The following is a 144,179-nucleotide window of genomic DNA, read 5'->3' as shown; positions in this document are numbered from 1 at the left end:
TAAATGCACCATGTAATGTCTGTTGAAGAAATGATTCAAGTCCAGTTCAGAAGTTGCTGTGGTGTTGTGAGTTTATTATAACATGCCGGCAAACTGGTGACCTCACAGACACAGAGCAGATCTGTGGCGGTGGGTTGACCCTGAACAAATGAAAAAAGAAGCATTTTATGCAGGGAGACAGAGCAGTGGTTAGACCAGGGGTGTCAAACACCCGGCCCCAGAGCAACAATGAGTTTGACACCCCTGGGTTAGATGTAAATACTAGAAGACAGAGGTAAGGGGGGACTATGACAAAGGGCAGGAAGGGGGGCATTCACATTCAGGCTACATCCACACTAATACCATTACTAAAAACGACCTCCGTCCACACAGCGTTTCAGCATCGTTTTCGAAATGGTCTCCGTCCAGACTAAAACGCCTGAAAACGAATATCATCTAACTATTCACGTACACTGGGCATGCGGGTGGGTGCCGGTATAAACAGGAAGTAGATTTGTTGCGTAGTTAAAAAAAATATGACAGAGTAATAAAGTAGTCTTTAATAATGAAAGGTCGTGTTTGATACTTAAGATCTTCCTCTAAAATCTTCCTCATAAACACACATTTCGTGGAAAGTTTTAGAAGTTTTCTTTTTCAGACTTAGTTATAGCGCTGCAGGTCTTTCTTTATCTCTTTCTCTCACATATCAAATTTACTTTAAATCAACACTTACACGTAAAGGTTTACTAGATGTAGTCAACACACGTCTCTAACTCGTTCCCTCAGTTTCGTAGCTCTGCTGGTGTCTGAAGTCTCTGTCCTACTGGAGAGCAATCAATCTTTTGTTCCTTTACATTTTATCTGCGGACTTGACAATGGTTGTGCAGAACAAAATAAGCATTAATAAGGACAGGAAAGAACTCTGTTTTGTGTCCATCACCCTCCCTAAAGCCGCTAACCGTGACTTCAGACGTCCGCTCCGTAGGTCTGATCACACCACTGGTCACGCCGCTCACTAATCGCTCCAATAACAGCTGCTTCCTCTGTAATAATGCAGACTTTTACTGGACAACAGCTGCTAGTAAAGACAACAAGGTCAGCAACACCTGTAATCAGTTCTCCATGTTGAATTAACCTGGTAGTCGGTATCAATGTTGTTGTTTGTGATCTTCCGGGAAAGGGTCACGTGATAGGGGTGTGACGAATCAGAGAAGGACACGTCATGACTGCTATGAACCAATCAAGTAGCAAACTCAGGTGTGGGCGTGATCGTTTCCAAACGTATCCATTTTCGACCGTCCACACGAAGAGGCAACCCCGGAGTTTTCAAACTTATCCGTCCTCGCGAGTGTTTTCAAACTCCTCCGTTTTCGGTGCTCGAAAACTTCGGAGCAGTGTGGACGCTCAGTGTAAACGTAGCAAAACATATGAGTTTTCAAATGGAAACGGAGTAGTGTGGACGTGGCCTCAGACCTTAAGGAAGGACATACAGTTGGGGGCCGGAAGTAGCACCTAGGCGTCATTTGGTTAGGAAGTCTGGCCCCAATGTGTATTCTTCATCATGTCGTAAAGTCTTTCTGAGATGGCAGAGGATAAAGGGAGGGAGGAAAATGTTAAAAGAAAAATAGGATTTAGATATTTCTTTAAAGAGCCACATATAAGCTGCCAGTATACTCCACCAGAAATACTTGTTGAATAGTCAAAAAGCTTCAGACCCCACATATCAATAGCCTTTCTTAGCATCCAAAAGTCTCCAATATTACCCAAACATGACTGTGCCCTTGCTGTTGTTTATGGAGTATCAAAGTTGTCTCAGTCAGGTTTGTCATACAATCTGACATAAGACAGCAAGATTGTTTTTGTGAAACCATTGTACTTTGCAGCGTGAATGAAAGAGGACTTCTAAAATAACAAAGACTCAAAACCATTAAGAACCTTGTGTTCCACATCCCAAAATAATAAACATCTAAAGTCAAATGTTCTACTATTCCTAGAACCTTACTAGCAGTGAGGCTAGAAATTAAACATTTATTCTCAGCATGGCACCAGAGGGGTCTTTAAAATCTAAAGGGTTTATTCCCTTTGGCGCACAAATGTACTTACAATTGTATTGCTATACATGTACAACTGCCAAAAGGTTTTGTCCAGAAGGTGCAATCCTGTCTCCTCACAGTTAAGTTAATATATGACTAATTTGCACTACCAATAAGTAGAAGTACATTTTGTAGGGAACACCGCCCAGATTTTGTTCTTAATAACATAACATGGAACTGTTTTATTTAATGCATATTCAAGCTGTTTGTAATCTAGGTATTTGTTTTCTGATATCTGATCCTGACCGCTTTAGCACGATTAACGTAAATATGGTTCTGTTAAGGTAACCCAAAGCCAAATAAAGATTTTTATTTGCCACTTGGGGCAGTACAACCAGCTGTAAACACAACATTCACTTGTTATTACTTTAAATGCGGATTTGATTACAATTAGTCATCTGACAAATTGGAAATAAATAATAAAAGAGTCTGCAGCTACAGTATGTTAGTGGCTCTGTGCAACCACGCTACAACGGTGGCTCAGTAATAGAGCGGATCGATCCGCTAGTCCATGTTAATGTGTCCTGGGCAAGACACTTAACACTCCCGTAGTTCGGCCTACTGTGTGTGAATGTTGTATGAATGTTAGATAGTCCTGATGGGCAGGTGGCTCCTTGCATGGTAGCTCCTGTATGAATGGGTATGAATGGGTGAATGATGACATGTAGTGTAAACGCGCTTTGAGTGGCCTGCAGACTAAAAAAGCACTATGCAAGAATAGTCCATTTACCATTTACCATGCTCACAATTATTTATATTATGTAACAAAACCAGTTACTGATGTCAAATGTGGCATGTGGAAAAGGTTCATCCAGCTTTAAACTACCTCTGTGTTGACCGGTATCAGCTGGTATGGCCTTAAACTGAAATTAACTGTGAGGGTGTAGATGAAGTTCAGCAGAGGGACCGTGACAGACAGAAGAAGAGAGATAAAAAAAGGTCAAGGGAGATAAGAAACTAAATGATAATCACTAAGCCACAATAAACAAATACTTATCTATAATCAACTGTTCGGTCTACACAGCCTTGAAACTCCTGATAAGCTGCAGTAACACAGTAATAGTGAATTAACTGCATGCTGCAAAAAGGTTGATAAAATATATTTTCTTATTTTAAGTTTGTAATCGTATTAGTTTAGCTATTTAAGGTGGACACCTGAAGTGGACACCTGAAGACCTGAGTGCCAGGATCAGCTGACAAGCTTTTGATAATGCCATTAGATGATTTCTGCTGTTTTCATACAAATGCCAAATTCCACATTTGCTACAACAGGCCACTGTAGACACATGGTATTCTGCTGGGAAGACAATTTTAATTATTTTTGGTCACTGTTGTGTCAGCCACCTCTTGAAGAAGCCTATCGTGCTAAAACGTAGATTCATAAGATTTGAAATGAGGCTGCATCAGAGGCTGCATGGGAGTATGCTGCCTACCCATTTTCCCTTTGGTGTAAACCACCTTCACCTTAAGAAATACAGAGGACCAGACACCGTATTCATGCATTCATTCTAGGCAGTTCTAGATAAAGTCTGCTCCATGTCTGTGGACGGTGCGAGATTTGGGCTTGTGCAATTTTTAGTGCTACATTATTACAGCTGTAAAAGTCAGCTAAAACTGGGTCGATACAGCAGTTTTTTTTAATCAATGTTGTATGCAATCAATGTTAACTCAAAAGTCAAAAGGGTTTATTCAAACAAAACAACTGCATCCTCAATGTTGATGATGAATGGAGTGTAAAAAGAAAAAAGACAAATGTGGAACCACAGGTGGCTGTAAGATAATATGGATGGATATATAAAACAATATGGTCTGTCTGTTCTAACTCACACGGGCTCCGCCCTCTACTGGAATCTATGGATAAATCCTCCAATCACAAGCATACATTAGGCCGCAGAAAAATGTGCATACACATGGTGTGTAATGCAGCACACACTGCTGTCTGCCATCCCTTTTCTCTTCAGCAAATGGCGATTTTCCCACTGCTTCTACAATTTCGTCAGTGCCAGTCATGTCCCAACCTCATTGCCGAGACGGATGTTCACGACACGTGCTTCGAGTGCCTCTGAGCAGGCCATGCAGAGAGCGGTGTTCAACAGCTACCAGCCTGCCGAGAACTGCCCAAGATTCCACGCCAGCAGCTGTGGGATCACTTCTGATGCTGTCTAGGTCCCAGTCCCAGATGCCAATGCTCCATGTTTTTTACAGCCTGGCCTGCTCAAGTGGCTTTTATCTTGCAGGGTTGCACGGAGACATCTTACCCTGTTTTAACCCCCTCAACAAGGAATTTGCAGCCCACCTACTTCTACAGTCAGCTGGCTGGTCAGAGAGCAGGAAGCAGTTACCACCACCACTGCGTGACAAGGACGGCTGGAATATATTGACAAAACATTTCAAATGGGGGCGCAGGGCATCGTACACCTGCTTTGCTAGTGTCTTCTTAGCCTTAGATTATGTCATGTGATGTCTCTAGCCACTGTGAATCTTGCCATGGGTGGCTGGGACTCATTGTGCTGAGGAGGAAGGACCAAAAGTATCTCCCTTGGGACCCCATTGCCATAGAAAGGGCTCTTTAGATCATCGGTCACTCAGGACTGAACTTTCATCGCTATGCAGATACCCAATTATATCTATCAATCAAGCCAAACAAAACCAGTTAGCTAAACTCCAAGCATGCCTTAAGGACTACAAATCTGGATTACCTGCGATATCCTGATGTTAACCTGTTACCACTCCAGTAAAATTAGCCTAAAACGCCTCTCCAAGGCATACCCAAAGTAAATTGAATGCTATTCTTGAACCATTTGGAGTACATGCATGGTTTTGGTCTCTTTTGAAAGGTAACACTGAAGTTTTTTCCCCAACAGTCTGAATCACTGTAAGTGCTACTTGAGTAATAGAAGTTGAAACACACTGAAGTAGAAGGTTTTTATTTCCACCTGAATATTTCTTTGCAAACAGATGCCTGCAGATGACTATAGCTGGGACTTATTAGCTGGAAAACACAATGGGACCACAGCATGAAGCCTTACCTAGTCCAAGTTCAAATTTGATAACAATATCACAGAAAATGAATATTTTGCACATGTTTTTCTAAGGGTATGTCTAGGCGTTTTCCAAAAAAGGCCTTTTGGAGACCCATGGTAACTATAGTAACATACCTAGGCTGTGTAGAAATGTGTATTCATAATTCAAACTAAAGCTTATTTATGTCAAAATACAGTAATTTATAAGCCATTGCCATTATTCACTTTCCTAAAGTCTCCAAAACTCTCAAAAACCACACTTTGCATTTACGCAAGGTAACAGACTCGCGGTCATCCAGTGACTTCCGTGTTGTGGCTCTAAATGTAACCCCTGAAGCTGTATATCGTAATTTTCAAAATTTCATTGGCTATACGAAACGTTCAGTCATCAGAACGATTGGTTGCAATTGGCTCAGTCTTTACACGAAAGAAGAGGGGCAGGCACTTTCTTTCAACGCAGACTCTCGTTGGCTATTGTAGGCTGTGGACAGGACATGGAAGCTCCTATTGGGTCAAGTGAGGGTGTCAATCGAAAGGTCAGAGTGCAGCCGCCATTTTGAGACACAGAGCGGCAATGTTTACTTGCAAACTGAAGTTACTTTTGAAAATACATAGTTAGGCATATCTGCCGGCTGATTTGAAATGATGCAACATCAGTCCGTGGGTATTTATTGATGTAATAATGTGTTTTGGACTAAATATTTTATTGGATCGTCTGGACCTTTGACAATGTAACAAGACCGTTTTTGTTGGAATATTATCGATGGGTGGAATACTATGAGGCTTCATTGGTGAGTTGCCTCAATTTTATAATTGTTTGTTGGTGGTCTGACAGAGGCGTTGATTGTACCTGCTGTTATAATTGTATCTTGAAATGGTTTGCATAAATCGAATCACAAGAATCTTAGCTTTCCAAAGACATGTCGCATCAGTACCTACCTATAAATAGCAGTTGAGTACATGACACAGATGTACACTCCAAAAGCCTGTGGGCGGGCCGTCGGAGTGTTAACAGGTACTCAAACACAACTAAAGTTATTGTAATAATATGTCCTTTAACTCCCATATAAAACAAACTTTGACTGTATTTTTTCACCTACATAACATTGCAAAAATCAGGCATATCCTGTCTCAAAACGATGCAGAAAAATCAGTCATTGGTGTGTTACTTCTAGAAGAAATTATAAAAACTGAATATAATTTGAATTCCTGATACAAACATTAATCGTCAGGCACCATCATATCTTGATGAGCTCATAGTACCCCATCATCCCACTAGAACCCTGCGCTCCCAGAATTCTGGGTTACTTGTGGTTCCTATAGTCTCCAAAAGTAGAATGGGAGCCAGAGCTTTCAGCTATCAAGCTCCTCTCCGCGACTGGAGGTCGCTGCTGCTCAGAGGCGGCGGCGGCGGCGGCGGAGGTGGCGGCGGCGGCGGCGGCCGGGACTGGAGGTCGCTGCTGCTCGGAGGCGGCGGCTGGGAGCGGCTGTGGAGCTGAGGCGGCAACGGCCAGGACCGGGGACTGCTGCGGCGCTGAGGCGGTGGCAGCCGGGTCCGGGGACTGCTGCGGCGGCGGCAGCCGGGTCCGGGAGAGGCGGAGGTGCGGCGGCGACTGGGAGCGGCTGCGGCTCGAAGGTGACAGCTGGAGTCGGCTGGATCGCCGACCGAACACGGCGAGCTGGAGTCAGCTGTGGCCCAGCGGAAACCGGGGATCGCTGCGGCCCAGCGGGAATGGGGGTCTGACCCTTCCTCTGCCTCTTCTTAGGGGTAACAGGGCGGCTTAGTTCCAGCTCGAGGCTAGCCTGCTGGAAGCTCAGCAGCCCTGGAGGCCCTCCTCTGGCCCAGCACATCTCCCGAAGTGGGTCCAACTGCTGCAGCCCAGAGGGAACGAGAGATTGCTGACCCTTCCTCTGCCTCCTTCGAGGGTTGACAGGGCAGTCCATCAGGTCACGGTTAGCCCTTTGAAAACTCGGAGGCCCTCCCAAGACCAGGCGGGTTCCCGCAAACTGTTCATGCCACTCAAGGGAAAAGCGCTCGAAATGTTGGTCCCCTGATTCCCACAAGTCACGGTTTGCCTTCTGGACCCTCCGAGGCCCTCCAAAGGCAGGGCGGGTTCCCACAAACGGTGCAACCCACCCAGGGAGAAAACCATCCCAACGGTGGCCTGCTGAGTCCATTTTTGGTCAGTTCGTTCTGTCACGGGAGTGCAAGGACTAGGACTCAATTGCAAGACCACAGGAGACAGAGTCTGGAAAACAGTCTTTATTTACCAAAGAAGATAAAAGGACAGAAAAGGCTGTGTGGAGCCCGTGGTCCAACACAGCGTGCAGGCCGGATCGACGGCGTGGTACCCGTGGTCCGACACCGGAGGGCAGGCAAATCGACGGTGTGAGTCCCGTGGCTCGACACCAGAGAGCAGACAGAGTGACGGTGTGAAGTCCCGTGGCTCGACACCGGAGGACACGAGGGATTCCCGGATCGGCGAACAGCGGAGGACAGGCAGAGCGTCCGCGTGAAGTCCCGTTGGAACACAACATAGGGCACGGGGGATTCCCGGACCGGAGGACACCGGAGGCAGACGCTCGAGACAGCAGGTGATACGGGGTTGAAGCGGGTGAAAGACGGTACGAACTGACAACCCCAGACTGCAGGACCAGGGTTATTATAGTGGCAGGGGAAGGATTAGTGTGATTAGAGTCTGGTGTCAGCCTGCGAGAGGTAATTGGCTGAGTGGCTGCAGCTGTGCACCAGTCAGGGGTGTGGCCATGGGAGTGACTGGAGGCAGAGGAAAATCCCAGAGCACATGGCAAATAACAACAAACAGGGAAATGACAGCCACATGAGGAGAGGAGATTGGGGGGGAAACAGAGGTTAACACACACCAGGTCCGACAGGGATCCTGACAGCTCCTCTCTCCTCCTCTCCATCTGTACGCATTTATTTCCGTCTAATGAATGTTACGAAATTGGCTTCTTCCCTTGAGTCTTTGTGTTTTCTCACATCGCAGTTTTCAATAAATCTTGGTTAAACCTGGACAGTGGTAGTGGTGTGCACTTCCATGGTTATTTTAACCCAAACCACAATCTTTTCCAAAACCTAACCAAGTAATTATGTTGCATAAACCAAACTAAGTTGATTCCTATGTCGTTTATTATGAAAAATCTGTGGAGATGAATGTAGCAAGCGGGAAATTGACACGTGTTGCTGGCGTTCATAGGAAAACGCACAAAAATGAGGAATAACCTTTTTGTTGGATTACGAACCGTTGTATGAAGATACGTTGATCAGTTACATTATATTCCTAACTACTTAAAGAGGACCAATTATGCTTCTTTTCAGGTGCATACTTGTAATTCGGGTTACTACTAAAACGTATATGCTATAATGTTCAAAAAACGTTTATTTTTCCCATCCTGGCTGTGCTGCAGCGCCTCTTCTCACCCTCTGTCTGAAACGCTCTTTTTGAGCTCCTGCCCCACCTCCCAAAAAGCCCAGTCTGCTCTGATTTGTCAGCTAACCCACACTTCTGTGATTGATCAATCAATTAGCGTGTCTGTCGGATATCCCATTACTGGATTTCAGCTCCAGAGGCTTCCTGAACAGCTGAAAACACTGCTGTAGCTCATGCTGGAGCTACAGTAACGACAGCGTCGTAGGCCTACCAGTTTTAGTCCAAGTTAGCGATTGAAAGTCAGGAAGAACAAGTCGAACCACCTTCGCAACGCAAGATTGGAGAATGACAGTTAACAGTCTTATATTTCAGAAGTTACATTATAAGTGTGTAATTTCTCGACATTTGGTGACAACTGTGTCCGTTGACTGAAATGTGTTTCTTTAATTTCTCATTTAGGTGTAATTTTAGAAACAGCTAAGTTGAAAACGTCTGCTGCAAAGAAATACAACAGGTATCTAACAGTTAGTATATCAAATACACCTAACACTGCAAACACCTAACATTAGGCTCTGGGCCTTAGAGTGGTGTAAAGCAAAAGTCCTTCTTTATTATCTAAGTAGTTAAGAATTAGAGTCACGTTGATTGTGTAGGAAATACTTCCAAAGTTTTCCTGATTAGAATTTATCTACTAAGACATGTTTCCTGTTAAAAACACACTACTTTATATTTCTACTTACTTAGTATACATTTCTATTTAGTATATTGTGTAAAGTGCTTGTACTTTTGCTTTGAACTCAGTAGAAGTTCAGTGTGTTAGCATACGTATTCGAATGTATCTTGCTGTTGTTGCAAAAGAAGAATTCACCCTTGCTTGCGTGCAAAGACAAATGTAACTGTTGTGTATGAATGTTCCTACGCCCAAGGCTGTTTGTTGCGGTTGTTGTTCCAAGCAGTTTGATACCAAATGCCTGAAACATTAGCCATTGGCACCCATCCTTGCGATCTTTCTGTATAAAGAAAGCGCGTCCCCTGGACACGGCCTCTTCCTCGCTCGGACTGCTTGCACTCTTTGTGATGATTGGACCTTCTCTGCGCAGAGAATAAATACTTCAAAGACAACTTCTGCTTTTCGATATTCTTTATTTCAGCATTAAAAGACACACACAAAGCAGGTATAATATTTTCCACCACAATAGTCATTATTAATATAATGTATTGTAGATCTGGTCCATGTACACTCAGGTAGAGACAGTATACATCATCCATCCATCCATCCATCCATTTTCCTCCGCTTATCCGGGGTCGGCTCGCGGTGGCAGCAGGCCAAGCAGGCTGACCCAGACTTCCCTCTCGCCCGCAACATTTTACAGCTCATACTGTATACATCGGGGTACTTAATTAAAATTCAGTGAGGTCCATTTAGAGAGAATTCCTTCATACAAAGGTCTAGAGCATCAGAATAATGTCTAACTTGCACTATGATTTAGTCACATATATATTAAAGTAGCCAACAGTTGTATTAACATCTGTATGTAGTCAACAACTGACTGTCAAATCAAATAAAGAAAGTTAAATTGAATAATATCCCAACAATATTTTTTGTTTTATAACTGGATGAATTATAAATAATAATAATAATCTAATAATAAATATATGTTCTTCTCTTGTTTTAAGTAAAATAAGGGCTGGATTATAGAATAAATTACATAACAGAAAGCTTTTGAAAAAAATGTGCACCTTAAAATAATAACTTAAGTAATAAGTAATTACTTAATTTTAGAAAAATGAATTTAATTGAATTGTCCTGTACCTTTATATTCAGGTGTGAAGTGATGTCAACCAAAACAAAACATATTATATTCTTCTCATCTTTTAATAAGAGACATTTTTTGAGCAGGGACTTTCTCTGTGGTTATTAAACCACTTGTTTCAGCTCTATTCCTCGCTGTTACGATCATTATTGGTCAGTGAATTCATGTGTCAGGATTCTGATCGTATTGGGCTCTTAGATGGTTTATTTTCTGTGCCTTCATTTTGGATGTGAGTGGGTACGTTTGCTCAAAAGAGTTGTGCTTTGTTTCGTAGAGCTTCACAATGCCGCTTTTAATAATCCTCACGGTCTCTGAACATATGACACATCCTGATTTTGAACTGTTCGTGGGAAGAATTCACCTATAAGAGTCTGTTCATTAATGATTACAGACTCTGGTCTCTCTGATCACATGAGAATGTGAAATAACTTTGACTCATGTATTATTCTCCGACTACTAGGTCTCTCGCCCCGTCCTCCCGTGTGTGTTAATCTCACTTGAATTGGCAAGCTTATCGGAATACACATATATGATTGGCTGAGTAGCATCACGTGATCTGATTTACAACGCATGTAATTGGTCGGTGTGTTTCCTGGACTGCTGGACGAGAGCTGGAAAAGCTCTGCCGCTTAAAATAGAAGCGCTCCGTCAAAATGGTCCGCAGGTCCGGATACAACGGCGTCTGGGTCCGGAGGTCATGCGGTCCGTTGTATCCGGACCCGGACCGCCGTCCACCTATTAGTGACCCCGGTTATACACTATATTGTGAATTTATTCACACCTGATACACTTGCATGTGATTTCTTTAAGGGTTTATTTCCACATACAATTAGGTATTACCATGTGTTTTGTGCAACTTTCAGTGTTGTAATTTGTAAGATATCAGTTGCAACATTTCTTTGACATTGCAAACTTTCTGCAAATTTTCGGATCTGCCCTGAAAACTGGATTGTTTCTTTACTCAAGTTGGTTGTTGATAGGTTACATTTACAGTTTTACCCCGTCACTCTGTTCATGAAATGCAATCTGCCTTTGAAGTCCTGGCTCTATTGACCTTGAACTTTGGTGTTAGACACAAAATGATCATCCTTATCTACAGTTGTCTAGTCCATGAAGGGATAAGAAACTGTGTGTGTGCGTGCGTGCGTGCGTGTGTGTGTGTGCGTGTGTGTGTGTGTGTTAGTAAGTAAAAGCGAAGGGATCCTCATTCAGCAAACACTGTCAGTGTGCGTGGGTATATGTGTAAACAATAGACAGAGGAAGAAACAGAAGAGAAAGTATAGTTATATTTGTCAGGTAAGGATGAGAGAATGGCTTTTTTTCATAAAACCACTGTTTTTTCCTAACTTGACCCTTTCTTGACACCATTTATTTAGGAAATTTCAATTCACAATTTGGTAACTTGTATAACAAACACAGATACTTTATTTCTGGATTCAGTAACTTTGCTACAGTAATTTGATTTGCTCTCTCATTTCATGAAAAAAATATTTGAGCACATTGTAATTCTGAATACATTTTTAATTGAAAATTGAAACGTTGAAAAGAACTTCCGTAGAGAGGTAAAGTCTATGATCTAAGGTGTTCTGCAGTTACAATTATTAAACTCTTGAATGTAAAATAACATTAACTGCTAAAAGGCATCAGTGAGGTGATGTTGAGGTTTTCCAGTTGATTTGCCTGAAAACTTTTAGCCGTACACCGTTAGCAACATATGCTGAGGATAGCACAGCAGGCTGGTTGACGTGTGAAGGTTAGGGTTAAGAGATGAATAAGTATTTCGGAACCCCCTGTAAGTTCTCCCCTCTTCACTTCTTCTTATGAGAACCTATAAGCCTAATTTCATGTGCTTTGGAGTCTGTGAAGTCGTGTTATAAGATAGAGGTTGGGGTTAGGATTGGTTGGGTAAGGAGACTGTCTCCAGGGCACTGCCACAAGTCACTTCATTTAAAAAAGTACACAAACCGAATTAACAATAAAACCCACTGTAAAAAACACCAGTTGACAGGTGTGTAGGAGAATACCTTGAGTAGACAATATAAAACAAGAAGGTCCCGCTCACTGTCTTCTTCACTTGCACTCAGAGATATTTAGTGACAACGTTTCGGTACATAGACCTTCATCAGCTTACTTTACAAAACAATGAGAGAGCATGTCTTAAATATGTTGGTTTACCCACGTAGTACAATCACACTACACAATGACATCCCTCAGTCAATCAAGAATCATTAACATCACATCGAGGCACCAAAGGCCGACAACATCAGCATGAAAACATATACATCGTTATATGAAGAAGAATGTCTTCAAAATGGTTCAAAATGCACATCGACATAATCAAGAAAAGCTGCCATACCAAGATAAATGTTTATAATATGTAGTTCAGAATTGGTTGGAGTTTGAAAAATATGTCTTCTCGAGTCAGTTCCGAGACCGAAAGGAGAAAGGAGAAGAAATGATATTAGAGAAAAACATGTGAATAGGTTCTCAAGAAGCTCATAAAGAGGACATCCGTTATGAAAAGATTGCATCGTAAAATATATAATCCATTTGGGATGAGTACAAAACAAACAGTACATCAGAAAAATCACAGAGAATATCTGAGCACATTCCATTGAGAAGTAGCTCATCATTCAAACCCTTGGGAGAAAGGTTTTCAGAGTGAAGATCCAAAAAGCTTCACGTTGCTTTAACAGCAAGTCAAGATCGCCACCTCTCGTGGTAGACTGAATTTTTCAATGTCACAAATAGAGATATGAAATGATGTCTATGTTTTCATGTGTGATGATGTGATGTTAATGATTCTTGATTGACTGAGGGATGTCATTGTGTAGGGTGACCCTACGTGGGTCGACCAACCTAAAGTAACCTGATGAAGGTCTATGTACCGAAGGGTTGTCACCAAATATCTCTGAATGCAAGTGAAGACGACAGTGTGGGGGAGTTTTTTGTTCATTAAAACCCACTATAAAACATCAAGAACATAAAAGATAAAAAATATATAAAAGGAACATGCATCAATACGTTAGTGCTATGTGAAAGACATCAAAATGTATAACAGAAGGTTAGGTAATCCCAATATCAAAACGAACAAGACATGTAAATCAAAGACAAACAAGCAAAACACAACAAATTAATTATATATATCTACAAATGTTCAAGTCAGGATGGAGGGAATACCTCCTCTAGCTGGACCGTTTTTGTTACGGAAGGTAAGGAAAGTGTCGTTGCAGGGCATTGGCACAGGTCAGCTGTCATTCTAAAATGTCTAACCTCATTAAAAAAGGAAGGGTGGAGCATTACAGGTAAGCATAGACCCATAGCAGCGTAGTACAAGGACAGTCTTTTGGAATTGTCCACTGTGTGTAATACCAAATATACACGCACACACACACACACACACACACACACACACACACACACACACACACACACACATAACCCATCAACCACACCCCGCCACCTTGTACTCAAAAACACAAGGTGACAGATTTAACATTCATCAGTTGGTCAGATTGGGTCAACAGTGTACTCCATGTCTTGTTTCCAGTCTTGACCACTAGAGGGTAGTCTAGTCCTTCCTAAATCCAGAAGCCTCAACTAGTGTGAACCACATATTCTCCATCATCATCATATAATGTGATACAATATGTGACCACTTTTTTTCATTGTGGGACATGGGCTTTGTGAATATGTTTTTGTGTACAAGGTGGTGGTTAATGGGTTATTTGTGTGTGTGTGTGTGTGTGTGTGTGTGTGTGTGTGTGTGTGTGTGTGTGTGTGTGTGTGTGTGTGTGTGTGTGTGTGTGATTACACACAGTGGACAATTACAAGAAATGGTTGTACTTATTGTGAAAAGCTTGACCTTTATTTATTACTATAACTTTTGACTCATCATGACATCATATTCTCACCATGGCATCATACTGCGCCCTACCGGACTAACAGTATTCACATTCCTGCTGTGTTGTTATCGCTCTGCCCCGGCCAGGACTGTTAGCTTTCCTTCATCTGTGGGTCTTATCATGGCTCTCCATTCTCTGTCTTTTGCTCTGTGCTAACATCTGTGTCCACTATAGCCCTGTGTTTGGAGGACTTGCTCCTTATAAGTTACGGGTTCATCTCTTGCTCAGTATGAATTTTTGATCACATACTGAGTATTTACTCTTACGGGCTACTGACAGTCATCTATCCATCCATTAGCTATACCCACCAGAGGAAGCTGGTCCATAGAGGTGAGGACGTGGAACTGTGGGAACAGCCAGTAATCGAGAGCCAGAGGTTTGCAATGGTTGTACTGGATCAGGAGATCTGATAAATATCTTGGCTTTAAACTGCTCAGTGATTTATGAACAATCAATAGAATTTTGAAGTTGATTCTGTGAGAAACTGGCCAATGAAAAGCCAATGTAGTGATCAGAGTTATATAAAGTTATAAGCTTTAGAGTTAGTCTTTTGGGTCCTTGTTACAACCCTGGCCATTGCAGTAGTCCAGCCTGCTGAGATAAAATCATGTACCAGTTCCTCTAGATCATCTTTGGACATCAAGTCTCTGATACTTTACTTACGATATTTTCAAGGTGGGAGAATGTTGTTATTGATTTAATTTAACTATTGAAATTTACATTTAAATTGAGCTTGATTGAGGACAGACTGTTAAGAACAGACTTTAAGTATTGATTGCATCAGTTTTGTACTTAGTAACTGCTGTAATGGTAAATTTTGACTTAGTATATATTTCTACTTAATTATATATGTATATATGGTATTCATGCATAAGTACTTCTGCTCTGAACTCTTCACCGTGTCTGTTGTGCAAAAGAAGAATTCTCCTTGCCGGCGCGCAAAGATAACTACCTGTGTTGTAAGAGAATGTTCCAGAGTCGAGGCCGTCTGGCTGCTGGTTTTGGTTGCTGGCCGTTTGTTTTTCATTGTTGTTTCAGTCTGAGACCAAAATGTCTGTAACATTGGCCCCACCGTTGCTCCTTGTGTATAAAGAAAGCGCGTTCACTTTACACGGGGTTCTTCCTCACTCAGACTGTACGCATTCTGTTGTGATGATTGAACCTTCTCTGCGCAAAGAATAAATACTCAAAAGGCAACCTCTGGTTTTTTGATATTCTTTATTTCAGCATTAAAAGACTCACGCAAAGCAGGTATGGAATTTTTCCCACCACACTGCACAAAAATTTTGAATATCTAGATACTAATTTGCCTAACGAGCTGTATTCATCTACATCAGGGGTCTTCAACGTTTTTCAGGCCAAGGACCCCCAAATATAGAATTATATGTGTTTTATATTAAACTGGGTCTAGTGTCATGTATAAACAAACCTCTTTATTGTGCATTCAATACTAAGCTATTCAAATAATACACAGGTTGATATATTCATGTTTTTATTTTAAACATGTGAAGGTACAGTGAGTAGGGGGGCCGTGCCACTGACATTTAGAAACATACCTTCAGCTGATACCAATACCAATATCAACATTGTCTGTCAATTGCATGATAATCATGATTACAAGCTATTCAAAGTAACGTTTTTATTTTAAACATGAATGTGGAAACGAAAATGAGTGATGACCTATTAGTGCCAGTGCCACGCATAAACATACCTGTTATCTTGCATACAATACTGAACTATTACAATAATGGACAGATTCATGTTTTGAAAAAAGAAAACATGAAGTACCCCCGCGGACCCCCGAGGGTTGCTGAAGACCTCTGATCTACATCATATTCAAAAGAGTGTCAAAGTTACTAGGGTGGGTAGAGAGGAAACTGTTGGGTTAAGGTTACGGTTAGGGAATTGTGTACTAATAAAAGCACTGAAAATGATCTGGAAACGCCAGACAGGCTTCTGTGGGGGATGTCCGGAAGAGGAGTCAGTTGAGCGCTTAGTTTTGAGTTGTAGGGACTATGGGATGCGGCGATAATTAGGACATCTCTGAGGGAGTTAGGGGGCCAGGAATCCAAGGATTATAGAGCATGGGTGAGATGGGATGAGGTACTGTTAGCTTTCTTAAGGAAAACAGGTGTTTTGATAGGATATGATGGATCAGCAGTGATAGGGTGCAAGGGTGCTTGTCAGGGACTCAGATTTATGACAAGAGTTTAAACCATGAAGGATAAAATATAGGTTAATTGTGTGTTTTTGTTTTTAAAGGATGAACCACACTCCAGAGCAGAAGGTAGCAGTAATGCACCAATAAGCTGGATGCCAGCTGCCTTAAAAGCAGAAGAAGGAGAAGACAGCTGATATCATAGGTCTTTCTCATTTCCCGAGCATGAGAGGAGTGAATGGCAGGATGTATGAGAAATAAACAGGTCTAAGCATATATCTTTATTATATTACAGGTAGGCAGTCTGCATGTACATTACATTACAGTCATTTAGCAGATGCTTTTATCCAAAGCAACTTACAATTCAGATATCCATACACCGTAGGCACAGCTACGGGAGCAATTTGGGGGTTAAGTGTCTTGCTCAAGGACACTTCGACATGCGACTAGTGGAGCCGGAGCTGGGGATTGAACCGCCGACCTGCTGATTAAAGGACGGCCCTGCTCTCCACTTAGCCACAGTCGCCCCGACAAGTAGTATAATTCGCAAAGACACTGAACTGCAAATTGAGTGAGTGTGCGGTTGAATGTTTACCGCTCCTGATGAGCAAGTGGCCCCTTGCATGGTAGCCTCTGCCACCAGTGTGTGTGAATGTGTGTGTGAGAATAGGTGAATGATGACTTGTGTTGTAAAGTGCTTTGAATGGTTGGACTAGAAAAGCCATATACTGTAAATGCAGTCCATATACCATATTCCACTGAACAAAAAGTGGCCATTTAACCTGAGTGTAGGCAGGTTTTACTTGTCCAGCAAGATAAATGTTGATAGAAAGTGGTGAAGGCAGTCAATTAAAAAAGCTCATTTTGATTTAAATTTATTTTCATTTTTTTTTAAATAGTCAAATGTTATGTTCTACAGTAACTATAACAACTGTGAATACTATTCAGTGAAATTAATAATATCTTATTTTCTTATACTGTCTATATAAATAGACAATTGTAGGAGCGTGGAAACAAAACGAGGAGGCGAGTATTCCCTTTGGCTGTACCTTGTGGGTCTTGTGGCCTTTTCTTTCCATCCATTCACACATCACACACATTCACTTCCTGCAACCCTTTAACCCCCCTTGTCACCAGGGTTACGCCCCTTCTCTTAAAGGGGCCCTGTGAATTCGGTCCCTTCAGTCCCCTACACAATGATGATTGCTGGGTATTATGTATGTGGATGTCCAATGTCAAGTCACTATTTTATTATGTGATGAGACAATACAATGTAAGGTGGCTAGTTTAGACGCTCATCATCTGTCAACATTGACAAGCTCAGCCGAGGAAGCCGTAAGAAAAGACAGTAGGTAGCAAAGCTGCCTAAATTAGATTCAACAGTCACCGTGTGTATGCTTCATAACTAGTAACTAGAGTGGACTAGGGCCCGTCATAATAGTTTGAACCGGTGGCACTTCAGATGATGAAGGGGTGCAGCAGTGGACGAACACAAGGCCGGAACAAAAGGTAGAACTGGCAGAGCAGCAAACGAGAGATCTGGCATCCAGGACACGTCTTTCAATCTTTCTCGGGGCGTATTAGGCCAAGGCGTGGAAGAGGCATAGTCCGAAGTTCTTGCTTTCAGGTCGGCTTTATGGCGACTATGGCGATCTCAGAATGTTGGGATGTGCCGGGCTCACAGTGGGCCTCCGGTCTTCAGGGTAAAGTTGTAGAGATCACAGTTAAGCGTCAAAGTCCCGAGTAAAAGAGCCACTTCTTCTGACTTCTACTTATCTGCTATTATCTAATCTGCTATTATCTTCTGAGAAAGGGGCGCTGTTCCGTTGTGCACACAACATATCACTCTTATCTTAATACCTATATCGATTCTTTCATGCAACAGAACGGTACTATATATATATATATGTTCCTATATGCATAGTAAATACATGGATACAATCAATCTCAACATGTCAACACAATCAGTCTTCAAGATTAGAGGCAAGAGGGGAAAGGGGAGGGGTCACTCCTCCCTCTTGGAGTGGTCCCCCTCCTGTGACCTTCGTTGAGAGAAACATACATATATTTTATAAAAACTATGTGTATGCATGTACATTAACACACACACACCCATACAATTAGGCACATACACATACACTGCCAGGAATATGCAAACATACCCACATACACATATACAACATATGCAAAATGATGGTAATGTATTATGTATTTTAATGTATGATGTTGTATTGTGTATTTTATTTCTTAACCAAGGATAAGGTCTGCACATTAGCAAAGGCTACAAGTCCTTTATACATAGCATCGGTTGCACTTTATTTAAATGTAACAATGCCTTTATGTAATGTCCTTGTAAAATAAAACAATAAAACAAATAAATAAATGACATTAAAAATATATATATATCACAGGAAACTTAAAGAATTGTAAACAGAGTTGATTATCATGAACTTAATGTTCATGATAATTAATGATTTGGTATACCTCAACTTGCACCATTAATGTGAAAAATATTTTAGTAAACCACAAGGAATTTGTTATATTACACATATTTCTAAACGTATTATTTACACAGACTTACGTTGCACCACAATAGCTGCATTGAGCAAAGCCTAAGACAGTAGTGCCCACCTCGATGTGTGCGATGTGCGTTGAACACAGCGGCAAGCGCAACACCATCTGTGTCCTGTGTTAGAGGCCAGTTAACTTTAAACAATACTAGATCATGTCCCACATTCGCCCATTCTACAAATCTGGATACAAAATAAACGGTAATATGAATAATTGTATCATCATCAGCAACCTTTATTCTTCATTTTAAAAATAATCTCTGCAGCAACTCCAACGACATCTTACAATAGTACATTGAATATCTCATATGATCATTTTTTATTAGACAATACATTTCTAAAACAAAACTAGCTATGACGGTCACATATAAGCCATGACCAGATTAATATATTTCATAATAAATGGAACAACATTTGCATTGCATATTAGAGTTAAAAATAAAATGTGCTCATGCAGATAGGAGAAAAATGTTTTAACACAGCTACACACACAAACCAAACAATTTTCCTTTTGTCATTCCCTCTTGAACGACTTTCATGACTAACCTTTTTGGCTGCCAAAAAAATATCATATGGTTACATTGTAGCCTTGGCTCTGGAGAATTTCTGTGAACAGACTTTCTCTCCTGTGACCTTTCAGCCTCTGGGCATCTCTGAAGGAATCAAGGATCATTCTCGTTCCGTTTGTATACACAAACATTGCCACCACCCCTCATAGGGTTATGGCAGACTTCCCAGATTCCATCTAGGTCTGCAAAAATGACATGACATTCAGGGCTGCAGTTGAGTAGGGATCCACTTGGTGAGCCCCCAACGGTATGGGTAGGCAGCCCTCGTGGATGGGGCTCTCACTACAGGCTCTGGAAAGCCTAACGCTAACAGGCTGTCCCCCCGCAGGTCCCTCCAAAGCAGTAGCTCCCATGGCATTCTGTTTAGAGGTGGAATTGCTGAAAACCACGCCATGCGAAGCCCCTTCTACCGGAACGCTTTTGAGAAGGCAATCTTTCAACAGTGGTGGGCTGTCAGGGCCTTCAAGGCCTTCTCTGCTGGCCTAAAGAGAATCACAAAGTTATAGCTATTTTATAATTTAATAACTTTTGTTAAATACACTACATGTATTATAATTTATAAAAATATTGTTCCCATTATCTTATTTTCTCATTGCACAGCTACTGTGTTCCTCAGTTGCTCTGCTTCCAGTGCAGCTTGTTTTAAGTAGAGCTTTTATCCAATCAGATTTCACCTCTGTGTCTCTAGGTAGAAGAGAGGCCCCAGGCCTGCAGACTCACAAGTGAATCCATGTGCAGTTTAAGTGAATGGGGACAATATTGTTGATTGTCATTGTCTTCAACCAATCAGATCTTTAGTTTGACATGTTGGGCGTATTCTTTGACGTGCCAGAGCTGCTAGCTGGCCTACAAGTACGTCAGCATTACGCGCAGCTCAGTTTCCAGGTGCAGCTCTGCAGTGAGGTGCAGCGTGTGCTGTGATTGGTCAGTGGGCGAGCACGTGACTATTGTGAAACAAAACTTAAAATAGCCATCAGAGGCTTAGTCGGAGTAGTAAGAGTTCAAATTGAAAGAAATGGAAGAAATTATGACATTTTTAGCATTTTGCTTGGTGTAGATTTTTTATTTTTCTACCTAGCTTTGTATTTTTAACACTCAATGACTGAAGGAGGAGAAACAGATTTGTGAGTTGGGATTTAACCGTGGGATTAAACTCTTTGTCAACAAAGAAAGGAGGATGGAGTTTGTCTTTAAGTGAACAGCATTTGGTAAGTCAATTGCGTTTGATTTTTTACATCTAATATCTGAATGGCCCTCGAGTGTGTAGCAGAATGCGTGTTCCGCTGCAATGTTGCTGGATTGATTTGTTGCTCTATTGTCATATGAATATATGTGACTGGTTCTTGTGAGTTTGTTGTTGTCATTGTGTTAATTATATCGATTTGGACTGTATGCATTGTCCGTTAATTACGAAGCATACCGTCATGCGCGGAGTTATTGTTTGTTAAGCTACTTTAGCCTAGCCTCCTAGAAGTGCGGGGCCTCAGCTGTTTTTTGTTGTGTTTTTTTTCGTTCCGGGTTGAGAGGTCACAGCCCGGTGTCTCCTACGTGGGCGAAGTCCATCGAAAACATTATATTTCCCACATTTTTGGTGCCATCATGAGGTTATGAGGTGGTGTTTCAGCACTGAAGGCCCAGGTATAAAATGTACGGTCCGCCACTGTGTTTCAATAATGTGCCTACTATCTGGAAGCAAACAAGGTGACTGCCAAATGCCAAGGGGGCAGCAGGTGGCCATTGCGACCTGAGGATGGAGTCTCCCATCTCCTGAGTTTGAACCTCTTGACATGATATCTGTTGTCGTGTTCAACGGCTCTGGCACATGCAAAGCCCTAAGTGAGCAGAAGAGGGCGAGCCCACAGCCACAGTATGCCGGTTTGCAGAGGTTGGGGAGCCTAGGCCTCCCTACCTGTCAATGTAGGCTGCCATGGCTTTGCTGTCAGCTCTGACAGTGACGTACTGAGCTCTCCGTTTTGGCAGCAACTGTCAAACTCACAGACACATCCCTGGCAGACTGGCCACCTCCGGTCCACCATCCAGAGCTGCCTAATAACCATTATTGTTCATAACCTCTTCAGTGTCTTGCCCAAGGACACTTCGACATGGAGCCAAGGTATGAAACCAGCAATCTTTCGATTGGTAAACGACCCATTTATCTCACAATCCATTGTGGACTAAGAGTTCTCCCTAAACAGTATAGTTGGTTGATGTTCTAAACACTACACTGATCATGGCCATCTTCTAATATGTATGTCCCTGCTGGCTTGCCATAGCTGACATAGCACTTTGAGATTTGTGGGGGGGTAGATGTAAGTGTGCAGATATCTCCTTTATCAGCTTGTCATTTTTTATACTTTTAGTTCAAATATAGCTAAGTGGAGCGGTGGTCATCATCATGCATGGTGCCAGGGTAAAGAAATATAAGCTTCTGTACTTTGAGTTGACTCTACAAAACTCTAGATTATGTGAATCCCTGCAGTTACTTTGTCAGACAAATAATTTAAATATTTGTCAAGTTTGATAAAATATTTGAGGCCTAGACAACCAAGGCATGGTGGTAGTCAGGTTTATGACTTCATTATCATTTGAATCAACTTGTGCAAATTGTGACGTCAGTGAATGGCAGCAGGCCTGGTGGTGAACAGACTGAAGGGACTGAGGAGAGAGTAAGAGAGAAAGGAATTTGCTTTATAATTCTTTCAATTCATTGATTCTCTGTATATATAATCTGGAGGATGACATGGGAAATAATACGAATGTCTGCACAATAGTGTTGTCATAGTCAGTTACCTGTTTCGGCTTATTTTGCTTTTAGTGCTGTATAGTTTTGATGCACTGCATTTCAAAAATGCAATTTAAATGGTACATAAACATGGACACTCACCTCTTGATCTGCGTGGCGAGGGAGGACGAGCTTCGTATAAGCTTCTTAGAAGAGGAGGAAGAGGAGGGGAAGGAGATGGAGTCTTTAGGGGACTTCGGGGGTGGGAGAATGGAGCCGTGAGAGGCCTTGGACAGGTTTAACCTGAATAACAAACACAAAGGACAAACAATTGATTAGAACATACGTCATTTTGATATTTTCTAAATCATCGAATATACCTAACAATCATGACTACATAATGTAAAAATGTTATCAGAAAATATATAGAAACAGGAATTACAGAATGTATGCAAAATTAGTAAATATTGTGAATTTGATGACACACAAATATAGCAAATCACATCAATTGACTTATGAAAACACAAGTATAACATTATGCTACTTACATAGAAAACATGACTGAACTGTATGTGTCACAATAAAACATTTGGGGTAATGAAACTTCTGCACAAGTTGAAGTAATGTTTAGCTGTGCTGAAATTAAGTGAGGTCATCAATCAGAATGAACAAATAAGAATGATAATAGTTTGATGCAAACCAAAATTGGACATTAAACCAATGTCAACCAAGTCTGTACACACCCACATCCCTCAGATGAAAATAAGTGAAAACACCTATGTAGAAGGACTACAAAGCATTGAATTTGATTCTATTTATTGTCTGTAGATTTTCTGCAATAGCCATTGAATGTATATACACTGAGTTTTCACTGCCATTCAAGTTGTTTTCTCTCTCACACACACACATACACACACACACACACACACACACACACACACACACACACAAGGATCCCCTAATTTGATTTTATAAATAATAGCTATATTTACTATTATCTCCCTTTGCACCAATCAGAACTGTCAGAACTGATGGCACATCCTACTGCGGCTGTTCTACATTTGAAGTGCTAAAAGGAAAACACAGTGTGGCTTTTATTGTGAAGAAGCCACAGGAAACAGTTAGTAGCAGACTTTGTTAACCAGGTTTTGCATTTAGGTCTGACACTGTCCCATAATAAAGGATACGTTGACACAGTATTTGGCCAAATCAAAGTGAAATTATTTTTAATAATTGAATATTATCTGCATCCATTTTCTATTCGGTGTTCTATAAACTGCAATAGCAGCAGTGTAAAAATATAATCCAAAGTGGTGATGTTGTGGTTTGGTTTGCAGGAATTATATCGCATTTCATATGCAAGTATATGTCATACTGGTGATAATAAAGTGAACTATTAATGACTACTATTATTATTCACTTACTTTCTAAGAAGAGAAGATTAGTACCACTTTTATGTCTGTGGCTACATCCACACCAATATCTCCGTACACTCAAGCCTTTCAGCACCATTTTAGAAATAATCTCGGTCCATAATAATCCTAAAAATGCATATCAAATGACCTTTCACCTACACTGGGCATGTGCGTGCCGTTGTAAACAGGGAGCATATTGTCTGAGAGTATTATTGTACTTCCTATAATAAAAGGTCTTGTTTGATATTTAAGATGTTCTTCTTTATTTCTCACACACACTCAAACAGACTAGGTGAATAATAATATTAACTAGAAAATTTCGCAAGAAATTTTGACAGTGTGACGTCTACTGCCCGAAGACGTCGCAATATACACACACGCTGATGTTACCGGTAGTGTCGTTCAGGTTCAATTGAGATAGTGCTACTCTCTTTTCTGCATTTTAGATTCATACTCTTGGATTGACAGTCCACAAATGGCTCCCGTCATTTCTGTACTGGACATATACATCTTTGTTTGAGAAGCCTTTGGCAATGATGGGAGCGTTAGCTCAACAACTACAGCTTCTACTACTACTACAACAAATATATAAATATTTGAATGGTTTCTGTGGCTTAAAAAATGTCAGCAGTAGCGATATTTGTTGTAGTAGTAGAAGTTGTAGTTGTAGTAGAAGTATTATAAGTAGTAGAAGTATTAGTAGCATTAGAATAAGTGTGTGTGGGGGGTCCTCTAAAAGTATCCAAGACCTGGGCCCTATTCCTCGTACGTGGTTGAACTAAGTCGATCAAATGTCCTATTATCCAGCTTAAATTAACTCGATGATTGACATCAGGCTATCTCGGTTCCTCAAAGGCTGATCCGCTCAAACAGTCTCGTTAATTTGAACCAGATGTCAGACAACAGGATCGTTGCGCGTGCTCGTCCTACTTCAAAAGGGGGAAGCGTCGATCACCGAAACCATGATTTTCTAACAGTACAACGGCAAATAAACTCAAAGAAAGAGCCTCTTTTTACTCCGCTGACGAGCAGGAGATGATCATGAACACATACGAAGAATTCAAGACCATAATCATGGCGAAATCTAACGCTGCGAGGGCTAGACGAGAAGCATGGCAACATATCGCAGACGTCATTAAATGTGCAAGTGTTGGGAAAATGTATAGGTTAATTTTAAGTGCCTCATCACCCCAACCAATCAGATGATATGTCTTTAAATGTGCTGCTGGCAGTAGGCTTAATGGAACGCATCATCCAATGAGATCTATAGCGAAAATAATGATATCAACTCTTTCAGAATAAGTAGATAAAAACAAGCCCAAAGATAATCTAACTGATACCAATGAATAGATACTTATGAGGATATATGTAAGTGTATGCACGTATGTATCATGTACTATATATATATATGTGTGTATATACATGTATGTGTAGATTACCATATAGAATAGGAGTTTGAATATGCGTTTGTGAATCTGTGTATGGGCGGATCAGTGTGTATGTATTATTCATAATAAGCAGTAAAAATAAATTGTGTGTAATTCTCTATTCGTATCATGAGTCCACCTTAATCATGTTCTACAATAATGATATCTATGGTGTACTAATAATACTGTCATATCATTATGAGTGCTTTCAACCATCATGTAGTTCAACCAGCCATCAAGAGGACACGGGAGCAAGTAAACACTAAGCACACAAACATTATTCAGAATGGTGATCAATACAACATGTGTCATGGTGATGTAATGAACACATCCATAAGTTTCTTAATCGCCAAATAAACTTTATGAACAGCACGGCATGCAGCGGCTTTCCTGATGTTCTCCGCGTCACCGACACTGTACAAACATGAACCACTCGCTACACAGCGCGAGGCTGTGATACAGTCTGAGACAGTAGATGGCGTGTGGTGTTCAATGTACGGCTCGAGAAAGTCTTTAAATAAATGATTCCTTGTCGGCAGAATCGATAGCGCTCGTACAGGAAGTCATCATGATGTGATAACGGATCTTGGCGATCTCGAAGAACTCTCTCCCTATAAAACGCTAATCTGACTAATATCGCTTCCTCATCGATGGATCTCTGAGGAAGGGAGCTGACACTTTTCCCTGGGGGAGTGGCAGCTTATCCAGCGGATCTAGCTCAAGCCTGCTCTGGAGCAGGTTCAGGCTTATGGATGTGTTGCTATGGTGATTTTTCCAAACTTGCTTCGAGGAACCGAAAAGCCTCACTTATGTAATCTCATCCTGAAAATTATCCGGCTAACTCAGTTAGCCACGTACGAGGAATAGGGCCCTGAATGACTGAATGAGAGACACAGAGAGAGAGAGGGAGAGAAGTGTATGTGCGCGTGTGTCTGTGAGTCTGTGTGTTTATCAACATTGCTGATTACCTTAATCACAAACACCTGTGTGCCAGCAGCCTGTTCATGGAGAACAGACAGGCAGACAGACAGTTAGATGGACTGAGTGAGTGGGAGAGACACAGACAGACAGACAGACAGACAGAAAGGAGGTCTAACAATCCCTCCAAGTCATGTGTGTAGAGAGACAGACAGACACTCTGATCTCTCTGGCAAACCTTCTCATTTGGAGATTGTCCTATGTTTTAACATTTACAGCTAAAGTTACTATTGTCCTGCTCTGCCAAGTCCTTCCTCGTCTCGCCCACTTGTGTCATGGTGTGTGTACATCTCACTGGAATCAGGAAACATGTCAGAATACCCATATTTGATTGGCTGAGCTGCATCACGCATATCTCCAAGTCGTGTGTGCGTGTGTGTCTCAGTGCCTCTGTGTGTTTATAAACATCACTAATGAGCTCATAGAAACACCTGTGTGCTTGGGTGCATGTGTGTCACTGGTTGGTGATTGGAGCACCTGTGTGAGAGATTAGAGTGAACAGTGATTTTCAACAAAACTACCTGTCGAACATATGCCCTTTATACCAAAACCTAATCACAGACTAATCAATAAAATATGGATTCCATATACAATATACAAAAGTGGTACCGTCTGCTTTCTTTGAGAAATGAGTGGTCAGATTTAACATGGGAGTCTAATGGAGCAAAACGTTGGTTTTCCTCTCAATTAAGTGATTTTTTGCCAAATGTGTAAATCTGTGGGATTCCACAATCACTTTTTAACGAGAAGAACAGGATTAGCTACTGTAAAAACTAAAAAATATATATGAAGAGTGAAAATTGTGGAGTCGAAGGCAAAAGACAAATATTTTTTTCACAAGAATCTGAAGCTGCTCTTCACTCTAGCGGTGACATCACGCACTCTAAGCTGCGCAATACACACCCATTATAAAGGCAGAAAAGGACTGAAAAAATCATAAAAGTTAAAATGGTACATTTCAAAAAGTTTAAAAGACATCAAAAAGCTGAATTATGCGGCAATAGATCAGGATTTTCTCAACAGTTTAAAGTTAAAATGGTGTCTGTAGCTGAAAGTATAAGGAAGCAGAAGGATTTGAAAATATTCTCCATAGACATCCCATTCAAAACAAAGTTGCAAAAAGCTTCATAATTCAAAAAGTTTAAAGATTAGAAATATGAAGAGATATAGCACACTTGAGCTGAAAGAGCTGAACATTTTGATATTTGAACGGTTTCTGTCGCTTAAAAAATGTGGCTTAACAGCATTCCAACAATAAAGAAACAGGATAACAATGCTTAACAGCATTGCAACAATTACATACCTTACCCAAACTATAACTCTAATGTTGGCCAAAAAACTAATTACAACCAAGTTCTACCTTGAGGAGGAGGAGGTTGATCTCGGCGGTCGTTTTCCCTTCAGGGCTCTCAGTTTGTCTCCCTGAGTGAGACTCTACACACACACAGTATACACAAGGAATGAGTGGGAGAGAATATTATCAGCATAAAAAGAAAACACTTTTCAAATTGAAAAAGTAAATGTGAAGTCATCACATTGATCACATTGTAAATATAAACCATATTGTTTATAATTTTGATTACAACAATCCTCATTTTCAAGGGAGTAACGACAAAGATGCCAGAACATTCCGATACTCACCTCATCCAAGCTGTATGATTTGTAAAGGGTGGTGTTGACTGATAGGTCATCCATGCTGGAGAGTAGGTGGGACATGCCTCCCTCAGGGCTGTGAAGCTGCTGCTGTTGACGATGTTGCTGTAGCTGCTGTCGTCGACTCAGTCTTTGCTGAATGAGCTTCTGTTTGGAGTGATAAACGTCACCCTGGACCCACAAACTGTGTTGTTTCCTACACACACAAGGAACAGACAGCACGGTTCATTGACCAGTCAAAACCAGTCAAAAGTCTTTTCGGTAATGGAGCTGTGCTGAACCGCAAGCTATCAACCCTCCTGCAGTTGTCAAATGATAATTCTTAATACCCACTCATCATTTTTCTTTCTGTGATAAGTTAACCGAGGTACCAAGTGACAATACCACAGATAAATAAGAAAGAAACTCAAGGAAAGCTAACTGTTTTACTGTTGTTGAGCTGTAGGTTGTTCCCTGAGCACCACTCTGTGCACTTTGCAGAGCTCCTTTTTCTACAGTGTGTTTCTCCTTTTTGGTGCTGGTGTGTGGAGAGAGGCCCAGATCCCACATCATGTCCCATGCCTTTCGTCTTAACCTACCTTCAAACGATGGTAAATAGAGATTTGGCGCCATCTACAGTTAAAGTGCATGCTGCAGCCATTTGTCCTGCCAAGAAGGCTCTGGGCAGAGATCGCCTCATCAGAATGAGGCAAAAGAATAGTCTCACCGACTCTGCCCACTGTGCGCTTTGTCTCGGTAGGTTGTACGCACGGTTAACATAAGGCAGACACAGAAGCTATTCATTAATTTCAGAGTGTGCTCGTAAGGCATGGCTTTGTCTAATTGGCTGTGTCACACCGTCACACAAGCCTACAGTGCAATCAGAATGGAGCCTCCACAGGGCGTCTAGACGCACCCAACAAGAGCTTTATCCTCAGCCATGGACCTCCTCAGAGGGATGACGGTGGCAGACATCTGTGCAGTGACATCCTGGGTTTCTCCATGCCCTTTCATCCCTTTCTATCCATAAGATGTATCTTAAGGTGCGTTCACACCAAACGCGATGAACGCGGCGCGAATCGCGTTCATCGCGTCCATCGCGTCCATCGCGCCGCCGGCATCGCCGGGGACTATTTGTGTTCATTCGCGTGCATCGCGTCCATCGCGTCCATCGCGCTGGACGCGCCGAAAAGGGGGCGTGGCTTATCGGCCTGAAAGCTGTTCAACTGTCCGCCATCAACCGTAGAAAAATAACCTCTATTTCTGCTCAGTACGTGTTGTGGAAGTCCCAGATATCACGGGGAACTAAACGGCGTCATGTCTGGTTCATCATAACATTGTCCGGAGGAGCTCCGTGGATTTCATCGAGCTCACTGTGTCTAGGAGCCACACGTCGGCTGTTTACTACAGCTGTATGCAGCTCCATCAACACTCACGATAACGTCATATAGACGTAAATACGGCAGCGTCTATTCATTGTTTGTACCATATGGTTTACACATACACATGTCTACACATAGTTTGGTCCGGTCTCTACTGATATGAGGTATCGTAGAGCTCTGGGTGAACATGGCGGCTACAGCATTTATTTTCTGATTTAGCAACAGCAGGACTTCACTGATGACGGGGAGAGCAACTCAACGCTGATTGGCTATCGCGCTGGAGCGTCACGCGATTTTTTCGCAGAAGTTCAAATATTTCAACTTCTGCGTTTGGGGCGTTTGGAGCGTTTCGGCGTTTCGGCGTTTTTACGCCCAAAAGTTAAGTCAAGTCATTAGGATTCATCCTCTCCGGACCATCAATTCAGCTTCTTTCAATGCATTGCACTCTGAACCAACAAGTCCCAGAATTTTCAAAGATTATCCTCAAAGTCATCTCATTTATATCGTGGAACCACAATTGAGACTGAAACTCACTCCTCTAAGAAGTTTTGCTGGGGGCCGATGATGGAACCAGGCCGGCAAATTCTGATCCATGCAATGGCCTCAGCTGCAGTGAACCGGAAGTGCTTCATCAGGTAGCAGCCAATCAGAGTGCCTGTACGGCCAAGGCCAGCTGTGATTGGATGAAATATTTCCAAATTCAGGAGATACAAATTTGAAACAAATGAAGAAACGATTTAACACCGTGACTTGCAACACACTTCTATACATATATAATATTATTTTCTGCCTATCTGCTAGATATCTTTCGCTGTGAAAATGTAATCCTACCTTTACAGTGCAAAGCCACAGCTCCTTCAGTACTTTCACATATGTGCAGGAAGCGCCTGATGATGAGGTCAGACGGTGAGGTCCCATCGAGGAAGAAGAGGTCATGGTGCTCAAATCCTGCATCCTCAAACCGCCTACTGTCATACAACTTCCTGTTAAAACGGACCACAGCTGTGACGTCATTTTGGCGAAAGTAATCAAAATACGCTTCTGGTGCGTGGAGAGGGTAACCTGTGAAAAAAAACATTACTATTTCTTAGAACTGAGTAATAGCACTTTTAATTTATACCATGAGACATTTACAAATACTCTATACCTGACTAATATAACAACCAATAATGTAATAATGGTGAAAATGTGGACTGTGTGACTTCTGATCAGAATAGACCCATGACATTCTCATGCTGACCTTAAAATAATTATTTCAGTTAAAAAAAATGTAAGTCTGACTCACCATTCTCTATCTTACTGTGAGGGTGAGGACTGCTGAATGCCAGAACTTTTCCTGGAATGATCCAGTTCATATCCCCGTTTTCTACTCGCTAAAAACACAGACAGAAAAGGAGGAGATGCAGTGTGTGACTGAGGTGCTCCAACTATGTGTAACATAACAGGTAATGTAACACATGTTTGATTTGCTTGTGCACTGGTAATTGTCCTTTCACTCTTTCATTATCTGTGCTAGAAGAACAGTGCTCTCTTGCTTTCTGTGTTCAGGATAGGAAATCCAGCAGATGACCCTTCATATCCTACCTTGTGGCTCGCAGTGTAAAGACAACATATTATCATTATTTATATACAGTATATATTTTTAGGAACGTAAGTAAGTATATTTACCCAGGTAGGTACTTCAGTACAAATTCAAGGTACTTGAACCTTACTTGAGTATTTCCATTTAATGCTACTTTATGCTACATTTCAGAGGGAAATATTACTAGCACTTTTAACTCGATTACGTTTCCTTTAATATTTATATATAAAACACATGATCAGTTAACAAAACACTAGCAGTTATAGATGAAACTGCCTAACAGTATGTGAAGTGGTTGCACCTTGGCCATCGACAACATCATAGTACCACTTACATATTACTTTAAAAGATCAATAATAATGATGCCATCCTGCATAATGAATACTTTTACTTTTGATACTTTACTTTTACTAATACATCTGTACCTTACTCAAATAGAATTTTGAAAACAGAATTATTACTCGGAATAGAGTATTCTATATTGCAGGGGTATTTAACTAAAAAAAAAGGTCCAGATTGAGAAAATCTCCTCGGGCAAAGGTCCGGAACATTACAATAATATCTAACTTGCGCTATTTAGTGCCATATATATATATATATATATATATATATATATTCAAGAAGCCTAGTAGTAGTAACGTCTCTGTGTAGTAAACCACTGTCAAATCAAATAAAGAAAGTACACATCAATTATATTTTAACAATTATTATTCTCAGTTTTCAAATTGAACTGGATGGATTATAAATAATACATAGAAATACATAAATAAATGTTCTTCTCATTTCAAGTAAAATAAGGGCTTCATTAATTAAAGAATAACGGACATAACAGAAAGATTTTGAAAAATGTGCATCTTAAAATAAATTAATTCATTTTAGAAAAATCAACTTCACTGAATTGCCCTACAGCTTTAAATTCAGTTCATTCAGGTGTGAAGTGATGTCAATAAAAAGCCACGATATTGTATTTTTCTCATCTTGTAACAAGATAAATTTGTGTGCAGGGACTTTCTCTGTGGTTATTAAACCACTTGTTTCAGCTCGATTCTTTCTGATAACATCATTGAACAGTGAATTCATGTGTCAGGATTCTGATCATATTGGGCCCTTAGGTTTATTTTCTGTGAATTCATTCCAGATGTGAGTGGGTACGTTTGCTCAAAAGAGTTGTGCTTTGTCTCATAGTGTCGCTTCATATTACCGCTTTTAATAATCGCCACGGTCTCTGAACATATGAGAAACACTGGTTTTAAACTGTCCGTGGGAAGAATTAACCTATAAGAGTTTGTTCATTATTAGTTAAAGACTCTTGTCTATGTGACCACTTTTATCTTTTTGGAGAACGTCATGTGAAATGACTTCTCCGACTCGCGCATTTCGCCTGCTCTTCATTCTCTTTCCTCGTCTCTCCCCCGTGTGTCACAGTGTGTGTACATCTCACTCGAGTCAGGAAACTTGTCAGAATACTCATATTTGATTGGCTGAGTTGAATCACGTGATGTGATTTACAACGCATTGGTCGGTGTGTTTCCTGAACAAGTGCCGTAAATGCTGAAAAATCTGCATCGGTAAAATAGAAGCGCTCCGTCAAAATTGAATAATTCTCAATTATCTATCGGTTTTAGGTCCTGGGTCCGGATACAACGGTGTCTGGGTCCAGATCCAGATCCGCCTATTAGGGACCCCTGCTATATAATATGGTACTGCTATTTTTAGTTAAGCCAATTATTTGAATACTTCTCCCAGCAATAATAATAAAGGTGGCACAATAGTTACAAAATAATTACAAGAAAAAGACAGAAAACATTAATATAACATGGTAATAGAAAGGAATAGAATGGAATGGAATCTAAATTAACAAGCGTGATAAGCGTAAGACCAGCGATTTCACACATAAAGGTCAGTCTACTCGTCATGAGGAGTACTAATCTTCTTGAGAAAACCGTTGTATAATGTTCCGTGTGGCTCAAGAGGAAGGTATATCCCTAATGAGGCCTTAGTGATGTCACCAGTTATCTCCACTTGGGCTTGGAGAACAAATTCATGACAAAAAGCCTGCCTTACTAACTGGGGGTGTGGCGTATGCGAGACGAGGGCGTTTATCAAACAGGTAAAGTATACTGGTTGCATTATGGGAAATGTAGCTATCTCTATACAGTATTAGGGATTCAAAATCTGGATATTATGGCCTCTGTTGCTTGAATTCTGACATCTGCACAGATCTGTTTCCAACTTTATGAAAGAACAGAACTAAATGGCTAGAATATAACTTTAATTTGGGCTGGGGTGGAAGTATTGTGCATAGTGTTCTAATGATGCATGTGCGTATGTTCATGTAAGAATGAGTGTGTGTGGCAATATGTCTGTCAGCGCCAAAGGCGGTCGGTTGTGTCGGTCTTGCTCAATCCGAGCAAAGCTAAGTACTTTTCTCCGACTTCTACTTAGATCACTGAGCAGGTGCACCCACACTGTCTCAACACATTCAATGCTCCTTGTCTTGTATTGTTACATGGAATGAAATTGCCCATAATTGTGTCTTTCAACTGTTATGCATGGGTCTGTGTGAGTTGATGATAGTTACTAGTGTCTGTGTGCCCTCACCTCATAATGTTCATATTCCTCCACATCAAAAGTTTCAAAGTCAAAGAAACCATGCTGTAATGCCTGGAGGAGAGAGAGAGAGAGTTAAACTTCAGTGAGAACGATAATCCCTAGTAGTCAGGACAAATGTTGTATTATCCTATACTGTATATCAGAATAGCTTATCGGTCAAATATGATATAACAACAGGGGGTTAGAATTGTTTCCTCGGGTGACTGGATAAACTTAAGCTGACACATCGTTGACTAATCACTGATAACGAGTCTGCGTGTCTGTGCCTACTCAATTTACTAACTTAAGTCACTGCGGTTTATGTTGTTGTGGTTGTTTACCTTCCGTATTCCTTGTAAGCAATCGAGGAGAGTAAGGTTGAAGAAGCACTCTCCCACTGCTGCGTCCCTGCAGGACACACATGCACATGTGAACACAGCAAGGTCAGTTTACTAGTGGTGGCTGCTTTTTTATACACTGATATTGACTCTGTTCATCATGTTGTTGTGTTGGTCAAAATTAGCCTGTCAGAACACAACACAACTAGGTGGATGGCCAACAAGAAAGAATAGATATTTATATTTATACTATTTATACTTTTTGCAATTGTATTTTAGTGCAATGCAGATAAATGTAATTATAGCAGTTTACTATAACATTTCTAGTCAAAAGCAAAGTTGCAATCATAGACTGTGAATAAGAAGTGGAAGTAGTCGCCATGATGTCACCCAGTGGTTTGTGGACTGACGTTTTTAACCTCAAGTTTGGCATTAGGCCGTCGCCATGTTGGTTTGTTCCTGTCGCCATCTTGGCTTTTTGCAACCAGAAACTACACGAGAGGTTGGAGCTAAGTACAACCAAACGCCGAATAAAACATTACAAGGCAATCTAAATATTATTTAATTAATACATTTTCATTAACTGAAAACACACTTTGAAAGGGTTGAATCACATCCTGCTTTATGGTCTGTTTGACTCTAAATGGACCATCATTTACTAAATGAACATCATGCTGCATTGAAGAAGACTTGAAACTAGAGATTGAGACCATAAACTCATGTTTACAATGTTTACTGAGGTAATAAATCAAGAGAGAAGTAGTCATTTTCTCATAGACTTCTATACAACCAGAGGAGTCGCCCCCTGGTGGACACTAGAGAGAATGCAAATTTAAGGCATTGCAAAATATGACCAAAATATCAAATCATTTTCATATCAGTGGTTTAGAGCTGCAGAATCTTTGCAAAAAAAACATACACATACATGATATTTTGCACAACACAAATATGTGTGTGTGTGTGTTTACATGTAATGTGAGTTGTGTGTCTGGTGTTTATACAGTATTTAACTGTAAAGTGTATGAGACTCTATTGGGGATGTGAACTGGAAATAAATAGAAGTTGAGTATGAAGTTTGCATTTTGGAAATGCCCATTTGCTTCCTTATTGAGAGAGAGATGAAAAAAATGTATACTCCTCTCATATCTGTTAAAGGTCTGTGTCAATTGGCAGAAATGGAACATAGTGTTCGTGAATCTGTTTCCATTAGTGTATGATAACCTGAAACTAAGAACTGTTGTGTTTTTGTTATCTTAGAATAAGCCCTTCATAACTCCATGTTGTCCATGTTAAACTACCAGGTTTCTACAGTTTTTACCATTACATGCAACAAAATCCTACATACTGGTCCTTTAAATATGAAGTGACCCTCAGCCGCTGGACAGCATAAAGACTGGCTCTAATAAAATTGACTTACGTAAACTGAAGTGGGAGTGTCTCTGTACCCTGCCTATAGACTTGGGAAGTGCACTCACAAAGCCATTCCATCAGGCGTTTCTTGGACAGGGCATTACAAGCCCCACCCTGAAGCACATAAGCAGCTGTTCAGTGTGTCTGATGGGGGCTGTGCATTCAGCATAACATGCCAATGCAGAAATTATGCAAAGCAGATGTAACTTTGCCTCCCTTAGCCCCGCTACAGTCAGCACGAAGCAAGCAGCTTGAGTGCACCAACAGTGCTGTTAGTTTAAACACTCTCTTAGCTGAGGGCAGTGGTAAAGGTTATATGGTAAATGGACTTGTACTTGTACTTGTATAGCATCTTTCTAGTCTTCCTACCACTCACATTGCTTTAACACTACATGGAATTCACCCATTCACACCCATTCATACACTGATGGCAGGCTACGAAGGTGCCACCATCCATCAGGGCTAGTTAACCATTCACACACCGATGGCACTACTACAGGAGCAATTTGGGGTTAAGTGTCTTGCCCAACGACCCATGAGTCACCAGTGCCAGCAGCAAAGCCGCCTTGTATGATAACGCCTTCAGAGATGAGGGCTCCAGTAGATCCAAGAGCCACTTTACCAAGGACTAAAGTACTTTCAATTGTGGAGAGAAGGAGCGGATTACTGGGCTTTGAGAGGGTGGTCAAAGACCGGTCTGTTGCCAAAACCCAGTGGCATGAGACAGCCCTCTATCAACCAAACACTGTAAAAAGGAGAGAATAGACCCAACAGCACAAGACAGGGGATCTAGCCTCCTTTCTTGGCACCAGTGTTGGAACCTTGACCACTTTACCTTGTAACAATAGCGATCCCACTCTTGCCGCCTGGATGGCCTGCACTGCACAACCTGCACAGACAGTCGAGCTCTCCTCAGCCTGTCCCTCTCAGGAGCCAAGCCTATAGAGGATGGCCCAGAGGGGACGATGTGCTAATCACACCCAACTCCTGAGACAGAGCTACCGGAGACTTGGGGATGGTCCACGGATAGGCTGCCATCATCTGTTCCATGTCTGTATAACACAGAGTGACCAGGGAGGAGAGGGAGGAGAGCCAAGATGGAAGCTAAGCTAACCCAGCTAAGACCTGATGCTACTAAACTACCCAGCCGACTGCTGGGTGTCTGATAGACCCGGTTCCATCGTTCATCCCGGATCAAGTTTTACTTGACGGGCGGACTGCAGGACAGAGAGCAGGACTCTGGTGGGACCAGAGGAGGTGGACATCATGATGCTTGGTGCTCAAACATGTTTTCCTCATCTTTAATTTTTTATGTTAAGATGTCGGCCATATTATCTGCCCAGAGAATTGTTTTATTGCTGCTGTTTACATTCCTCCTAATGCAAACTCAAAAAATGCACTACAGGAATGCATCACTGTTTTAGTTTAGTTTGTCATGTTTGTCTTGTGTTGAAAAAGGGCTACAACTGCATTTCGTGGTGTAGCCCTGTGTTGGATAATGACAATAAATGATCCTTGAATCCTTGAATCCTTGAATCCTTGACCTGGGGCTACCAGAATGACAATTGTGTGTTTGTGTGTGTTTAGTCCTACCTGAATGGCAGGTAGCATGTGTTGTTTCCTGAGATCAGAGTTCTGTAGACTTCTTCTGGGTTTCTTTTCAAATAAATCACCTATAGGGAAGAGGTTATACTACATTATTAATAATGGACTAAAGGACAGACAGATAAAGTAAAAGGATGAATAGAAGGATAAATGAACAAATATAGAATACTTACAGCATAGGCACCGATGAGAAGAGCAGCATTTGCTCTCTTCTTCTGGTCATAACTGGTATAGTGGACCAGTTTCTTTCTAGACATCGTGAAGGACTGAAGGGACAAAAAATATCATTATCTGATGAAAAATCAGTAACAACAAAACCACACAAGTTTTTTATTGCCCAAAGTCCATGTAATGTAGACAATGAATTTACATCACAGAGCTTTATGTCAACTTAAGAAAGTGGGTAATTTGGCTGTGGCTATTACAGGTATGTGATGAGTTCTCTCTTGCATGTAAAGTCTGTTACCTTGAGCTTCATTATGACTTTGCAGCAGTATCTGTACAGCATGGCCAGGTTGAGCGGCCCAAAGTCTGCATAGAAACTGCAACACATAAAGAAACAGATGAATGTGTTGTGTCATCCAACACGCCCTGAAATCAGACATAATCAAATAAAATGTTTTTATAATTTCATGTATTTCATGTGTGTCTAAACAAAATTTCACCGAATAAAACTATTCTACTCTAAAGCTATTACTGCCGAGCTGAGGGGCTTGAATCACTGGTCAGTACCCGGCCACCAACTCTATACTATCTACATTTCAGTCAGAAAAACATAGTACTTTGACTGCTGCCATGAAAGTCATGAACGATACAACCGAACCCCGAGATAACATGCAGTGCTGTCTTTCTCAGTTCATAGACCTCTCTGAGGCTTTTGCTACATCTGAGACAATTAGGGAAATATATCGATACAAATGAAGCTAGCGTAAATTCATGCAGGACACGGAAGTTATACGCCCCAGCTGTAACCAGCTGACAGCCAGCCGATTGAATCATAGCTTCCGATCGGCCACGCACCAATCACAGCCCACTCTCACTTCACGGAGGTTTATTTAAATATGGCTTCCTTCTCACTGATTCATTCTACATCTACGCTGCTACAGACCACACTGCTGGCAAAGCTTCGCCTCCTCCACCCCAGCCTCCACCTCTTTGTTAGTTCATCTTCTGGCAAATGTTTGAAATGTATTTAAAAAATGTACCTCTGTCCTGTAAACCCAGGGGGGTTATTGCTCGTGCTCCCGGTCTTAGCTCAGTAGCTGCTGGCTAATCCGGGGAGCATTCAAAGAGCGGAGCAATTATCGCCAAGTTTAACTGTATTCCATTTGTTGCAATAAATGGTTAAAATCTATAACGAGAGTGTTCCTGACTGAATACTGAATCTGTGATATGAGACCAGGGGTGGGTGATATATAATCGTAGAATTATATTATATTACTGTATTTTTGAGGGGGTTTGCGGTGCTGGTGTTATATCATATTACAAAATGATATGTTCAATATTAATTGTATTAAGAAATTAGAAAGGGATACTTCCTACTTAAAAGGGAACTTTTACTTCATGGCAAATTGAACATATCTTGAGGAAGAAAAAAATACAAAAGAAACCCAACAAAACGGACGTGTTTATCGGCTCCAAAAAGAATTTAAATAGGCCCTATGTACAGGTTTGTATGTGTTTTGTGTTTTGGGAGGAGGAGTCTGCCCCACAATTTGAATGTAATGTGATGCAGAGTTAGTGGTAACAGCCATGCTGTTGTTTTCAGTTGTTAGTGGACTGTATTGCTGAGCAACCTGGATGTCAGCAATAAAGAATATATTATTGGAAATATTTTAGTTTTTCCACATATTAACTGTTATTATTTCAACCCTTTTTCACCTCTTTTCACTACTCTCGGCTCATGTTTTTGAATAGTTCATGCATAGTGCTCGAGTGCCAATGTGTGAGCACCGAGCCGATTTGCCACTGACCTGGGGCCTTCGCCAGGGAGCTCCAAAAACTGTGGAAAATCACCGACATATAAAGTTTTAAATTTGAAATGAGAAAATTACATTCTCCGTTTGCATTTTTGTTGTTCCCAAAGTCAGAATGAATTGAGAAAGAAAGCTTTTAGATTCATGCAACTACATGGAACTATCTAGAGACTGATCTTCAGCCAAAACGAGTTTTAAACAATGGTGAAATCTAGTCCAAGATGTCTGTGTGCAAATGTTTTATCTGATCATTGTTGGAATGCTGTTAAGCATTCCAAATATTGTTATCCTGTTTCTCTTTTTTGTTGGAATGCTGTTAAGCTTTGTTGTTCTTCAAATCTTTATTCTGCCGTTTTATATTTCTTCCGTACGTATTTTGGCACTTATCTCCTTCCACACTTTTTAAGCTACAGAAACCATTCAAATATCAAAATGTTCAGCTCTTTCAGCTCATGTCTGCTATGACTCTTCATATTTCTAATCTTTAAACTTTTTGAATTATTAAGCTTTAAGCAATTTTCTTTTGAATGGGATTTCTATGGAGAATATTTTCAAATCCTCTTAAACTTTTTCAACTTTCAAATCCTTCTACTTCCTCATACTTTCAGCTACAGACCATTTCAACTTTAAAATGTTGAGAAACCCCTGAGCTACTATTGTATGTTATAAGCTTTTTGATATATTTTATACTTTTTGAACTGTCCCATTTTAACTTTTATTGATTTTTTCAGTCCTTTTCTGCCTTTATAATGGGTGTGTATTGCGCAGCTTAGAGTGCGTGATGTCACCACTAGAGTGAAGAGCAGCTTCAGAATCTTGTGAAAAAAATATTTGTCTTTGGCCTTTGACTCACGCGCACATACACTTCTTTCCCTTGATCTCTCTGTGTGTCACTCATACAGTCATTCAGGTCTTGGATACTTTTAGAGGACCCCCCCACACACACACTTATTCTAATGCTACTAATACTTCTACTACTTATAATACTTCTACTACAACTTCTACTACTACTACTACAACAAATATCACTACTGCTGACATTTCTTTAAGCTAAAGAAACCGTTCAAATATTAAAATGTTCAGCTCTTTCAGGAGAGGGGTGATATGACTTTTCATCTTGGCCAAGTCTCCCTTGTAAAAGATATTTGATCTCAATGGGACGAACCTAGTTAAGAAAAATAATTCAATAAATGTATGTGTGTGTGTGTGTGTGTGTGTGTGTGTGTGTGTGTGTGTGTGTGTGTGTGTGTGTGTGTGTGTGTGTGTGTGTGTGTGTGTGTGCTTATGGGTGTGTTGTGACAGAGAGAGAGAGAATTGAAAATGGATAACCGTAAGTGAATACATATTAAATGATACTTTTTTATCGAATAAATGTGTATTCGTTTTTTTTTTTTAAAAGCAAGACAAACTTTACACAAAACATAGTTACACACACAAGTGCGATTACAAAATGGTGGCTGCTAAAAAGTACGAGTGGCAGGAAGAATTGAGAGTCCACCAGCCACTATGGATGTTGGAAGAAAAAGATAATTTCCAACACGGTCTATCAGGCATCTATAACTAATATTTTGAGTCATTGTACACCCTTTACTGTTTTGGAGCACTGCTGTGTCACCATATCTAGATAAGGGCATCTGCCATTTGCCATTATCGTGTTTCTGTCCCACTGCCTTGCATTTCGTGGCGTTTTTTTTTTTTTTTTTTTTTTTATTTGCACAATTCAAACAATGAAATTCAAAACAAACAAACATAACAGAGATAAATGAATATCACAGTGCAGGAGGAGGCAGAAAGCCAACTGGGCTTATTTGAAGCCTCCACCTATATAATATTGAAATTTTACAAAATTACAAACATAAAGTATGAATAAGACATTACATTACAACGAAAGAAAGGAAGAAAGAATGAAAGATAAGATAAAAAATAATGTAATTGTGTCAAGTGTGTGCGAGCATGTGTGTGGATGTGAGAGTGAGCATTGTCCTGTGTTTGTTCAGTGATGTTGGATTATACACCTGCAGTAACTCATAAGCAATGGCAATACAAGTCCCTATGAGTAAAACAACTGCAAATGTAATGTAGCAGCCAAAACAAGAAAGACATGAACAATAATACATAAAAGACTGTTACAAGACCGCAGTTAGATGTTCTTTTAGGCACCTTTTGAAACATTTTACAGAGAGACATTTTTTAGTTAAGTGGGAAAAGTCATTCCATAATTTGGTTCCCCTGAACCTTATTGAAAATTGACCTCTGCTAGTCAGTAATTTAGGAGGATGAAGATGTGAAGATTGGCGAGTTGAGTATGAGTGAACCTGTGAATTAAATTTGTAGTAAGTCTTGAAATGATCAGGAATATTCCCTTCACCTGAAAGTATCTTATAAATGAAAACACAAGTTTGGGAAGTGTTGATGTTATAAATATTGAGAATCTGCAATTTCCGAAATAGAGGAACAGAAGATGAGTGTGACTGTGATCGGGTTGCGATCCTAACAAAACGTTTCTGGAGGACCAACATATTTTGCAGAGAAGTAGGGAAAGTACTTGCCCAAACTATATTACAATATGAAAGATAAGGATAAATGATACTGTAATAAAGAATAAGTAGACAGTCTGCAGAGACAAGATGTCTAACCCTACTTATTATTCCAATAGATTTGTTTATTTTTCTACTAACACAGTCAATCTGTTTACTCCAACTTAAACTCTCATCAATAATAACTCCTAGGAATTTTGTAGATGACACTTGAGGCATCTCAACAGATTCAATTTTAATTTTAGATAAATCCTTAGAGTAAGATTTTTTGCCACTGAAAATAATGAAATTAGATTTTTTGATATTCAAAGATAGTTTATTTAATTTGAACCATGTAGCATAGGCAGTTAAACCAGCATTAACATCCATAATCAGTGAATTGAAATTTGAATGAGAAAGAAGTAGGGTTGTGTCATCTGCAAACATTATCGGAAAAAGGCTTTTTGACACATTAGACAAATCATTAATATAAATAAGGAATAATAATGGTCCAAGAATGGAGCCCTGTGGAACCCCACATATTAGACTGGCTTTGTTTGAATAACAACCTTTAACACAAACAAAGGTTGTTATTCAAACAAAGCCAGTCTAATATGTGGGGTTCCACAGGGCTCCATTCTTGTTGAGATTTCTGTGGCGGCCTGATCTCTGGTATTGTTAATTTGATCCAGCGACTCATCACAGAGACTTACCTCTCATATATGACCTCCTCGTCAGTGCTGAAGTAGTGTGTGTTGGCTGTATTCTTTGGTTTGACATGTAGAGTGGCAAAGTACAGCCGGTCTGTGGTGAACAACAAACACACACAGACAGACAGGAGGACAAGCAGACAGATAACACCGAATTATGATCGGTGCTGTATGTTTAGGTGGAACACAGACAGTTTTGGTTTTATGTCAGAAACGGAGCAAGCCATGCTGTTCAATAAGCCCTGGATCACATAGAGAAATATTGATTCCTTTAGTTTGCAAGGTACTCATGGATGTACAGACAACTACCACTGGGTTACTTTTAAATGTGATGAAGTTTTAAAGTCATAAGGAACGTCTTTTTGAACTTTCCAAGCCGACTTATGGATGTTTATGTGTCAGGGATAATGGTATCTTTAGAAAATGTAACTCACACTTACTCAACAAATGTGCACACTAAGTCAACAAATATGCACACTTACTCAACAAATGTGCACACTAACTCAACAAATATACTTACTCAACAAATGTGCACACTGACTCAACAAATGTGCACACTTACTCAACAAATGTGCACACTAACTCAACAAATGCGCACATTTACTCAACAAATGTGCACACTTACTCAACAAATGTGCACACTAACTCAACAAATGTGCACACTAACTCAACAAATGTGCACACTAACTCAACAAATGTGCACACTTACTCAACACATGTGCACACTAACTCAACAAATGTGCACACTTACTCAACAAATATACTTACTCAACAAATGTGCACACTAACTCAACAAATATACTTACTCAACAAATATGCACACTTACTCAACAAATATGCACACTAACTCAACAAATGTGCACACTAACTCAACAAATATGCACACTTATGCAAATTGTGTCAGTTAGGCTTTAAAAGGGTTCTAAAGAAGGCTCCCTCAGATGTATCCATGAGCTGTGTGTCACGGTCACTGCACTGGTTAGCAGGCCAAACTACAATAAGTAATTTCCCATTGCTTTAGCTCTGTTTTAGAGAATCAATGTATTTGAACGTATTTGAATACTATATCAACGGGAATCTGTGCTTCTAGTGCAGTTATTATAATCTACTGTAAGTGGTATTTTTCTTTTAAGTTATCAACGTGATATAGACCCTCGTGTGACTCTTTAGTTACTCGACAGTTTATACATGTTTTTAATAAATATGGTATCTATAAATATCATGTTTTCCAATGGAAGTCTCAAAGTTCATGTTGAATTTATTAGCTGATTAAAGTTAACATCATCTTAACCTCACAGGATGGATGTTGGTATAATAGTGTCCACAACAAACTTTACAGTTGATTATATTAGATTATTACTCATTAAATTATGTAACTTACCTTTAATGAATTCTGAAGCATTGTACTGTTCGTTATCTTCTGCCATTTGACATTTAACATGTGATTCCGGTAAAAAGATCTCCGTTCCAAAATAATTTGCTGCTAATGTTCTATTCTATATGAATTAGAGTCTCTTGAGATGTTTCCGGAAAATCACGAGTTGTGTATAAAATACCAGGTCTGTCCTTCAGCTTTGATCAGCCTGTCAGTACTTGGAGTTAAAAACGCCCGATTCTAAATAAAGTGATATTTACACTTCGACAGACTGTTAAAAGTACAGAATGATCCACACGCGTAAAAACTATCCGAAGTCAACAAAACCCAACATTCACCTCGTCTCCCTCAGATGACTATTTACTGTTTGAACTGAATTGTTCCACTCAAAATCATTGATAAGCGTCTTCATATAAAACGTTTCCCGGAATATTCCAGCAAACAGTCGGAGAGTTGAGGACACGCACCAAACCGCCCAGAGTCAGATTGAGCGCTAATCTCTCTACTGCTCTGCACGTCAGTGGTTTCACACAGACACGGACACGCGCACGCGCATGCGCGAGCACACAGATCGGTTGGCTAAAGCCATGGTGGACTCATTAATGGATGAAACAGTGCCCGTTGTATATTGCTGTAATCCCTGATTTACTGTTATGTAAATGTCCTTACATTTTTTTATTTCTATATTTTAATTATTTTTCCCTGCCTACCAGTGCGCCGGTATAACCATTATTTTATGGTATTTAGTCCCTCTCGTATATTTTCTTTAGATTTACTATAGTAAGACTTACAGTGTCCTACAGTGTATCACAGGACTCATTTAGAAACACTGCAGATTGACTTGTCTGGCCTGAGGAATGTAGTTTGCTCCTGTCATTCAAGGGTGTGGAACCAAGCCTGGGTGCCAAATTTCTAAGCTCCCCGATCACCCGGCTGAGCTGGGAGATTCACATGGGGACATCTAAATCTGAAGTTATATCACACTTTGTTTGCGATGGTGGTAATACGGTAGGTGTTTCTGAAACTAGGGCCCTCTTTGTCGAAATGTAAAAACCAAAAACATTTACACCCTGCCTATAAAGTGCCATACAAAAGCTTTTTTTGCTTCGCACGTGTTGTGGACTTTGGCTCATTGTGTCAAAACTGTACACAGAAAGCACTTGGGGATGAACATCTCACTTCTATGTCAAAAAGAAACTCTTTCAAAGCAACAACAAGAGACTGATGTATTTACCTATTTCCTTTTATCATACTGACTTCTGTGACGGCCCACCAACCAGACAGACCTGCCCGACCAAACGCCACCAAACTGCCCCAGGGAGGAGAGGGAGGAGAGCCGAGATGGAAGCCACTACCCAGCATACTCCTGGCTGTCTGATGTTCCCAGGAAAATAAGATGGATGAAATAAGACTTCTGGCAAACCCAGGAGTGGGAGGTCAGTGACTGTTGAGCCCACATCCTCACAGAGACCTGGATCCATCGTTCATCAGGATCAAGCTGCACTTGACGGGTGGACAGCAGGACCGAGAGCAGGACTCTGGACCAGAGGAGGTGGACTTTGTGTTTACATCATGATGCCTGGTGCTCAAACACAGTCAAAGTTGATGGACAATGTTTCCCTGTTGTCTAATTTTTAATGTTCAGATTTTCAGAGAATTGTTTTATTGCTGCTGTTTACATTCCTTCTGATGCAAATTCAGAAAATGTTCTACAGGAATGTTCTTCTGTTTTGGTTTTGTTTGTCACGTTTTTCTTGTGTTACAAATGGGCTACAACTGCATTTTGTTATGCATCCCTGTGTTGCATAATGACAGTATATGATCCTTGCATCCTTGAAAGGTCTAGTGCTAAAACTGACTGATTGGACACATTGAACAGTCTTAAGTCAGTGGAAACAGACAGCTGGATGGGTGAGATTTTAGCTCTGTTTGTTGGTCAGATTGACATTTTTGCAGTTTTGAGTGACATACCTAAACTATTGGACGGATTGCCATGAAAGGAAGCTATAGTCATTCATGTTTCCGTCAGGATGAATTGTAATCTCATTGGTAATTTCTGACTTTTCAACAAGTGCCATCATCATGTAAAGTATGTAATTCCTCAATACTTTGGTTTAAGATCAAATACATGCAAAGCTAATGACTGAATAAATGGTTGCCATCAGAATCAGGTGTTCATGTTTAATGCTACTGAGCAAATGTTAGCATGTAAATGTTAGTGTGCATTAATAGGCTACATAGAGAGGATGGCATAGCTGTCAATTCTTAGATTAGTTTAATTACTAACACCTCATTTGGTCAGTGAGTGTAACCTTGATGTGGCAGAACAAAATGCCACAAGACGTTTCGATAGCTTCTACAAACAGAAAGTGGCCTTCATACAGCTTTTCTCCACTTCACTCATTTCAATTGAACTCTCATCTCAATGTCAACTTTTTCAAGAACTTGTAAGATACCTCTGGTTTCAAGTTGAGATACACAGCACATTTAGCTCAACACAACACAAGTTATGCAAAATTCAAGTTGCCAGTGTCATAGTGTCATATATTATTGCCATTTCAATTGACACTGACACTGGTTGATTTCAAACTGACTTTCTGTAACCCCCTATTTCCTTTAACTTGGCCATGTTATACTAACCTCTAACTGTGACACCCTCAGACATATACGTCTTTGTCTGTGGGATGTGGGAAGTCTATTCCTGGTCTTAGCTTCATCTGCTCTATTTAGCCAATTAGACGTGAGATTATCAGACTGAAGGGAGTGAGCAGAGTCATCACCGAGGACACCGGTACCATGAACACAAACTGAAATACAGGATAAAAGAGAACCGGATGATCCTAATAATGGTTTATAATCAACTTACAGAGAATGAAACAACGTATGGACAATGTCATGATTCACGTTTCGAAATGTATTTTTTCATGAGGGTGATTTATAGCATTCATAATCATTTTCAAATGCAGAGGTGAAATGTAACACTACTGATTGCCACACTGTTCAAATGATCCTAATTAGAAGAGATGTGAGGATGTGGGGGTGGATATAAGTTTGGTCATCCCTAGAATGAGAGATTGCCCTCTAATGTCCATACACATCATAACATCTGCTCAAGCTGCTGCTGTAAATGCTGTTTAAGAAGTTTACGAAGTGCTTTGACAGACAAAGGACGAAAAGCAAGGCAACAATAACAACAACAGAAAGCTCAACAGTGAGGCCCAATAAAGCACGACAACTAAACACTACAATAGATGAAACGGGAAAAAACTGCCGATACGATTAAAATAAACTACAAAATGAATAAAATAAAATAATTGAGATAAATAATTGAGTAGAATCAACAAATAAAAACAAAGCAGTAAAGCGACGACATCACATAAAAACCAGTCTGTAAAAATAGGTTTTAAGAAGTGATTTAAAAGAGATAGGATAAGATATTATGTCCAGCACTATCCACATGTAAGTTTACTAAGCATTATATTAATGTTATCTTAAATATTCTCCATTCATTTGTCATGTTAAAATATCTGCTGTGACTGATATATCACTATAATCTTTATTATTTGATTATTAATCCTGATGAGTCATGATGTAAGTAGCATTTCACTGCTGAAGCTGCTCGAGGTGGAGATAGATTTAATGACTTTATATACAGGTAGCCAGTTTAGTCCAGAGGTATCCAACCTACGGGATGGGCCCCTCAAAAGGGTTCGAGGATAAATCTGAGGAGTCTTGAGATGATTAGTGTGAGAGGAGAGATTAAATAAATGTACCTTGTTGTGCCTCATTTAAATAAATCCTTTGGTGGAACTACTTACAACTCATAGATGCATGAAACATGAAAAGGGCAGAGTGGATTCTGTTGAGGTCATAAGCGGAAAATGTTTGGAACACTTAATCTTTAATAATGTATTTTATTTAGTGCTGGGCAACGATTACAATTTTTAATCGCGATTAATCGCATGATTTTTTTGTGATTAATCGCATTGTTATGCGCAAAGTTCAATAATTAATTCAAAAGTAGTGTATTGCGCACTTTTATTTTAAAGTGCTGCTCTATGAACAAAAGTGCAATAACACTTGGTTTGCAAACACGTTAAACAAATAAGGTTCTTTTTAACAGCAGTATTCTCTTTACACAGCAGCAGTTATAACACAGTTATAATGATTCTGATAATAGATATTCAGCCGGTGTGCACAACTTTATCTTCATGTGTGTAAGAGATGCAAATTGAAATATACATCTTGAAAACTGCAAACCTATCTACGTCATGTTTTTATGTTTGTTAAATTCTCAGTAGCGATAACTAAATGATATGATTATTATACATATTCCAAACAAAAACACTTTAAAAACTCTAAAAAACATTATTCAAATGAATCATTTATTTTTTGCTATTTTGGCTGTTTTGGTCAGACACATGCAACCCTGATTACCGTAATATGTGTGGTATTTGTTATAAGCGGCAGCAGCAGCAGGAAGAGAAGGAAGTGACGCCACACAAACAGCTCGCTGCCTGGTTCTTAAAAATAAAAATAAACTGCGTTAACGTGCAATAATATAATTGTCGGCGTTAATGAATGAATGCGTTAACGCGATAATGACGCGTTAACTTGCCCAGCACTAGTTTTTATGCTACCTGAAGGTATGGATGGGTCTTGAAGCTCAGGCGTTACCGGTTCGTTTACCAGTACTTTTTCATGTTTTAGTGTAATGTATTCGTCCTCTGCTCTCTGTATTGGGGCTGAGCTCCTCCAACCAAAACCTAATACCGAGGACCAGACTTCGGTATTTTCTGACAAAAAAAAACTTGACTTTGGAGCAGCAAAGATATTGTTGAACACCAAGATTACGGACTCGCTCCTCTGATTGCCGGCATTGCTTGAGTGTGTGTGTGTGTGTGTGTGTGTGTGTGTGTGTGTGTGTGTGTGTGTGTGTGTGTGTGTGTGTGTGTGTGTGTGTGTGTGTGTGTGTGTGTGTGTGTATGTGTGTGTGCATGTGTGTGTGTGGGTGGTGAAGTGGTGAAGCGGATGATCTTGTCATTACTACAAAATGTGAACTCATCTCTTATCTTATCTTTGATAACAGGTGAATCCATTCATCCCCAGACAGACATGAGCAATAAGCTCCTGTGCGGTCGAGCTACGTTAAACAGCTTTTTGTAAAGCACTTTTCACGTTGGGAGAGCAAACTGGATTTTGGGGTAAAGTGTACTTGGATCCGGGTCCTGGTCACATATGTGAAAGCACCCAAAAGACTCAGGATGTACTCAATAATGCCTGAGTTAGAACTTCTGTGAATTTTTATTTTTTTAAAGTTGAGCCAGAGTGTTCAGAGTGGGAATGCGAGAGAAAATGCATGCAGTCAAAACTGATGTGCCAGCCTCAATGTGATTAATGTGTTCACGGACGTAACACATCAGAGAGTGATGGTACATGGAAGTGCCTTTGAACTTTCCAATCTGTTCATCTCTCTCCTGCCAAATCACCGCTTGCTATTGATTCCATTTCAGAAGCATGACGTAAAACAAGTTACTGCTTGACCAGAAATGTAACACCATCTATCTGATACTGTCTGTTGAAATGACAAGAAGCACATCATCTTTTAAATGATGGCTTTGTCATTGTGACACAGTCCTCAGTCAAACTACGTTTTCAGTTCAGTTGTGGACTGATTCCCAGTCCTGCAGCCGTTCCCTCATCTCATGAAGCATCACAGCTCTCAGAGATTGTTGTCCCCCTCAGAGGTCTGAATAGATCAGTTCCCAAAGCTATCTCTGCGTAAATGTCCTCTAACAGGAAATCAGTTTCATTCAGAAGATCTGGCAAAACTCCTAAAAGAGTGGAAAGACAGCAGCAGAATTACTGTGGAGAAACAGAAGTGTGAGAAATATGGAAGCAATTAGGGCATCATCAAATACTGTTACTGTGAGAGTGCTGCATGTCACACTGCCATGCCACAGTCTGTCAAATGAGAGCACATATCAAAAGGAAAACTGGGACGGAGTTTTGGCTGTTAATAGTGAGCGAGTCGACGTTCCATGACCAATTTGTTGCAGAACAGCAAATGTGGAAATCGGTTTGTACTGCACTTTAAAACATCCGGTACTGTAGAGGTTTGGTGGAATAAACTCTGTTTTATCATTAACTTCATGTAAATATATATGTTTTGTTAATTTCAATTAAGTAAACATGAATTCCTCTGAATTTAAGCCTTTTCAAAGGAAATGGTGAGTCAAATGAATGTACTGCTGAGCATTCACAGAACTCATCAAACTCCCTAAATAATCTAGAAACCCTTCTTTCTTGTAGTTTAAAGAAAACATTTATGATGGAAACGAGTGTTTTTACAGTTTTTTAGCAATTGCTAAAACACAATTTCTTAACCTGGGGCCCTCTTTGTTGAAACTGTACACTCAAAAATATAAACATATGCATAAAACATAAAATATCTTAATTTAAATCTATATAAACTCTTCTGTGGTATTTTTGTATTACAATTTTACACACAAAACCCAAATAAATATTTCTTTCCACATGCCGACGATAACACACTGTTAGCCACACTTTAGAGTCAAATATAAACCAAAAGGACAAATGCAATATGTTTATTCTCATTATTCAGCATACTCGAAACAGTTTCAGACACGATGAATTGAATTAAAGATGACATGAACATAGTTACTGTATTATCCTGGAAACAAAATACAGTATACTACAATTAGAGTCCTCTCTTTCTCTAACAATGGCCTCCATTGTTCTCCACAGAGTAACCCTGAAGCTCTGATTTCTAAGTGATTTCATTGGTTAAAGGTGTTGACACAGGTGATTCATATTTGAGTGTAGAGTGTTTAGAAAACAACACACACAGGCTTTTCCTTTTGAATGATGTGCCTAGATTACCGTGTGGAGTTATTTAACAGCAGTGTGTTTTCAAATGTCAAACTTAGTGTAAAGCAGACAATGTGCTGATGGTTTAGCATACCTGGTCAATAGGGAAGCTACATGAGTGCTTTCAATGATTTTGCCACAAGTACCAGTTTTTGTGTCTTGGTAATTGCAAAAGACTTTAATAGATGTTAAGATAAGTCACAATAAGTACAGTTCTTGAGTAAATAGGCTGCGTACTCTACAGCATATACTGTATATAAATAAATAAATATATATATATATATATGGACAAAAACAGTATAATTCAGACACTAAATGTATTATTTACATTTGCCCTCCGCAGTCTACTCAGTGGTGAGATTGAAGAGGTTTAAACTGTGAGTTATCATCAGTATGTTCAGATGATATGCAATCCAATTCAAATAGTGCTAAGCCTATACTTATCTACTATTTCTATTGTGGCATTTTAAGAATAACTTTGCTTGAGCAACACACCAGTTAATATTCCAGCTTGTTTAAGCTATTATTGTGCTCTTGACACTGAAAGGGAACTTGTTTAAATCTGCAAACATTGGTTGTATTTTCTGCCCTTTCAATTGTCAGTCTTGTTGAACCTTGCAGTGTTTGGTTCTCCGTGTACAAAACTGTTCACAAAATAACATCTTATCATCCCTATAATTAGCCATCAAGCCCACCTTGTGCAATTTGTGTAGTTGCAGAATATCAACTGCCCCTCAGGTTGTTACAAAGAAAAGTTCAGATAAATATATTGTACTGCCATGTTATAGGCTATTTATAGAAATGATTGTATTAATTACCTCTTTTAGTAGTAAAGAAACAAACTTTTGTATAATCATGATCATTTTGTTGACAAACTCTCTTGTGTCAAATTTGATCATTTCTTATTATGTTTAGTGGTATATAAAATCCATTTTCTCACTAACACGTGATGATCATGCTGTATTTCGCTCTGTGCATTTAAACAGCTGAACAATGGAAAAACAGAGCAAAGTGACAGATCCAAATGGCAGCATCCTCTCCACAGGAGGCCTATCCCGGTCTCAAGGGCAAAGAGGGGGAGGGGTGGTGGTGGGGGATGAGAGAGAGAGAGAGAGAGAGAGAGAGGGGGAGAGGGAGAGAGAGAGGGAGAGGGAGAGAGGGGGAGAGGGAGAGAGAGAGAGGGAGAGTGAGAGAGAGAGAGAGGGGGAGTGAGAGAGAGAGAGAGAGAGGGGGAGAGGGAGAGAGAGAGAGGGAGAGTGAGAGAGAGAGAGAGAGAGAGAGAGAGAGAGAGGGGGAGAGGGAGAGAGAGAGAGAGGGAGAGTGAGAGAGAGAGAGAGAGAGCATCTGTCTGCATGGTGACGTCAACCCGCGCCAGCCGCTTGAAGCCGGTGCGTAATCCACCGCCCGCCCGTCCGCACTGTCCGGGAGGATGAATCCAAACACTTTGATTTAATTTAACAAATCCGTCTCGAACATAAAAACCAATTAACCCAGATCATTTTCACCATGCAGGGAGTGGGAAGTAGACGCTGAAAAAAGACGGCGCCTCATCGACAAGTTTTTTTAAATCAGAAATATTTTTTGTTTTCTGCATGAAAGGATTTGGAGAGAAGAGGAGAGAAGAGGAGGAGAGGGAGGATGTAAAGGCTTCGGGATGGATCCTGGACGAGATAATGCGACAAGGAGGCTCGCAGCTCCGTGTTTCTCTGCAGATGTCGACGCTCTTCACATTTAGGCAATTCATTCTTTATTTGAAACGATATCTAATGATATTTGTGCGAAATTAGACTGATGTAAAATGCATAATTCCTACGAAAATGTATGTATTTTCATTCGCTTTAAATGCATATGTAGGGGTCTTATTGTTTAACAGTATGCTTGTTCAGGCTGTGGTGGTGCACATAGGCTAATGCTGCATGGTACGGCCTACATACTGTAATACTGCTCCATATAATGTCGGGAGGGTGGCATTAAAACAAATCACTCTTATATGACATTTGTAAAGGAGCATTTTGTGTGCCAGCGCTTGTCAATATTGAGACCTATTCGTTTATGATATGTATATTTGATCATCACCACAATATTCCAGCAGGGACATTGTGTCTGTAGTACAGTGGTGTGTTTACAGTACTGCGGTGCCTGTAGGATGCTTTTTTCTTCTTCTTTTTTTGATCTACCACTATATCATTTCCATTGTTCATTTGTATCAAAATAACATTTTAATATAGTCATTGTTAATAAATAATTCATTTTTCATGATGAAAGTGTGTCACCATTTGGCATAGGAAGGGGTTCCTAACATTTTTATTTTTAAAACAACAACAACCTTTTTGCACAATGTATAGTGCCTTAAAGTCGTCTTTCTCACCACGATGACGTGATTCAGATGCTCAGTTTACATTCAAATCTGGTCTTAGCCTCATTTAGATCCCTGCAGCCTGGGCTGACTCTGTAATGGCTGCCTGCTGGATGTGTCCTTGACGTGTCATGAAAAAGAGGGATAGAATATTATCTGTCTGTGCATGACTTTTATTTCTGAATACAGTCTATTAAGGCAGGCAGCTGATGGCTGTGATGAAGTTTAGAGCAAAAAAAAGATGATCAGGAGGTTTATGTGTGACCTTTAAATATTGTCCGTCAGGAAGTGTATTTTGAAATAATTCAAACAAAAAGTATAGACAATGTTTCAGTTGTACATGTTGATAGTTGTTGGGGATTGCTTCTATGATACTGCGGAAGCTGTGAAAGTACAACAGAATTACAGAAATACATTGCTGCTGCATGCTTGTAAGAGAAGAAAATTCACAAGTGATGCTTTAAAGCTATTTGTAATTTGGATATTTAGTTAAAAGTGTGTTACTTAGAATAATAATCATTTTGAAGGAATACAAAACGTATGTAGGTTTAACCTCAGCACACTCTCCCTCAAGGTTACTTACTGTCCCTGTCTCTCTCCTCATCTGCGACTCTGAGCTTCCTCTCTCCGTGTTCACAGTGGACCTTGATTTAAAATCAGTCAATTAAGGCACGCGGTGAATGCCAAGAGAGAAGCCTCGCTGCTCCAGAAGGGCTGGACTTTGTTAGGGAATGCTATATGTGAGTGTGTGCTGCAGAGCTCATGAACAGTATGTTCTCTGGAATGTATATCTCAGCTAACCATATGCCATAGTGCTCGGATAATGTCCAAAATGATTTGTGGTGCAGCTTAATGTTCAGAATAGCAGTTTATTTTCCATTTGTAATGCCTTTTGCAGAGAGGAATTTCATCAGCAGGGACATTGGTTTTGCTTCCTCATTGATTGTGGTCTCACAGACCTCACTGCTGTATGTGTACAACTATAATTGCAAAATCAATCTTTTTCCCCCTTTTGTTCTGACCTTATTAAAGCCCAACATGTATTAAAGCACTGAAGTATTATCTCTTCCCTTTGCCTCAAAGCAGATGTGCACAGTTGATGACAAAACACAGATATGAAAGCTATTACAGCAAAATAATTACAGCGAATCAGAAGAATACTGGGGTGGAGGACGTATTCAACGGATTTACTTAAGTAAAAGTAGAAATACAACAAAGTAAAAAGTAAAAGTCCTGCATTCAAAAAAATGACCTATACGTTGAAGTACAGAAGTATTTGCAACAAAATACTCAAAGTATTAAAACACATGCAGAAGAGCCACCATCATATATTATTACATTGTAGGATCACTATTATTGCTGTATTAATATATAAGCCGTTCATTAATGTTGTAGTTGGTGGAGCAGATTTGAACTATCATATACTGCTCGATAGTTTATATTAATGCATCATATATAATAAACTGATCATGTGTTTTGTATGTAAAAGCTTATCTTTAAGTATAGAAACTAGTGACTTGAGCTAAAAATAGAAGTACTAAAGTAAAGTACAGGTACCTCAAAAAGGTGAAAGGCATGGCTTTTACTAGGCAGCAAAACTCAAACATAAGAGGCTATTATGTTGCATTATGGGAAATGCTTGACCATTACTAGGGACTAAAAGGCAGGAATGTGGAGGTGCAGTGCTAAATAGCTAGGAGTACACCTTTAAGGAGAACAGCATTTCCGGTCCCCAAATACAAAATGCAAAAAAAAATAGATTTTTAAAAATTCTTACAGAGAACATGACCTTCTGCTTCCTCGTGGGAGCAACACCTTTGGTCAGGAGTTCAAATCTTATGTAATGACAGAGATGTTTTTCTGTAAATGTTGAATTCTTAGAGACATATATTTCCTTTGTATTTGTACTAAGGTTCTATAGCTATCTTGTAGTTTACATGTTTTATTACGAGCACTGCAGAATTGTTCGATTTAGTGACAAAGGTCACAACAATACATTTATATTAGATTCAGCAAATGACATGACTGGTGTTTCTGGTGAGGCTCTAGACTCAGAGGTTGGGTTGAACTGGTCACAGCAGGAGACACAAGCTTATAAACAGTTCAATAAACTATAATGAATGCAGGCCTGACATATTATGTCAATACATCTCTAAAACTGTTTGAAAAAAGTAGAACATTCATGAAGATGAATTTATTGCAGGGATGTTGTATTAGTTTAAGTGCCTAATGAACTGGCAACTGAGTATTGAAGGACTGCAAATTCTACTGTGATGTTATCACGACCAGGCTTTGGAGAACACAATGACATGCTCATCAAGTTTCAATTCTTTCACTCTACTGTAAAGTACTGAAGACCGTATCTTCCTGCCTGCACATCCTGTAGTGGTGGCTGGTATAGAGCTCTCCTGAGCCTGGGTCACAAGCTACTCAACGCTTTAAAGCATGTGTCTACTGTCCTGCACTGATGTTGTGCTTATTGCCAGGCTATTCTACTTATAGAAACAATGGAGACCCTTATAGTTGGATGCCAGTTTTGGTGAGCAAAACCTTTCACAATAAGAGGGATGAAAGCATTCCTATATTGAAATGATCTACAGATGATTCTATACTCTGTGGGTGTCAGTAGAGCATTCAGGTTCTGTTAATCTGAAGTCTTGTTCTCAAGAATCAGAATAAATCAATAAACGACATTGTTCTCCATGTGGGTCAGTTCTTCATAAGAATGACTTGTTTTTCTCGGCCATGGTAATTCTAATCAATTCAATGTTCAGATGTGCCCTGCAGTCAATGTACACACATTTATAATATTTTCACTTTTTGCTGAAACTGAAGCTTCAACTACAAGGATATCCTATTTGGTGCTGACAATCTGACTTTGACAAACATGTCAGTAAAACAAACTGTTTCTGTCATTATGTCCAGCTGTCTGTTTATTTAATCTTTATCAAACCTTAAGCTGGAAGCCTAAAGCAGCTATTAATATCTTTTTTTTTTTTACAATAGCAATGTATCAAATGACAATATATAAACAATTGGACAATGTGGGGTTGCCTCATGAGCCTACAGAAAATTGCTTTAAAGTTGAATTCTCTCTATTGGCCATCAGGGGGCGACTCCTCTGCTTGCAAACAGAAGTCAGTACAGCGTGTCTATTTTGAAAATGATGGTCCCATTTAACAGAAAATTGACCATGAAACAGGGTATGCTTTAGCGTGGCTGCCTTGTGATTGACTGGTTGGTACCACGCAGCAACCTATCAACAAGATCAGGTTAGAGGAGTAGCAATGCAAACTCTTTTTTTTCACGTGTATATTTATTGGGTTGTCACCATATAATCCCAAAGTACAACATTTCACCCAGTTTTACATTGTTATAAACATACAAAAATACAGTATACAAGCCGACCCTCCCACCTGCCCAACATGAGAGCCATGCTTACATAGACGAAACAAAACAGCAAAATAACAGACAAAGCATACCTGGGAAAACTCAAAGATGTTCTGGTGTTGCACATAAGGCTAGAAAACCAGTTGCATACCCCAACCTATAAAACTACTCTGCAAAATGACTTAAAGTATTGTACCAATCTTCCAAAGAAGGATTAGCATAAGAGAAAATAGGATCCCAAGTTTGGTTAAAATGTTCAGAACAACCCTTAATACAGTGCTTAATCTCCTCTAAGTATAGGAAGTACATTGAGTCTTTCAGCCAAGAACTAGGAGATGGAGGCCTTTGATCCTTCCAATGAAGTAAAATACACCCGTGGGCTACAACAGAGACAAAAGCAATGATATTGCTCTTCTTTTGAGTGGAACAGATACATTTTTCAGGAAGACCAAAAATAGAGATCAAGGGGCTGGGAAACACAGGCCGTGTGAGGGCTTTTTGAAAGTGTATAATAGAAAGAGGACCAGAATGAGCCCAATCTTGGACAAGAGAAAAACATGTCTGATTGGTCAAGCTTAACTTTGGATGAGTGTGTCCTGTGTAGGACCTTAAACTGAATCAGTGTCAGACTACAACAAGATGCAGTGAGATGACCCTGTTGAGGGCCATCTGTCACCACTCATCTGAAAAGGCAGTACCAAGTTCTTTTTCCTATAGTATTCCTAAACCTGCGAAGAATGATGAAAATGTTGATTAACTTCAGCACGACTGAAATGAATCCATGGACTACAGTCAAAGATAGTATCGTATCAATGAGAGAATCAGGTGGTTGATGGAGAAAAGTGGGGAGGTAGCAGCAGGGAAATAAATGAGATTGTGGAAGATCAAATTCAGTCCTACTATTGTCAAAAGATGCAAAACCTTGTCAACCAAAAGTTCATGTAATTTTAAAGTGACGTCTAAACTGCCTCCAAATCTTGACTGTAGATAGGATAATTGGGTTACTGGGGTATTTAGAAGGGTATGAATTTGGGGGGCCGCAGATTAAAGCAAGCATCCATTTCCAGTCTGGGGGAATTGGAGCAAATGAGATTTTTTTGGATATTGACCATCTAATAGTATGTCAAGAAATGAGGTAGTGCCAAATGTTTGTAAAATGTCTTATTGTAATGAATCGTATCGATTCAGGTCGTAGGGTTCGAGACATAGCGCAAATGGACATCTGCGTAAAGCAGGACTCTATAAAACTATAGTTGCTACGTTACTTACCTAGTGTTAACTGCCTAATGTAATTGCGACCATACAGGTGACTTTTTTTTGCCAAACCTTTCCAATCAGTTGTGTTATTTCCAGGTCTCTAGATATTGCCAGAGGGCTCTGCAAAACTACCAGACATAGCAAAAGGACTGCCGGAGTTGCTGGGGAGACTGGGGGCCCGGAGGACGGAACTCTAGAGGCTGGGGGTCAGACGGGGAACAGGGCTCCGGCGGTCGGCAGGACCCGCTTCAGACGCGGCGGCTCCGGCGGTCGGCCGGACTGCCGGACAGGCTGGGGCTCGGGCTGGACGGGCTGAGGCTCGTGGGAGCCGGACTGGGAAGACTGGCGTTCAGCAGCGGGCTCCGGAACTGAAGTCTGAGGCTGACGGTCAGATCCTTCTGTCACTGACTGACAGGTAGAGTGGAGTAACACAAAGACACACAGAACACAGAGGCAAAGCCTAATCGTGACAGGCTCGGGTACTGACAGACAGTAACATGATGTACAAAGAGAACCGGATACAGCATCGGAGGATGAGCACTGTTCAATCCCGTGCTCGGCCAGGTCTCTGGCGGCTCAAGCTCAATTTGGGGAACTCTGGCAGTTCCCTCTGGAGCAGGCAACATGGGGAAGGGGCAGGGTCAACAGTAACGGATTAACCCAATAAACAGGCCCCCCTCCTTAGGGTCTGGGCCCACACCATTGCCCCCTCGTATGGGGGCGACCCAAAGCAGAACCACAACAAATAAAATAACAACAACAAAACACAAATTGCCTTTAAAAGAAGACAAATTTATAAATAACATTTCATGTCAATAACTACAAACTGTAATAATAACCGCGTTGACCCTGCCGGACTGATCTTGCTAACAGGTTCTGGAGCTCCCTGATGGTTCCATCGGGCTTCGCTGCCAGTGGACGGGGGGGACGGGGCACTCCTCCTGTTGTGTTAGTGTTATTAGTAGTAAATAATAATGATAATAAGAGTTCATAATTATTGATGGATTATTACTAATAATAGTTTATGCTATTTGTCCTTTTATTTATTTACTTTCCTATCTCTTACATAGCTCAGACAAACACAAACACACCAACACACGCACACACGCACACAAACATACTGTTCTCTCATCCACTGACTAAATGTAATTGACCTGTATTCACTGTTCCTGTCGTTCTCTTGTTGCTCTATTATTGTCTTTTGTCTTGCAATCAAACCATAAAAATTAAAAACTCCAATGGGAGAAGTGAACATGAGAGAACACATTGTAAGAGACATTTTGTATTCTTAACAGTTTGTTTTTTTTGTTTGTTTTTCGTACCTGAAGCTAGTATTTCTTCTTAAGTTTAACTTGTAATATCAGTAGTAGTAGTTTGTAGTAGTAGTATCATTAATATAAATTACTGTTCAGAACAATAAAAATGTTTGGTCCTTTGGTCCCTTAGGGGTGAAAGATTTGCAGTTCTACTGTTGCTAATGGAAACCTCAGTGACCTCCAAGAGTCATAGTTCTGCGCTTGCTGAGAGAGACATTGAGAGAGAAGAAGCTCTACTTAAGGCAAAGAAAGAGCGGTTTGAATTGCAAACTGCCATTGCAGTGTCCAATGCAAAGCTGCAGGTGCTTAATGTGCATGAGTTAGCTCGCAACACACCAGCTGGACCTAGTGATGGAATGAATGCTTATCTGGATGGCATAATGCATACTGAGGATGAAAGTGATCATGTAAGCTTGGTTCATCGTGAGTCTTATCAGGTCAAGGGAGCTGACACGCCACAGAGAAGACGCAGCATCTTGCATAGCCCTAAAAGAGTTGTCTGACCTCGGCAACAGAATAATGCAGGACACGAGCCAGCACCTGCAAGCCAGAGTAAAGGGAATTACTTTGGAAATCTGGTTAGCATCATGCAGCGTTTACAACATATCAAACAAGGTGGAGGGATGGAGGGAGAGGCAAACACCATGACTACGCCCACTTAGGAGACAGGAAGTGTACACCATCTCAAAACATTGGGGGAGCTTTTAATGCATCATCTTTGTAAATGAGTATCTTTGATAGAGTGCTACAGGAATCAGTCCTTAAACCCAGAAATAAATCCCCATTTTTGCACTTAGAATGTTCTTTCTTTGGTTAGATAGCTGACATAAGGTCTCGGCTAACAACACAAGCTTAAGAGATAGATTTAGCTCAACCACATAAAATACGTCAGTAAATACCCCATTTGTGACTGTTGAAGCGTTGATGTGTGTTGAAAATGGCGGTTGCTAACATGTGGCTAAAGCAGACGACTAAACGGCATCACGCCGACTAGTCCGCCTTTATCTTAGTGGTGGTGATGTGAGACCATTTCATTTTGTAGTAGAAACCCAAAACATGTATGAACCTGAAAATGAGCATGATCACATGCAGCAAACATGCTAATGGGGCAGAGCTTTGCCTCTGAAAACTAAAACAGTTTGAAAGTATGTTTTGGGATTGCAGGGGATGACTTTGTATTCATTGTCTGTTTGGATGTGCAGACAGCATCTTGTTAAAAGACGAGCCAGTCTAATCTCACCCTGCTGGCTGTTAATCCTCAGTAATGATTGCTCTACATTTCGTCCTGCTGGCTCCCTGGATGTTTCTACAGGCAGCAAATTGTGTCACCCACTCTCATTATTTCATAAATGTTTAGGTTGTGTTACAAAATCTAGTTTAGAGTTACCTTTTATACAGCATGTAATGCATACATACACCAACTCAGCTCCATCCACACAACCACTTACAAACACATTCATGCAACACACACACAGATGATGTAATCCAACATGGTTTTTCTCTATTGATCCAGTTACATACTTAAATGTATTTTAAGTTGCATGTCTTTCATATGAATCCTTCAGAATCAGGCAGAAACATTTTTGAATAAAATGTTGTATTTTGAGGCAACTGCAGCCTGCACAGTATATAACAGTATTGTGTGAAATAAGATTGCGGTTCCCTACTCAGCAACCCTGCCAATGGTGAAGTCTGTTTATAGAAACAAAGTCTAAATCCCTTACAATATAGTAACAGAGACACAATAACATGTGGCCTTGGAGCTACCATTAAGAATAGGCAGTCAATAATCATTAACCAACAATTTTTGCGACTCTTGTGATCATTACATTTGTGGTTACATTATTTTTAGCTGTAGAAAACTAGGCTCAAGGCATCAAGGCATATGTACTCATACAAATCATTTGAAGTTATAAAACACTCAGTGAGCACTTCCCTGTTGAAAGGACGACTGTGGTCACTGGTGAAAAGACACTCAAACTGGGTTCAAAAGAAAACGTTTTTTTACCGGCTATTTTTATTTGAAGACGTTGATTGATGTCCACATTTAGACCATATTTCAACAGAATTTCCAATAGTGAATTTGTTCATCCTCTACAGTGTACTAGTAAGGCTTAGAAACCATATCCACATTTCTCAATTGAAAACCAATTTTGCACATCCCGCTGAAATCTGATCTAAACGTGAATGTCTTCAACCAATCAGTGAAAAAACTATCACTTTTAAACGTCTTTTAATCATCACGGTATTTAAAACGCATTTTAAACAAAAAAATGCTCACAGATACGAACAATATACATAGTAACACATCAACAGTTTCTACTTAAAGATCAAAGAAAACCATGGACACAGGCAATTTGTGCTTAGTTTGTATTAAGCATCACTTTAAATATAACACGTTCTTTATATACAACTACAATTAAATAATATATGATTGTTGACAGTTTAGACAATAACAAAACCTCCCTTTAAATGTCGTTGTCAGAGCAGTAACAGGTTTCAGAAGGTCTGGACATGTCTGTGGACATCTGTAAATAAAACAAGTTTTAAAGATAAATATTCACTTTTGAACCAGTTTTAGATGTCTTTTCACCGGTGACCATAGTCGTTTTCTAAAGGTCTTTTTAACGGAAAGATGCTCACTGGAATATTACACAGTATCATACTGTATATTGTTTGTATGTTGCTGTATCAAACAGCAATGTTTTGAAACTCTTCTTGTTTGCACATCACTTTTGTTTTACTTACTTCCTCCCCATTTAAACTATATGTAGTAAAAACTCACTTTATAACGTTGGGCTACAGTGACAGCCCATAAAGACAGTCTCCAACATTAACTTACACACGTTTATATTTACTGTTGGTCCATGCTGCAGTACGCTACAAGCTAACATTATAACGCTACAAGCTAACAGCCTAGCCCACATCGTGAGTAGCAGAAAATAAAACTAAAGGTGCTCATTTCAATCCAGTGGTTCAGTGCTGGGCATATGCTGGGTATATCGGTTCATCCGGGATACCGCCGGATGATTACATATCTCGTCTGGCCTGGGAACGCCTCGGGGTCCCCAGGAGGAGCTTGAAAACATTGCTAGGAGGAGAGTCATCTGAACCTCCAGACCCTGCTGCCCCCGCGACCCGGCCCCGGATAAGCGAAAGCCAATGGATCGATGGATAGATGGATGGATGGATGTACAAAAATGAAATAGGGGGGTTAGGGTTAACCCTAACACTGCCTATTATGTTTCTATAAACTGTATATGCTTCAAATAGGTCACAACACAAAGGCCAAATGTATGCAAGCGCACACTAGTGAATTACTTTGTAATGTGAACACTATATTTTTACTGCTTGACCTCACAATCGTCACGACTTAAGATAAAAAAGGTTTCTGCTATTATAAATCTCCAGGCCACGAATCCAGTGTCCACGGGAAAGGTTACTTTCTGCAAATTTGCAGAAAGTCATTCTTCCACAAATCTTAAGTGTAGACAACAAACCTACTTGGTTATAGGCTTAAGAAGTTTGGGTTACCTTGCATGGTAGCTGGATTTTCACGATGTCACAAGAATACGCAGGAATTGCGGGATCACATATCACGCGACAATCAGGCTTCAAGTAATGCGCTTATGTTGCGCAAACCAGTGCACGGGCCAATCGGTGCCCTGTGAAGAGCTTAGGTGTGTGCGAGACGAAGGCCCCTGAAGAGGTTAGCCGAGACAATGCAATAGCATCAGCTATATCAGAAATGGAGAGTATTCCAGGTTTGAAAGAGTAGCAAAAAATGGCACTGAAGGCTTTTCCTGAATGAAAAATATGTTTTTGCTCTTCTCCCAACTGGCTTAGATGGTGTATCCAATCATCTGCCACAGTACTCTTTCAAAGAGCCTGCCCTTTATCAAACCGTTTCCAATGATGGTTTCTCAGATGGTTCTGAGTAACAAACTATCTGGCGGTTCAGTTTAATCTTATGGATGCGAGAGGCCTAAGATCATGGAGGTTGGGCGTAGGATTGAGAGTGGTGGGGATAAATAGTTATTGTTATTAGTACTAGCACTATTGATACCAGGTGTGCTTCTACTGGTAATACTGCCTCAGTAGTGCTACTACCACTGTTTTTATAATAGCATTCAAATTGATTTGAACTCTTATTTATTATTATGCTGAAAAACACCAAAAAAAAAACAATACAAAAAGATGAAGGAAATATAACCGCAAACAGTTTCTAAAAGACAAGAACATGTGTTATTCAATCTAGAAATGAACAAAACTGTAGTGGTGCAATGTTTTGTTCGAACACTGGAGGGTGCTGTTAACCTGATTATCAATAACCCCTTCTAGATAATACTGAATTTGCAACAAATATTTAATGATAAGACATAAAATGGCCAAAACAAGCTACAAGAGCATTATCATCACAATTATTTACAGAAATGGACCTGTCCAAAAGTTTACATCACTAAATGTTTTTGCATGGGACCAAAATCTTTACCAAAAAAAATAGATGTTTATGATAAAATGATAAAAATGTTTAGTGTAACAGATAAACACTGACACTGATGGAAATATCAGTGGAATTTTCAAAGACAAAGAGACAGAAAGGGAAAGAGATGTGACTACTTCCAATTTATATTTTAAACACAATATCTTTAAATTTACTTCAATATGAGGAGTAAGAGTACATGTATTCAGAGTGGCTTGTTGAACAGAATGGTACAATGATATGAATGTGTTGATAATATAACTGGTCATAGAACATAAAGTTAGTATGTAGCCAGAAAACATACTAAACCCTCCTTCTGAGACAGAAACCTATAGTGTTCCTCCAGTGTCCGTAAAACCAAGGAGCTGATTGTTTCAATGGAGCTGAGATGCAGTTTTAAGTTCTCGGAATCAGCATCACAAACCTGGCATGGTCATCATCACACATCTCCATCCTGGTAAAGAAAGCTTAAAAACGGCTGTGTTTTTGAGGAAAACTTAGGAAGGCTAAATGAATGTGCCAAGTTTTTGTAAACTTGTACAGAGGGGCAATAGAAAGCACCCTGACTGGAAACACTACAAACTGACATTAAAGGTGTGTACGAGACAGGACAGGAGGGCTCTACAGCGGGTGATCAAAACATCGTACCCATAAGCATCAGTGATATTGATGAGAAGAGGAGCCTGAGAGGAGCTGAAGGATATTAAAAGACAAAACCCACCATAGCTACAACCTGTTATTAACCTGCTGCTGTCTGGAGAGAGATACACAAGTATCAACTGATGAACCACCAGACTTCAGAACGGCTTCTTTCCTCTGGCTGTGAGACTCCTGAATTCATCCTCCACTCTCCATATATAACGATACAGTTTTTACATTGTTTTTACAACAGATATAGTTTTTGTGAGTGTGTGTGTGTTTGTGTGTATTTTGTAGCAAAATGGGACAAATAATCTATTGCGCAACCCTGTTGTACGACAACAGCAAACGACCCTTGTAACCCTGTAACATTTCATGTTTGGAGTATATAGCTGCAGTTTTTAGGATAGGTGGTTAGTAACACCCTGTGATATCAGGGACAAACACAGTTATAGTAAGATTTGTATGGTTCGTGACATATTTAGATTATGGACAGCAAGTTAATCATCAAGACAAAAATGCAATCTAGGTCGGCTATGAAACTGGTTTATTTGCAGTGTCTGGTTCCCCATGGGAAATATTTCATATCTCAAGCAATATCTTCAATAAGGTTTTTTGTTCTTTTAAAAGGCTTTGAATATACAACTAGTGATAGTCACTCCCAATAGGATGTTTTCATTGTTTCTTGCTATTATATGTCCTGAGGACAACTTTCCACCCAAAAATATCCATTATAAAGAATCATTAGGTTACTGTAGGCTACTTACTGTAGCTCGGTATACATCACTCTCATACATTTTCCATGCCTGCTTATTTTTGGACCTTGTGACGGCAAGTCAGGCACAAGCACACCCAGTGGATAGCTAGGTGATGGTAACTTTCCGTCTGAATTTACACCCTCACCAAAAAGACAATCTACATCTACGTCATCTTCTCCCAAAGGTGGCCGGCGACATCACACATGTGACATTCATGGATCATCGGAATACAGAGCTATAGCAAAGGCGGCGTTTGTTTTCTGAGATGCCAGCTATGAGCGGAGTTGAAAGTAACATCAAAGAGAGACAAGACGCAGCAGTGTATTATTAACGCCAAGCTCCGATATCCGGAGTAAGAATCGGTCATTAGTATCATTTTTAAAAATTCATATACATGGTAAAATCCAGACATATCAGTGGAACAATATCAGAGACAACATGATCATTGCCAAAGCACAAACAAAAGCCAGCAAAGCTGTATGAGGAAAACACTATCTGCTGATGAACAACACAAACAAATGAGATAAACAAGACATCAAATGACAGCTCCTGTGCTGAACATACAGTGAGCGAAGACTGTATCACTGTATCACTGTTCCTCTCTCCTCTTCGACAACCAGCGCGTTGTTACACCATTAAGTCTAAAAACCACTGGTTGACCCGTCCCGGTGTGGTGACGGTTCCCTAAAGGAAGGTTGGGCCACATCTCGTTACACCCATCAAATAAATGTTCATGTGCGCTCAAGATTGGGTTGTTATAATTTTACAACTGCACCTGAAGGCAGCGGGAGACGGGAGGCTGAACAACAGGAGAGGGGAGAGAGGCGGGGGAGACAGACCCAGCTGCTAGCGCACACAGGAGACTGTTTACCACAACCTCAACACTATTGTGCGGTATTGGCGCTACAGATAAAACCACATTTTAAGCATGTCCTTTTTGCTGAGATGTTAACATTACTCCACCAGCAGTTCGTCGGGTGGGTCTAACACGGCAGGAATGTGCGCCCGGAAGCTAGCTAGGTTAACGTGAAGATAAAAAGGGCATCTCTCTGTCTTTTACCGTGCAACACGGACGTAATCTCCGCATGACAGTTTCTGTGTTGAACATTTGTGAACCGTTTCGGCAAAACCTCCCGCTGCCCAACGGACCTACCGGTCCTGTTTATATAAAGAGCAGGAGAGGGGAAACCACCAAGCTGTCAAGATGAAGTTCACAGAGCATCTCTCCGCTCACATCACCCCAGAGTGGAGAAAACAGTACATCCAGTATGAGGTAAGTTAGCTTCATATTAAACCTACACTCTGCTAGCCAACCGCTAACTCCCTGACTGGCTAACTGGCGGTTTGGCTACATGTCTTTCCAGTTTCATACCGGTTATATCTGTTCGGGACTAAAGTTATATGAATATAGTTGGAGCTTCCGTGTCCTCTGTCGTTACACAACAGGAAGAGAGGAACTGCTTCATTTGTTACACCCTAAAAACCAAGCGACAGCAGCCCCCTAGTGTTAGCTAGCTAGCGTACTAAACAAGCTAGGTTTGTGTGTTTGCTGCTCTGCAGGTACCTCGGTCACATCAGTGTGTACTGAGCTGTTACACACACACCGGCCGTGTGTCTGTCCGCTACACTGCTTGGAATGTGATTAGGAGACAAAAGGCATCTGGCTGAGTCATCATTTACTGAGCTCATGTTCGTTCATTCTGCGTCCCCACATGATGTCCAGCCTCAGCAGTCCGATCCTGGTGTTTTATCATGAGGGTGCACGGGGTCAGTCGGTGACAAAGAGGGGCTGATAGCTCAACCTGCGACCTTTGACCCATTAGTGCAATTCAAATATTCCATTCAACTCGTACCTCTATGGTGCCTTGCTTCATATTTAGTCTGTAAAGTAAACAAAAAAAAAAATCCAAGAACGGCTTTACATTTGCGCTAACAATTCATTAACCTTTTCAATTCAATTATTTTTTGTTGCCCAAAAGGACACATTTGCCTGAGAGGGCTTTACAATCTGTACAACATGTACACATTGATATTCCGAGGATGCTGTCAAGGTTGTATACTGAGTTTGCAGAAGAAGTAGAAGTAGAAGTAGTAGTACAGCACATTTATACACAGCAGGCACATGGTGCTGATCCTGAGAGAATGCCAGTTCTCATGTAAGTCTTATTAAAGCTATATCTAGCTTATAAGTGACATTCAAAGCTGTCCAGCACAGAATTTCATTTGTTGCTTTGTTTATACTCGTGCAGACGACGCACAAGCTCCGAGCATGAACTCTCTATTCTCCAAAACGTCTGAGGGCCTACAAACTAAACTAACTTTAACAAATAAAAAACACACCGAGTGTAACTCATAGATATGCTCATAGAGTGTAGGGGTAACCAGCAAAAAGCCATAAACCAACTTCCACAATGCCGAGGAGGGATTGTAACTATCTGTAAACTCATATCTCATATTGCCTTTGTACAAACCCTGTAAACAAAGAAGTCAAGTATTAATTTTACTATAAAGAAACGAAGGTTGAATATCCTGTAAAGAATTTGATTTGGCTGCAAAATATTTAGTCAAATGGAGATTTTGAAGTCCACCTGTTTCTAAAGTATCTTTGTAGTTTCCTTGACATGTAAACAGTGCTTTTATCAGTGAACTATCTGGCACAGTCACGTGATATCGCATGCTAAGTTACAAAAATTCAGAGATGCACGACCAAGCGCCGTGACCACTGCGTGCCCCTCGTGCCGGCCGTGATTACGCCATTTGGTGGCGCGCGCCTTACAGCGGGTTCTCCCGTGCTAACCTTCCTTCCAGCCGGCCCAACAATATGGCCTGGGTCTCCAGCACCGTGGCTCCAATGGGGTCCCGCCAGAGCTTTCGACTGCAAGTCGGACGTGGTCCATGGTGGGCCCACTGGAGTCTGATCTGAAGGAGTCCAGCTTTTTGCGTGGACCCTGACCTGGTGGCACTGATGACAAGCTTTAAGATAGCTATACAGAAATAGCCATTCTTCTTGCTGATGGCCTTTTTTTTATTTATGTAGGTCATATATCCGTATTAAATGAAGACTGTTTCATTACGAGTTCCTCACGGTACCTTTTGTAAGAAGAAAATAGCTATTACTGGAGACTGGAACACTATAGGTGTTAGTGGCAGCATGTCTGCAATCTGTAGTAACAACCTGAAAATGATTGAATATGGATCTGACACCCAAAAAGTAACCTTTTAACTCCACAACTTATTTTTCACAAGTTATGCTTCAAACACAATTAAGTTGCTCAGGCTAACTTGTTTGTATGATAGACGTACGATTTGAGGAATTGATCTGTAAGATCCCCACTCTGAACAGTGAAACCACACAGTTTAGTTGCGATTCTGGAGTAATGTTAAGCGCAAATTTGACTTTACTTTGGTCGAGGACAGGCTTTAACCAGACGACAGCCAAGAGTTTCTTTGTAATTTCAACTGATGAATAGGCCCGTTACCTTTGCTCTTAAATGGTGAAAAGAACCAAAAGTAGGGCTGCAGTTATCAATTAGTTTCATTATTGATTAACCCGCAGACTATTTTCTTCTTATAATATCAGTCAATGAAATGTAAAAGAATAGTGAAAAATGCCCACCACAATTTCCCAGAGCCCAAGGTGATACCATCAGTTTGCCTCTGTCCTTCCAACCATCACACATGACAAAGAAAAGCAGTACATCTTCACAATGAGATGGTGCAACAGTGGACTGTGTGTGTGTGTGTGTGTGTGTGTGTGTGTGTGTGTGTGTGTGTGTGTGTGTGTGTGTGTGTGTGTGTGTGTGTGTGTGTGTGTGTGTGTGTGTGTGTGTGTGTGTGTGTGTGAGTGAGAGAGTGTGTGTGTGTGTGTGTGAACAGTCAATGTATTCATTTCCTCTATAATTTCACTTGAAAATGTTTAGGTTCATTTAGCACTTTAGTTCCTTAATGAAATGAGAAAATAATCTACCATGTATGTTTTTACTTCATACAGGAGCAGACAAAATAGCTTTTAGCATGTGCTTATTTCCTATAGACTATTTATATATGGAGTTACCAGAAAACATGCTACATGGAGATATTAAATTGGGACAGAATATTTTGGCCATATCTTCCAGCCCTACCTGGGACCTTAGTGAATGAGTTGGTCTATCAGGAATGGGTCTTGTTGATAGAGAAACACTAGTGTTAGATAAAAGAGTTTTCATGGTTTTCTTGGTGCTATGTTGAATGTTTGTACATTTACTGTAAAGGAACTTTTCCTGTTTCTAAGCACCAAATAATGCACTGGTGTATTTTTGCTACAGTTGGAGCTCGTAGGGTGAGGAAAAGGAATATCACAATGCCGCATAACATAATTTGTTGTCACAACCCATCCCAATATACGTGTATAAATAAGCTATGAAGTTGCATCAATAGGTGAAATATATTGTTTCTGTGCTGTGAGGTCAGATCAGGACTGTAGCTATGATCTCTCTCCCCCTCTGTGTTCCTGTAGCAGCAGTATCTGCATTGTTTGGTGGTTGCAGTATTCTCATAAGTCATCGCCGGTGCTCTGCATAGGCACATATTGCTACAGCTCAGGGGGACTGCAGCACATTCCTTCAGCTAGTGCCACAGAGTCTGTCACCAGACCAAAACCTGGCAGAAAGATGGTCTGGAATAGCTAAACATCTATCTAAATCTATAGGTGTATGTATGTGTATATATTTGTATGTATACATTTATATATATATATGTATGTGTATATATACAGTGTTTGTGTGTGTGTATGTGTGTACACACACACACACATACACACACACACACACACACACACACACACACACTTCAATTATTCATTGGTTCATTCATGGATTTGACTGTTGTTCCATTCAGTATGAAGCAGAGCTCAGATCTCAGTCATCTCCTCTGCCTTCCTGACATTGTTTTACTTGCGTGTTCCTTCTGCAGCACAGTCACATTCAGCTTTGAGCCAAAGGTCTTTCTCTACAGTTACATGCAGTGTGTTGAGCAGCATCAGCAGTGCTGTTCAGTGTTATATCAGCCTACCACCCGTTTACAATTCACCCCAGCTTAGCTCGGCACCAAAGATCCAAACAACAACCAAATCAGCTTCCGTAATTACCAAACCTAATAGCCTCGGGTGAATGAGAATGCTTCTGGAATCCAGACTAGCCTGTAGGCTGTTGGATATTGTCTTCCCATGTTTTCTCTGCTGAAATGACCTTGGTCTGTGTTTGAATACAGTACAGAGCACTGGTTGGACACTAGGGGTACACAGAGAATCTCAGGTAGATGTGTGTATAGGGTTTACATGTTGCCCTGCATGTTATTCACTTTACCTCTGTTGTCGGCTTCATATACAAAGTGTTGCCACATAGGTTTTCTTTGAGACTATGTCATGTTTCGTCTCGTCACCCCCCCAAAACACACATGGACTTTCTATTAAACAAACGCAACATTTCAAGTGAACCGAGCCCAAGTGCTAGTGGCTACCTAATCAGCACCATTAATCTCCTCAATACAGTCAGGAGATGTGACTTGTGATGTTTTTTGCTGTTGTAATGTTTATGTACTGAGGTGGGTCACACATACTCGTATTGAAAAGATGCAACTTCATCATGGACTTTACAGTCACATTTTGAAAGCACTGTTTAAATATACAAGCAGTTCAGATTCATCCTACTGCTTTTATTAATTGATGAAAAAGTAGCCATGTGCAGTAATATAGAATATTCAGGATGAGATGCATTGAGCATTCAAATAGTTAACAGTTGAATCGTGAGGCCAGTGAAAATTCACACCTGGACATAACTTTCTTTAAACCTACCAACTGTAGAAGTTTCTTTCCTGCAATATGCAAATAAAAATTAGGCTAAAAAGTTAAAAAAAACATTCAGTGAACTGACCCCAAAGCTTTACAGCAGCCCACTGCTGGAGCATTTTAGGGTTAGGATGGGTTAATCTCACAGGTCAATTTTCATGTACGTTGATGTGTGTATGCATATGACAATTGTGATTAAAGTTTAGTTTCGGTGCCATATTTTAACTCTAAATTCACTCTGGTTAAGGCATCATAGCTCAGGTCTAAAGTTATTCTCTTAAAGGAGCAGTGTGTGAGGTTGCATAGTCGTCATTCCTTCTGTCCTCTGTCTGCTTTATCTCAGCCAGCACAGACGTTTACAAGAACCAACCAAGATAAAAGGACTACATACTGACTTTCTGCTCGGAAATGTAACGAGTGTAGTTGTCATCAACTCAAGTAATCTTCACTCCGCCTCTCTGCTCACTGACGTGTGTGTGTGTGTCTGTGTAGTTGGAGGAGCTCAGCCCTGACAGAGCAGTGGAAATGCTCGCTTTAGCGTGATATTAAATTATACCAAAACATTAAAAAGCACCTGTAACATCGGAGCTAATCAATACTCCGCTCTTTAATAATCTGGGGCACGTTTGATACCCAGTTTCGGTAGAGCAATCTCTAACTTTAAGTGATGCGATCAGCTCTCTAGAGCCAGTGATGGTTGGTGTTTGTCCATTCTGGGCTGCTGTAGAAACATGTCGGACTCTGTGAAGAGGACCCGCTCCCTCAGTGTATATATAAATTAAAACCATTCTTAGTTTCAGGTCATTGTACACTAATGAAAACACAGTTTTGCATATTAAATTCTATTTCTGCCAATGAATCCCCCGAAATGTTTCACTGTTCCTTTAAATCGTACGTTGAGTTCTTGTATGAGTCCTCATTAGCTGCAGTCCAAATAAATTGAACAGAATTGTTGTTAATTGATTTTCTGTCGCCTGGCGACTAATTGGTTATGTGACTAATTATTTCAGCAGTAGTTGAACTTCTGTTACCTGGCCCGGACAAATACACAGTGGATCGATGTTATGTAACGCTATCAGGCTCCAGACTAACCTTTCCACTAGTAGCACTGGTGCTACATACTTTCTCCATTGGTGTAACAGCACATGATTTGGTCGCACCCTTTTTGGTATTAATCAGTGCTGGAAAGTATCCAAGAACATTTACTCAAGTACTGTACTGCTACTCTCCACCCCACTCACAGGGATAGATTGGACTTTTTACTTCCCTACATTTATTTATGAGTATATGACATACTATGCATAGTTAAACAGTACATTTAACCACCCAGCAGTATAATAAAATGAGCTCTATCTGGTATATATAATAATGTAACAACTAAAATGGCTATTTGGCTGCATAGTGAGTACTTTTACTTTTATTCTTAAGAAAGATTTTGAATGCAGAACTTTCACTTGTGTTTTTTACATTGTGACCTTAGTACTTAAATAAAGTAAAAGATCTCAGTACTTCACCCACCACTGGTATTAATCAATGACACTTATCATCAGTGGCGAGTGAGTCAGAACCTCTCACTACTGTCCCTCCCCACCAGCCTCCTGCTCTCTCTCCTCATTTAGCTTTTTTAAAATGATCAGCTATAGGCCGCTTGATTTTTGGATTGCGGTAACGGCTAAATGGATTGTTTTGTCTTCTGCCATATGTACATGCGCATCATGCACTGCAACATATATACATATGGTGTTTAAAAAGTCTCAACCTGCACACAAAAAAGACAGGTACATGATCGTGGTACAGAAAAGCATCCTAGCATGGGATCTCTGCCTTGAGAGCTCAAATGCGGTCCCACAAGCATGCGGTTATGATGAGCACTCGTCAAGTTGACTATTAACCCTTTGGAGGCAGGGATGGAATAGACAGTGGCTGATTTCTCTGCTCCATAATGATCATCATGCACTGGCACAGCCTGGAGCCCTGCAGGTGATACCCAGCCTCATATCTTTGGTGCACAAAGAGGGGTAAATAGAATTCTTGTTGTGCACTTTTCTTTTGCATGTTTCCACAGCAGTTTCACATGGGCTCCGCTTTCTTCCTGCTCTTGCACTGTCTGAATGCAGACCAGATGTAGCTTGTTGTTCCACCCAGCTGTAGATCTGGCCCTGGGCCCAGTTAGCTTTAGTCCTGTGAAGATGTGGGACTCAGGCCTGTGAGGTTTGCAGAGCCATGCTGACCAGGGCAGTTCCATGCATGACATGTTGTCTCATGGCAGCTGAGTTTAGGTCAGGCACTTAGCAGGACAGCTATATAAACAGAGGTGTGTCCTGGACTGATGAGATCTGCTGTCCAGGTTTTCCTGGCTTTTAGAGGGCTTAGGTGCTGAGCAGCCAGTGGAGTTGACCTCACTTTCAAAACTGTAGGTCTGATTGCCACAAGATCTTCTGTGGACCACTATTGAATCAGGCTTATGAAAAATCTCTCAAAACCTTGTTGATATTGTATTTAGCTTTCAAAATATTGTTATAACTAAGTCAACAAACGTTGGGCCAAACGTCACAAAACTTGACCACAATAGTACCTGAAACATACCCTGAAAGTTGAATTCAAAATGACCTCTAGGGGGTGTTATATATGCAAATTGTGTAATAGCGAGCGCCACTAGTTCCAAACGTACATGTGCCTGGCCATAAGTCAATGACAGTTTGTCCAAACATCATCAGAATTGCTGGATATTTTTAATTAAGATGTTGAAACCTGTCCCCAAAATGCCAACAACTATTACTGGCAGGGCTTCATACATTATGATGAAACAACTTTGTGATTGGTCTCACTCCTTCTTTAGACAGATTCAAACCAGCTGAAGTGACTTTCCTCAGCTTTGTGAAACCTGCTGCTGATTTGATTTTGGCAGTTAAGTTGCTTCTCTCTGTTGAGCTAAACAGGCCTGAATCCGTATCAGCCCCTTGCTGTTGTATTTTCTACTATATACTGGACAGACTATACTCGGACAGAAGTTGCTATAGTTAACCTGTTCTGCACCCTGTGAACACCTGCGTCCTCAGCCCACTTTGCTGTCTTTCAGAGGCTGTAGCAGGCTCAGCGTTAGTGCTACAGTGTAGGTACATATATCATATGAAAACCTTAAGTATCTTTAAGTACCAACCATGTCATGCTAGCTTGTCAGGAAGGAGGCTAAGTAACGCTCCGTTAAGCTAAATCTTAGCGGGGGGAAAACTGGCATGGCCATATTCACATGGAGCCCTTGTAGAGTTGTTCCGATAGCGATACCAGGATCAGAAATACCTCGCATACAGCCTAAAATGATCGGGTATCAGTGAGTACACAAGTCTATGCACTGATCCAATATCACGTTATATCATTTTCATATAATGAATCAACTCAACACATGTCACTACCTGATCCATACATCCGGCCTCCAATGGAACTGCACATTTGCAAACTAGTACTACACACCTGTGATCAAACACTCTCGGACATCCTATCTTTATCTAGTGGAGTAGGGGCGAAGTAAGAAAGGACGTTCCTCCCCATTCCCCAAACCAAAGTTTCAGTTAGGAACATGTCTTTATTACTTAATATCTCATTACTACTAAATAATCTATCTGCCAAGAAATGCTGGCTCACCCTGAATGAAATACTCAAACAACCAAAACAAAAAAAACATTGACTAAATCTGTCTCCATAGGGTACATCAGAAACATTACCGTACAAGTTAAATACTCACAAAAGCAACTAATGCACTAAGTCCACAGCAGAGGGCTGAGGCCGTAGCGTAATATTACATTGAGATGGGCAGGAGGAGTGCTAGTTACCGCTGATAGTCCTGCTTGTCTAAATAACACAGCTACCCGGTTTAACCAGGTTGCATTAAGTTACAATATGTGTTCAAGTTCTATTCATTAAAAATGAGTATTGGGTCAAAGGTAAATTCAAACTTTATCATGTTGTGTTCAAATGTAATCTTGTAAAATTTAGTTTTTTGCGAGAAACTTGAATAGATAGTTTTCACAGCAATATGAACTAGATATTAGAGATGAATTATGACTTGTTTAACTTCCTAAAACTAGCTCTAAGCAGCTTACAATACACAATTCAAACTACTAATGCCCCCAAAAGAAGTGATTCATCTGAGCATTTATTAAGAATTCAAGTGCAAAACAAACATGACAGTTTCAAGTGAAGTTATAGGGAAAATAAATTAATATAGCCGTAGTCTTCAGCATGTTGTGCCAGCTGCCACTGTTTTTGTTATACTGCGATAGAAAAGATATAGACGCAATGTAAACCATAGACATTTTTATATCGTTTGATGTTATGCATCGTCACATCACCCAATCGAGAGGGTTCGACTGCTTCATTGTTTATTTGACAGTCCCATTGATGTGATGTGAACCTAAGACGCTCAGCTCCTTTATTTTCATGCTTTACAGCGTGAAACTTCAAGTTGTATCTAGATATCATGACTCAGTCTGGACAATAGAACAGACTCACTTTATTTATCCTGACCTCTCAGCACATTGCTCTTCATGTGAAACTTAGCAGGCCCTTTGGCCTTGAGTGCTCTCGTTACCTTGGTGTGCAGTTAACACACCTGTCCTAGTTTTCTTTTAATGAAATCTCAACTTGTGATATTTGACGTGTGGTGGATCTAAATGTTGACTGTTAAGAGATGTTTATGTTGATTTAGAAAAGTGACTGAAGCATACTTAAAAACGTTAGTTTGTTAAGGTGTAATTGTGTTAGCGGAGTGATGTGATCACTTTAAGAAGTGTGTTGTTCTGTTAGCTAGAAGCTGTTTCAGCTTGTATTCAGACCTTTTGCAGCTGCTGTCATTGCTCTCTGCTGTGTTTCTTCAACATCAGACAGATTTGATTTGACTAAGAGGAAACAGCCCTCAAGCTTTTTGTTTCATTTAAAAATATTTGCCAGGGTCATTCCCATTCAATCCCAGGAGATGAACAGTACGTTCGGGTCAGGAGCAGAATGGTAATCACTCTACGATGGACAGCAGCTCCTTGCTTGAATTGTAATGCCCATCTGCCATTGGCCTGAGGAAATTCTTTTTCTTTTTAAGGTGTGCTCCAAATGTTTTTCTTAGTCAGCATAATTGAGCTGTTGAGGTCAGCGCGCAGCAGCATTGGTGGAAGGCCGTGCCGCAGCAGCCTCCATTCATGGGAAGTTAGTTTGCTGATGGTAGCTGGTTTCAGTTGGAGTGATGAAGAGAGCGCCTATAAGGGTGAATCAACAATTCTGTTTGGACTCGCAGACACAGTCCCAGTCAGCAGACATTTGGTAGAGGCTCTCTAAAAACAACACAGACAAACCTAATGAAGCCCTTCTACTTCTTAGTTCTATTTTCATATTATATTGTGTGTTTATTGTTGGAGATAAATAAGGTGGTAAGAGTAATGTCTTATCTTAATACTGTCTAAAGCTAATTTATGGTTTGCCACCTTGCAATGTAATAGATAGTTAAATGCATAATGAGTCTGCCAATCTTTGTTTAATAGTTGGTTTCCCACCCGAGGGTCAGTGTAAGAGAAGCCACTTTTCACCCACAGCTTGGCCAGAAGGTCACATGCAGTAGAAAGGCTGCGTGGATTTTTGTGCTTTTCAACCATTTATATTTTGTGGCTAATATGAAAATGTGACGTTTCAGTGTTCTTTTGTGTCTTAAGAGCTCACCACCGCTATCTGTTTTAAACTTAAGCCTGTATGTTCTGAGTTGTATAGTTATAAATCTCCTCAATAAGAAAGCTTAAGATCATTGTCCCTAAGTATCTGTCGAGCTCTACTTCTACTGAATATTGGCGGATAACGATGTCGATAAAACTTTATTTCACACTGTGATAGTTAACGGTCAATGTGTCATTAATCGGAGGTTCACATGCGTGAAGAACCATCAGGGGGATCAGTATGGATCACAGATCAACAACAATCTGTTACACCAGTAGTTAACACTAATAAGTTGCTGAGTGATGAAGATCTTCACTTGATAGGGCTGCGTTTTGAAACTTCTTTTTGGTTGCAGACCAAACTGCGTCCATGACATTTATTATAGAACTGTGAAGTACTGAAAGCTGTTGAATGGCTGGGTTGATTTGTAGTAAAGGTGCTCCTTTCAGGGTTTTTTGGGGCAGATCACCGATCTGTTAAGTCCAGCCAGCTACCTTAACTTAACCTTAACTTTGGATTTTAATAGAATGTTTTTGATTGGCTCTTTTTAAGTTTATATGTGCACGCTCAGCTGAGAGGTTGTGTCCTTGCCGAAAAGAGCCAAAAGCCATCTTCAGTGTTCAAATAATAATTATAATATATTTACAGAGCTATTATACGACTTGCCTATGAGCATGCTGCCAAATAGCCACTTTTTTCCCCAGACTGGCTACTCCATATCCTTGCTGCCTCAGTTGTGATTTTAGATGACACAGCAGTGAGATGTGTGACACTACAGTGTTGCCGTCTAGTGTCTGTTTGTATGTAGTTCCACCATGCCAGCTGTTCCTGTTACGCAGACGTCAATCAGCTCTGTGACCACCGGTCACACTATTTTACAACCAATATCGGCTGATAAAGATTGGTGGTCTATCGATCAGATCACCCTTTGATTAGTTAGTTCTTTGATCAGATTGTTCTTAATTTAGATCAGTTTCCATCCAAATGTAGCAAAAATCGTAACTGATTTTCTGGCAAAAATAATTCCATCCTCTGCTGTAACTGGGTCAGTATTAGGAATCGGGTCTTAAAGGTTAATCTTCCAGTCAGGTGCCATTAAACATTGCAGAAGAAGAGGAGTTTAATCTTCAAATGAAGGATGAATTGATTTGATTTTGGTGGTCAAAGGTCACTCACGTCCATCCTATTCTCGTGAAAGTGACAACTCGGCAACACCTTGAGGGAATTTCTTCAAATTTAGCACAAACATCCACTTGGACTCGAGGTTGAACTGGTTGAACTGAATTTGGTGATCAAAGGCAGCTGCGAGGCTGTAACTGTAGTCGGTCTCTGCTGTGGAGTGGACGCTTCAGTGGACATTTCACGTATGTCATATTTTATTCGCTAAGTCTGTTACCTACGCACTTTGTTGCATTTTGTGTTTATTGATACATCAACTCTTCTACCTCCACCAAGTGTAAACACCTTTTTTTTAAATTTTCTAGGCCATTTTCTTTTTAAGGTTCTATTATCCACACATTGAAAATGCACATTTAACAGGTGGATTCATGGAGTTCATGTTTGGCCTCTACTATTTACACCTGGCATTAGCTCTTTGTTTTTTTCTTTTTCCCAGTCAATGTGATACAGCAGTCACAAGTGACTGATGAACATGTGAGCACCTGGTAGATATGACATGGTCATGTGATATTTGCCCACATAATGGCTGGATGAGTGCAACATGACACGTTGACCTGCATGCAGTGGACTGGTGGCTGTATCTGGAGGATCCTTCAGAATGGGACAGCCCTCATCCACCTGTTAAGACACTTTGATGTGATATGTTGGTCCTTTTGTAATGCTGCCTTCAGCAGAATACAGTCATGGAAGACAGCTGCTGATTCTGCTGGTCTTACTATCTGATCAGGGTGGAAAGCAAAGAGCAAAAGATAGTGGAAAAGGAAGGGGGTCAGAGAGAGGAGAGGGGGTCAACATGGGGGGGTATATAGATGGGGGCGGACACACAGAGGTCAAAATAATGCGAATAACTGGAGACATAGGGGAGGGATCAGGAATCTGATGTTTCTCAAGGCGTTGTCATAATCCTCAAACAAACTCTCATACAAAAAAAAAAGTGACGGATTGAGAAAGAGAGGAAGAAACTGGTTCAAACGTCACAGGGATGTGAAAGACCTGGGTTGATTGCTGATGGCATTGGCTACCACCTGACTGGTATAAGAGGATCACATACTTGCACATAGTCCCCGTCCATGCAGACACACATGCATTGGTCTCTTCTGGGTTCCCACAGCTGTCCCCTGTCTTGTGAGCCCAGCCTTAAAAAGACATCCAGGCCCCATTTCAGTTAAGCCAAGTTCACCCTACACGACATTCAAAGTCGTACTGTTCAGACTACACAACCTGCTTTCTTGTAATGGTGAGGCTTAAAGTCTGTGTGATTTTCCACACTACATGACTGACCGGCGACATGGGGGGGGGGGAACTTAGTCATGCTTGTGTTGATGTTGTCGTCGACAACGTAAATATGACGTAAAATATGTGGAATGCATCTGCGAGGCTCACAGACCCTCTCCACTCTCGTCTTTGCATTGTTCACACATGGCACTCTAGCCTCCATTGGCCTCTGGTCTGGAGATTTAGTCGTGGAGTTGAAAGTCAGGGCTTAAATGTTGTAGTGTGAACTGGCCATTAGTGATGTCCTGCATTCCCCGGAATCCCCCTTCAGCAGCTCCCAGTGAATAGGAGCATGAGTTATACTGTACATGTTGCTTCAGAGTACAGCAGCAATAGCATCGTGAGAGCAGGACACTGAGAAGAGTTCCAGTCGGTAAAGCTGTCTTCAGACTGTTTTGCATCTGTGGAAAAACTGGCATTTCAAAAAAATGTTGTCAATCCGTATGAATTTGCTAACAGAGCTTTAAGTAGATTTTTTTTTTTTAGCAGTGACAAATGTCAAAATTTGATTTTTTATGAAAAGAATTTTGGTGCATTGTTTGTTGGCTTGACACGGTGTCCTCTGGAGGCCACTGTGTTGCCAAATAAATGCGAGTGTGTTACTTATTAACTTACATGCTGTACAGTATTTCTGTGGTTTCTCTCACGCTCGGAAGATTCATAGTTTCAAAATCCTTTCTGTGAGTATCACATTATAATATTTTGACATCTGATAAGCAGTGATCTGTTAATCCAACTCGACCATATATCGTATTTTGTGAATGCAAAAATGATTTCAAATTCAACTAATTGTATTATTGGGTATGCTTGCAATTAGTGCTGGGCGGTATATGGTTCATCCACTATACTGGTTTTAATTTCCCGTATGATATCCATTTTTCACACACCGCCATACCGGTGCATAGCCGAAACAACTGCTGTCACTCTTCAACAGGCAGCTAAATATATTGTTCGCCGCTGAGGGCGCAGTGGTCGGAGCTACTTGTCTTAAGTGTATTGAGAGGGACCCCTAATCATGGTTATAACTTTATAACACAACAATTAATAAACCACAACTAACGCTCTTGAACAGGGCAAAACAGCACGACACAACAGTTTGTGACACAAACAATTTGCAACACTAATAATTGTACATTTATAAAATTACACCGCCGAACGACATGCTGGGTACAGCTCACTAACTAGCCCGCTAGCACAACAGTCTGTGAACAGCTGGGAGAGGCTCTGTCGTTACAGTAACATTACATTAAAGAACAGAGCGATGCAGGATGAACAAAGACAGACCGGAGATGCACCAAGAGAGTCTGTGCCCAAGAGAGGAGCTGTGTCTGCTGTTGTAGCCGCTGGTGGTAACACGAGCAACTCACTCTATCACCTCAGCAGAAAACGTGTTGGAATACCAAGAGTGTGATTACGGTCGTCAACCAGTAACGTTAATGCGAGTGACACAGTGAAGTCAAAGGGTCACACATCGCTTGAAGAGGCATTTGTTCGAGGCACTGCATATGACAAGAAAAGCAAGCGGTGGATCGACATTACGAACGCAATAATGATCCAGCTATGCAAGGACATGGTCCCGCTACAGACAGTTGAGAAAGAAGGTCTCAGAGCAATGATTACAACACTGGATTCAAGGTATGTCTTACTGGGGTGAAAATACTTCAGCCAAACTGCTATCCCAACATTATACGTACAAACAAGCAAACCCTATAGTAAGCAAAGCCTTTATACTCGATGACATTCAAATGTTTTTATATTCTATGTACTCCTGACAGCAGAGTAAGTCATTATAAACCTATATAAAAACACAGTCAAGGAAAAATAAAATCCCGTGAAACCGCCAGAATCTTAAAAAATACCGTGATACTAACTTTTGGTCATACCGCCCAGCACTACTTGCAATAACCATACAAATATTTCTACATTTAAAGATTTGGAGCTATCACAATAATATTTATACTGCGTTTTACTCCATCTGATTGCACCACCTTGAATGTGTGTGCATTCAAACAGTGATTGTTTGATTGATGAAGTTGATAATAAGTTCGTCCAGCTGAAAGTAACTGAATATCTTTTGTTTTTAAACTGTTATTCTGACAAAACAATATTCTGAACACTTGGGTTTAAGAATATTGTGATGGGATATTTTTCGCTGTATTTCTTTTTAAAAATATTTTATAGAAAAAATGGCGGCTGTAATTGGCTGACAATATTTTTTTTGCTGCTGGCCTAAAATCATAGCTCAAGAACATCTGATCATTTGATACTACAAGCAGATGCCTCCGTAAACAGAATTTGGGGTTTTGGAGCTGTAATATTTTGCATGTTATTGAGATGGATTATCTTCAAATCACTTAACTCCTAGAAGTCACAGTCAGTTGTCCAAATTGAAACAAGCAGTAGCTGAGCGCCAAAATCCAAAACACAGGTTTAGAACTTGCATTGTGATTTTCAGGTCTTGTTAATACTCAAACTAACAGTCGACAGTGATTAAATGAAGCTTTTCATGTTTCCTCACAGTTCTATTTCTTTGTTATAGTGCGCCTGCACATTTTGCATCTCTCATAATGAATTTACACAGAAATAGAAATACAGTGAGGTTCAAGGACAGCACACCTGATAAAGATAAAGAATAGACAGGACTGGAGACAAGGAGTGAAAAAAATAGGTGTAAATATCAATATTATTAATATGCACACTACCGTTCAAAAGTTTGGGGTCACTTAGAAATGTCCTTATTTCTCAAAGAAAAGCACTGTTTCCTTCAATTAAGATAACATTAAATTAATCAGAAATACACTCTATACATTGTTAATGTGGTTAATGACTATTCTAGGTGGAAACGTCTGGTTTTTAATGAAATATCTACATAGGAGTATCTGGAGCATCACATTTGTGGGTTGGATTATACTCTCAACATGGCCAGAAAAAGAGAACTTTCATGTGAAACTCGCCAGTCTATTCTTGTTCTTCGAAATGAAGCTATTCTATGCGAGAAATTGTGAAGAAACTGAAAATTGACACTAAATTGTCTGGGTGACCCCAAACTTTTGAACGGTAGTGTAAGTATTATCAAATACATTGAGCATTATAAACTGTAACGTAATCTCTAACGGCAGCAGTGGGTATTCTGGTGTTCAGGGTGTGTAGACTGTATGACTGACACTGTGGGAGGAACCCTTGTTGTGTCTGGTTGTTTTGTTGTACTGTGTTCTGTATCTCCTCCCAGAGGGGAGAATTTCAGACAGCTTGGGCTGTCTGAACTGGAGTTCTGATACAGTAACAACAATATAACAGTTAATATTTAAATATGTAAATGTGAAAATGGTTTAGCCTACATTACACATACACATCTACTGTTTGTCTTCTCGGTACTCAAACATCAAGAGGTTGATAGTCAGTGTTACACAGTATTTCCTGTGTGGAGTGCCAGGCGCTGGAAATGATTTGGGAACCATGTGGCGTAAGAGAACATACGCTAAACATGCAGCATGTTGCTGTATATCAAGTGTAGAAAAACACATTGTAGATTTTGGATGATGTTTGTCACATAACACTGACAGTTGCCAGTTGATGGTGCTATAACTATGAGTCACTATTGGCATGAAGCATGTCGTGTTTGTGGCAAATATATAAGTACAGATAAGTTCAAACAGCTTGTTGATTAATGGTGAGTCATATCAATTCTTTGCTACGCCACGGCAACGCCGTTTCATGAAAAATCTACTTTTCATCGCAAAGGTCTTCAGATTTCACTGACCCATTTTGAAGTCGTTTTGATTCATACCCCAGTAGGAGTTGGAATACAGCGCCTGGAAATTGATAAAAATACACGAAAAATTCTCACGTTTAAAATTGACTTCCTGTTGGGTTTAGAGCAGGGGTCGGCAACCCGCGGCTCCGGAGCCGCATGGAGCTCTTCGGCCGGTCTGCTGCGGCTCCCTGATGCTACATCCACACTAATACGTTTAATACGAGTTTTAACAAACAAAAACGATCTCCGTCCACACAGCATTTCAGCATCGTTTTTGAGATGATCTCCGTAAAACGCCTGAAAACGAATATCACGTGACTATTCACGTACACTGGGCATGCAGTGGGTGCCGGTGTTACGTCCTACTGGTTTTCAAACCTACTGGTTTCCTTCCGTGTGTTGTGTTCGCGTAACAGCAGCAGCTGTTTTCTGCCTCTGTTGCCAGATTCGTCAAACATTCACAAACATATTGCTAGAGATCTAAAAGCCACATCTCATATATATTGTGGGGATTACGATTGTATAAGTGTAGCACTACATCACAGCCACGTATGAAGAAATGCATTGAAGAACATATATTTATAGAAAGATCTCATCAACCTGGATTAGAACTCTGTCGAGCAAAATAGTAATATATTCAAAAACGTCCGCGCTACGCGAGCCGCCACTTGCATCTTACGTCGCAGTTTCTCTCCTCTTCAGAAGAGTTTGATGTTGTTGTAACACGTAAAATAGCAATAAAATGTCAACAAGTGTCTTTATTCTTGTTCTATAATTTCATAAATACAACAAACTATAGTTTTTGTATATATAATATAACTATATATAAAACTTTATACGCTGTGACATCAAATAGCTTCTGCGGCTCCAGACGAATTCTTTTTGGTGGAAAATAGGATAAAATGGCTCTTTGGATAGTAAAGGTTGCCGACCCCTGGTTTAGAGCATGGCTCCAAGAAACTTCTTTTATAGTCTGCATGTGCCAACAACATATCGTAATTCTAGGTGAAACTTACCGCGTGGGATGCTTTGTCAAAAAGAGATTGGCCCTTTGCCACACTGAAGGATGAAAACGTAACGGATTACACATTTTATCATTTTATTTGTTTCCAAGCAGCCCGAACGCCTCAAAAACAGCTTTGATTTTCATTGCTATTAAGGCGTCGCCGTGGTATCACAGCTCCCTGAAAGTGCAAAAGCTTCGCATTACGCATATCATTTGAAGAAGGGGGCTTCCACTTGTTAGACACATATCGGCTCTATATGAGCCGGCTCTGACACGTGTGCAAAAATCAGACTGGCCCAAACGCCTCATGTTGACGATCAAAGACATAAAATATGAACAATAAATAATTATGTTAATCATTTGAGGAACAATAGGCCCCTAATGAGGAAAACATTAGAAGGAGATGATAAAGTAAACAAAGATGAGAATGGCAACACCAAGAACACACACACACACACAGATTTGTGGTCAACGTTCTTGGTGCAACAGTCTGCCTGAGGTGATGGCCACACGTCAGGAATTGGGATCAAGGCAGAGGTAGAAGGTGCCCTCAGCTGAGTTCCAGCAGGCCAGCACAAGGCTCAGACATTAGAGAGGGAGTGTGAGAGGTGGAGAAGGGAAAAGAACAGAAGTAGGGTAATCTGTGAGGATAAGCAGAGCTGCCCTCCTTCCTGTTGAGCTGCATGTGTTTTGTTTTGGAAACTTGCGCCTTAGCACATGCTGAGCCTACTGACTACACACACATGGACACACAAACACGCCTCAGGAGAAGTGTGGGAAAGCATGAAGTTCTGCAGTTCACCCAGATGTGTATGTATGTGTGTGTGTGTTTGCTACTGATGATAGCATGGCATCAGATTGGAAAACAAAGCACTCTCTCACCATGAATTATCGTCAGCTTTAAAGAGACAATGTTCTGTTTGGCTGTGTTTAGACATGAGGAGCAACCTAACTATTTTTCATTATTCTCAGATCAACAGAACAAGCTTTAAGGCTTGAATAGGGTTGAGTAGCGTTCACATTTGAACCGGTACTGATTCTGGAACTCTGATGAAAGGTATCTTTTTTCGGTACTTTACTCGCTCTGATATAACAACAATGTAGTTTCACTTTTCACTAAAAGTCAAAATTTGTCAATTCCAACAGTGTTTTTCATTAAGAACATTTTGCTATTCATCTAAAACGTTTTGCACACCACTCAAAATACAACGCCACCCATCCCTATAACCCTCCAGCCTGTCATAGTCTGTCTAGTCTGACTCACCGGATGTGGACTGTGAGTGTAAGCCTGCCATTAGCCGTGCAACTCACTAGCCGTTTAGCTCCCCTTCTGCTATTTCTGAGCTATCTATTTTGCAAAGGCCCTGTTGCTGCATTCTTTAGTGTTGCCCAATACAATTGTGATTGGTTGAAAAGAAAAACAAACAAGTGTGTGTTTTTGTCCCTATAGTAGAATGATAACTGATGGAGACGTTTCTTTAGCGCTGACACAGAGCTGTGGAGATGCTAGGTCTGGTTATGTGAGACTACAGTCTGTCACCAAGGCGTAGCGGGAAAACGCTGTCCTGTGTGTCTCACAACATTTTGCCCTGCTTTGCATTTCACATACAAATATTTCAGCGAGCTCTGTCTGTGTTAAGTTTAGAAAAGTGTAACCGCTGTTGGCCCGGCCGCGGCTCATCTTGAGCTTTTTTTCCGCTTGACGAGCGATGTTCAGCAAAATTAGACGGTGAAAATGATCTGTTGATACCTTAGATTATATAAAATATGGACATAGTCCCACTTAGAGACTCCAGTGAATCCTTCGAAGAGATCTGGAAACCTTTCATAAACTATTTGAACAATGCTGCAATCCAAAAAGTGAACTAACAGACGCCCCCCAAGTTCGTTGAATTTGTAATTTCTGAATTCAGTGGCAGTTTGTCAATTACATTACCTCCAAGAGACTCGCAACTGAATGTAATATCCTGTATATCCCAACTTTTTGGGGGGTAATCCTGTTCTACCTCTGTCTAAAGTATTTGCAAAAAAAAAAAAAAAATATGGACATAGTCTCTGTAACGTCATAAGCTTCTGAGGAGCCATTACCAAGCTAAAAAGGTCGGTGGCTCTGGCGGTTGCCATCTTGGCAGTGGCGACCAAATATGGGCAAGAGATGGATTGTCCATGGAGCTGAAGTGGGACCAGTTGATGCAGAAGAGGAGACAGCTAGCAGTTAGCGACATGCTACGGCACCCACCTGTCACTCGAAGCTGCCACGCCCTTAGTTATGCCTAATTTTAAGCTTGAATATAATTTAAATGGCTGAGATGTATAGACATTTTCCCCCCATACCGTTGTAGTGAACAAGCAAATGAGCAAACAAAAACCAAAACCGTTCCTCGTACAAGGCTGTAAACATGTTTATTTCTGCTTTTACTTGGTATTTTTAACATGGGTCCATTGAGATTGATCACTTTTGGAGCCAGCCTCAAGTTGCCATTCAGGGAAATGCAGTTTTTTGCACTTCAACTTTGGCCTCATTCCCAGCACCAGAGGTAGTCATATTGACATCATACCAGCAACATTACATTTTCACTAGAGTTTCAATGTCTATAGACATGCATGATTTCCACAAATACTGATGAAAACTATTATTTTTTTAAAATACTTTAACCCTAGGCCTATTTTTAGCCCTGTGCTCTAAAATGTCCTACCCTTACGCAAAGGGGCTTATCTCGCTAACTACAAGGTATATTTGAATAATTTAAATGGCAAAATAACACAAATAAATGTGAGCTTTGTTAATATGTGTATATGTTACTGGTAAATGCTAAAATGAATGTTACACACAGCTCAAATTGAGAATTTTCAGGTTCGTTTTTTTTTTTTGTGCCCAAAAAGCACTTTTATTGATTTTAAATTATGCACAGGCAGGCCTAAACTCTCCCAAATCATATCTCAACATGTCAGCAGTCCTTTTTAAAAAACAATTGGCTTTGATAGAGTGAAGTATGCCTGAGAAATCAATGCCGGTGTACAGGTCAGCTTTGGTCAGCCAACGTCAATTCTGATTTTGGAAGGCGCATATATCGCTGTCTTATTGTACTTTTAAATACTATATATCTATATATTTCACTTCTTTTATCACTAATAGTGTTCGTTCTATCTAATACAGAAGTTTGGCATCATTTTGAGAGCCTGGGCTATATGAAAACTTGTAATATATGGCTAATTCTCGTCAGAATTTCAGTTTTACGTGATGTATATGAACCTAACACAGCCTGTGATTGGCCGATTTGCGCAATTCCCACAGATTTGAACCTGGAAGACAATGGGCAGTGCAGTCATTTGTTCTTTGAGTTGTTTAATCAAAAACTGTGATCCGCCCCCATGGGTCAAACCCATTGGCCAAAACTGAAATTATTACTCATTCGTCATAGAAGCTCGTCAGAGACTCAGTTTTCTTCCACAGAAGAGGAGAGAGACATGGCGAAATGGCGGATGGGATTATTTTTTTTTTTTTTTCGATTTTCATCCAGGAAACATCTAAAAGGTACGGAGCGTTTCAATGTTTATGATGATGGGCTGAGTTGATATCTGTGGCAGATCAATAGTAACTTTATAACGGTTTAAAGTAGAATAATTTGGAGGTGATAGTTCGATGCAGTGTGTTCTCCTCGTGCTCCTGGATATGAAGTGTGTGTGTGAAAGTGCCGTAGATCGCGGCTGGGATCGATAACGGTGAACATTGCTCACCTTCTCCTGGTGAGAAATAGGTGAAATTATGATAGTACTTGTTGTACTTTGAAGTACTTTGTGTATATATATGTTTTTGAGTGATTAAAATAGGTTACATGGTCCATTTGATCAGAATCTCTTCGTCATGTACGTTTTTTAAATATTTTAAAATATCATTTAATTCGTTCTCAAAAGTGATTTGTACTACATGTGTACACTCTTCTCCCCCCCTCTAAAACCCCATTTGGGGCACTCTCGGGTTAAGTACAAGATCTTCCAAATCAACATTTGAATAAATAAAAATGTCTGCGGGCCAAGTTACAAAATAAAATAATAAATCGAGCATGAACCCGTCTTCAGTCAACATTCCACTCCAGTCCAGTTGAAAAAAGGGTTGTAAGTGGTGAATGGACTTTAATTTATACAGCACCTTTTTAGTCTTCTGACCCTTCATCTCGCTTTAGCCTACACACACTCACTCTACAGCCTCCTTGTGACTTAGGACAGTAATGATTTGCAGGGGAACCAGACAAATCTGCCAGCTCATGTTTTAACTTCCTCAGCTGTGGTCAGATGTCCAGCTACTTCAGATCTGACGTCCAATCACAAACGTTTATCCAATATGGGGCATGTTTGATTGTACAGAGGAGCACCATTGAGGCATATTTGAAAAATAAAAAGACGGTTGCAGCATATGTGGAGCTCTCTGTTGTAGCTGCTAAAGCAGGGGTCGGCAACCTTTACTATCCAAAGAGCCACTTTGCCCTATTTTCCACCAAATATTTGATGTCACAGTTTATAAAGTTTTATATATAGTTATATTATATATACAAAAACTATAGTTTGTTGTATTTATGAAAATATAGAACAAGAATAAAGACAATTCTACATTTTATTGCAATTTTACCTGTTATAACAATATCAAACTCTTATGAAGAGGAGGAAAAAACTTTGCTGCAGCAGTTGAGAAATCGCTCTTTTTCGCTCATCTCCAGTTTGATACTTTTCAGCAAATGCTGAATGTTGCACATATTAAGCATACAGGTAAGCCAGCATCGTTGGCAGTGAAAGCAAATGAATACGTCCACACAGAATTAAACTCTATTTTCCTCTGTGACTTTTTTTGGGGGGGATTCATCCATTGATAGTTTACCGAGGGCGGGGGTCTGCAGATCATGATTAGCCACCTGCAGGGAAAGGCTCTTGACAGGCGTAATAGGGTGTGTAGCACATTTTAGTTGACAAAATATGAAAACATTTTTATTTATGGTCAGGTATTACTGACCTTGTTGTCTTTACTAGCAGCTGCTGTCCAGTTAAAGTCTGCATTTCTGTGGAGGAAGCAGTCGTTATTGGAGCGATTAGCGAGCAGCGTGTCCAGCGGCGTTATCAGACCTACGGAGCGGCCGTCTGAAGTCACGTTAGCGGCTTTGAGTAACCAATCTACTTCCTGTTTACACCAGCACCCACCCGCATGCCCAGTGTATGTGAATAGTCACGTGATATTTGATTTCAGGTGTTTAAGTCTGGACGGAGATCATTTAGGAAACGATGCTGAAACGCCGTGTGGACGGAGATCGTTGAAAACGAAAATGTATTAGTGTGGAAGTAGACTCAGGGAGCCGCAACAGAGGGGCTGAAGAGCTGCATGCGGCTCCGGAGCCGCAGGTTGCCGACCCCTGTGCTAAAGCAAAGCCTGATTCGTCTGGTTCCCATTGAGAGTAAAACATTTCTGATAGCAAAAACAGCTCATCGTGCTTGCTGTAGTCTTGTAGGTCTGTTCAATTGCATCCAAAGGCATTTTTGTCTACGACCATTGGTAATCAGAAAATAATCATCTTGGCTCAGCAATGATATTTTTCAGAGAGAAACGAAATAAATACACGTATTAGGGCAGAACTATGAATTAGTAGGAAATAAAGAATTGAAACAGACCATTACAGTAATGCATAGAAAGTATGAGGATTGGATTAGGTGCAGCGGATCTTGAGACAATCACTGCCCACAAAATCAGCCAGAACACAAGGTCATCCCACTACCCAGCCTGCTCCGAGCTAATGTCGCTGGAACATATGAAGGATGAAGTTAGACTCCAAACCAGCAACAAGATTTAAGAGAACAACCTCCCACCCAGCCGGTCTCCACTGAGTCCACTCACAGCACTCAGTCATCTGGGAAATAACAACACCTTCATCAGACGGTTGTTAGTGGATTTCAGCTCAGCCTTCAACAAGATCTCCTCCAAGAAACTGAACATTTAGCACTCTGGACTTGAGTACCTCACTCTGCAACTGGTCATTAGACTTCCTCACAAACCTCCTCTACTCTAGTGATGAACACCGGAGCCCCCCATGGCCGTGTGCTCAGCCCCCTCCTGTTCATGCTGTACCCCCACGACTGCTACCCCAAACATGAAGAGAACTCTGTTGTGAGCAGATGACACTAGAGTCAATGGCTGGATTACAAACATCAATGAGACTTCATATAGAGAGGATATCAACGGAGAACAACCTACTGCTCAACATCGGTACAACCAAGGAGCTGACTGTTGACTTTAGGAAAAAGGAGGTGATATTGATATTGGTGAGAAGAGGTGCCTGAGAAGAGCCACAAGGATACACTTTATTCCTCTCAGTATTTAATACTCCTCTATCTCCTCTGCTGAGGGCTTGATCTCTCAGGTTATAGTAGTGAACCGTTTTGTATTGATCCTGAATTTGGTTCTCAAATTTGAGCTCTCCTATGTATAGGCAGTCAATAGAACCACAGTGATCTGTTGTAACTACACAAACATGCATCACATGATGTATCTGCAGGCTTCCCTCTGTGTTTAGGTGAACTTAGTTTCTGAGGTTTGTCTCAGGAATAACACTTAATACGGCCCTTTGCTCCTCTGTTTATAGCTGATTGTAGTTTTAGGTGATCTAGGAAATTATACAAAGTCAACTAATTGTAACTCTAAATGTTGGCTGTTGGCAGGCTCACTATAGAATGGGAGTCATCTTAATGCCGTATTGCTTTTGCTGTCCATCTTTCCTGCGTTTTGCTGTTTGTTGTCAGTGGTGTTGTTTACACTGTTGTCGTGGCTGCACTGCTGAAACAGGCTGGCTGTGTGGGCTATAGCATGACCTTGACTTGCTCTGCCGTTTGCTGCAGAAGCCAGCTCTGCCGCCCTTTGATGGGGGGGGGGGGCGCAGCAGCAGTCTGGCACACAGTGAGGCCATTGTGGTCTTGTGCTCTTTTGGCATTCTGAAATACGGACTGACTGACTTCTACTATCTAACCCTTGAGCGAGTGAGTATGAAAGAGGAGGACTGTCCTGCTCTCCTTCTAGTACTCACTGAGACTGAATGACTGTTGTCTACAGCAGAGACAAGCTGCACTACACACTGCACATTCACTCACAGCGAGTCTGCACCATGAGCACTGCCTTATTACATGATGGAGGGAGAGCAACAAAGGCAACATTATGCGAACGCTTCCGTGCAATGTCAACACGTCGACATTGTCAAAAAATGGCAACATCTATTGATTTTGCAGTGTTTGTCCAGACGGTGTGGGTCTGTAAAGATCACCAGCTTATGAAGTATGCAATGAGAATAAACTCAAATGAAAATAGCTGGTGCACCTTAAAGGTCAGTGGTTAGCCTGGGCCAACCTTGTCGTTGACGGCAGGGGCGAGTTAACCAGTGTTGCCAACTTGGTGATTTCCCTTTAGATTTAATAACTTTTCAGACCCTCTTAGTGACTTCATTTCTTAGAAATATCTTAAAAGATGTTAAAAGCAACTAGCAACATATTTAGCAACTTATTCAGACCATCAGGGGAATAGCAAGAAATATAACTAAAATACAGTATGTCTTGATGAATGCCCATGTGTGCTGCTCAGAGTAATCGCAGTGAACTGGGTTCAAATGTCCCCGAGAAAGGCCATACGTTCCTCAAAGGGGTTCTAGTTTGTGGGGAAGGTTCCTGCTGTGGAAAAGGGGCAACAATGTGAAACAGTCCCAGACTACAACACTACTGACAACCAAAGCAAGAAGAGCATCTCCTGCACAGTTGCAGGCATGTTTGGAGTGCAGGCTGTCCAACGTCAAACAGGAGAGGACTAACGGATGGTGCAGTGAATAGTACTCGCCTTTTCAACCACGTTTCACAAGATGAATATTTCATCTAATTTCATGTAAATGTTTCATTATTTGATCATTTCTTTCCTGTTATGTCTGCAGGCTTTCAAAGAGATGCTGTATGCTGCTCAGGACCAGGCCCCATCCATTGAAGGTATTATCCACACGCACGCACGCATTAAGGTCTGTTCTATCATTAGGTGGCTGACGACCTCTTAAAAATGGAAGTTGCAATGGACAAGCAAATTAGCAGGAGCCCTATGAATGTGTGTTCTTTTAATGACTTAAAGGTGTTTTTGCAGCCCAGTAAATCCTGTGAGCTTACAATTTAGTGAAGACCATTCCTCAGCTCAAGTGGCGCTGTCACTTCCACATTAAACGTGGAGCGGTCCGTGACTCCTTCCTGGTGGTGCAGCAGAGCTCCGCCCTTCACTTTACATTCATTAGCTGTGATGTTTGGAGACAACAGAGAAGACAAAGAATTATCATTGGATGTTCAGCGCTGTAAGAGCCACATACTTGTTTGCAAATAACAAGTAGTTCGCAAAGAATGAACACGATTTGTTTCTCCACAGCCAGACATCACCAACTCTGCTTGTTTGGTTTAACAGGACTCGAAATACCACATGCATTATGCACATTAGTGCACGGACAATTTGAGCTTTACATGTAATTCCCTGCTGTACTTGCGCATGTTTGAGGGCTGCCAACTCTCAAACATTGACCGTGACACACACTGTGCTTTTCACAAGCTGTCACACTAGCGTCCATTTTCACACGCAAACAAATGTAAATCTGATAATGTTAAACACGGACAAGGGAAATACAACACAGGATGAAGTAAGTTACTCCCACATAGTTCATACAAACTGCCATCCGTTTCTTTGGGAACCTCTCGTGTGAACAGGTGAGAGCAGCATGGTGTGGCCACACAGACCACATTGCTGCCAGCCCTCAACAGATCATGCTGCTCACCGGCCTTGTGTCTTTTGTACTGTACTGGTCCAACAGTGTCTACGCTGCATGTTTTCAAACTCTTTCTACATGTGGGTGAAGATCTGAAACAGTTATATCAGCTTTTGTTTACCTTAGAGAGGTGAACAAACAGTAAATATGTGAAAGAATACTCCATTAGGAGTCCATAAACATCCCTTTTTTGAGAGATTTTTTTGCTTTCTTAAAATATGTTCCCTTACATTGCCAATAGAGTGAACATTGGTTGAGTATCCCATTAAAATTTGTAATACCATGTTATAATTATGTCGCCGCAAAAAGAAAACCCGATATAAAATGTAGGTCATTTTGCCCATCGTTATCTAATATGTGATGTCTGCAAACCGTTTCCACAATAGGTTTGCTGAGAAGCAATGAATTTCTGCTCAAAATGTCAGACTGTCGTAGTCAGGGACCAGAAGTAGTTTGACTGTACATGGGACAGTCCGCTCAGATGATACCGTAACACACTGAAAGTGTCATCTTTTTAAACTGGAATGAATACAAAATGCTTTCCTTCAGAGGTTTGCTGATATTTTCATTGTAATCCTGTTCAGTATCACCTCGACTATGATCATGTACAATGTGATGCTTTTTTTACTGACGTTTTGTAGGAAATTAAAGGGAAAATTTGCTAAAATTACATATTTATTATTTTCTCATATTTGAAGTGTAATAATAAATGTGTTTATTCTCAGAATATGACCATGTCGAATTTGAAGTCATTTTACTGTCACGCGTCAAACTAAATTGAAACGTTGGCAATCCAGCAGAGAAAAAGCACCAAATTGTGCAGTGAAAACATTTCCCCGAGCAGGTAAAAAGTTGCATGTACACAGAGGAAATCCTTCTGAGTCCTGCTGCAAGTAAACAAAATACAACCATCATGGTATTTGTATTGTTCAGTTAACTGGGAATAAAGTGAACATAAACAGGAATGTAAAGGTAATGCGTACAGTATATTATACTTTGCTATCAGGTTTGGCATGTGCACTTCCTTACCTCCAGCTCCTCAGCTACTTTTGATGTGGGGCTACCTCATCCTGCATTATTGCCTAATTATGTGTCTTTGTATAAATACACTAACAACAGCCACAGTATGACCACAATTTAAGGCCTCAGAAAGTCTAAAGAAGTCCTAAAAGCAGTTATTTGTCATCATGTAATGACAGACCTCTATGTGCCCCGACACACTCACAAAGCAGCGTGACCAGCACAATACGTTCTTTCCTAGTATCTCTCCTTTCATCTTATTTTGGCAAAAGTTGGCAAAAGAGTTTCACCACTAAAGGGGCCTATTTTCAGTTCAAATATGACGTGACAGACCGTAAGCTGAGAAAATCACGATCAGCCGCAAAGCAATATAACTTTTAAAGTAGAGCTTTTACCAGAGCATCAAAAAAGAGCCAAAAAAACCCATGCACAGAGTTCTTATAACTGCAAGCTCTGCCAGCTGCTTATCCATCAGATAGCATGAGTTTCCTTGTGTGTGTGTTTGTTTTTTATGAGCGGCTCATCACCACTTAACACACAGAAGGAGAGAGAAAACCACTCAAGACAGAATCCGACTGGTTGTTTGTTTACAGTAGTACCTGAATCCTTTCACAATACGAGGACAGAACGCTCTAAAGCGACTTTATTTCAGATCTGTAATCACTATTTTTGAGTTTGATTGATCAGAGAATTAAATAACAATGTTGGAAGTTATCTGTGCATCCCCATCCCATCAGTTTGATCTGCTTCATGGTTGTATTCAGTGTCTGGGTCTACTCACAATGGTCATGCAGTAGTGATCAGAGCCTGTAATGCAGCACAGTATTGGTGTTGTTACCTTGATGACATGACTACATTCACCCAAACTCAGTGGAGCTCACATCCCATCTTCATCTCACTGATTCACTATCTTGTGAAAGTGATCACACTTTCATCAACCAGGTTTTAGGAAAGCTTTTTATCCAGAATGTTTTCTTTTTTCTTTTGTTGGGCCCCTGTGGTGCTGTCAAAAGACACTAGCAGTTTGAATGGCACCATAAACCATTAATCAAGTCTGAACAGTATTACAAGCCACAGTTCAAACCTGGAATCTTCTCAATATTTAGAATCTTTAGTATTCGTTGCTGGCCATTTTTTACACCTTATTGTTCGTGCAAACAACATTGTAGTTTTCTATCAATCTGCACACACATCAGTGTTTCCCACTGAATGAGATTCTACTTGTAGCTGTGTGCTGCTGAACTTAGTGTATACAGGAGGACAGTACCCAGCCCTGCTCACTTCCTCTGTCTCTTTACACACACACACACACACACACACACACACACACACACACATATATATATATATATCTAACGAGCAGCAGAATTGCTTGTTGCAGAGAAAAGGCTTCAAATAGACACGTGATGGGATTCTGCTTCAGTGATTGTCCCTCACTGTGAACATTTGACTTTGAGGTTGCTTTAGAGAACATCTGAAAGTGGAAGTAAAGCTTGGAAGTACCCAGGCACAGATAGACAATCTGATCTGGTCATTTGTGCATACAGTAAGTGTGAAGTTCAAAGACTCCCAGTATCATTCCATTTCCATGGTCTGCTCTGACTTTTCTAGCCCTCAGGAGTTTGACATTTGGGCTTCTGAGTGAAATGTCTCAACGACTATTGAATTATTTGCCATTAAATATGGTACAGGCATTCATGTTCCCTTCAGGATGAATTTAAATAACTGTGCTGACTAATTTGCAGCATGGCCAATGAGTCCAACATAATCCCTATAAATGTCTCTATGTTCCATACAGAAGTCTACGGTCACATGTTGCTATTTATTGTGATTCACAGGTTGTTCCATTCTCATCTTCTGGCTAATGAATAAATCCACCAGACTGTTTGTGCTCACACTGGCGGCCATTGTCTTTTTCCCCTTCACTTTATTTTAGGAATTCTTCTGTGACTTGTCTAACAGCTGAAATACATGGGGAGCAGACGTAGGCGGGCGGACTTTTGTTCCTGATGGTTGCGACCAGCTTCGGTGCGAGTTTGGCCAAATGATACTGCAGTTGGTGATGCAGGGTTTAGAGGTGTAGGCTATATTAACTGGTACTGAACTAACTAACCTGATTGTTTGAACTACAGGATTATAGATGCACATTAAGTTGATTAATTAAATGTAAAGTTTCTCTTTTATTTGGGAGGCTTAGCACTGCTTCCTGTACTTAAGACACGCCCTCTTTTATTGCGTGTGTGTGTGTGTGTGTGTGTGTGTGTGTGTGTGTGTGTGTGTGTGTGTGTGTGTGTGTGTGTGTGTGTGTGTGTGTGTGTGTGTGTGTGTGTGTGTGTGTGTGTGTGTGTGTGTGTGTGTGGGGCTTGGTAGGGCCCTGGTGAAGGGGGGCCTCGTGGCTCTAGGCATGAGCAAGGGTTGTGGTGCTCAGTGCGCCCTCTATCCCTGCGGGGGGGGGAACACGGCCTCCTGTCTGACCGGGGCCAACGGTCCTCAGTGTGTTTCTGTGTCGATTTGTGGAATAGGAAGTCGACCGAGGGGTCGCCAAAGGATGATTCGACTCATTGATTTTCAGGGGCAGGACCTACAAATTTCCATCTCTGAAATTTCCACTGTGAACAGTATTATCTGGAACTACTTTCCACAGAACCAATGGGTCCAAATAAAATGTTGACTGCATGTTCTATGCGTCACTTTAAAGGTGACTTTAAAAAGCACACATGAGATTCCATGTATGTCTATTCTATTGGAGTGGATGCAGAGATCTCAAAACCTGGAGAAATGAACAAATCTATCTGTACTGCTACTGTAGTGCTGTTCCTCAAACTAGTGAACAGTTCAAGTGAGCCCTGGTGGCTGTTTACCAGCTGGCTGTGTGAATATGTGTAACTGTGTGAGAGTAAAGCAGGGTGTTGCTAAAAAAATACAGCTAAAAAACATCAATTGTCAAATGGAAAGTATAGCCTATTACCGAGAGACAGACATGTCATAATGATAATAATGATAATAATCATGATGACATGAGCCCAGACACGGAGAGAAAAGAGCCGAATAAGGCCAAAAAAGGATAAGGAGATTACTGTAGTCTGACTGTGGTGGCTGTTTGTGTGCTGGAGGGAGAGCGGGTGTGGAGGGGAGTGGGGGGGTGTAGCGGTTGGGACACTCCAATTTAGTTAATTTGGTGTCTTGTCTAAAAGCAGCCAGTCTGAAACTCAGTGAATCACTGAGTCGGCAGAGTCTGACTCAAAGCCACCTGCCTGGTCTGCTGTTTGCGTGTTGTTGACGTGACAGTGGGTACAAGTTAGTGGTTGGACCTTTTCAAAGGAAATTACAAGACTCTGGTCTGGTAAAACTGTATAAACAACATTTGACTTAATGGGAGGAACAGGAATTCAACTTTTTTACATGGTATTTGGAATACAAGTAAATATAACATTGATATCATCATAATTCTCCAAAACAAAGTGAGAAAAACAAATGCTGTCACGTCACTTGCTGTGACCGTTTTGGAAAACAATCTTAAAACATGGGGAACTTGACCCTGTGCTTCAAAAAATGTTTGTCTTAACTGTCTTTTTTTCTTATGAACTTCAGATTTTGTATCTGTAAGTGAAGAAGCTGTAAAGAAGACACAGAACAGGACATTGTGCAGTAGTGTACTACTTATTGATTTGAGGTAACATCACAGAGAGAGAGCATTACTGTCCGCTCTTTTGTCTGGATCTGACTGCATGATGATAATAATATATCTCACAGAAAACCTGTTCTACTGGTTATAGTAGGATTGATAGAGGTGACGGCTTCCTTATTGTCAAGTGTCCCACTAAAGGCCCCTTTACACTGCGCAATTCTGGTCTGTCTGAGACGAAAATGACCAATCATGAGAGAAACATGGTCCGAGATGCAGTGGGACACATCCACCTAAAGCCCATTTGGAGCTGTGGTGACCATAGACAGCCTGTTGCAATATTTCTGACAAATTCTCACAATGTGAAGGCTGCTACAAACACCAACCAATCAGAATACGATACTGGCTGGTGTGACATCTCATTGAGAAAAACAACACACTAACCAAAAGGATGGAGGTGAAACAAAATAGCAGCACTATGGCCAAGGCTTGTTTTTAGAGTAAATTACTGAAGCTAATGTAGCAACATTGGTGCAACACAATTCACCACCCATTCATTGGACAGTGTGAAAAGCTCAAACTGCCTTACACTCTGATATAATCATTATAATGATATAATATAATTATTTATAGATTGCAACACAGTGTGACGTGCAGTAAACGTACACACTTGTTGTTGTAATGCAGTCTAAAGCCATCTTTTTGGGTCATTAAACTTCAACTTTATATTAATCATCATGTACCTTCCATTAAATGTGACCTCTGCATGTAACCCATCCTAACCATTTTAGGAGCAGTGGGCTGCTGTAAAGCGCCCGGGTTCAGGCTCACGCTCAAGGACACGATCCAACCGCCGCTTCTATGTCAGGATAACCAATCCATGTGCAAAGAAGTTGACATTTTATGTGTTGGCATCTCCAGACTATAGTATGTGGCTGTAGTCAATGAAAAACACACATTGTAGGATTTACAGTTCTTTATAAAAAGGTGGTATGTGAACTGCATTGCCTTTTATCTGTATACATTAGAAGGATGAACAGTCCAGTCCTGAGATGAGGGTTCAAATTCAACTGTTCATAGAAACAACAGAACCAAGCTTTTGAAGACTGTTGTCTGAGATGGAGGCCCTGCTGCTGTCTCACTGCTCCTCCTGCTGGTCAGAGCAGGACATTACGGGGCTTTGATGCACAAAACATGGAATTCTACATTCACACACTCCTCCATCCCCAATAGTCTTTTGTTCTGCCTTTGCTGTCCTTTATTCCCTCCTCTTCATTTTCGATCTGCATTCAGGTGGTTTAATCAATGTCGTGAGAAAAAGAGTCTTCACTCTGTTCATGAAGGGTCACTAATCTAACAACTCCTTTCTTCTTGCAGTCACAGACGAGGATACAGTGAAGAGGTACTATGCCAAGTTTGAGGAGAAGTTCTTTCAGGCATGCGAAAAAGAGCTGGCCAAGATCAACACCTTCTACTCTGGTAATGACTACGACTACCACCACTGCTCTATGCACTCACACAGTCATCGACATTAGAGCTAGTTATCACTCATTTAGATATAGCTCTGACAGTTCGTTGTGCTCATTATCCTCAGAGGCTTTCTTTCTTTAACCTCGCCTTTGTCTCTTTTCCTCCAGAAAAGCTGGCTGAGGCTCAGCGGCGATTTGCCACGCTGCAGAACGAGCTGCAGTCATCGTTGGACGCCCAGAGGGAGAGCTGGGCTAACGGGCGGAGCCTGAGGAAGAGGAAGACTGTATTCGCCCTGTCGCAGCAGGAGCGATGCAAACACAGAAACATAAAGGACCTTCAGCTGGCCTTCTCCGAGTTCTACCTCAGCCTCATACTGCTGCAGAACTACCAGGTGCTTATTCACACACTCAAACTTCATCTGACTGTAGATGTGCACACAAAGAAAACAGAGGTCTGAAATTCTAATTCTACAATCGATCGAAATGAGCTTTCGATTTCAACCTTCCAAGTCAAAAGCAGGGTCAGCGATGTGGAGCTCCCAGTGTTCATTTTCTCTCTCCACCCCGCCTACTTTGCACACCCAAAAGTGTAGCTTAGCAGCTGCACTTCTCGTGACACCACGGCCACGGCTGGAGTCGGAGATGATGGAGAACAATCCTCCTGCTTCCTCTCAAAGGTTGACTCTTAGGCCTACAGCTGTTATAACATAAAACGTTTCACTCGACTTTTTATTAAGTATAGAGAGCAGCAGTCCACTTTAGATGATGTGGAACATTGTGACTGGCTTATAGAAATCCAGTCAAATAAGTTTGTGCATTTGAGTGGAGTAATACTAACACAGTAATCATAGATCTAGGCATCCTAGAACAATAATGTCCATTGGAAGGGTCGGGGTATCTGAACATGTTGAAATGTAATCAAATATTTTCATACAACCGAATTAATTCTTGGGCACAATACATTCAAACAGTAAGAATAGAAAACCTGTAGGTGTGGTGGAAAAAAAAGCTATTCAATAGTACCGAGTGAGTCCTATAATACTGAAACAAGAAACTTTGAGGAAAGAAGTCTGTCTTTAAAGTATGTATTCTCTGGTCAGAGAAGGCTTCACCGTCATACAGACTGCAGTTCAGTCTGCAGAGGATGAGCCAAGAATTCAGTTTCTGAGATGCTTCTAAGCATCTTAGCACACAGGGTGGGGGAACATCAGCTATTTACACTACAACAATTGATCAGCAGTTTGAAGCTCCCATTGACCCCTCCAGTCATCCCCTTCCTCTTCTGAGCCGTGTCACCCAAAGAGATCTGTCTTTATTACCCTTGATTACCCCTGGGAACATTCTCTGGTTAAACTGCACCCCCATTGAATTACTCCCTCATATCAAAGCAAAGGCAGAGATGCCCCATATAGTCCTGTTACCACTCTCCCAGGTACACAATCAAATGTCACATATATAGTTTTGTTAGTGAGTATGGCACATAAACTAAATCACATTAGAAATGTACTAGCACAGGGAAAATTCTCTATCACATAGGTTAAATAAATATCTAATATGACGATACATAGATATCAAATGTATACTAGCTTAGGAAATAATGATGCGACTTGAGCGTCTTGTATAGTTGAATGAAATTGAGACTAAGTGAAAAAAAAAACCAAAGCTACAGAAAGGCGATTGAGTAAGACCAAAACATTAAGCTATGCATTTTAAAACATGGTTTCCTTTTGGAAAAATAGAGGATTTTGATAGGCTTACTACATTTGTGGTCAATGTGTTTTTGCAATTATTGTTAACTATTTGTGTAGCTATTATCATTCTATTGGGGTCATTTGGATTGAGTGTTGCATTATGTAGCATAAAACATTTGATTTCACGTGTCATATAATAAAAACACGTATGTACTGATGTTTCTACTTTCTTTCTGCTCTGCGTTGCTAGAGAGGGAGGGGGGGCTCCACATGGCTCTCTGTTCACAGTAGCATTAAGCCTCAGCAGGAGAGGGGAAACAGTACTGCTGGTGTTTTTCATGCGTTTTTGCACACAATGTGTGAACGGCCCCTAACGCTAAAAGAGAGCTAGCAGCTAGCAGCTGGGTTTTAAGGATCATAACACAGGGATGCACAACAAAATGCAATTGTAACCCTTTCACTGCACAAGAAAAACATAACAAACTAAAACTGTATATACATCTATATCGACTTCTATCTATATATAGATATGGATATAGATATATAGATAGATGTCGGCCATATTGCCCAGAGAAATGTTTTTTCTTGCCGTTTACATTCCTACTGATGCAAATTCAAAAAATGCACAGTAATGTGCTAATATATATATACACACACACACACACACGGGGATATATTGCCCTTACAGTCTGCGCCTCTTCTGCTTTACTCAGAGTGAAGCAGATACGGAAGTGTCTTAAAACTTGCATTCTCTCTACTGACCAGCAGGAGGCAACCCCTGTTGTGAAAAGAAGTCTACGAGAAAATGACTCTACTTCTCACTTGAGTTATTACCTGAGTAAACATTGTCACTGTTTAAAGTCTATACTTTTGATTCTTTCATTAAACACCTCTTCCCCTCTCTCCCCCCCTGTCTGCGTCTGTGTCTGTGTAGAACCTGAACTTCACAGGTTTCAGGAAGATCCTGAAGAAGCATGATAAGATTCTGGAGACGTCGAGGGGGGCCGACTGGAGGGTGGCCCATGTTGAAGTGGCTCCATTTTACACATGCAAGAAAATCACTCAGCTCATCTCTGAGACCGAGGTGCTCACATATATGTATAGATATTCATTTAAACATGCTCAAATTCACATAGTCTTCATCAGCATTGCCATAGTTAAGTACAGTATTGCTTAAGATTGGTGAGAAACACTTCAAGAAACACAGCCATCACTATTATCAATTAGGAAGAGATCAATATTCAAAATTCTCTCTCTGTGTCTTTCAGGCGTTGGTCACTACAGAGTTGGAAGGTGGTGACAGGCAGAGGGCCATGAAGAGGCTGAGGGTTCCTCCCCTGGGAGCTGCACAGGTCACTCTCACACACACTTAATGATGTCACCAAATAAAAACCACCATCTCTAAATGTTCCAGCCCTCAAATACGACATTATTCCGCCAATGATGTAATGTTATGGTCTATATGACCATACAATGATACCATTAGCCCCACAAATAGACAATGTCAGGGTTCCCACGGTACCTGGAAACCATGGAAAACATGGAATTTATTTTTTCATTTTCCAGGTTTGGAAAAGTCATGGAAACTGAGCATAAGTGAACACTTGCATGGAAATTGAAACAGTTGTCCTGGAAAATTTTATTGGATGATGTGTAAAATAGTAATAAAATGAAACTATTGAGCACAGAATTAAGATGAGTTTATAAAAACCCTTTACATGTGAACAGCTTTTACTATAGATATAAATGGATGATCCCATGTTGTAGAGCATGCTCTTGGCATCCTATCTGGTATATTGGATGTTGGAATTTGATGCAGGCAACCTGGTGATATGGACTTTAAAAGTATAGTTTCGGATTGGTGGACTTCAGGAATAATAACCGAGAAACGTTACTCGCGATCTCAATAGAAGGGTCAAATACATGCATTTCCCAGCCAACACGGGAGCCTTGACATCTACAGTGAAACTTCTTATGCAAGTTTATCCTCAAATGTAAGTAGCTGTGTTTTAACTGTCTTGTAAACCTGGGTCTACCACACTAGGTGTCCTAGGGGGTTGTGTGTGTGAGGGGAGGGGGGCGCGGATGGGGGCGGAAAGCTTCAGGGGCCTATAGATCATCACTTAATATGGTACCTGGAAAATCAGGAGGTAGCATGGAATTTTTTTTCAAGGCAAGCGTGGGAACCCTGAATGTTACATCTCTATGATTTTACTTTCCTGATGTTATTTTTTCATCACTTGTATAACATCTACATTAAGAATTAGCTGTAAGTGTAGTTTCATTATAAGTTGGATTGTTTACTGAACAACAAGCTCAGAGAACCACATTAATGTTGAAGGACGGCCCAGTTATTTGACATATTTTGAATAACCCCTGGTATATTATATGTAAGACAGTAGTATTGTTCTCATTATTCTAGAGTGACAGGCTTTTGTTCATGTTTTGTGTGTCTGTCTGCCTGCAGCCTGCTCCTGCGTGGACTACCTTTAGAGTCGGGCTGTACTGCGGAGTATTCCTTGTCTTACTAGTCACTGTGGTCATTACAGGTAACGCATACATACACACACATACAAATCTCAAACAATTATTAAATAAGTAGTGCATCTCAGAATATTGCTCTGAAACCTTTAATCATTTAGTGACTCAGTTTTTACTTCCTGGACAATAACAGTCAGTATAGTGAAGGCATGACTGCCTCTGATTGGCTTACCCTGATATTCTTTCCTCACCAATCTCACTCCTCATGCCTAAACCTAACCAGCCCAACCAGCAAGTACTAGCCAATCAGAGCCAGTCCCTACAGTTCCTGTCCGGAGTGTCTGGACCAGAGATATACAGTACTTGGCAGTGAACACACTGTAGTTTCAGGGTAAAAGTGAGGTGTATTTTGTATTACTTTTTAAAGTTTCATAACCTATTTATGTCTTTTGCATTAAGGATATTGTTTGATATTACTAAGTTAGAATGAAGAAATAGGCTTTTTTCCATTTTTTAACTAAAATAATTATAACTTTTAATTATATAGCACCTTTAAAAACGAAAGTTACGAATGTAACTACGGTTCTATGAATCCTGGATGACCGCCAGAGGCAGTGTTTAACACTGGATATCTTCTGTCTCGCGCCTGCGCAGGTTGATTATTTATATCAACAAAGTCACCTGTGACCTCGGATGACCCCCCGTCGTCTATAAGTTCCGGTGTCATCCTGAGTTCAGTCCTACGGAATCTTCTCGCGAGTTCACGGGATTCCAATCATCCAGGATTCATAGAACCGTAGTTACATTCGTAACTTTCGTTCTATTTCATCCTTACTGACCGCCAGAGGCAGTGTTTAACACTGGATGACTTATATCAACAGAGTCATGAGGAATCACCATAACTACCTCGTATAGCTCCGGCAGAGAAATTGGCCAAAGAACCCTCCCCAGTGGGTGAGGGGTGGCAACCTTAAGTCTGTAGTGTTCGGTGAATGTGCTCGGTGATGCCCCTGAGGCCGCAGCACATAGATCCTCCACAGGCACACCTCTGTGTTGCCCCTGACGTGGAGACACCTTTGGTAGAGTGGCCCTTCACCCCGGATGGCCGAGCACGGTCGCTCGCCTTGTATGTATAGGCAATGGCCTCCACTATCCAGTGGGATAGGCGCTGTTTTTCTTTTAGAAGGAGCACAGCCCTTCTTAGGCTCACCATAACTGACAAAGAGCTGCTCCAACCGCCGTATGCCGGCGGTGGCTTCCACATAAGCTCTGAGGGCCCGCACTGGGCACAGCAGCCTTGACCTCTCCTCTCCTAATGGGGGGTCAAACTGCGCGAGCTGGATAGGCTGGTTGATATGTGAGCGTGTCAACACCCTTGGGAGAAAACGCTGCATTAGGCCACAAAGTGACACCCAAGCCATCTGAGTTCCACCTCAGACATGATTCTTTCACCGGAGAAAAAACATTTTGGCCGATAGCCATCTTGGCTCCGCCTGTGCCAGGGGTTCAAAAGGAGACAAGCATAGGGTATTTAGTACCAAGGGTAGGGCCTTCGGGGGACGCAATTGCAGAGCCCCTTAGGAAGAGGAACGCCAGTCTGTGGCTCTCTCCTGTGTCATTGTCGACCTTAGTATGCTGCCCCGAGATAGCGGCCATGTATACTCCAAGGGTTAGAGGGAGACCGGCCCTTATCTAGAAGGGACTGTAGAAAACTCAGTACAGCAGGCACGGGGCACTGTACTGGGACATTGTTCTGAGCCGCACACCAGTCAGAAAACAGCTTCCACCTGTTTTTGTACTGCAGATGGGTAGATCGCGCCCTGGCATTCAGAATAGTCAGTCTGACTGGTTCTATGCAGCCACTCAGCATCTGGTCGGGCCAGACCCATAGTTTAAGGCGGCAGGGATTGGGATACCAAGTCCGACCATCTAGTTGCGACAGGAGGTCCCTCCTGTCGGGGAAGAACTCTGAGAAGCATTGGCAAGATCAGAGGGTGGAAAGGCATAAAGAAGATCCTCTGGCCACGTGTGAGCCAGGGCATCTTGATCCAGAGGACTGGTCCTCTCCGTCAGGGAGAACCAGTGGGGGCAGTGGGTCGACATCACGTCTGGATGTAGCCGCCACTCTCCCGGTGGAGGCTTGTGACGGAACAGGAAAACCACAACCTGGTTCCGTTCTCCATTGCCCGAAGGCTGGTCAGGCGAGGGGCCGCCCAAGTCAGAAGGGCACGGTGATCCCCGTAGCAACTTCTGCAGATCTGGTGCCCCCTTGATGGTTTATGTGAAAACACAGCAGAGGTACATGCTTTCCCTTCAAATATGGGAGGAAGTGTTTGAGCACTTAGCTCTAGAACATTGGCTTGCCCCTGAGGTCTTTGAGCAGACAACTGCCCCCAAGCAGTCCTGTTCTGTCACACTGCACCTTGAGAGGCAGGTATCTGTTGTGACAATCTCCCGGCAGAATGGAACCGAGCCCATGGGGCCACCGTTTGCCAGATATGCACTCTCCCTCCATGGGGATAGAGTGAGTAGGCACTGTTTTGATACTATTATTGCCCTGTCTGTGCCACTTGGCATCCAAGTGAAGGCTGTTCAGCCATCAGCAAACCCAAGGGAACGACAGTCGAGACAGCTGTCAGTTTACCCAATAGGCGGAGAAAAGGATGTAGGGCAACCGTCTGCCCCCCGGAAGAGGTTGTGGGGGATCTTGTCCATAGGCTTGGGCAACAGATAGGCCCTCATAGAGCCACACTAATGAAGGTTATGCTCTGAAGAGGGCTCAGGTAGCTCCTCTCCATGTTCACCTTGAAGCCCCACCGGGCCACGTGAGAGAAGGCGAGCAGTGTCCTGAGGTGCCTGAAGCCGGGATGGCGCACAGGTCAGCCAGTCGTCTAAGTACAGCAGTACTTTCACGCCCTGTGATTGCAGGGGAAAAGGACAGCAGTAACACACCTTCTGAACACCCGTGGGAAGAAGGGAGAGTCCGAATGGAAGCACCCTGGACTGAAAGTGGTGGCCTCAAAAGGCAAAACGAAGAAGCTGCCTGTGGTGATGCACCATGGGAACATGGGAATAGGCGTCGACAGACGTGAACCACTCTCCCTTGGGAATCTGCTGCTGGGAGAAAAAAAACGACAGCCGGCCCGGAGACATAGTCTCCTGGCCCCCCTGCCTCTGGAGGTTATGGGGGTGACTGTTAGTCCCCAAGTTCGGAGATTGCCCGGCGGGGACTTAGGTAGGGTCGTATTGGTAGCTGGCCGGCCTCTCAGCGGGACGCTGAGGCCTGTGGCGGCTACTGGGGTAAGCTGGAGGCTGACAAAACGGCCTTGGGGAACCAAGTGGGACCCCTAGGTCTGCGGGGTGCAGGCATGTCCCTGTGAAGACGAGAGAACTGCTGCCTGGTCTGGCTAGCAGTTCGCTGAAGCGCCTGTATAGCAGCTGACCCGAACAGCTCACCAGGTTTGAACCTGGCGGAGAGTCTGGACCAGGGTGGACATCATACGTCCAAGTTCCCTCGACATGAGCGCAAACGCCTGCAATGAAGCCTCACTTAGGCTGGAGGCGAAAGCGTCGAAAGTAGCCTGCTGCAGAGAAGCTGCGAGGGCAAGCATGAGTTGGGAGAGGGAGTTGCCGATACAGTCCACAGTGCTGCTGTGTCATAAGCCCTGGATAGCAGGTCATCCTTGACCCAATGTTGGGATCGAGGGTACCTGGCATCGGGCCTCAGATTCTCCTCAGGGGAAAACTATGAGGGACGCAATAGTCAGCTAAATGATTGGCATACATGCAAGGCCAAATTTGCCAGCTCCTGCATGGCCGTCAGGTTCGGCCATCTGATGTAAGGCAGGAGAGAGCCCTGGTGTCTCTCCAGCATGCATGCAACTCCCTTAGATATTCCTCGGAGGGAGGAACAGAAAAGGTGGTGAGGGCGGGAAGGTGCCTGAAGAAGGCACTCGCAGGCGGAAGTTCCGGCTGCTGTGTATTCCACTGCAGGCGTGCCAGCACCATGCAAAATGATCAGGGTAGGTTGAGCTGGATTCAGCTGTCCTGACGGGGGGGTAAAACTCAAGCATCAGGTGTTCCATTTCGGCCAGCCTAGCAGGCCTTACTGCTCAAGGCATGATGCCGCAGGTCCTGCCTGGGTTCTCCGAGAGGCCCTCCCTCAGATACTCGAGGCTAAGGCAAGAGGTCATGGCCGTCCTCAGGCTGAAGAGGAGCTATACAGGTCCTACAGCCGGGAGAGTTTAACATGGCCGCAATTCTGGGGGAACCCATGTCCCACTAGTTGATGCGGAATTCCAAGTCAGTCTGAGCGGGAGCGCTCTGCTGAATGTTGAGAGAACAGGCAGGGGGCAGTGAGAGGGGAGTGATCTCTTCGGACACTCTCTTCACTTGGACAGTCGCTGCAGATATTGGTGACCCACCAGTTAGCTTGAGCGAGAGCACTCTGCCACTGTGGAACAGACCAAAAAACAGTCCTTACAGTGAGAGGGGAGTGAGGACACTCTTCACTAGGACATTCGCTGCAGATATTGGTGTCGCGCCAGTTAGCTTGAGCGAGAGCACTCTGCCACTGTGGAAACAGGCCCAAAAAAACAACAACAGTCCTTACAGTGAGAGGGGAGCGAGGACACTCTCTTCACTAGGATATTTGCTGCAGATATTGGTGACCCACCAGTTAGCTTGAGCGAGAGCACTCTGCCACTGTGGAAACAGGCCAAAAAAACAGTCCTTACAGTGAGAGGGGAGCGAGGGCACTCTCTTCACTAGGACAGTCGCTATAACTAGTGGTGTCCCACCAGTTAGGCTGAGCGAGGACACTCTGCTAACTGTGACAGCCGTAAGGTTACAAAGTCAATGGACACAGTCCCAGTACCAGCTTTATCTAGCTAGCATCTCACCAAGTTAGCCTGAGCGAGGACACTGCTAACTGTGAAATCTGTCAGATGTCAAATTAAATCCCAATGGACACAATGTCAATGTCGATCTAATGGAACTAGTCTCTCACCCAGTTTGCCTGAGCGGAAACACTCTGCTAACTGTGATAGCCATAATGTTACAAAATCAGTGTACACAATGCTAATGCCGATCTAGTAGAACTAGCATCTCATCAAGTTAGCCTGAGCGGAACCACTCGCTAACTGTGATAGCCGTAATGTTACAAAATCAGTGTACACAATGCTAATGCTGATCTAGTCGAACTAGCATCACATCAAGTTAGCCTGAGCGAAGACACTGCTAACTGTGATAGCCGTATCTGTGAAGGGCGGAATGACGGCGTAATTCTACGCTCTCGTCGGTATGCCACTCGATTAGCTAGAGCGGAAGCGCTCTGCCAACTGTGGAAAACGAACAACTGTTATAGAAAACAATATTAATCGATCTCACCGATTGCTGTCTTCACGACTTCGGTGGCCCTTATCAGACTGGTGATGACCGATTAAAATAATAACAATAAAACAATAAAAGCGTCTGCTTATTACTTTCCATTTGTTTGAATTGTGCAAATAAAAGTCAACCTCTCCCCTACAGTTTGCAACAGCAGCATGTGATGTGGTAACAACATGGCTTGGTTTAAAACGCACTCATAGGCTCATCATTTAATGCTAATAAGGAAAACAAACTTTACAATATACTATAACACCAAATGTCAACATATAGAAAATCTAGGACAGAGAGCCAAGTGTGTACTGTGTACTCGAGCGTAGATGTAGAAGTGTGTTGGGTCTCAAGATAAACAGAAAGGTAATCCAGGCCCTTCACAAAGTACTGTAACAAAAGAAGCCTTCTACACATAAAGACAGGTGGAATAGAACTAAAGTAGTGTTGCAGTTAATAAAATCACTTTGGGTAAGTTGTATCTGTTAATATTAACAACAATTCTACTTGAAATCTCTAACTGATCAAAATAAATACATCTTAAATCTTTAGTCTGCACAACAGCATCACAGTAAGGGCAATGCATCCATTTCAAGGTGAACCTTTTTGTATCTGCTGAAGATATGAATGCATGAAGCTGTCTAAAAGAAACAACTCTAATACTCGCACAGTTACTTTAAACTATGGGACTTGAGTTTTTTACCACGTGCATTAAATTGTGACTTAAACAATCTGCTCCACATATTATGATTTTGATTCAACATGAAGCCCCATGGTATGTTTACCATGGGGCTTCTGCCTTGTAAAGAAGTTTATAAGTTGGTCACTGAATGATCTGATGTATGTGTTCTCACTCTCTTTCTCTGGTTGAGCACTTGTATCATTTTCCTTGTCTCTTTCTGTCCATACATCATACACTCTTTTTCCACATCTCTCTACCTGTCACCAGGAGCTGTGGTGATCCGTAGTGCTGATGTTTGGCCTATGGTCAGGATCTACAGAGGAGGCTTCCTTTTAATAGAATTCCTCTTCCTGTTAGGTATGCACACACACACACAAACATGATACGATGCTAAGTTGGGAGTCAAGTTTCTGTTCATTCAATTCAGGACAAGGAAGGAAGGAAGGAAGGAAGGAAAGCAAGTCTAAATAATACATACGTTTACCTTCCACCTGTCCCACTGTTTCATCTTCCAGGCATCAACACCTACGGCTGGAGGCAGGCGGGAGTGAACCATGTACTCATTTTTGAACTCAACCCCAGAAACAACCTGTCACATCAACATCTGTTTGAGGTCCAAGCACACACATGCACACATTGTGTCAAACAAATGGCTTAAGGCCCACAAAATGAGATGGAAATAGTAACTTAGTAACCATGTGCATTTGTATCAGTTGTTGAGTGTATTTTCATGCTGATGAATTGTGTGTGTGTGTGTGTGTGTGTGTGTGTGTGTGTGTGTGTGTGTGTGTGTGTGTGTGTGTGTGTGTGTGTGTGTGTGTGTGTGTGTGTGTGTGTGTGCAGATTGCAGGTCTGTTGGGGGTGCTGTGGTGCGTCAGCCTGCTGTCCTGTCTCTTCAGTGATAGCATCCTGGTACCAATGCAGGCTAACCCTCTTGCCCTCTACGGCCTCTTCTTCCTCTTCCTCATCAATCCCTTCAAGACCTGCTACTACAAGTCACGCTTCTGGCTGCTCAAACTCTTGGTAACATCATACATACAGTCTTTCTATTTGCTTTTCTGTACAATATTTGTCACCACTGTTCATCTTTAATGTCGTTCTAGGAAAAAGTGTCTATCTTGCATTTGAGTGTTTTGGCTGAGCAGCAGGCGGTACAACTATAAGACATACATATTCCTTTTTTTGTCCATAATACATTTAAACTAAAATGTCCAAGTAATTGATGAATTGTTTCAGGGGCTTGTAAAAGTATGCAACCCCCTTAAAAGTTATCAGGTTTGTTTGAATTTCAAATGGTACCTAGACATGTTTTCCACTGTTTTTATTGCAGTCTCATATTCTCATCATTTTTTTTAAGCCAAAGATGAAATATTTTTCAGCAGACCTTTTTAAAGAAAGTTAAAAACTGAAAAGTGCTGCGTGCATAGGTATTCAACCCCATCAATTACCTAGACTGTGGTGGCCCACCAAAGTCAACTTTGCCCCGCCACAGTTTCATAATGAACAGAGAGCATTTCCTGTGTAGCGGTGCGACTCTAGTTCGGCTCGGAGAGTGAAATTGTCTCGCGGCCGTGTCCGACTTTCAACAGCACTCGCCTGGACGAGCTGCTTCCTGGGGGCCATTAACTTAATTAATTAAGTGCAGCTGTGCTCCGTCTCCCCGCGGGGAGCGACATATGGTCTGCAGGGATGTCGGCAACGCACCGGGTCTTGAAACACGGACCCAGTCTCGTTTTCTCATGCTTTGTGAGTGTGGCTTTTTTGCCGCGTCATCACCATTCACATCCATACAACCAATGTGTTTAAGATTGTATTATTTACAAGAGCTCAGTGTAAAAATACTCTGTTACAAACAATAGTCCTGCATTCAAAATGTAAAAGTGCAAAAGTATTAGCGTAAAAATATACTTAAAGTAACGAAAGTAATGTTATACTTATTATGCAGAATGTCACATTTCAACTAATGTATCGCGGTCGGCCTTTATCACTGGATTATAATTATTGATGCATTAATGTGTTCATTACCAACGTTCCAGCTGGTAAAAGTGGAGCTCATTTTAACTACTTTATATGTTTAATAATTAGGTTATATACTATGAAGTAATACATCATGGTGTATTAGTTCATTCATATTTTGTATTAAGAATCTGAATCTGCAAAGAAGCCTAATTAGTAACTATCAATGTCAAATACATATGCTAAAGGTGAAAGTACAATATTTCCCTCTGAAATGTAGTAGAAGTATAAAATTATCTAAATTGGAAATATTCAAGTAAAGTACAAGTACCTCAACATTGTACTGAAGTAGTCTACATGTACTTAGTTACATTCTCACACTACTAGAGTGAGAGCACAAACTTCTTCACAAGAGCGCAAAGTTGTTGTTAGATCTAGCCTCTTGATTTGCTCTCAAAGTGCATCTGATTGATGCGTTTAACTTAGAAATGTACAAAATGTTCTTCCAGTGAAGCGTGCCCCTGGACCTCCCTAGAGGGTCCGCCGACCATAGTCCCACAAAGTCCTGTGGGGAACACTGCCACCCCTACACATCACAACGTGGTACAGCCCCCTTCTGCTGCTTTAATAGCATTGTATTATTGGGGAAGTATCTATCAGCTGTGCACACTGTGAGGGAGGGATCTCTCCCCATCCATCATGGCACATTTGCTCCAGCTTAATCAGGTTCAATTGATGACGCTTGTGGAATTTTCCAAATAGTGCCACAGATTCTGGATCGGACTGAAATCTTTGTTTGTAGAACATTCACCTTTTGTCGTTTAAATGTTCCTTTGTTGCTTTGGCCCAGTAGGGCCATTGTCCTGCTGAAAGGTGCACTTTCTCCGAAGCTTTGGTTTTTTAGTGGACTAAGCAGGTTCTCCTTCAGAATCTCCCTGTTCCATCTATTCTTTCTCCAATTCTATCAAGATGCACAGTCCCTGCTGAGGAAAAGCATCCCCACAGCCATGGGCATGGTTTTTGTTTAGGCATGGGCCGTGATAGGTTTGTGTCACACGTAGCGCATCTTGGTCTCTGACAACAGAACCTTGTCCCACATCTTAGCTCTCAGGCTCTATGGCAAACTCCAGACGTTCTTTGATATGTTCTTATTTGAGTGATGGTCAGTTTTATGCAAAGGTCTTGACATGGTTAACTGGTGCATCTTCGCTCCACTCAGTCACTGATGTCTGCAGCTCCTTCAAAGTGATTGTTGGATTGTTGCTGGCTTCCATCACTCAGCTTTGATGCTGAGTTTAGAGGGAGGGGTGATATAATGCAGTGTCCATCTCCTTACTATTGATCCAACACTGCTCACTGGAACATCACAACACTCTGATATTATTTTGTGTATGTCTACTACTTTATCTCTAACTTCCTTACAATGCTCTTTGATCTTCATTTTCACATCTTTCCTTCAGATGCACAATCTGACCAATAGTACTTCAGTTTTATTAAGTATTTAAAAAGTAATTTAGTGTTTTAATGTTTCACAGGTCGAGACCAATTGTAAGCAAATTGTGTCCTCAATGTTTCTCATGTGTGTAAACATGAAATGCCTTTTAAGTACTTGTGCAAACATCACATTTACATTTTTCATTTTTCTGCACAATATATTCTGATAATAAATCAATGTCACATTGAAATTTTAGTATATTTTTTTTGGGGGGGGATATACTTTTGATATTGAAATGAGTTTGACTGCAGCGATAGTAGCCACAAATAAAACCGTATCGTCAGCATACATTTGTAGCCCAACTCCTGTGAAACTAAGAAGGTGTATTTATCATTTCGCTGGATCTTTAAGGTCTTCAGGCACCATCAATGTGCTGAACTACAAAGTGTGATTTAGTCATCATTGAGAAAGGTTTAAATGCCGGTCGAGTCCATCACAACACCCAAAATACAGAGCAAATGCAAATGGACTAAGTGTAAAATCAATGAGTGAATGGAGAACAGTGATGTAATCCACTTTGACAGAGCTTACCAGTGAATGCTTCAGTCTCTGACACCGTCCTCTCTGTCCCTCTTTCACAGTTTCGAGTGGTGACGGCTCCGTTTCATCATGTTGGCTTTGCAGACTTCTGGCTGGCTGACCAGTTGAACTCTCTTGGTGTGGTTCTGATGGATCTGGAGTATATGATCTGTTTCTACAGTTTTGAACTAGACTGGAAAAAACACGATGGACTCATTAGCAGTCAAGGTGAGACTAAACAATGAAAGGCTGTAAAGACTGATCCAATGATGACCGTGTCATAACCACACCGTTTGCCTGCTGTTCTCTGCAGGTACCGATGTGTGTAATTCCTACTCCTATGGCGTCCGTGCGGTGATCCAGTGTCTTCCTGCTTGGTTCCGATTCGTCCAGTGTCTCCGACGTTACCGCGACACCAAACGGGCATTCCCTCACCTGGTGAACGCGGGGAAATACTCCACTTCCTTCTTTGTTGTCACCTTTGCTGCCCTGTACAGCACACATAAAGGTAGAATGGACACTACACTTCTTTGGTGTATTCAATTCGCAGAGGGCAAAGCCTACACATACACCTTTATTGGAATATTCATTACAGATGGCACCAGGCCTTTATATCAAACAGACCTTTATTACTAATAATAATTTAGGAAGCTGTCTCCCTGTGTTCTTAACTTCTACTGTTTCACTGTTTTCTTGATAAACATGATAAACTACAACAAAAGTCCTGTCATACTCCCCATCCTGAAAAACAAGATTCACAGTCACAACTAGAGAAAGTATTTTCTTCAGGATGTTCATTCCAGTTAGTTATTAGAAATGATGCCAAAGACCATGAGAAAAGCATACTTAACAGTCAGACAACAACGTGTTATTTCTTTAAAGAAAAAGGATCTTATCCAGTTCTTGTTTATTTCCTCTGTGGGGCGTCAGTGCTTCTGTTTGGCCACTGAATGTATAGTTTAAAGCAGCTTTTCCTGTTCTGTACAAGCTACTCTGAGGAACTTTCATTTTTGTGTTGATTTTGGCGGTCCCTGTGGACAGAAGCAGTAATGTTTCTGAGCACCAGACTCCCTTTAGAAAACCTCTAATTTTCCTGCAGCAGGGTCTGACAGTCTGCCCCGTTCAGTCCCGGTTCTGGTTCTCCTGCTGCCAGTGTCAGAGCTCCTCCTCCCGTTGGAGCTCTGACTGCAAGTTGGAGGCAGCAGCAAAGCCGGATCGGTTGGTCTCTGCCGGAGGTCCCGCTGGAGCCTGAGCTGAAGGAGCTGAAGAAGTCTGATTTTGCGTGGAATCCGACCAATGACGAGCTTTAAGAATAACAATATAGAAATAGCCAATCTTCTCTCTAATGGTCTTCTTTCATTTTGGAGGCTTCAGTATTAAATTCTTTCATAACCAGTTAAAAGTTCCTCATAGTAACTTTAAGTGAAAAATACAGATTTCTGAGTTATTAGAAAACATATCAATTTTAAACTTACAAATCTGATGCTATACCAGCTGTCACACCTCACACCCGTCTCTCTCTCTCCTCCTTAGTTGAAGCTCCCGGTGACGCCAAGATCTTCCTCTACTTGTATATCGGCTGTTTGGTGGTCAGCTCATGTTACACACTCGTCTGGGACCTGAAGATGGACTGGGGCCTGTTCGACCGCAACGCAGGGGAGAACACCTTTCTGAGAGAGGAGATAGTCTACCCACATAAGGTATTTCTCCACACAAGGAGAGTAGTCTGATCCTTTCAGTACCCGTCCCTGACTGAATATTAACTGCAGTGTGATGATGTGTTCTCCCTGTTTTCTGTCTCTCCCGTCAGGCCTATTACTACAGTGCTATAGTGGAGGACGTCCTGTTGCGCTTTTCATGGACTTTAACCGTCTCCCTCAGCACAGTTACTGGGTTACACGGCATCTCTGACATACTGGCGACTATACTTGCCCCCATGGAGGTCTTTAGGTATCATCGTTCTATTTCCTTCTTCTTCCCCTTTTTACTTTCCTCCCCTTAGTCCCTTAGGGTTAATAGTCATTTATATTATTATTTTCCCTGATCATCATTCCATAAAATGTCAAATAGTTTTGTCTGATCAACCATCAAAAATTCAAATACATTTCAGTCGTCAGTTACAAAGATAGAGAACATTGTCCATATTAAAAGCTGTAAAAAGCAAATGTTTGTCATGTGTAACACTTTAGATAAGCCGTTAATTGACTATCCACATTGTTTGTGATTTAAATTGAATCACCAATATATTAATCAGATAATTGTTTCAGCACTATTGGGAATCAAATGACTAGACATTTTACAGTACTCCTATTATAATGTCCTGTACTGCTGCACTGCTTCAGCATTGCAGCAGTACAGGACACAGCATTTCCTGTCTGTGAATGCTTGAATTATTTTAAATAGAATGAAAAGAAAGATTTGTCATTTAAATCTATTATCTAATGATCTTTTATTTTCTATTAAATCAATCGACTAATCAAGTCATCACCCATGTCCCCCCTAACTTAGAAGAAAACATGTGAATACTGATAAAGCATGCGATGACATGAGGATGTGGTCCATTGTTATTCACTGTTGTTAGAATATTTAATATGCGATGTCAAATTGCTTCTCCTTCCAGACGTTTCGTATGGAACTTCTTCCGATTGGAGAACGAACACCTGAATAACTGTGGTGAGTTCAGGGCCGTCAGAGACATCAGCGTGGCTCCGCTCAATGCTGACGACCAGACACTGCTGGAGCAGATGATGGACCAGGAGGACGGAGTCCGGAACCGGCAGGGCAAGAAGAGCTGGAAGAGGAGCTACAGCATGAGTCTACGTAGACCACGACTGGCCTCACAGTGAGTCTCAACAGTAACAGACGTCAACGAGATATGGGAACACACGAAGCTGATGGGTTACTGCAGATTGGAAGGTTGAAAAATATGGATTAAGATCATCCTCACCAATCTGTAATCCTCTTCTGTAGAGCTATAGCTAGCAATTCATTGGCCACGTCACCAGAAGAGAAAAGCTAAGGTCTTGGCATTCCCTGGGTGTCGGGATCTATAGTGGGCAGAGGAGCTCCTGTATAAGATCAAGGAACAGGTTACCAGCTGATGCAAAATGTTTCAAAAGTACAGGAGGAGGAAATGAGTGGGAAAACGTATGGTTAAGAAAATGTACTGCCAGAATTTAGCTTGATTTGAATATAACTTACAAATTACAAATTACATTTAGCCTTTCTTATTGCAGATGTACATTTGTTTTCGAGATGTCGGGAATCATTTTGCCATCGACGCTTACATATAAAGTCACAGTTTCATCACTGTAAGAATTAAAGAAGCTACAATATCTAGATGTCAAGTTCAAGTCATAGTCCAGACTTAAAGACAGGAACGCAGAACGGACAGCTGACTGTGACTGTGTTCATTTACAGGCTTATGATATCAATGTCCGTATAGAGCACCATAGCTCTGACTATGACTACATGTGTGTATTCTGTTCAATGAATGTGTTGCAGATGTATTCTCATGGCGTGTGTGACAATATTTAACCCTTATTCTTTCAGCTGAAACAACGGCGGTGTGAAACAGACTTGGAAGCAAATAAAAAAAAAAGAAGAAATCCGTATATATTCCTTTATCATATCTATTTATCATGTGTGTCAGCTTCTTGAGCCGTGTGTTGCAGTGTGACATGATGGAGTCGTGTCTTACAGTCGCGTTACTTTGCTCAGGTTATAGGTTATGCAAGGAAACCTTCTTACCGCTTTGAATTATATTTTTATATTCATTTTTTATTTGCCCACAAGTGTGTTTCACACCGCCAGGTTGCAGCTCAAAGAACAAGGCTAAAATATTGTCACCCATGCCAAGTATCTTCTATTTCACATCAAAGCAACACTTTAAGTTCCAGAATACGCTCATGTAATTCTAGTCTAGCTCTTTCGTGCCCTAGATGAAGCAGTGAAGTCTTTTCATTTACACAATCTGCGCTTTATTACCAGCTGTCCTTCCTTCATTTGTCCTTTTAAACTTTGTTACATATTTGTATAATATTATAATTTGCTCTTGATTTGTAAAATATGCCGCAGACAGCAGACTTGTCCAGGTTTGTGATAGGTTATACACTGCAAACACCGCCCCTCTCACACACACTCACACACAGGTACACACACTGAGTGAAGCCAGCAAACAGCAGAGCAGAGAGGCGCGCTAGCTTGGCTAATAGTGAATTGTTACAAACCAGCTAACACCACAGCTGTTTGACTGGTTAGCTGTGTTTTAGCTTCTTGTAAACGTCTCTGCTGGCTGAGACAGACGACTGCTGATGGCTGATGTCTGTGTTTTTCATTCTTTCTGAACTTCACTCTGGAATCTTATTTATTTTATTGGTATTTTAGATTTGTTTCTAGTGAGATATTGTTTGGTTTATATAGTGACGTTGCTGTTATGAACATAAAATCAATATTAATTCTGTTCTGAATTCATTCTTTAAAAAAGAGATGTAACGTCATAACCACTCCCACTCTATCTGCTGCTGTATGCCTCCATACTGTGCTTCATCACTGTAAACAATCTGTTCCATTTCCCCACTTCAGGTCCAAGACCCGTGACACCAAGGTTTTGATTGAGGACACCGATGATGACTCCTGACATCAGGCCACGCCCCTCGCCTGGGTCCAGAATTTATTCAAAGGAGGAAACTCCGCCTCCTAACTGAGGAATTACCCAGCGAGTTGGGCGTTGAACTCTCAACCAAGGACAGGTTTTCAACTCTCATGCCGACGTAACCCTTTCCCCAATGCATGAGCCTCAACATGGGTTCAGAACCGTTTCAAGTATTTCAAGGGAGGAACCTTTACCTCTTGAACAAACAACCCAGCAACATGGCCATGAAACTCTTCCCTCTACCTTCAATAATAATCAAGGGTGGGCTTACCACTTAAACTCTTAAACCTTACCGAAGCAGTGGGTCACCCACAGCCACCCACAGGTGAACTCTTCAACTCCAGTCATTGCTTGAGCTCTCCTAAAAGCCTCCGTCTAGCATGAACATCGCAGCTAAATGCAATGCAAGCCGATCACCCTGACAGGAAGCGTCCCTGCTCCCTCTCGGTGCCACTCAGCTTCCACACAGGGAGAGGCCGACCACTTCAAACCTGCTGCTGTTGAGGACCAAAAGGTTTTCTCCCCGCCTTTAGCTATTAGAATCCACCTCCACCACACCTCGAGAGATACGAGTCCACTTTTAATTTGGACCTCAGAGTGGATCTAAAGCCAGCTTTTTCCAATAGGAGAATAAAAAGGGATGAAAAGTGTCTCCTTCTTTCGGCAACTTTTTAGGCCTTGTGACCTTCTCCCTGACCTTTGGCCAACAGACTATGCTGACAAGAATTTGGTGATGACATTCAGTCACTGACTTGACTCCCTCACTCTTCAGTTTGCCCCTTCAAATCATCACAGAGCTGCCTACCTGCACCGTACACGCTTTAGACACACACACACACACACACACACAGAAACACGCACTTTTTAGGAGTGAAGGAGTGGAATGCCTCTTGTGTGTTCACACACACACAAACAGTGATTTTAAATGTTTTATTGTTCATGGATGAGCGTCACACACACACACATATAAACTAGTAGGTATTTATAACAGTGGTTGTAAATATTCCTGAAACATGAAATACTCGTGCTGAGTTCAGACTGCATGGAACAGCAGCTGGAATGTTCAGTCGTGGAGATTTTGCTTCCAGAAAAAGAAGAAGGTCACCTTTAACATCCTGGTCACCACCATAAATATCCTCCATGTGGAACTGGTTTTACTGAATGTATGCCAACTTATTTATGTATGTATGAGTGGGGGGGATACCTCAGTACCACCTGTCAACTCATTCCGGCCCATACGTTTCTGTAAACTTGAAACAAGAGTTAGGGTGAGGTCCAAGGAATTAGTATTTTTTGTGCCCTGAAATCTTGACTGAAGACTGATTGAAAGGTTTACTGGTTCATGAAACAGTAATTGGTGTCTGTTGAATTGGTTCATTGAAATGTGACGAGGATGAGAGGAGGGAGGTCACCTGTCTGTCACATTGGTTCAGACCTTCACAATCTAAAGGATGGTGTAGGTCAACTGGAACTCTTCCAGCTGGTTTGGTGGGGAGTGAATCTGATTGGCTGTGTTTACACTCATGAGATACATGCTCAGGTTCCATAAAGACTCCGGTTTGGATTGAACACTGTAAAATAACGAACATATTTGTCTTGGGACAAAGTCATTTTAATGTATTTGTATGTTCACACTTTGTGAGTATCTGGCTCTGAGTCTCTTTATTAGCTCAGAGGCAGAGAGATCCAGAGTATACTAGAAACAGTCTTTTATTCCTAAATGCTCCTGCTTTCTAATTAATGCAAACTCTAAACTTTCTCCATGTTTACCTGTCGTCTTGCTGAATGAACTATAATGTCCATTTCCACAGCACTAATTCCATCCACTCAGCACTCTGCTGCTCTGGTTCCTTTATCACAAATACTCTTTTCATTCACTCATTATTTCCAGTCCTTTGGGGTTTCCTGCTCTTACTCTACCATCAGTGCGACTCACCGCTTCCTGCACTATTGCACATCACATTAATAGTACTCCAGCCGTACTGTTATTTAATGTGGAGGAGTCTAAAGCAAGTGTTGCAGCTTTACATCAGTCAGAGCAGCAGAATGGAGTTAGTTCTGTGGAAATGTTAATTAAGCCATTGTTGTTGGCTCCCTCTTAATGTCTTTTTTTACCAGCTGTTATTTGTTCATGCTGGCCAAATTAGTCATCACCTGATTTTGTATGAGAATTTACGGAAACATTCTTAAACAGCTGGTAGTTTAGGTACTTGGTGCGGTTTTGTATCCATAGTTTGACAAAGTCTCAGTCACCATTACATCATCTGCATATTTCAAAAGCACTATTGTCACCCTGTGCTGCCAAATGATTGGAGCTACTACATGAATCCATCTTCATGTTGGATGAAGACAGGTAGTTGTGATTGCACTGGAGAAAATGTTTTTCTAAATGTTTCTAATAGAAGGAAGATATTCATTTTGTTGCTTTTTCACATTCCCAAAGTGGTGGAGCCACTTGTGCTGCTGGGTAACGGTTTACTTCAGCTTGTACTTTCTACTGCTCATTGCTTTTATTAATCAGCCATTTAATAAAAACCATTCTGCTTTATTGTTTGCATCAAGCTTGTTCATAGCTTGTGCTATTTGGAGTGACTTCAGGAAGCTGATTGAAATCAGTGACCAATGAGCAATAAGTCCTCCCGTCATTCTGCACTTTAATGCCAAATGTGTTTCTGTATGTTCTTTGTCTTTGTGAAGACGCTGCTTAGCGTTTGAGTTCTAGTAGAGTTTTACTTTCCTTCATCTTATTTTAATGGTATGAATATACAGAAAGCAGCTGTTTGAGGACTGGAGTCTGTCTTGGAGCGGATTGGGAATATATCCACTCTTTCTTCACTTCTGTTAACTTTGCAAGCGTCTGGCCTTGAAGGATGTCTGTGCTCTCTTAGTGCCCTTCTAGTTGTTACAGCTATTAGATTTTCGCTGATTAGTAACAGCAGAAACTGATTATCAATATGATATAAAATATTGTAGGCCATTAGTAATAAATGTCTCATAAAACAAGGTCTAGGAGTTCCTACTTCTGTACTAAGCTCCAGCAGGTAGACGACGCCGTCATCGAAGGGTTCACGGAGACGCTCCGCTTCATTCCGCTCGTCCACTTCTGGGTGTGAGCAGCGTTTTAAGGTGCAGCAATGGAACTGGAGTTTGACAATCAGTCTTTTGGCTCAGCAGGAAGTAGCTTCTGTCTGCATTCAGGATGAGGCTATAAACTGAAATAAGCTTGACCTACAAAATATTGATCTTAAAAAATGTTCTACTATCTTCGATCTAAACGGGTGTGAACGTGCTCGTGGGTCGGCTGACCAGGTGCAGCTTTGCGTGTGCTGGATCCTGTGATCTTGGTTCGTACAAACACTGGTTTCTGGAAAGCTGCTATTAAAAGTGAAATGCGTGACGGTGTCTAGAAGTTTAGATTTGGTTCAGTAAGAATAAACTTCTTTTGTTGGACAGTAATGAAGCCGCTGACTTTTCTACTCTGCCTTTGGTTGCACACTCTGTCACACTCCCACATGAAGAGAAACCACTGCCCTCTTCATGTGTTCCTATTTTAATCACAGAACATTTCTACACAAGCTTTGAATTGAGGGTGTTGCCTTCACTGCTTTGTTTTCCTCAAATGTCCATTTAGCAGACACAATCATTCCATCCAGGAAGAACAGGTCCGTTTTCTGATGTTTTCTGCATTTGTTCAGAGCTTCTATTTTCATAATCCCTCAGGTTTTCATGTTGAGATACTTTACATATTATAATAAGTTCCATATTGACCGAAGAGTGGGAGATGAGTTCCTCTAAGATTTGAACTCAGGACATTCTGAGCACATTTGCACCGCAGCCTTCCAGTCACCGCCCCTTTCATTGAGTGAACAGCTTGGATTGGATCAATGTACCATTTGAAGGCTCTTTAGTTCTGACATGAATACACCAGAGCTCAGCAAAGGAACCTCTGGGAAGTGATTTTCGTCCGTTATTTTTTGTATTTTTATTTTGTTGATGCCATATAGGTTGACTTCCCCAAACGTAACGTGCTCCTCTGATACGGAGCGGGCCCTCAAGGTGTTCTGGTGAACTTGTTAGGATTCTGAACTCTGAACATTTCAGCTGCAGACTGACTTGATCGTATCTTTTTGGTTTTCTTCTACATTCCAGACGATGACTCTCTCCCATTACACTTGAACGCCACACTGCTTGTGTTAAAGCTGATGAGACTGTGACAGACAGGTGACTCCACCTGTACAGCGTAGGGCTGAGTATTCATCCTCAATGCTTCTTTAATAGCACTGATAATAATACCTGGTTAGATTTGTTCAGATTTATGTTTTGTTCATCTTAGACTTCCTTCATTTCGGTACATTTATGGAACACATGATTGTGTTCAGACATGAAACAGGAATGTGGCTTTTTTTGGTCAAATGAAAATGAATTGTGTCAAAAAACAATGTTTATGTTTCTATATCAATACCAACCCTCTTTCAGAATGTCTTAAGAACGTTTCAATACAACTGTCTATTTTCAACAAGCGTTTCACATTTCACATTAGACCAGTTGTTCACAGCAGAGCCTCTCATTGGGCCCCATGCAGTAATGTGTTCTTTGTTCACCGCCAACGTCTCTCACTTCTTTATGTTCCAACTCGTATTCACCAAACACAAACTTGTTGCAAATCGCTTCTTTTAGCTTGACTGTGATCTCGTAATGAGGAGATTTTCTTTTGTGAGATGTGATCATTAATGTAATCATTCACTCTGCGCAGCCCCGAGTCCTGCTGTCGTAGAGCAGCAGACACGCGTATCTACGGCAGCAGTTTCCTTATTAGGAAAGTATGAATAGCGCTGCCGAGTTTCCACCAGAGCAGCGCCGTGCTGACAGACGTGAAGAAGGAATGACTTCACAGAGGACAACCTGCTGAAATATGCCAACAAAATCTTCTTTTTTTTCAACGCTGTAATTTGGCACGCCATGATGATGATGATATGGTAAACAAAATATGAATTTTGCATCGGGTATGTATTATATTTGAATCATGTCATTTTATTTGAATTGATTTTGGTATCATCTTCAAACTCGAAGCTGGTTCAGGCTCTAACTCTGAGAAGAGAGGCGGGTGTTTGTCCATGAGTACGACACGTCTGACCTACGAGGACATTCAACATGTCCTCTGAACTGGCTTCTGCAGCCACTCAAAGACAAATGTGTTGGTACGGGTGCTTCTTGCATGAGGCCCAATGTCTTACTCTCCTCCACAGTTCATGGATGCACCAGAAACCACACAGACTTTCCTTTTGATTCAGTTTCTTCAGATGCCCATCGGAGACCATTGAACCCACAAATGGAAGACGTGTAGATCAGTAGTGAAGCACTTCTCAAGATCTGGATCACATTTGAGTGGGATGTCTTTTGATAACGGACTGTTATGCAGATTATTAAAGAGGAAGTAACCCATTTGGCAGCCTGTATGTCTTTTGTCCTCAGATCTGGACGCATCGAAAGGAAAACCTGTTTTTTTGCTGAAGCTTGAGCGGTGCGCCCATCAGTTGGTCTCAACACTGTCGCAACACTGTCCACGCTTCAGCTCCAGGACATCCCAGTGGCTGACATTGCAAACGTCTCAAAGTCTTTTTCCTCAAATAAAGAGTCCCAGATGTTTGGTGACCCCCGCCCTGTGAGGACACTCCTGTAGTCTGTTTGGACCAGCAGCGCTGTTGTGAACACACCAATCCTCATCCTGAAGTCCTCTGGGCCTGCAGCATGGAGCCTCTCAGAGGTCCAGAGTCCAGGGACATGAAGCCGTGCTGTTAAGTTTAGTGTCTTTTTACACCACACGCGTGTTGCTTTTGTTGTTTTTAAGAAATTTGTTCTGATCAACTCAGTTGAGATGTTTGATGAAGTTCCATGCTCACTGGCCCACATCTTTCTGTGTGGTTGTAAGAAACAGACCTGGGATCAGAAGGATGTGACCTCTATATCGGTGAAGCAGAATTCCAACTAGAATATAATGGAGCCAATAAAACCAAAATGTGAGACGTTTTCTGGTTGGTCTCCAGAACCAGAGAGAGCATTTTGTTCCATGTTGTGACCCAGAGCTGTTGATTATACAATACATTATATATTGATGAATATATTGATTAGAAGCATTGTATAATCGTGACTGTGCTGTGGGTGTTGTCTTGTATGTACAGTAGCAGCGTGATGCTACAGAGGTGCCTGGTTCACCAACCCTGTTACAGGTTTTCAGTAAAAACAGTTAAAGCTCAAAGAGGTGTTTGTGACTGGAAGTTTTATTTCTCTTCTCAAACTAACACTGATGTTTGTGTGTCTGCTTACTACCTACAAGAGTAATACATACAAGGGATTAGATGGTACATAGAAACATTTGGGGATTTGAGATCAGCACCATTAAATCTGACCATTCTTGTGCACAAAGTGACAGGTCATCAGTGTTCAACCTCTCAGACGATACAGCGAGGACTTTATAACATTGATGTATAGAATATGTGTGAAATCCAAACGTTCATGCTGAGCAGTGCATTCCATTCAATTGGAAAAGTGTCATCTCTCTTGGAAACAGCCTTTAGTTTACTCGCTAGTGAAAATATCAAGTTATTATTTCCTGTGTTTTTATTGTACGTCATCACTTTAAAGTTTGACTTTGACCTGCTGACTACGCAGTAAATATTGTAGAAAATGTCTGTATGGTTCATGACGGCATCACAAGAAAAGTTCCATTCACCTCCATTTCTATTTATGTTCAAACATTCTGAGTATACTAAGGGACACAAAGTGACCCCGCTAGGTATGTTGTTGTATTTATTTGCTTACGTTTATTACCATGCTGGGCCCTATTCCTCGTACGTGGCTCAACTAAGTCGATCAAATGTCCTATTATCCAGCTTAAATTAACTCGATGATTGACATCAGGCTATCTCGGTTCCTCAAAGGCTGATCCGCTCAAACAGTCTCGTTAATTCGAGCCAGATGTCAGTCATCAGGATCGTTGCGCGTGCCCGTCCTACTTCAAAAGGGGGAAGCGTCGATCACCGAAACCATGATTTTCTAACAGTACAACGGCAAATAAACTCAAAGAAAGAGCCTCTTTTTTCTCCGCTGACGAGCAGGAGATGATCATGAACACATACGAAGAATTCAAGACCATAATCATGACGAAATCTAACGCTGCGAGGGCTAGACGAGAAGCATGGCAACATATCGCAGACGGCGTTAAATGCACAAGTATTGGGAAAAAGTATAGGTTAATTTTAAGTGCCTCATCACCTCAATCAATCAGATGATATTTCTTTAAGTAGGCTTAATGGGATGCATCATCCAATGAGATCTTATAGCGAAAATAATGATATCAACTCTTTCAGAATAAGTAGATAAAAACAAGCCCAAAGATAATCTAACTGATACGAATTAATAGATACTTATGAGGATATATGTAGGTGTATGCACTTATGTATCATGTACTATATATATATATGTGTGTATATACATGTATGTGTAGATTACCATAGAATAGGAGTTTGAATATGTGTGTGAATCTGTGTATGGGCGGATCAGTATGTGTGTATTATTCATAATAAGCAGTAAAAATAAATTGTGTGTAATTCTCTCTATTCTTATCATGAGTCCACCTTAATCATGTTCTACAACAATGATATCTATGGTGTACTAATAATACTGTCATATCATTATGAGTGGTTTCAACCATCATGTAGTTGCAACCCAGCTATCAAGAGGACACGGGAGCAAGTAAACACTAAGCACACACACATTATTCAGAATGGTGAGTCGATACAACATGTGTCATGGTAATGTAATGAACACATCCATAAGTTTCTTAATCGCCAAATAAACTTTATGAACAGCACGGCATGCAGCGGCTTTCCTGATGTTCTCCGCGTCACCGACACTGTACAAACATGAACCACTCGCTACACAGCGCGAGGCTGTGATACAGTCTGAGACAGTAGATGGCGTGTGGTGTTCAATGTACGGCTCGAGAAGGTCTTTAAATAAATGATTCCTTGTCGGCAGAATCGATAGCGCTCCTACAGGAAGTCATCATGATGTGATAACGGATCTTGGCGATCTCGAAGAACTCTCTCCCTATAAAACGCTAATCTGACTAATATCGCTTCCTCATCGATGGATCTCTGAGGAAGGGAGCTGACACTTTTTTCCGGGGGAGTGGCAGCTTATCCAGCGGATCTAGCTCAAGCCTGCTCTGGAGCAGGTTCAGGCTTATGGATGTGTTGCTATGGTGATTTTTCCAAACTTGCTTCGAGGAACCGAAAAGCCTCACTTATGTAATCTCATCCTGAAAATTATCCGGCTAACTCAGTTAGCCACGTACGAGGAATAGGGCCCTGGTCATTTTGGTACTTAATCTATTTGTTATTAACAGGGGAGAATGACTCCGCTTTCATCAGCTTCTATGATTGTTAAGTTGCGGCGTTGATCAGCTTGTAAATCTATAAGCCGGCAAACACAGTTGCATAATATCTTCGTGTTGTGATCACTTTAATACCTGTCATTATAGTGTTATCTCTAATGAGACGGACCACAGACATAATCTGGATGATGTGATCTGTAGTGTTCATTAACTCACTGTTATTCAGCGCTTAGGAAATAGTTCTCATCCTTTGTCTTTCCACTATTTTCTGCTCTGCTTCAGAAACTTTAAAGTCCTCCTCTCTTCTCCAGTTTGTTACCTTAGGAGCTCTCTTAAGGCCTAAGAGGCTTTGTGAATAAAGTTCATCTCTCCCAGGATCTTAACTGTTGGGGAAATGCTTTTAAGAAGTCATAATTCTATGATTTCTTTAGAACAGTGGTCCCCAAACTACGGCCCGCGGGCCGGATGCGGCCCGCCTCCACATTTGGTCCGGCCCCCTGAACAATACCAGAGACGCATTATGATTTTTTTTCAGTCTGCACAATTAATCGAATTTTAATCGCGATCACGATTTTGGCTGCCACGATTAAATGAGCATGATCGTCTGCAATATTGACGTTTAAGATACGTGCTCTGCTACATATCAAATCAAACGCTTCCTGAATCAGCCGACCACCAGGGGGCGAACGAGATGAGAGCTGTCATGCGCGCACCCTGTAGAAGTAGAAGAGTAGAAGAAGTAGAAGAGCAGAGAGACGGGAGCTTGAAGGACGAGTACTTGTGCTTAATTTATTTACACGCCGGCATGTCATGTCTGTCACTACATGGTCGCGCGTTTTCAATTCCCCTGCTCTCTGTATCGCGCACGGCGGTGTTCCGCCCCGATCCGCGCGCACGATGCAACAGTCGCTCACCTGTGAGTAGCACGCACTAGCACGCACGTAGCACCCCCCCCCCCCCCCCCCCCCCCATAATCGTGCGGCCCTAGGTCAAACGATATGTTCAGTGATGTGGCCCTGACAGGAAAAAGTTTGGGGACCCCTGCTTTAGAATTTTGACCCATGGAGCAACTCTTTGCACTAGGAAGCTTCATGAATACAGTCCTAGGTCTGATAGAACCCAAACTATCCTGATGGCTAGATACCACCAGAGAAAAGATATTGTTCTTTTAATGGGTGAGCTGGCCCTTTAACTTTCCAACATAACAATGACCCAGCGGCTCTGCTCCCCTTAGTTCAGCTTAGTGGCCCAGCCGTAGCTGAACAGCTGTAAACAGTGGTGGAAAGTAACTTAAGTCCATTTACTCAAGTAGGGGAGCGCTCGTCACACTTTATGCTTTCAATTACATTCGTCAGTCTCAGTACATCACAGTTACTCATTGTGAATAGTAAATGAAATAAGTTCCTGTGTGCAAATGTATAATCTTAAGATTGTATTGAGTTATAAATGGGACCTCATCACCAGGTAAGTTGTCAATGGACAACAATCAGAGGATAGGCGGCTCCGCTGTGTCCTTGGGCCAGACACTTAACCCCACATTGCTCCTGTAGCTGTTCCTATGGTGTGTGAATGGGTGTCAAGTAGTTGGTGTAGCGCCTTTCATCGGTGAATGATGACCTGTAGTGTTAAAGCGCTTTGCTAGCACTGTCTCCTCACAGTCCAAAGACGTGCAGCGTCATCGATGTCTAACCGTCGGCCCTGTGACAGTCTGCACCCTCCAATGTCAGCTGGGATCGGCTTTTGTTCTCTATTATGTGCAAAATGTAATTCACCATATTACTTATAACAGGTTTATTACGTAAACGGTGCAGTTTATGAAAATTGTTCTCCCCTCAGATTGCAGTGACACACCAGTGACACACCAGTGTGACCAGATGTACCATTCTGTTCTACTTTATGTTTACTACATTTCAGACTGACTCCGAGTGCAACACATGAATAGAACTGTAGCAGACCTTTCCTTATACAGTTACCTTTCGACCCCTCACATTTATCTTGTGACCCTTAGGAAGGGCCTGAACCTTAGATTGGCAACCTCTACACTAAACTACCTGACTGTACAGGTAAGTTGTTACCAATAAACTGCAACAGTAAAATCAGGACATTCTTTTTTACTTTTGATACTTAAAGTACTTTAACTTAATTAGGATTTTCAATGCGGGCCTTTTTTTGTAATGGAGTATTTTTTACATGTTGTTTTTGTACTTTTACTTCATTAAGGAATATCTTAATACTTCTTCCACCACTGCATGCAGGTCCCTGGCAGACCTGCATGGTGCAGGTCCCTGGTAGACCTGCATGGTGCAGGTCCCTGGTAGACCTGCATGGTGCAGGTCCCTGGCAGACCTGCATGAAGGTGCCAGTGGAGCTACGAAGTCATGAAGAATGATGACTTCTGATGTACATGACAGTTTAGTTTATTATATGCTTCTTATATTTTTCAACATTACAAGGTGGAGTCTTAGAGTTTAGGTTGGTGGTTGATGGTTGGTGGAGGTCAATCTTCACTTGGATGAATAACAGAACAAAGTGGATGAGCCTCAGTTGTCGTCAGAGATGGGCAAAAATACATCAAAATGTATTTTGATACAAAATACCCCCAAATAAATGTATTACAACAAAATTCAAAATACAAAATACTGGTGCCAGAAAATGTAACAAACTACATGTATTTTGTATTTAAAATATAGGAAATACTTTTTTCTGGATTTTCCATTTTCTCACAATTTGGTATAGCAGAGCATTCAGGTTTATATAATGTACACAAAGCTCTGGTGAACCCTACAAAAAGGAAGAACAGTCACAGAATGTCAGTGTAACTAAGCAAAGCTATTAAAAGACAACAACTTGATTGATTATGTATATATATATATTTATTAATGGTACTTAACAGCCCATAAACGTTGGCTTTGTATCAACAAGAAAATATTCATCACATACGACATACAAGCTCCCAATCTCCCTCTTCCTATAGCTAGCTACTCGACTGATAAGCTAACTTGCTAAACACTGGCTATGCACTAGCCTAGACAGCATGCTAGCGTCATTAGCATGTTGGCATCGATCGCTAGCTTGATATTATAACCATCACCATGTATATACAATAATAGGCTATGTAGCCAGACCCAGACATAAGTTATACATCAAGCTAGTTGACATCTGTCACACTCAGATAAAATATTTAACTTGACAGACAATCCGTTGAACTTGAAGATCTGAAGACTGAACTCCTGAACTATTTTTTGATTCGTGGAGAAAGTATTTTGAGTATTTTAAATACAAAATTAATCCACTCTAAAGTATTTTGTTACAAATTACGTTCGACTTTTAATCGGCCCTATCAAATACAAATTACAAAATACTCAAAAGTAATTGAAATACGTATTTCAAATACAAGTAATAGAAATACTGCCCATCTCTGACTACAGCTGTAACTGCACCAACTGTGATTATCTTGTCCACACACACAGTGTCGTGTTTTCATGACTTTATTTCCTAGAGACTTATTCTAACTTTAAACCAAGTCTTCACCCTAAAATGCAATGATGTACGTCATGGGGACGGGCCCCCATAAGGAAGGCGAGACCCCACTATGTGACTCTGTGAACAGATTTATTCAATTCAATTTATTTAGTATAGCCCAAAATCACAAATGTGCCTCAGAGGGCTTTACAATATGTACACATGTGACATCCTCTGTCCCGGGACCCTCACATCGGAACAGGAAAAACTCCCCCAAAAAGGAAGAAACCTTGGGGAGAGCAATAGAGGAGGATCCTTTATCAGGATGGACAGAAGTGTGATAGATGTCAGGTGTACAGAATGAACAACGTAACATTTATGTCCCCACTAGACTGGTAAAACACGCCCACACACACACTCCGCCCTCCCCTCTCTCCGTTTGCGGTCCGTCTCTTTCCTCACTCCCTCCAGCAGCAGCAGCAGCCCGCTGCCAGTGAAATGTAGCCGGACCTTTGTGCGACATGAACGGGGCTCAGCTCAGTGAATTCCCGGACGACTCGGAGCTGCTCGAGCCGTATGTGAGCGGCCTGAGGCGGAGAGCGCTGCTGGCCGGGGAGCTGTCCGCTGTCAGGACGTTCTCCGAAGGGTTTCTCCTCAAGTTCCTGCGGGCCAGAGACTTCGACGAGGAGCTCTCTCTGAAGGTACCGAACTAACACACTGGAAGTATGTGGAGGCTGTTTATGGACTGAAGTGCTTTTATTCACACCTTCTCAAGGGTTTGCTGTAATGTCTCATTATCATTCACCGTGTACTTACTGTGATGATGGTTACATTTACTCAAGAAGCCTTCTGCACTTACGGACAAATTGGAGGTACTTGTACTATACTTGTATTTTTGTGCTACCTCATACTTCTACTACAAGTTATATATCAGAGGTACACGCTGTACTTCTACTCTACATTTATCTGACAGCTTTAGTTAGTTACAGATGTTTTTCATACTCTGGGAAAACCACTTCTCCACATTTGGTGAGTTGGATTGTGAATTCTTCTTCAGTGTACCTAAATGGTTTGAGAAAATGCTCCTACTTCATAAATACCCAAAATATATTTGAAAACCAAAAGTAACCTTGGACCAGCTGAAAACAGGACAGCGACGCTACAAACACATGATCTTCTAGAATATGATGCATGGCTGCAGATTAAACCAACAGGATATAAAGGCGTTCCAATGCAACGTACACATTAATGCAGGAATATTTATCCAGATACAGCATACTGTGTTATAGAATAGTAAACCACTGACTACCTTTAAGTATTTAAGGTATCTTTCTGAGAATACTTTTATTTAAGTAAAGTTTTGAATGCACAACTTTTACTGGTAATGTGAAATTGTTGTGCTCCCAATCAGTGTACAGATATAGCTAGAAGCTCAACAAGGCTTTAACCTCCACTAGCAGAATCAAATACTGGTACACGCACTTTATGCAATTCAGCTACGCCTTGTACCACGTCAGCTCCGACATGCCGTGTATATACATTCATAGAAGGACTATGAAGTTAGAAATATTTTGGTGATGTTAGAACAACTATTAGTTCCTAAATGGAGTAATATTGGACTGTGCATGAACTCTACAGTGGTTGAGTCAGAATCTAAGGATTCTAACAAAAAGTTCTGAGCATCATGAGCCCACAGAGCAACCTCAACAGCTGTGTGCAGACCCGCCTGTCACTGCACTGCACTTTGACAAAAACTACATAAAAGCAAGGTTGATGCCCAATAAAATGTCACTGAATACATATAATTACATTTGCAACCCTGCTCTGGTTTGTAGTCCCACAATTAAATTACATTTATTTTGTATAGCCCAAAAATCATCAATTGCCTCAGAGGGCTTTACAATCTGTACACATACGACATGTAGCGTCAAAACAGCAGAATATCATCCAGGTTAACGGAGACGGAGCGGACCAGGAGAACACAAACAGGGAGAGGCTACACTGGCGAAACACTAGGAAGTGCCTGCGCTTCTCAGATAGATCTGTGACTCAAACCATCCGGCTTGTCAGGTTACTCTCCTTCATGAACTTCCCTATCCACATCAGGGCTGTTGTCATCAAAACATGAGGACATTATAGATGTATTACTTCACATGGACTCAGCATTCTGCTACAGGTTTACCTCTGAAAGATTACAGCACTGGAGAACATTTTTGGACATCCAATGTCTAATAAAGGCCACGTCGGTGGTACCAGGATTCAACACAGACATACAGTTGCGTGTGGTAGTCAATGCCACTTCTACGCATGATTTGAGACTTTGCCAAGCATTAGACGGGTCTGCTTGACGGATAAGAGATGAACCAATACTGAGACACCTCACTGATGTAAATGTGCTCTTTCAAACGGTTGATTGTGATAATATAGTCCACTGTGTCGAAGGCTGTGCTCAGGTCAGGAAGAATTCAAATAAAGGTGCTTAGAACCTGTGCTTTTCCTACAGTGACTGTTCAAATGTCAGAAAGGCCTATTAGGCAACTAAAACACTAAATAGTGCATTTTATCTCCTGGTACATTTATTCATAGAGTTGACTTTTTATTAACTTAATAACAAATATCACAGATGGACACAGATTCATCTCACGAGTTGGTACTGTAGCTATGTACATTTGTTTGCTGTCTCCTTGCGCTCTCATTTACTTTCACACCAACTGACGGATACCAACACACACTGGAGGAGCGAGGGATAGAACCACACGCTCCTCCTTAAAACACTCGTGAACCAGGGGTGTACCTGTGTCTGTCGTACACTATACTGACTTTACAGAGACTTTATTATACTTCAGAGTATGTTGCTGTATTATTGCTACAATATTTTGAAGACTGACCACAGCACTCTTTTATTTGAGCATGTTGAGTCAGTGTAGGTTGTGGCTCAACAGGACGGCTTAGTTGCTTATTTTGCTTTGAAAGCAGCTGGAGCTCACCCAACTGGGTCGAAGCTCAGCAGTCTGTATCACTGATGCACACACTGACTGACTTTTACCACACAAACAGATGTTTGAATCTGCTTGTTATGATGAGAGAGGGGGGGAACAGACACCAGTGTAGGACAGGTGCTGACCGTGGTGCAAACTCCCTTTATTACAACCTTTATTTTCTGTTTAATCTCCAGCAGAAGGAGCATTTACTCTGATGGTTTGAGTCGATTAAAGCTTATAAATGTGAATGTTGCATGTGTCCTGCAGCTCTTACTGAACTACCAGCGGTGGCGGAGGGAGAGTCCTGAGATCAGCACCTGCCTGTCTCCCTCCTCGGTGATTGGCCTCCTCAACACCACGTACCATGCCGTCCTCCCGCAGCGGGACCACACTGGCAGCAGGGTGCTCATCTACAGAATCGGTCAGTATGAGTGTGTGTGTGTGTTGATGTTGGCCTATGACTAAAGACTTCTAGAACTCAGTAGGATATAAAAAGCAACAGATGTAACTCTATATATAGTTCTATATATCTTGTTGTATTAGTTGCGTTTTATATCCTGCTGAGTTCTAGAAGTCTTTAGTCATAGGCCGTGTAGCCTTGTCATCATGACTTTTCTCTCCGCTGCATATTTCCTGTATATTTTAAGCACATGCTCTGTGGTTTCGAATTCTTAACGTTCACAAAAAAATGCTCAAATTGTTCCCAAAGGTAACGTTTCGTGGTTAGATTGCTTCTCTCAATTTGGTCTTTATTTGGTCTTCTATTGTATCACTTCCCCACTTTGGATTTTGAATTGATTATGAATGAATTTTGTATTTATTTCATTTCCTCTACACTATTTGCTTTTCCACTGTGTTTGACATAGATGTTCTTGCTAAGCCAGTTTGTCCACTCCCTCGTCATAGAATGACTTATGAATGGACCCACAGTCTTGAATGCGTTACATCAGCTATTCTCAACCAGTGATCAGAGCCCTATGTAGTGGGCCTTGAAGGTACTGATAAATGCTTAGATTATATAAAAAATGCTAGTTATTTTTATATCTAAATGCGAAAAATAAAAATGCATAATTCCAATGATCAGTTACATTTGAATACCACCACGCAAACCATGACACATCACCAGGTGGAGACGAACGTGTTAGCGGGCTAACCTTCCCTCCAATGCCAGAGGAGGAGTCGTCCTCTTGCTCTGACACCAGAGTTTATGAGTCTTTAACCAAAACAATGAGCTAACGGAGGTGAAACAAAACCTTGTTTCTAGGAACAGCGGGCAGCTGTTTTCAGTGAAAAATAAAATAACTATAACTACATTACAGTTATTTAGCTGACGCTTTAATCCAAAGCGACTTACAATTCAGATTCTATCACCGTAGGCACAGCTACGAGAGCAATTGTTGGGGTTAAGTGTCTTGCTCAAGGTCACACCGACATGCGGCGAGTGGGGCCGGGGGTCGAACTGCAGATCCTCTGATTGAAGGGCAGCCCTGCTCCACTTAGCCACAGTCGCCCACTAACTCTGATAACGCTACCTGTCCAGCACCAAATGGCAGACATCACGTTGGAGATGGCTGGTGAACAAAGTGGAGCATTTAGCAGCTAAAGGGCCAGATATTTCTCTCAGGAGATGTTGGAGACCAACAATGAGCTCAAAGTGAATATGGACTAACAGTCATCAGGTGGACTCAAACATGACTCTGAATCAATGATCATTTTGTTACGTTTCCTCTGAATACAAAAATCATCAACGCAACCGCAAGAAGGTGGACAATCATTTGGGTAAATTGTTGGAGTACCACTGTACTGTCTTGTTGGCTATGTATTGTTTTCACCTGATTGCAGCTGTGTGAGGTGTCTTAAAAACATCTTGCTGCAATACATTGCTTTGCTCCTGTCTGTTACTCCTGTCTGTTCGTAGTGTTGTTGTCTGACTGCCAATGAACAACAATGACTACGGACGGATAAGTACCTAATACAACCCTTTAAAGGTACAGTATAATATGCAGGACTGTTCTCAAAAACAACGTATAGACTGATATACATTTAATTCACATATCACTTGTGGCCCTCTAGGAGTGTGCGGTGGTGTCAGTATCTAATTACATGTCATTCACTCATTCATACACTAAAGGCAGAGGCTGCCACCTGCCCACCAGGACTCTATCTAACATTCATACCCATTCATACACTGCAGGCACAGCCTACTTTAGCGATTTGGGGTTAAGTGTGCATGTGCTCCAGTGTTCCACCTGCCCACCTTTCTGGGTTGTGCTGAAAGGTTCAGTGGTGTGGGTGTCTTTATTTGACTTTAAAACCTTAACCGCCGTTAAACAATCAGAAAATATAGTTTTATTTCTCTGACACACTGCTTTGTTCTACATACTAGACTCTATAGCCTGCTCGACCATCGTCTCTCGCCCTCTCTCCCTCATTGAGCTGAGGAGGAGTGGCCAACCTTGAATACTGCTCACACTGACCTATGTAACACACTATACCTATAAAGACTGAATGTACTCCATGAAAGTAGAGGAACAGTCTGTGTTCTCTGTCTGCAGGGCAGTGGAACCCAAAAGACTGGACGGCCTTCCAGGTGTTCAGAGTCAGCCTGATAACATCAGAGATCATCTCCACTGAGATGGAGACGCAGAGACGGGGGCTGAAGGTCATATTTGACCTGCAGGGATGGAGTTTAGGCCACGCCCTGCAGGTTAACCCTTCCCTCGCCAGAAAGATATCCTCTGTACTCGCGGTAAGCCTAACATCTTGCTTCAGGTTTGATTTCTTGTAGATACTACTTCTACTATGTGCTATAACACTGGACACTTAACTCTTCATGTGCTATGGTGCTATGCTTCATATGGGTCTTCATCCACAATAACATTTGGATTGCTATGCAGAAGACACCCCCAGTTTGTAACAGGTTCTATCAAAAAAGGGAGAACTTGAGGTGTCAACATGATGACTGCATGTTACACCACAGGAATGACATTTGGATGTCATCATTGTGACTTTCCATTCACATGTAAGGAACACGACTGAAACAACACACCATTAAAGTCAGACTCTTTCTTTCTTTAAAACATAGTTGTGCTTGTATGTGTTGCACAGTGGCTTGATTATTCTAATGTGTAGCTTTTAGATCTGCCAAAATATTATATTGAAAGAAAAGAATTTGATAAGAAGGAAGAGTTTATTTCAACCATGTTCTGTCTGGGAGCTTAATTTGCCCGAACCAATCAAAGGCAGATGGATCTGTTCAACAGATGTGATTTTTCGAGGATATATGTAAATTTAAGCATCAAGTTTCTTTTACTCTTTGGCCATTTTCATTTGGAAAATCTCCTGGCTCTGGAACAGGAAGCCTCAACTCAGAGAAAAGAGACTTCAGCATTAATTAAAGAAGACCAATTTACAAAGGATCAAAGGAGTCTGCTGCTTCCTCTGGCTGTTAGACTACTTCATTCATCCTCCACCCTCCATATATGATAGTTTTGTTTTATTTTGTTTTATTTTGTGTTTTTTGTGGGACTTCAAACTGCATTTAGTTGCACAACCTTGTTGTACAATGACAATAAATAACCCTGTAACCTTATATATTATATATATAATATAATATTCCCGGGGTGAGGAGGATCCTAAAGTATGTTTCACATCATGATAGAGAATACGTAGCTGGGTTAATTGGAAGAGAGAACGTTAAATTGGTATGTAAGTTAAAGTAACAGTCGAATGATTTATTTTCCATGACTGCCTGTCTTGTTTCGTGGACAAAGAACTGATAGTATTGCGTCATATACACATACATAGATAACTTTTGTGGGGAGAAATACGCTCAAAACAAGTCAGAAAATACCTAAATACCAATGTTATGCTAACCCTGTCCCCAGAAAGAATCATGCCGTAGAGGACTTTTTATTGAATGAAAAATTGCTTTCTGAAAATGTAACTTTGAAGAAGTCTACATTGTAAAACGTCACTCAAAGTTTGTCACAAATTGATGGCGTACCAGCACCACCACTGGCACTTTAATGGTAGTTTCATTACCTGGACTTACTCACATGCGCACAGTTATTTCAGTAAAAGTGGTCCTCATCGTGTGTATGGAGCCTCAATGTAAAACGGTGATGTGCCATCAGCCACAATCTGAGCCCATTTCCAATGATATCTGCACCAATTAATTGGCCAAACCTATTAATCGGCCGATCTCTACTTAACTTCATCTCTTGTGTGAATTCTGGTTGCAAAAAGCCAAAATGGCAACGGCCAAAATGGCAAACACAAGGCTTCAAAACACAAACCAATGGGTGACATCATGGTGACTTCGTCCACTTCTTATATACAGTCTATGGGGAGAACACCACTGTTGTGTGCTACATGTGTGAAAGGGAAATTCTGGACAATGTCTGGAGTTCATAGTCTAGGAAGACGAATGTTTTGCAGGGTTTGATATGACTGTTCTTAGCTATTGTATTTAATATATAGCTATATTCTTATACAAGCCTGATTGGCTGACCAAGTAGTGAGCTTGCTTAATGTGTTTCTACACCTGTCCTTGTTTTTGATTTTGCATGTTCAGGACTCCTTTCCACTGAAAGTTAGAGGAATCCATCTGGTTAACGAGCCATTGTTCTTCCGGCCTGTCTTCGCCATGATTCGTCCCTTCCTGCCAGATAAGATCAAGCAGAGGGTCAGCAGCCTGTTTATCACACTGATCATACTGCACTGCACACCCATCTCTGTCCTCAGACTCTCTTTACAACATGCCTTTAAACATTCTTTTAAGATCAAGTTCCATCTCTCCCTACTGTAGATCCATATGCACGGTGCTGATTTCCAGGACACTTTAAACGACTTCTTCTCACCGCCTGTCCTACCTCCAGAATATGGTGGGGAGGGGCCTAGCATAGAGGGGGCCTGTCAGGAGTGGACCAATCAGCTGCTTCAGTCAGAGACACTCTTGCAGCAGATTGCCACTCACCCAACAGGTGACATCACTATTAATCCTGAGGAGGCCTTGATTTCAGAGGAACGGGAGACTGAGCAACTCTTAGAGGGATGATGTCTCAGACCGCACATGCTGTATTTTGACTTTGGATTTATAACTACCTAACACTCTCTGGCAGCCATTTCTGAGGCCTTCACTCATAAATACTCACCGTGCAAGATGTTGGCTGCATCAAGACAGCTGTCTGTGCAATTTTTAACATTTCAGCACTGGTCCATCTGATAGCTAGTGTTTTGCGTCATGTTAGCTTGTTAGCTGTCTTCCCTGTTACATTGCTCATTGATATCTGACCAAAGGGAGACATTTCTTATTGTCTAAGTCTAATTGAAATGTACATATTTGCTTTCTATCCAAGAGTGGCATGAAGAAGTCAATGTCAATTTCAAGTCTGTGTTTTAAGTACTGACTTTAAAGAAGGATGTTGTTAGCCCAGCTTAGGTTTAGGAGGAAACAGCTAGCTTGGCTCTGTAAGTAAAAAAGATAAGACCTCGTAAGCGTACTAATTGTCTTGTAGTGTTATTTGTCAAGAAACAGTTGCAACGTGTCACTAAATTACAAATTGTTGTTTTTACATTTCTCTTAACTTCCATGTGGAACAAACCGGCTCGACCGTGTAAACAAGAGAATCTTTTTTACCTTGGACAGAGCCAAGCTATTGGTTTCTGAACTTAAAGCACAAACATGGAGGTGATATCAATCTGCGTATAAAGCATTTATTTATTGAAATCTAACTAGTACTGCTTATTGCTCAGTGTTAGCAGTTGGTTCAGCTTAATTTAGCCAACTTTTCTCAAGTTACTGAGACTAAAACTAAGGGTTCCAAAGTCAACTGTCATACTTTTGTCAGCTCTTTTACTTTTGCAGGAATGTTGCTAGATGTTACTGTAGGGATTCTTTTTATTTTCATTAATACCCAACAGCCACTTGTCCTGTGGACCTCAGGGATGGAATGCTTTTAGGAGATTTGTGTAGCAGCTGAAGCCAGAGGACCAGAGGACCAAGCGACAAGAACCAAGAAACAAACAGTCATCTTGCTGTAAAGTCCTGTGAACTCAATCTAAGCACCACTGTGACAGTTTAATGCTTTGAAAAAATACCTGGAGGCCAAATAGTTTCCACCACAGTGTGTTTTCATGGACAGGAACGCTGCAGATGAGCATGAACCCTGACTTCCCTCCAACTCATCACTCCATCCAGACATTTATCTTATCAGCCAGCCAAACCAATCCATCCAGCATTCTCTTTGTTAAAGTGTAACTTCACCCCAGGTCTGAACCCAAGTCCACCCACTGCATAATTTAGAATAAAATGGGCAAGGGCCTGAGAGATGAAACCACACCCACTTGTGTATGACTAAAATATTGATGAAGTGTCAACAAATATGACAGCTACAGTAGCTTAGAAAATATCAATATGGGACAATTACAACCTGGGGTTCCCTCCGCCTCACTCCTCGCCGCTGGGAGACTATTTCGCCAGGAGGAGAGAGGAAGCCAGCTCCGGAGACGGAGCATCGTGGTTGTGGAAACTTGAATTCAGCTTGCTCCAACCCTAGCGCCTCTGTCTGTGGAGCAGCCGTCCGCTCTCCTCCCGGTGAAGTAGTATATCAGCGGGGTGCAGAGACCCGGCGCTACCGCTGGCAACCAGTCCGCTCTTCCACTCAATTTCTGTAACCAGTGTAGCATGAAAATAAGGTGGACTTAGCAAGCTAACTAGCCAGCCGTGCCATCTTAATGCTTCATCTACACACTTTTGTAGGAAAGCACATTCCTATCCCCAGATAATCAGCTAGTCAATCTCCCTCGACCCCCATGTAAAATGGCCAACTTTACAGCAGAAAGAAACATGTTTACATGTCATTATAGCTCATCTCCCCATACATGACAACTGTGCCCATTTGAATGATATCAAGTTTTGAAGTTGCATAATTGAGTGATTGGATGCCGTCTCAGGTCGCTCGCTGCTTACTGTCCCCTCTGCTGCGTCACCTCGCCGCCGAATTCCTTACGGTAAAAAATATGAGAACTACTTTACTTCTAAATGTAACTGAAAAACAGAAATGAGTTTGCCATAGACGTGTGTAGAATCAGTATCGATGTGAGTTCAGAACATTAATGCAATCCTACAAAATAAAATTTCTCTAATAACATTTATTGCTAATTAATCCATCGTGGTCCAAACATTTGACGCAGCCCCCAATTCTATCTTTCCCCCTGTTTGTCAACGGCCTCACTTCCTTTAGATAGGGTTAGTATCCTGTGTGTGTCTGTCTCGTAGCCTGGCCAGTGGAGGGGGACAAGACGTATATCAAACTCAAATATATTGAACTGGCCCTAACATTGAGCCATTTTCAACCACGAAATGCTGATTTCTTTAAAGTTGGTAAGACATTTCAATAATACCAACCGCATTGATGTGTTTCATCACAGTACATTCATATCATTGAGTTAATTGATTCAAAAACACATTTATTTATAAGTACATCTTCATTGACTTCATTTAAAAGTTTGCTTTCTTTTCATTTATGGCAAGAAACCTTTGACTATGTTCGGACCATTCTTTTCAGAAGATCCCAGGCGTTGTGAATTTTTTTTTTTTATTGTTCACAATGAGTTTATAATTATTTGTATTAATTGTTGCCAAACCTACAATAGGTTCATAATACCAGAATGTTTATTTATTTACATTTTTATTTTCAGAAAAGAGAATGAATGTATTTCTTGGGTGCTTTGGTCTTTCTGAGCACATACAATTGTATTGACTTTAAAGTTACATAAGAAAAAGCTCAAGTTTTAATGTGGTAACACATTTTTAAGTGTTAAATAATTTGGTGTATACAATATGATTAAAGTAATTTTTTTAACTTGAAAGATCTTATGACTATTTGAAGCACCCGTGTTGTTGTATGTCTGATAATGAGTAGACAGGCAAGATGTGTGCACATTAATGGCTTGATGAAATAAAGGTATTAAAACTTTGTCAATAAATGGCATCCGTGCACAGGCTCCAATTCACTTTCATGTGTTTCAAGTTTTGTACCTGGTGCATGGAGCTAGCCAAGTCACCTTTCAGCTCAACATATACTGTATATACATATATATATAGTATATACTGTATGTATGTATATACAGTATATACTGTATATCAATGTGTCAATGCAAAAGAGCTCATCAAACTTTTAGTGACATTTTCAGTCAATGTCCTTCCCAGATATGATAAGATATACTAAATCTGACCTGTTGTTCAAAATGTGAAAATAACTTAGTCTTTTTAAATATGCAGATCTTATCATGGTGTACTTTACATACTGCAGATATAAATATACAATGAGCTGAAAAAGGCTGAAATGTTTCTTTAGTTTTACTTTATTTATTTGGCAGCTGCACTAACTGTTTACTTTGCAGATGAAGATTTGAAAAGCCTATAATAAACATATTAAATACAATGCTTGTTTATAGATTAACAAAAAACCAACAGCATAACTAGAATTGGCTTTACTGCAGCAGCAGTAGAGTGCAGCAAGAGCACCAGGTCGCTCAGCTGGTAGAGAGGGAGTCCATGTACATGTACAGAGGCTCAGTCCTACCGCAGCGGCCTCGGTTCATGTGCATGCCCCCCCCCCCCCCCCCCCCTAGTCTGTCATGTGTCTACTGGCAACAACAATAAATATAACATTAAAATGCAGTTTACATGTTACTATATCAAAAATGATAATCCAATAGTATATTTGTTTTCAAATTGTGGTTCTAAAACCCTCAGTAAGCAGCTGTATGAAGCCTTAAGGTTTACTTTCATAACCTTTTGTTTTCTTTGAGTCTCACTGTCCTCCCTCCTCTCTCTGTTTCTCTCTTGGTGCTTCACTCTACAGACCTTTGGTCAGTGTTAGCAGGTCAGTAAACATGTCTATCAGCCCCGCTCGGTCGAGTCAACAGCTGGGCTTAATGCACCTATAGGTCACCGGCTGGGTGTTCCCTTCCTTACCAGTGCTTTGAATGAACACTTCTATCATGGATTAGCTATGGACTGAGAAACTTCCCCCAACTCATTTTGACTTTTGTGTAATTCACAAATGTTCTGATTCATATTTTTCTCGACCTTTCAAAGTTACTTAGGAAGCTGTGTGTTGTAGACTAGACCTGTCAACAGACTGAAAACCATGTGTCTCCATCAGGTGTTGAATGCAGAAACAGATCTTCCGTCATCTCTCCAACCAGTAACTTCCCCTTAAGACGACATTGCAGTGTTGGGCTGACATTACACCATCTACCATACATACACAGCACCCTGAAACAGGTGAAATGCAACCTTTCTGTGTTTGAACAGCACGATGACCAAGTGCACACCCAAACAGTTAATCATTAGACATAGAAACATGCTGAAGACACGTTGGCTCTTTACAGTCCTTGCTGATCTGTGGAGACTTATTGGTTACAAAGTCATGCATAATAATGACCATGCTGATTCTATATCCACTGCTGCTGTCCTCATTTTATTTATCATAATTTATCATTAGTTTTAATCATTATTCTGCTTTCAATTATTTGAATCATTTCTATCATATGCATTGAATGTGTTGTAACTCTGTTATGTTGTTCATTCTGGCATCGATCACACTTCTGTCCATCCTGATAGAGAATCCTCCTCTGTTGCTCTCTCTAAGGTCTCTCCCTCTTTTCTCCACGTTAAAGGGTTTTTGGGGGAGTTGTTCCTGTTCCGATGTGAGGGTCCCGGGACAGAGGATGTCACATGTGTACAGATTGTAAAGCCCTCTGAGGCACATTTGTGATTTGGGGCTATACAAAATAAATTGAATTGAATTCATTATTATTAAATGACTGACTTGCAGGACCTGCAGCTTGCCTGGCTTCTACACTGCATTACATCACATAGGAGAGAAACTCAATGTTCACAATCTTTTGTAAATAATCTTTCAATGTAAAAACAAAACAAATATATTGTATATGACTTTTGGACCTTCATAGATAGCACATGTGAAAACAACCATTTCAAATATCACATGTGAAACAGCATTGTGTGCATGTGAGATGAAGTCCCATGCAGTTTATTTTTTTCATAACCTGTTTGTTTCAATGTCTCAGTGCTTTGATAGACTGCAGGGATTTGATTTGTCAGTATTGTCTATTGATGTGATGCAAACTGACTTCATGAAATCTACACGTTAATCAACAGCTTCCTGTGTCCACATGGTTCTTCTTTAAGACACGCGAGTGGATTACAAGAAGAAGAACACAAAAGATGAACTAATGCCTTGTTTTGATACAGTTACACTTATTCAGCTCCCACATTGTTGTTACCTTTTAAACGCAGGTATCAATTATTGTTTCAAAGCAATACAATTCCAGTGTTATTCATCACAGATTGAGCCCATGCAGCTCAGAGAGATTTAGTTGGTTAATCAATGGAAACAGAACAGATTAGCATAACATGGAGTTAGTTTACCAGGAAAGGCTTTTTGATTTCAATCCAAAAGGGATTTACAGAAATGCAATGAATCATATCTATAAGATAAACATATATATGACTTTTCAAATACCCTTTACCAAAAGAAGCAAGCCTTTTCCTTTTGTGGATTGCCTCAAAACAAAAATGACTTGAGAAAAAAAGTGAAAATGAATAGTCTTAGATACAATTTAGAGCATAGAAGCTATTTTTGAATAACTAACTGTTCTTTATTCTTGCACTACATTTAAGTACTGTACTTCTGTGGTATTTGCATTTTCTGCAACTCTATACTTCTACTCCATTCCAATTCAGAGGCACATTTTGCCACCTACCTTTTACTCCACTCCTTTTATTTGATAACTAGTTACTTTTCAGATTTATGATATAAAATATGATCAACAAATAAATCGTGATGTATTATTATAGGTCAAAATAAGACTTTTTATTTATCTTCGATATGCTTAACATCTCTTATTAGCTTATATTTCAGTCTCAGTGTGTGAAGCTTGTCCATGTTGCCCTGCTGTCTACAAGCTCTAGGTCAGTAGAGAGGGGCCCAACCCCAGACCAGAGGGAATCTACTTTCTCACTGCAGACTTTTTAACTTGTCAAACACAGCCAATAACCTTACTAATTACTGTGTTGTATTGCAATTATTACTGGAGCAGATCCATCATTAATGTTACTTTTAAAACCTGTGCTTTTCCTACAATGACGAGCTCAAGTTCCTGCTGTGAAACAGGTCAGTGAAGTTCATTTATTTGTGGAAGAATCAGTGATTAGCTTCTAAAGGGGAACGTGGATGAAGGTTTGGGAAACACAGCGTCCACTGCTCAAAGGATTCTACCACAATAGTATTGATTGAGTTAAAGTAAGTAGTGTTGCTTTCATTGATCTGCCATTACTTTCTTCTCAATATGTGTATTCCCATCAACAACTGATGAGTGTCTTGTGTTATAAAAAATGCTTTTGGAGCCAAACAGGATAGTGTGATCATGAGTACTTTACAGACACAGGCACATGTTTCCTGGCTTGGCTACCAGGCCACAAAGCTAGAATGAAAATGAACAAGAGCTATATATTAAATAACAGCTCTGCTGTGAAATAGTGGGACGACTTTTCAGACTGACAGGACTCCTATTGCAACTTCATCCCGCCAAACTGATCCGATATTCAGCTACGTTCCCTGAACCTCTCCTCCAAACTGATGTGTGAAGATCCACAGAGAGCACACACACACACACACACACACACACACACACTCTCTGGTGGCTGGAGAACAGCCATACAGTTACACCAGTGCTGGCACTGAATATACATAAAGGGGCTTAGAAAGAATCAGGTCATCCAGAAAGAGTGGATGTTATGTGCACTGTCAGCAGAGAGCGCAAGAGAGCTGCTGGAGTGAGACAAGTGGCTGGAGAGGCCTTTTGCACAATCCCTGTGGTAGAGACCACACGCATCCACATCCGCACATAACACAACAGAAATCATGTCTTACAAATAAAATTCAATAAAATTGGTCATTCTCAATTCAGCGGTTTTTGTTTAATTTCTTTTGATAATAAAATGGGTTGCTTGGACTAAAACGTTGAAGTAACAGCTAGTTGAGTACATACCATACACAACAGAAATGCGAGAAAGTGGGAAATCACATAATTCTGTCAATAAATAACCTGTTGAGCAAGATGCGGGAGGGCAGGAGTAGTGCTTTTTCAGACAGTAGTCCATTGGAACCATCGTACAGCTGGCAACATGCTGCCCCCCCCGTTGCTGCCTTTTCTGTAGATAGGCCTATTCTCGTGCCAGGGAGGAATCTCCAGAGCTAAGTTGGAGAGGTTGACACATTTCCTGTCCAAGCCTTGCAAAGATGGAGACATAAAGCTATGGATTTTTTATATTCAATAGTTGGTGACTGGTGATGGTGTGTCAGCTCTGTATGTCTCAAACAAATGAAATTGTTACTAGTTGCATGCACGTGTAAGGCTAATTTAGTCCATTGTCACAGCGCTGTGAATCAGACAGGAGAGGCCATTCAGCTCAACTATGCCCCCAAATGAGAGCATTTCATCTTCTTAATAGGACCATAAAGATCTTTCCACCA

The 144,179-nt window shown here is 41.2% G+C and overlaps 3 protein-coding genes across 3 annotated transcripts; 2 read left to right on the top strand and 1 right to left on the bottom strand.

The window, feature by feature from the left end:
* Window positions 1-22,115: 22,115 nt before the first annotated feature.
* LOC306706123 (dual specificity protein phosphatase CDC14AB-like) lies at window positions 22,116-43,215 on the bottom strand (the record flags this gene model as incomplete). Its single annotated transcript, XM_079173033.1, has 14 exons — window positions 22,116-22,158; window positions 22,388-22,528; window positions 27,406-27,479; window positions 27,687-27,894; window positions 29,594-29,732; window positions 29,891-30,121; window positions 30,345-30,432; window positions 33,243-33,305; window positions 33,575-33,641; window positions 36,575-36,654; window positions 36,760-36,852; window positions 37,053-37,128; window positions 41,792-41,882; window positions 43,170-43,215. 14 exons carry the CDS (start codon window positions 43,213-43,215, stop codon window positions 22,116-22,118), a joined length of 1,440 nt encoding a protein of 479 aa, XP_079029159.1.
* Window positions 43,216-65,113: 21,898 nt separating this feature from the next.
* Window positions 65,114-123,014, top strand: LOC306706376 (xenotropic and polytropic retrovirus receptor 1 homolog). Its single transcript, XM_079173439.1, has 16 exons — window positions 65,114-65,526; window positions 90,935-90,986; window positions 97,821-97,922; window positions 98,081-98,304; window positions 100,538-100,687; window positions 100,872-100,955; window positions 102,071-102,152; window positions 108,413-108,502; window positions 108,661-108,758; window positions 108,989-109,168; window positions 112,178-112,343; window positions 112,429-112,623; window positions 113,649-113,815; window positions 113,926-114,065; window positions 114,736-114,957; window positions 116,700-123,014. Exons 1-16 carry the CDS (start codon window positions 65,458-65,460, stop codon window positions 116,752-116,754), a joined length of 2,076 nt encoding a protein of 691 aa, XP_079029565.1. The 5' UTR covers window positions 65,114-65,457; the 3' UTR covers window positions 116,755-123,014.
* A 6,133-nt stretch (window positions 123,015-129,147) lies between these two features.
* ttpa (tocopherol (alpha) transfer protein) lies at window positions 129,148-136,952 on the top strand (the record flags this gene model as incomplete). The annotated part of the gene is made up of 5 exons (XM_079173863.1): window positions 129,148-129,327; window positions 131,875-132,028; window positions 134,163-134,356; window positions 136,184-136,294; window positions 136,418-136,952. 5 exons carry the CDS (start codon window positions 129,148-129,150, stop codon window positions 136,664-136,666), a joined length of 888 nt encoding a protein of 295 aa, XP_079029989.1. The 3' UTR covers window positions 136,667-136,952.
* Between the last annotated feature and the right edge of the window lie 7,227 nt (window positions 136,953-144,179).

This window comes from Pholis gunnellus, assembly GCF_910591455.1.
Source record: "Pholis gunnellus genome assembly, chromosome: 14".
NCBI lineage: Eukaryota > Metazoa > Chordata > Actinopteri > Perciformes > Pholidae > Pholis > Pholis gunnellus.
This window is presented reverse-complemented; position numbering and strand designations above follow the sequence as displayed.

Excerpts from the sequence above, each read along its gene's own strand:
- LOC306706376 (XM_079173439.1), top strand. The coding sequence starts at position 65,458 with ATGAAGTTCACAGAGCATCTCTCCGCTCACATCACCCCAGAGTGGAGA. Across the intron at positions 97,923-98,080 it reads GATCAACACCTTCTACTCTG|AAAAGCTGGCTGAGGCTCAG; the intron begins GTAATGACTACG and ends CTTTTCCTCCAG. Across the intron at positions 109,169-112,177 it reads TCTGGCTGCTCAAACTCTTG|TTTCGAGTGGTGACGGCTCC; the intron begins GTAACATCATAC and ends CCTCTTTCACAG.